This window comes from Gallinula chloropus (genome assembly GCF_964237585.1).
Source record: "Gallinula chloropus genome assembly, chromosome: 3".
In the NCBI taxonomy this organism is placed as follows: Eukaryota; Metazoa; Chordata; class Aves; order Gruiformes; family Rallidae; genus Gallinula; species Gallinula chloropus.
In genome coordinates, this window is record NC_140087.1 from 74,438,858 (window position 1) to 74,553,733 (window position 114,876).

Genomic DNA, 114,876 nt, shown 5'->3' on the forward strand with positions numbered 1-114,876 from the left:
ACGTTACTGCAGGAGAGCTTATTGCCCCAGCAGGCCTCTCCTTACACAGAAGGAACTGGGAGCCAGCAGCAGTGCTCAGCTGTGCACTCCAGAGCAGTACACGCTCCACAGAGGGCCCGAAGTGGGAGACCAGCTAAGAAACAGCACAAGAGTCAAAAGCACCCCCATATACAGTGGTTGGATTCTGCACCTCAGGACTACATGAAGCCACTTGCTAAACGAAGTCTTGTACCTCTCCTACCCTAAACATCTGCTGCAAATGTGTATGAGCCAGCCTATACTTACAGGCCACTGCAGGCTCAAACTTCAAGCACATCACTGATTGAAGACAGCACAGGATTACTACCTCTGCCCTTCAGGAGTTGGATCTTCAGTGAAGGGCCTGTTCCCATATGAAATAGAGGATTAAAAAAAAAAGTGGTGTGCTCCAGTCCTGTGAATGTCACTGGAGGCTCCTAACTGCAAGGCTGAGGCTTTCAGGATTACACAATCACAGCAGCAAGGCTCCGGCTACAGAGAGCCTTCACAGTGACTTCAGGAGGATGGAATGCTTTGCTTCCCTACAGAAAGTGCTGGGGCAGCATTTCTCCAGTGAACTGCAAGGAAAGAGCCCCCCTTTTGTTATCAGTTCTGTAAGGCACTAACCAGGTACCCCTTGAGCAGATGTTCTGCACCAACCCTTGATCAACACAAGCACCTGCAGCATTAGCAGTTTATCATTCAGGACCATCATCCCTCCTACACCCATACTACAAGCAGGAATGAGGCCCAACTTGCTTATGATCACATGAAGGCTGTGCAGAGCAAAGGAATTAAGCTTTCATCTCCATGCCCCAGGCGTGTTTCTTTACCATAGCAGGCACCCAACCCAAGACCTTCCCAGGAAAATACTATCTTGGCTCTCTGGCCTGCCATGCCTGGAGACATTTGTCTGCTAGGATGTCACTGCTTCTTCCTTGCACTCCAGGCAGTGGACAAAATATCTGAAGTTTCCTCATCCCAGTTCCCAGAAACCAGCCCACTGCCCCTCACCCTGAAGGGAATATAATCCAATTTGATCAGCTGGGGAAGACTTATTCCTTACTTGCAGCACAGGCTCAAAGTACAGAGGATGATGCCTCTTGGAGCAGTACAGTGGGGAAACAGCTGGGTTGAGCTGGAAACTGAAACACTCACCCAAACCCAGGACAGTGCCCCCGCTTTCAGCTCTCATTTCCCTTTCTCAGAAACAGATCAGAGGCTTCTGGTTTGCAGTGACTACAGCAGATGTTAGAGCTGCCCTGATGCCTTCCACTCCAAGGCTCATGCCTCTTTATTGACTTGTACTGAGATGTCCATGGCTTCTAGATTAAAAAATGAAAGGATTTGCCTGTTCAGTAAAGATACTGTCCACCAGAACTGTCTGACAGCACACCAAGCAGAGTTCTCCTGGTTACTAGCCAGTGATCACATTAATGTTTCTAGGCTTCAGGACCAAAAGACTAAAACCAGATATTTACAATAGTGTTCTAATCAGTACTATAATCACCTGATGTGGAAGCCCAAGAGACAGAGAACATTGCTATGACAGGCAGTTTTACAGCACTTCTTTAGAGATGTTAAAGAAAAAATCCACAACAAAGAGAGCTGCATCACTTGATTACAACCCAGTGACGACCATCAGCTACCCAGGCTCCAGCTCGGCAGACCAGTTCCTGATCAGGCCCCATCCTAAGTAAACACAGCTTCATGCTTGGAAGTATCCCACAGAAGATGCCCTCAAGCCCCTGAAGCTGCTCAGTTCTGTTGAGCAGCCCAAACTGCCGCTTTTAGCACGACACCATTTGCAGCATCAGTTCTAGATGACTCGCTGCTACTTCTGCATTCTAACAAAAGAATCTGCCAGCACAAGCAACCGCGTGCAACACCCGATGGCCACCAAAATCAGAATCCATGGGCGTTCTCAGAAGCCACATTCATCCAGCCTTTTCCACATAGCCAGGCTCCCAGGCAGAACAAGGAGCCCTTGCACAAGGGAACATGTTACACAGCTTTATTTACTGCCAGCTACCCTACCAAAAACACCCAACCCTCTCCTTTTACTGATCACCTCCCCACCGTCATTCAAGCAACAAGTGACATACAAGACTTAAGTAGCAATTACATCTGCCACTACCCAGCATCCATTACTTTTTACAGAGTAGTCTAATTAAACCAGTTTAAGTGCTCTCCAGAGAGCACTAAAAGATCATGATGTTGCCTGGCAGTTTACACAGAGCTTTCAGTTCCAGAGGGCTTTGTTTTGACACCCAGGAGTTAACCAGGAGACTTTCAGACTATCTGGCCAGCAGATATTAGTGCTGTTTCAGTCATATTCAGCACAAGATGCTTCAGTTTCCTTTTAATCAAGATACTGTAAACATGTCTTCAAGTACACTGAACACAGGCAGCTAAGAGCAAACAGAGTCCATGTGTAGCTTTGATTTTGCAGCCTTCAAGAAAGACTTGCTGTTAGCTCTGACATTCAGCTGCAACAGCACAAGTTACATGCAACCATGAAAGTTGAACTGGTTTTCAGTTACTACTTTCACTAGAGAAAATTCCCAAACTTGTGACTGGGCTGTAGAACTCCAGTGATGCAATGGTCTAATTATTTTGCTTAGAAGAAAGATAAAGAGGGAATAACAGCTCAATTTAGTCACATTTAAATAGCATTCCTCACCAAGTGCAGCGCTTGCCAAGAAAGCAGAAGGCAGCTTCTATAGTCAGAGCACCTGTTATGACTGGCTGTGCAATAAGCTGGCCTGATCACTTTACCCTCCTGCCAGAGGGATCCGTGCATCACTCCACAGAAACCAAGTGGTCACACACCTCCTTACAGAGGGAGGGAGCTGTGGGAAGGACACTATTAACATTCAAGGAGCCCATAGTCCAAGAAAAAGCCTTGCTAGTTCACCTTGCTTCACCTAGCACTGCACAGGACACCTACACCCAACCCACTGCTCCCTCAGTTCAAGGGGTCAAGCAGGAGCTTTGGCAGTGCAGGTCAAACCCACCCTGCTGCAGCAGTCTGCCTGCAGAGTGCAGCCTATGGCTAAGCACGTGCTACCTCTAATACCAAGTCTGTCCAGCTAAGATGAAAGTCATGCAACAGAAGCAAACACCTAAGCAGCTTTTGCTGACCCCCCTGCAGCAAGGCCAGAGCTGGTGGTAGGCAGTCTCAGCAATCACCAGGCTCTCTTCACCTCATGGATCTGAAATTGTGTCATTACCCCAAACTGCTGGGCCAGCTTCACGGAGGCTGGATGTCCTTGACACTGTGTTATCCTTAGTCAGTCACTTGCATCTTGTAAGCGGTCATCTCCCTGCTTGCTTTTGAGCCCAGCAGCATGCAAAGCAGTTTTCTTGTTCAGCATAAACAAGACCTTTCCAGAGCATGTAGCAGAAGTTGTGCAGCACTGAGAACCACTGTTCAGGACCAGCAACAGCAAGTCCCAGGCTATGACATGCCATTTTATCTTCCACTGACTGCTCCGAGAAAGAAGGGCTACAGCGCTCTCAGTATTTTGATCTAGAGCAGTTTAACTGCAGGCTGAAGCCTTTAAAACACTATCCATCCACTCAGAAATACCAGGGTATTTTCACAAGCCTAGTTTGGCAATCCCACTATTCCCCTTCTAAGGTGCCTTTTCCTCCCCAAGACACATTACACCACCTTTCCCCACTGTGCTTCCAGTGATCCTTATCCTACCCCCCTTCCTCTTCCTACATATCCTGATCCTCTCCTGCTTCACCACCTCATGGTCAGCTTTTTTTAGTTTATACTTAGCAATGATTCCTATTCAAGGTTAATACCTAATGAAGCTTCCTTTACAGGCATAACTTTATCTACTAGCCACACACCAGTCCGATGTTGCTGTTTGCCTACCTAAACAGGAACAGAGAAGACAGAAATACTCTATCCTCCCCCCTGCTGCTGGAATACCAATACGATACTGTGCAGCCCTCCCACCTAAGACAATCTGGTTAATCTTCAGACATTTAGCATTAGACCTTAAAGCTACCCCAGCCCTCATCATGGGAATACTTTCCTCTCCCCCCAATAAATTAGAAGAGCCTTATAAACACTGTGAGGCAGTTGATAGTTTACCCTCACCTGCATGTCCTGCAAGCCTACAGACACTTTAACTCAGTATTCTCACAAAGCAGGTCCATTAATAGTTTCACATGCAGCAGAAAGAGGTTGGAAAAACAGCTAGTTTATAACTCAAACCAAATAACTCTAAAACACCTGTTCAAACTTTTGACACTTCTACTGGATCAAAATTGTTTTAAATTATTCGTGTGCAAGAGAAGCAGATGAAGTTACAAAAAAAGCCAGCTAATATGCACCTTCCAAAAGGCTGGAGAAAACACTGACTGAAAAAAGTTTAAGCTCCCTTAACTGCTCAAAACACCTTCCTGCAAGCGAGTTAAGCTTTGTCACAACACAAAACTACATTCAGACGCATCAGTATTAAAATCAAATAGGCAGCTTGCAGACTGCTACAGGTAGACTAGTTAGATTAAGCCAGAGCAGTTGTCCAGTATGAGCAATTATTTCAAACACTGCCTACATACACACACACTAATTCACAGAGTTCCTGATTTATCATCCAACTTGTATTTCCTCTAAGAAGTTGAGAGCCCCTACCATTGGGTAAGACCCCACACTCCATCAAAGACAAGACATAAGCCTCCCTGGCACTTCAAGCTTCAACGCTACTACAGAGAAAGACAAATCAAGTCAGCTACAGATGTCACAACCAAAGGAAAGGGGTGCCAGAGCTGAAGTGACAGCTCGCAGCCTAATTAGCACAGGCCACACACCCAGGAAGGCTGGTCACAGGCACACAGGGCAGCTGACCCACTGGGGAAGAGCAAATTTAAGCAGCCCTGGCAGAGGCACCTACGGTTCTTCATCGCTAGCGCCCAGCCTGAGGCCCAGCTCGCCACCGTGCTCCCGCCACAGACTGGGCGCTCCACTGGCAGCCCGCACTGTCCTACAGCAGCTGCGGAGCCCTTCCCTTCCCCTCTGCCCGTCCCCACCCCGTTTTATCCTTTCGCCTCCCTCTTTATCGTCCCCCAGGCCCCCCTCCCTTCAGAGGCAGCAGCCCACGCTCCCCCTGAGCAGCTGCACCCCGCCGCCTGCCCTCAGAGCCCCCTGGGCAGCGGGAGGGAGCAGCAGAAGGCACAGGCATCCCAGCAGCCAAAACGCGAGCGCTAAAACGCACTGAAACTAAAACCCGCCGCTAAGCCCAGCGCTGCCTGAGGGGAGCGAGACCGGGGAGCCCCCTCAGCCCGCACGGCGGGGCCAGCCCGGGGCTGAGCGCGGCCCTCGGCGGCGGGGTGCTGCCGCACCCCCAAAACTGGCTGCAGCCGGGCCCAGGGTGGCGCCCTCACCTTGCTCTGCGCGTCCTCCCGGAGCAGAGCCATCGCTCCCAAGCACGTCCAGCCGCTCACCAGCCTCCCCGCCACCGCCGCCGCCGCCTCATATAGCCCGGGGAGGAGCCGCGGCCGCCTCACGCCGCCAGCGACACACCCCCCCGCCGTCCCGGCGGCCCCCGCGCGGGCCGGGCTCCCCATGGAGGCCCCGGTGCCCGCCCTCTGAGGGCGGCGGCCATCTTGGATGAGGGCAGGGTGCCGCTTGCCCTCATCCAAGATGGTGGCGTGATACGGAGGTGTTGGGTTTGGGTTTTTTTTCCCTTCCTTTACAAGGTTTGGGTTGTTCACCTGAGGCGTTTTCAAAGAACGCTCGAAAAAAGAGAATCCACGCTTTCCTCATCGCCGCTCCCTCCAACCCCAGCGCGGGAGAGGAACTACAAGTCCCGGTAGGCCGCGGGGCGCCCGCGTGCGTAGGGAGGGCGGCGTCGGCGCCCGGAGTGCGCCTGCGCGCAGGTGGCAGAGGTAGTGGCGGGAAGTGCGGTGCTGGGGTAAGGGTTGCTTCGCGCGTTGCTCTTCGGGGGCCGCTGGCGCTGAGGGAGGGTCGGGCTGGGCTGGGCTGGGCTGGGCTGGGCTGGGCTGGTCGAGGTGGCCGCCTGTAGCGCTCCGTAGCTTCGGGGCCGCAGGACGGCCGCGGCTGTCCGGCCGCTGGTAGCTGCGGCGTGGAGGCGAAACGGCGCTCGCCCAGCTCCGGCCTCTCCGCCGGGCCTGGGTGCCCTGAGGGGGGGCAGCAGCCTGCCCCGGCTGCTGGGCCTGCAGCCCCTTCCTCCTGCGGGGTGCCCCCGCGCCCCGGCCGCACGCCTGGCAAGCGCCCGGGCCTCGCCCCGAGCGGGCCTCGTGGCGGGCGCAGCCCCGGGCTGGGGGTGTAAGGGGGGGGGATGCCCGCGGAGGTAGCGGGGCTCAAGCAGGGCTTCTTGTCCCGCGTCACTTGCCCCTAAGCGGGTGGGCGGGGAGGCCCGTACGGGTGTAAGCTGCCCGGCGCTGTCTGCGGTCTTCAGGCGCCTGGTGTCTGTGGGGAAAGGCGGTCTCTGCCGAAGGGCAGCTGCTGGGCACTGAGGTTAGGCCAGCTGTGGCCAGGATTGCTTTGCTGGAACCCCTGACTCTGTGTTAACAACCCTGTTTCCAACTAATTTCCTTCCCAGCGCTGAAGCTTCTCCCTTTGGTCCCGTGTACTTCTGTGGGGCTGTGCTTTAAACTGGGTTGCTAAACGTTCTTTTCTTTTTGAAATCACTTTTTTCTCCCCATACTCTCAGTTTTCCCCAAAAGAAGGGGCTGTGTTTATAACCTGGATAGTTCCAGTGATTTAGCTGACAAACTGCAGGGAACCAGGGAGAGGTGTCAGTGCAAACTGACAAGGTAGCTGTCACAGCCCTGCAGCGTGAAGCTCTAACTAGAAAAAAAAGAGAAAGTGGCTATTCCAACCCAGAAGATAGGTTACTGTTGCCTCTCTGTATCAAATAGTAATACCAGAGAAAAGCCTGTAATGCTAGCCAGAAATTATACTTTCAGCAGTGGATTTGCCTCTCTCAAATTAGGGTCAGAGGGCAACAGATCTGTAACTATTTAGTACTGCTCTTCTTGTTATCCCTGAGGTAAAGTGGCGCTTTTGTTTACCTGGTAGGTGACTGTGGAGAAAAAGCAGTAGTTTGAGGAAGGTTTTTATGGATGTGAACATTTTCTTACATAACCCATTTTATTACTCACTTAGTCAACTCTTTCCTATCCTGGAAAAACTTCTTCAGTTGCCTAGTGCAGTTGTAATTGGAGCTGCTAAGTCAACTAGCTCAGGAAACTTAAAAGAAGCCCTTGTTTGTTTGTTTATTTTTGATTGTGTTTTTTTCTCTCCCCCAGGTTATTTAATTTTGTGTTGGGTTCTCCAGTGTGGCTCATCATCCAGTACTTGAAGCAGTTCTGCCCGTCTTCAAACCCAAACCATTTCAGAGAGAAGGGATATGCTTCCCCAGAGAGAAATACCAATTAAATTATTTATGTACAAGAGCAGATCCACACACTCTAACTCCATTTCTTTCCTCTAAATGTAAGTTATTTGCATGGAAATGCCACTATGAATGTTTTATTGAGAAACAGATGATTCTTTATTCCACTTGGTACCAGCATTTTCAGCAGCCCTAGAACCTCCTTCTCTTTGTGGAACAGCACAGCAGCTGACAGGCTGTCCCTTTCCTGGTGGTTCAGTTCATAAAGCAGACAGACATTTCCACAGATATTACTCCAGAACAATATTGGCCATTAATTTGAAGTTCTTACTAGACATAACTGAAACACTGCGTCACTGTTACAGTAAATTAGCTCCAGGGCTTTTAGTATTGCATATTTTAATAGCCCTGTGATTCAAAGCACTGATCTAGTATAAATTTATTCCTTAAAAAATACTGAGGGGGCAGTTTACTACAAATTAACTCTACACTGAGTCAGGTATCATCTTGCTTCCTGCAGCTGACACAAAGCCAGAACAAACTTTTCCTTTTGTGCTCTGGCTAATGTAACAAACACACAGTCATTGACCCAGTGTTTATTCTGTTCTGATTAGTACACTTGGGTAAGCATATTAATGGTCATCAAACAATAGCCTGAGAAACTACAAGCTTGGATAGTATTATATTGGAATAAGAGGGGTTTTTTTCCTGTTTTATTCTAAATCACAGCTTCAGCAGCTCTGTTGAGAGGTAAACCCCAAGTGAGGAGAGATTAATTGTTCTGCACTGCTTTTTGTGATGAGAAAATACAGTGGAACAATTTGCCTATGGTATTAAAGCCTGGCCTTTATGTGTCCATTTGCTGCTTGCGTTGGGTTTTGTTACCCCCTGCAGCAAATTGACACCTGTTTCCTTAGAGGGGCAGGTTCTGTCAGACAGCCAATCCCATTCCAGCACCAAAAACTCTTATTAGAGATGTGATTGTCTTCTGAGAAGGGTGAGCTGCTGTAGATGCTGGCACAGCAGCTTTGCAGAGGTGAGCTGCTTTATAACAGACAAATGACAAAACGTGACAACCTTCTTAAAAATAAATTGATTGGAACAATTGACAGTCATAGTGAAGACACAAAATTCACTGACTGAAAAGTCAGTGAGAAGTGAAACTTGCATGCTTCATAATAAGCACCTCCTTATGCTGTTAAAAAATTCAAGCAAGCTATAAAAAGAGCTTTTTGACATCATGCAAGAAATGAGAGGCAAGAAAATTTGTTTATATTTCACCTAAGTTTGTAAGACTTCCTTAAATGTCTATGAAATGAAGCAGGGCAGTACTTAAGTTACAGCACATAGTCTGATTTCTTGCTGCTGTCTAAAGCAGGTTGTGCAATTTTTTTTTTTTTTTTTGCAAAACTTGCAAACTTTTGAGGGAGGAAAATGGTTGAAATTGTCTGGTTTGTCTTTTCATAATGCACCTGCCTGCGTTTTTCTCCTGTGCAGGCAAGACAGGAGTTTTGACAGGAACCTGAAGGTCAGAGGACACTCAGAGGGTCATGTCCATTCTTTCAGTTGAACACTAGAAAATGAGACAACAGGTGCAACTTCACTACCTAGCCCAGTTCTGCTGGATAAGGAAAGCAGATTTTTATTTGATTAAAGTGTAAAGTAGTGATTAAAAAAGGGAAGTGATATGTTTAAAGTATCTTAAATGGTAAGGTTTCCCTTGCAAGGTTGCTTGCTGTGTGTCTAGTCAGGCTGTTAAAAGTCAGTAGCAGAATTAACTAGTTGATACTTTCATTATTTTCCTCCATTTACTCACTTATCAACCTGTTTTAAAATCATTAACTATTTTGATTGATACACCTTGTAATTATAGGAAACCATTACTGAAGCCAGAGTGAGGCCATCTAACACCAGCATGGCAAATCTGGCTGCAGGGAACCTGGTGCTGTTTCAGAAATGCCACTGCTGCATGACACAAGGTTCTGATCCAACCTAAGTGTGTTTCCCTGGTTCAGATTTGCTTTTGACAGGTTAATTTTGTATCAGGTTACATGTCATCAGGTTACAGGACAGTTGCCACTTGCCCAAACCCCTTCAGAGTCAGTGTGAAAAGGTAAAGGCAGTAAAGGAAAAAAGCAGTGTATCTGCCTGCTCCTGATTAGAGGTCTCCAGCTGGAGGGCTTTGTCCTTCACACACGAAGGGCAGTGTTTAGGGAACCAGAGTCCAAGGCCTCAGCCTCTGTTACAAGATGCCTTGGTCTCCTCAGCTGTAGCTGATCCAGCCCTGTTGTTGTGAGCTGCTCTGCGTGGCAGGTGCCTTCACCCACACCTTGGTGTCACTGCAGTTCTACATGAGCACAAGATCTGTCTATACAAAGTAACTCCTGCTTTGTTTTCAGTGGCCCCTAGGGCTTGGGCAGCCTGTGAAGAACGCTGTGGAAGCAGTGTGGGGAAAGAAAAGAGTAACAGTTAGTTGGCAGCATACATTGTCTGTGTTCTTTGTTTGCAGAAGGGAACTTTGTAATGGTAAGCAGGTAACTTTCAGTAAGAGAGTAGGGCCTCAATTCCACTATCAAACACTGTAGAGATGTAGACATTCAAGTCTCTACATTTTATCCATGGCCATAAAGTTCCCTAGGACTTAGCACTACAGTTACAATGCAGTTTTGAAAGCTGTGCTGTGAAGGGTAATTCTGCTGTACTGCTTTTGCTTTTAAACTTCCTAAGCATCTTAGAACATAAGGATGTTTGAAACTCAGTTTAGGAAAACACTTTTATTTTTAAAAGATTTATTTGAATCTGGGGATACCTGCAGGTTTTCTTTGGCTTTCCCAGTCTGGTCTCCCACTTTCAACATGCATACACTGCTGCTGCCTGCTTCCTCCTAGGTGTATGGAAGAAAAACATGGTTTTATTCTCCAAAAGTCACTTTGTCCTCAAAATCCCCTTAAGCTGGGCATCCACTATAAATGTACTTGCTTTTAATACCTCCTAACAATGGGTTTGTTTCGTTCTGTTCTGCATAGCCTTTTTTAATTTCCCCCTCCCTCTTTGGGAGGGCAGTGTGTGGGAGGTGTTTGTTGCAGATCAGTGTTCTGTGGCTCTTCTCAGGACAGTTCTGATGCTGTGGCTGTAAGCACATCCTCTGCTACAGCGTTTGCTGCTTGCAGTGTTTTTATCTGTTTGCCCTGTTTGGGATTTTGCAGAACAGCACCTGTTCCTTTTGGGACCATTTCCTTTTCCCATTGCATATCAGTTCTTTCTCTTACTGTATTATTTATCTAATGGCATTTTGGTGGCATGAAGTGTATGAAGATGATTTATGGCCACAGCAGTTCTTTCTTTGGCAAAGGACAAAACTAGGTTTGTAGGTGGGGTTTTATGAATCTGGAAATCACAGATTTCTTTTTCCACAGGGAGAAAATATGGTAACCCACAGACAGATTCTTGAGAGAAGAAAGAAAACTTTTAACTACTCAGAAATGCTTCTTGTCAGAATGAAATTCCTACAGCCACTGTACAGGAAACCAGGGAAACTGGGAATGCTTTTTCAGATACCTTTTTGCCAAAAGCAGTTCCCATATCTGTGTCTGGCTACCTCCACTTGCCTTTACAGTAAGAAGAAAAAAGTGAACAGTTATGAACAAGTTGACCAAGAAAAATACAAGAACTTGGTCTACTCTGTTACATCCTATAAAACCAGTGCCCAGACACCAGAAACAATACTTGAAGAAGACAATTTGCTATATGGGCCACCTGATAAACACAGACCTCTGGTTAAAGCTGAAACAAAAACTCCCAAGAACTGGGTTCCTTTGATAAACTCCAGCAAGAAAATTGCCCCTCTCAGCAGGGATTCAAGCCTCCCCACGAAAATCTCTTTACAGAAAACAAATATGCCCAGTGTTACCCGTATTCTTCAACAGACCATGTCTCCACAGCAAAGCTTTTATCTAGAGAGATGGAAGCAGAAAATGATACTGGAACTTGGCCAGGATGGTTTTGCAGAGTATAGTAAAAGTAAGTGCAACCACAGTGTGATTACAAAGTAGAAGCAGTAGTCTGAATAGTGGGGCTGGGGTGTGCTGGCATGGCTGCTGTGTCTGGCCCTGCAAGTCAAGTGTTTTGGAAATCCATTAAGTTTCAGTTTCAAGGAGCAAGAGTGTGTTATGAGCACACATGTTATCAGTGAGGCTAAGCTCTGTCTTTGTTCTAGGACTACTGATATGGGTTCAGAAATGCGTAGGAAACAAGAATTAGACTGTAGACATCCTTTGCTCTGTCCTGTCTCTCCTTTATTTCTCCAAGTGATACTGTCTTTTTACAGATACCTATTTTCCAGCTGATCTTAGTGAGCCTGTTTGCAGACACAGATCTACTTTCTAATGTGATAGAAATTCTGAAAATATCACCCTAAATGTTCTAAAAAAACCCAAGTCTTGCTGTTTATGCTGAAGTTCTGCAGTAACTGCTTAGCTTTATCCAGTGTGTGTACAAATAGCCTCTGCTATGAAATTGCTGTGCATTTAGAAATTTTAATTTTGTCAGACCTACAAATGTGACTTACCCCAAGCTGTAGGACCAAAGCAGATCTTTGAGGACCCAGGGGATAGTAAGTAACCTCTTGTAGCAAGGTTGAGAAGTACTTGAGCACTCTTTAGATGGATTATTATGCTTTTTAGAACTAAGTATCCTTTGTTTATGCTTTTTGAGTTACTGAGTAGTAACTTAGTAACAAGCATTTCAGTGAATATGTTGACATGACAAGCTATTTAAAATTTATCTTTCTTGGAATCATTTCTGAGATAAGCCCTTACTTGTAGAACTGTGCCCACCCATATCAGGAGGAGATTAGCTCCATCCAAATGAACTAACACAGCAGAATGAGCAAATGCAGCTGAAGTACCCTGGGATAATATTTTAATTCACAAATTCCTTTGAATACATTAAAAATCATATTTTGTTTCTGATGAATTAGAACAAAAAAGTTAAGTAAACATTGACATAAGAGATACTAATTTCACTGCAGACAGTGTATTTTTCTGTCTCATTCCCTTCTCCTCTGCACGTCCTCAAGCTTTCAGTACAAAACCCAGGACTGGTATAAAGGCCATGTTGTGTAGTATCTAGAATACAAGTCCATCAGGTATTATGAGTAGTGCCTAAAATGTGGGGTGGATTTTTTTTCACACTTTTGTAGAACTTTTCCTCCAAGGAGAGCTCTTTCATGCAGCCTTGGAATCTATATTCCTGTCTGAAGAGGTGGCAGCCAAGGAGCAAGGAGAAGATGCTGTTATTTCCGGCTACTTATCGAGTGTGCAGCACGTCTTAAAAGACATCAGCGAAGTGAAAGCTCTGGAAAGTGCTGTTCAGCACGAGGCTCTCCAGTACCTGGGCCTGGTAGACTGCGTGGCTAAGTATCGGTGAGGTACTGCTTCTCTGAGAAACCTGGTCGTGCCAGTGTTGTGTGGTGCTCCCTGGCACCTGGGAGGCTGTGGCCCAGGCTGGAGCAGGTGTGCTGGTGATCTCCTGGGGGGAAGCTGAAAAGGGTCTTGTAAGAGGGGCGAGAGGCGTGAGCTCCCCTGGATGAATCTGATGATCAGATATTAGGGGGAAGTTCTTTACAGAGAGAGTGGTGAGGTGCTGGAACGGGCTGCCCAGAGACGTGGTGGATGCCCCATCCCTGGAGGTGTTCAAGGCCAGGTTGGATGGGGCCCTGGGCAACCTTGTGTAGATCCAGGCCTGGAGGTTGGTGTCCCTGCCAGTGGCAGGGGGGTTGAAGCTCTATGATCCTTGGGGTCCCTTCCAACCCAAACCATTCTGTGATGACAGCTATAGCTCCACATGGAGAATTCTTGCCGGAGCAGGGTATGAGGTGGTATGAGCAGTTGCCAAGAAACTGCAGTAGATATCAGCAAGTCTTGATTTCTGTGATCTGAACTGCTGCTGTGGAAGAGACTTGGGCTGGGGGAAGGAATGAGCAACGTGACATCAGGGTGAAACAGGCGGAGTGATACGCCTTTCTTTGCGGTCCCCTGCCTCGTTTCTCACCGTGACTGAACTTGAGTTTAAAACATTGTCCTGTCTTGTTCTCTTATGCAGAGGCCAGTTGTGTGTGATTGACTGGAAAACTTCAGAGAAACCAAAGCCATTTCTGAGGAATACTTTTGACAACCCGCTACAGGTTGCAGCATATATTGGAGCCATAAATCATGATGCCAATTATGACTTCCAGGTCAGTAGCCCTGCTACCTGCCAGGACAAGCAGCAGCATCCACATTATTTTCATTTCTTCCCACCTACTGCCTTTAGCATCTGCTATCCATCATGGAACTGTTGGTAGGGTTTCTAACAAAACAGCCTGGTCTTAGATCAGATTAAGCTGACATACCATGAAATAACTCTGCTACTCTTGCTAATCCTGTGCCTGTCAGCAATGGCTGTTTCATTGGGTTTAAGGAACCCAGTGGGACGCAGGGATGCTCAGCATCTTAGGAGGCTAGGTGAACTCACAGTGACATGGCACCTGGGCTTTGTTCTGTGTGGTTTTTGCTTGTGTTGTGAGTAGGAAGCAGGAGGAGAGGAAGTAAAGCAAAAGAGCCTGTGAACGGGGAAATACGGTGGGAGGGCATCGCTTGCATCATGTGCTGCTACATCCCACTAGCAAATGAGGGACTAAGTGATTTACTTGAAATGTTTGGGAGTGGTACAGTGTTTCCTCAGAGGAAGGCAGGGTGTTGTCAGTCACTTAATCAGATGACAGTGGAATAATATTCTTAAAGACTCCAGAAGCAATTCTAGCCAGGCCTGCTTGGCCTGAAGGATTGTTGTTTCAATGCAAAGCGTGGAAGAGGGGGAGTGGAAAGCAGAAGAGAGCAGGGTAATTCATAGGTTCTTCACAGGACTGGCAAGAGTACTGCAGAGCTCAGTAAACACAAGCACTTGACAGATGTGGTCCTTGCAGAGTGAAATACAGGCAGTAATTCCAAAATTCTGCTATTAACCTCCTGCCTCCACCCCACTTTCTCTTCACCCCAGGAGCTCTGTGGGGTGGGGATTAGAGCTGTTTGTCAGGTGTGAGAGATGTCGGAACGCACCTAAGTAACCATTTTCCATCCAGGCTGATACTGGAGCACGTTGTAGGTCTGGTTACATGACCCAGGCAAAACCTGGGCATTTTACCAGTTTAACTAGACCCTGTCTGATACTCAGGGTTTGAGTCCTCCACTTCTCACCAAAGTCAGTCAGAGCTTTGAACTCTCAGCGTTTGAATGTCAGTCTCTCCAAGTATTTTACAGGAGGTTATTACTCTTTTTATTCCCCTTCTCTTATCTAAGGTACTTTTAATTTAAGGGTGATGCTTGGCAGTGAGGTTTAGTGTGAATTGCTGATTAAAGTCGCATAGAAGCATTGGATTTCTAACCATCTTCTGCTTTTAACCATAGGTGCGCTGTGGGCTTGTTGTGGTTGCATATAAGAACGGCTCCCCTGCCCACCCCCATTTCATGGACCCTGGGCTGTGCTCTCAGTACTGGAACAAGTGGCTTTTGCGTCTTGAAGAGTACACAGACAGGAACTGTTCCAAGGAGCAAGTGGTCTGAGCGCAGAGCCGGAGCGAGCATCCCTTGTTTAAATCTTCCATTTGAATACAAGCTCTTTGTGGAGTAACTTTGGCTACTTTCTTAATACCAAGGTACCCCCCGCCCCTACATACACCTCAGGGAAGAAGAAAAACTTAGGCATGGGGGATGTGTCTTACACTCCCCAACTTGTGTTGTAGGTGACTTAAGTGGACCTGGCCAGATAAAGCCGATTTACTTAATCTGTTTTTCCCCACAGAGTTTATACAACCTGAGCTTAATAGGAAAGTTTCCCATTATCAAGTAAAGCAGTTTGATTAAATCATCCTTCTTTTGTCATTTTTGAGAAAAAAACCCAACTGTTGCAGAGCTGAGACTTTGTAAGTGAAGTCGGTGAGCTAAAGGAAAAGGACATTTGCATTGTCTGAGCTGAGAGGATGCAAACAGTAAACAAATGAGTCTAATAGACTGGGTTTCAGTCGGCTTAGCTCTTGCTCATCTCAGAGGTTTCTGTTCACCAGCGTGTTACTGTTTGTGGTTTTTCTAAGGCAGCAACTGGAAAAACTGCGCTCAGAATAACAGCCAAAGATCTCATAAGCACTCGTGTAAAATACTGAGACAAAGCAATTGCTGAGTAGAAATGACTTGGTAAAAGAGGCACCAAATTGTACCCGATACCCTTAGGAGTTTCCAACAAGTGTTCTGGGAAGGTGGAAGTCTGACGACTACTGGTGGCTCCTCCTGCAGGTTTCTAACTGGCTGCCTGGCCCGCAGAAAGGAAGAGTGAGAGGGTCAACAGGCTTTGTACCTTGGGTTGTGAGCTGTGGGTCTGAGCCACAAGGAGCCCATCCAGAGTTGGGTCCCTTCCAGCTCAGGATATTCCATGATCCGTGTGGAACCATCTCCAGAGTCTGGCTATAACGTTGCCCAGCGTGAAGAGGTTTCTTTACAAAAGCAGGCTTGTGACTTTGAAGCTGGGTGTTTTGAGGAGCAAAGAAACTGCTGATTTGTTTTCTGGGGTGGTTTGGTTTTGTGTTGGGGGGGGAAAGGGGGGGAGCGGGGCGTCCCTAATCATAGAATCATAGAATGGTCTGGGTTGGAAGGTACTCCAAGGATCATAGAGCTCCAACCACCCTGCCACAGGCAGGGCCACCAACCTCCAAGCCTGGATATAAGTTTGTGTATAAATGTTCTAAACCAGAAGTTACTTTTGAGGCTTGTTTCATCAAACCAAGCCTGTAAGACACAGAATGAGCTGTGATGATGTCGGGGGGGATTGCTTTGTCGCACAGAGGAAAGCTTTTTTCCTCATTCTCTTTGTTTTAATCTGAATCACATCTATGAGTTTTCACACCACAACTGCTGATTACAAATAAAAATACAGCCCAGCCCATAAGCTTCAAGAAAACCATCCAGAACCATACCTATAAAACCCAATGTGCAGGCTTGCTGCTGAGGAAACTTAAACCTCTGTAGCACTTAATCTGCTGTTCCTCCAGAGTACTGAGCTGTGGAAACCTACGCCGTGAGACTTGGTTCTAGTGGGACTTGCTTATTCCAACCTGGTCTGGTGATGGTACGGTTATTACCCTGTGCTTAAGTAGATTCCTATCTAAAAAGACCAACTATGGAGACTGGGAAACTGGGTTGTGAGATGACTAACCACGGCGACGCTGGGTGCACGCTCAGAAGTTGTACCTGTTCTACAAGTACCTTCCCACATCACAAAGTTTTAGCAAGGGGGTGGTTCAGCTGAACACGGTCAATTTTCCGCGCAAGATAGCTCTGTGGGCACGAAAGGGGTGGGCACAAGCAAGAGGTAAGATGCCCTGGGCAGAAGCAGGAGATGAAATGTGCTGAGTTCCCTGTGTTGATTTGGATTTGATAAATGGAGAGTGTGTGGAACGGTTGGGTGACGTCTGTGTGGGACTGGCGCCTTCACGGGCACATCATACAGCCCTTCAGTGTCTCAGAATCGGGTGAGGTTTCAGCTTCCTCCCGCCTCCCAGTAAATAAGGACGCATCCCAAGCCTGGGCACCTGTTGGCTTCACCTGCCATCATTTGTTTAACAAAGGCCTGGTGTCTGAGGAAGGCTGCCAGCTCCCCGGCACTGCCAGTTTGTAAACCGATCTGTAAGTCTCAGGTGCGCCTGTACCATCAGAGAGCCAGGAGGCGGCCAGCAGCCTTCAAAGGCAGGGCCGCTGGAAGTTCCTGGTGCCTGGCTGCCGCCAGCATCCCTGCGTGAGCTCTGGGACGCCTCTGCAGAGGCACAAGCAATGTCCTTTCGTCGTGTAACAGAACTGGCAGATTTGCCAGAGTCCTGCAACCTCCAACCCATGTTGGGAGTGGTTTAAACTGACTTGCCAGACCGTCAGATTGACATGCCCAAGGACCCTGCTACGGGGTGTACCTGTCCTCTGCCAAAAACCCAGCAGGCAGTTACTGCAGCTGCAGCGTCCAGCTTGTCAGAGCTTTGCTCTCCAACTAGAGTGGGGTTCTTTCTGTGCACTGTGCCTCTGTTGCTGGGAGTGCTTTGACTGAGCTCACACAGATGTGTCACCAGCACTTGTCTGTAGTTCTTTGGGCAGGGATGCTGGAGGGAAATAAAAAGCAAGGTGTGCTATGGTGGGGGAAACCCCCCACACACAGACAAACGGGGAGGGGTTTGGCCACACCTCTGTTGCTCTGTGTTAGGGCTGAGGTTTCAGGGAGCTAAGCACAGAGTCCTTTGGAGGTAGGTGAACGCTACTCAGCGCTGAGGTGGACTCAGCCAAGCGCTGAACTCAACGGGTAAGTTTGATGACAGAGACCTCACCAAGCAGGTTATCAGGGAGTGTTCAGTTGGCTGAAGCGGCTGTTGACGCCTCTCTTAGCCAGGCAGTCCTGTTGATGTCACTGCAAGCACGCAAGCGTCGCCCACAGTGAGCAACCCTCTACTTACACCGCTCGGTTACAATCGCATCATCTTCAGAGAGCTGGGGACCGGTGTGTGGGCTTTAGCTCTTGTTGCAAACTAGAGATCTTCTCGTTTACCTCAGGTGCTTTTCTCCCATGGACTTCCCCTTTAATAAAACACCCTGTGAACCTCACACAGGATGACAAGTTTGTTCTTTGCACGGTGGTGTCACTTTATTATCCTTGTTCTCAAGGTCCCAAGCACCGACAGTCAGATTAATATAATTAGAAATGCTTTAAAAGCCCCTGAAAGCTTTTCCCCAGCAGGGAGCCCCAAGCAGATGCCCATACAAAACTGAGGCAAACTGAGAAGATGTTTTACAATTCTCACAGAGACGTTCAGATTATCGTTCCAGTGAGGGTGATGATGAAGGTCCTGGCTATGACTCTATTTAAGGTGAGTTACTCTTCAGCTGTTGTTTCAATGTATATGGAATCCAGCAGGTTCTCCCCAGTTGTACAGCTTTATTTTGAGCATGATTTAAGATGATTTTTGAATTTCCAAACGAAATCCATTAATTGTTGTGCGTTTAATTTGAGGTAAAAAACCTGTTCAGTGTCTGTGTCTCCTAAGAGACAGGCGAAACATGAGCTTGAGTAACTCATGGTTGCTGGGAAAGTTACCACCCCACCCTGTCACTCTTAGAACAGGCACCCAAGTGCTCAGTATGGGCTGCAGCAGCTTCTGAAGGGTCTTGAAAGTGTCAGGTAGTGTCAGCAACCTGAGGCCCATGGGCATCCCTCTCCCCTGGTTTTTAAATCCCCAAATTCACACTTGATAGTCCCTGTAGGCTACCCCTGTGGTTATTATAGAATCATAGAATGGCCAGGGTTGGAAGGGACCTCAAAGATTCTCAAGTTCCAATCCCCTGACACAGGCAGGGAGAGAGGCCCACGAAGATGATTAGAAGGCTGGTGCATTAGAGGGCCTATGAAGACAGGCTGAGAAGGCTTCAGGGAGATCTTATAGCACCTTCCAGTACCTGAAGAGGCCAACAGGAAAGCTGGGGAAGGACTTTTTAGAAGGACATGGAATGATAGGATGAGGGTGGATGGTTTTAAATTGGCAGGGGTTAGATTTAGGTTGGATATTAGGAAAAAAATTCTTCAATTTGAGTGTGGTGATGCACTGGCACAGTGCCCCCCTGGGATAACAGGAGCTGAGCTAGAGGAGGAGCCCTAATCGCCCAGAGATGCAGTACCAGTCCTCCATCATCATCCCCACCTCCTTCCCTTGTAGCACCAGTCTTGCTAGAAGCCTTCTAGGCTCACAGCAGTTACAGATGAGAAGCCAGGTTGATGCCTACAGCTTTGCACTGATCCCAGGAGGCAGGGCCAGGCTGAGAGGCTCCCTCCTCCCTGCATTGCACTGCTCTGTGCTGTTAGCAAGCAGGCACTCCATCAAGAAAAAGGAAAAAAATATTCCCCAACCAAACACACACACACACCCCCCTCAACATACACACATACCATAAAATACACACACATTTGCATTTCATCATGACAGAAACATACATATCTTCAAGTCATTCAAGTGTTTTCTTTGGGTTTCTGGGTTGGTACCAATGGATGTTAGGAGCACGTGGTAGTAATCCCCCAAGTGAGCAGGACAAGTCCAGGAAAAGTCAAGAGTTAGGGTTACACTTAAATCTACACATGACACAGTAAGTTCACAGCTTAAAGTACCTAAAACGTGACTGTGAGTCTGCCCTGGAATAATGCCATTTGCTAGTGGAGAAAGTTTGGGAGGAAGAAGTTAGTTCTGCATCCTTACCACAAAGTTTCACCTCACCTTGGATCACGCTTCCACAAATCATCAGTTTTCTGCACAGGGAGGGGCTAGAGTTAAGGTTATTTGCACATTTTATCTTATTTACTGATACAGAGTACTACTTCAGACCATTTTAATTCATTTTGCATAGAACAATGTACTAGTAGCTGCTCTTACAGGACACTTTTCACCCAGACAGCTCAAAAGTCATTTTTGCAGGCAGCGACTGTTACTGTTTTTACAAAAATACCCTGGGGAAAGATGAACTTATTTGTCAGTGGGCACTTGGAGTGTGTGGTAGAGCTAAAATAGGAAACAGGTTGCCTGAATGTCAGTTCAGTAAATACTCCATCCAAGAGGTGACAGCCTCTTCCAAACTTCCCTTTGGTTTTTTTTTCCCCTTTTTTGTTGTAAAACAAGCTAAAAAGGGCTGATGTTTGCATGGTATATGGGAATATTTCTTTTAAGTTGGGGTTCTACCAACGTCAAGAGGGTCCCGTTAAGGAAAGCATCCCTTTTTGGAGTTTCTTTCAAAACTTGTTTTTTTTAAAAAAATAATATATATATATGTGTAGTCCTTACATGTAAACTTCATTCCTTTAGGCCACTGTAATCCACCCTGCTACTCATCTTTGTCCTCCTCATCTTTGGAGTTCCTCTGCAGGACAGGGCTCAGTTTGTTTTGCAAGACCGCGGCGAGTTTTTTGGAGGTCTTTTTGAGGAAAGCACTTCCCGGGTGGACGCTGCTGACGTGCAGGTAGAGGTCCTCCTGCGTGGGGCCCGTGTAGCCGCAGTCCTCGCACACGTAGAGCTTGTCCCGCCGCTGCTTGTAGGCGTACTGCTGCTGCACGCCGTGGATCTTCTTCAGGTGGGACTCCAGGGAGCAGCGCTGGGTGAAGGCCTTGTTGCACACCTCGCACTTGTAAGGGCGAATGCCTGAGACGGGGAAAGGCAGCGGGTTACCGGTCTGAGCCACCCTCCCCGTGACCAAGGAAGTCAACGCGGTGGGGAGCAGTAAGAAACCAAATGAGGGTCAACAAAAGCAAGCGTAGAGCCTTGCACCTGGGAAGGAATAACTGCTGGAATCAGTACCTGCTGGAGAGGAGCTCTGTGGAGAAGGACCTGGGGGTCCTGGTAGATAACAGGTTGGCCATGAGCCAGCAGTGTGCCCTGGTGGCTAAGAGAGCCAATGGGATCCTGGGGTGCATCAGGAGGAGTGTGGCCAGCAGGTCGAATGAGGTGATCCTCCCCCTCTACTCTGCCCTGGTCAGGCCCCACCTGGAGTATTGTGTCCAGTTCTGGGCTCCCTGGTATAAAAAGGACAGGGATCTCCTGGAAACAGAATCCAGAGGAGGCTAGAAAGATGATTAAGGGCCTGGAGCATCTCCCCTATGAGGAAAGGCTGAGTGAGCTGGGACTGTTCAGCCTAGAGAAGACTAAAGGGGGGACCTTATTAATGTTTATAAATATCTTAAGTATGGGACACAGGGGGAATCAACCAGCCCCTTTTCAGTGGTCTGTGGAGACAGGACAAGGGGTAATGGCTGCAAGTTGGAGCACAGAAGTTCTGTACCAATGTGCAGAAGAACTTTTTCCCAGTGAGGGTGACAGAGCCCTGGGACAGGCTGCCCAGGGGGGTGTGGAGTCTCCTTCTCTGGAGATATTCCAGACCCGTCTGGATGCTGATCTGTGCAATATGAGCTGGGGAGCTGCTTTGGCAGGGGAGTTGGACCCCATGATCTCTCGAGGTCCCTTCCAACCCCTGTGATTCTGTGATTCTATTCTCTGATTCTAAGGAACCAGCTAAGAGCAAGGCTCTGGTGTATCAGCTGTTGGGCAGATACTGAGCAGCTACTAGCCCCAGGAACTAACTGTCTAAATAAACCATTCTTACTCCCAGACTACAATTTCTAGGAATAGGCTGATAGAAAAGTTTTGAGGCGACGCAGGCAGACACTGAGGATAACAGGCTCCCATCAGCACTTTGGTCCTCCAGAAGAGCCATTATCAACCCTTTCAGAACAGAGTCCTGACTTTCGGAAGCCCTGTGATTAGCTAAAACTAGCAGTTTCAGCTAACCTTTCATTCTGGCTTTTATAATGCAGGAAATCTTCTATCTGAGTAAGATGTTAATTTTTCTCTTTGCCTGAGCAGGGCTAAAGGAGGCTTCGAGCGAGCGGCAGCCCAGCGTGAGCATACAGCCATCACAGCCCTTCAAACAAGTGAGTGTTTCCATAGAACATAGACCTGATGGCTGAGATGACAAGCTCAAGGTCTGGAAGAGAAGTGCTTGAAGGTGAACGAAATAAGTGTGCGTGTCTCCAGGGAAGGGAGAAGGGGCTGGCTTGTGATTTGGATGCCTGAGCGGTTTCGTTCAGTACAGGCAACCAACATTATGAAAACACTGAGCAGTGAGGAGTGTGGATTTTTGCCACCAGTGATTTAACAACCACCACCCCCCCAGTACTTCCGTGATGAGAAGCTGAGTGTTGAAAAAAACCTAAACCAGTTGTGATTTTACCTCCTAGGCTAGCTCAGTAAGTTAAAGCAAAAACCAGCCTTAAAACTGATGCAAGGACTTAACTAAACCCTTCTCTTTTCCTAACGAAACACAAGTGTATGGAAGATCAGACCTACGGTGAGTAATAGCCAGGCAAAACAGGGCAAACACACACATCCATACAGATGGCTGTAACTTTGCTCATGTTTTAAGTTCACTGCTCAGCTGCTGACCTTCCTACTAGGAATCCAAACCGCTCAGAAGTCCTAATAAGCAACAACTTGACTGGGTTTTTGCAAGTCTTGTGAAAGGAGGTTATCCCCATGCACCAGCTTAAACCATCAACACTGCAGTTCCCTGACACCTGCTGCTGTGAGACTGCTTCATTTAATGATGTTAAACTGTGACTGGAGAGAAACTCCACGTCTTCATTAGAATTCACAAGCAAAAATGTTGTCTATCTTTTACACAGAGATATTTTGGGTGCTGTTTCATGCTCACCTGGAGGCAATTTAAACCTCCACAGCCTCGGTTCCTGGTGCCCGCAGTGCTCCACAGGCACGAGTGCAAGCGCAAGAGGGGTCGTGCCAGGATGGCACAGCCCATCAAGGGTTTGGGAACCTCCTCATTACTTAGGAATCGTTTTAAACTTTGATTTTACTGGGTATGTTAGTTACTTTTTAACGTGTGGCTCTGCTTATGCTGTGAAGCTAAACTGGGCCATTTGGCTTTCGCTCTCTCTGACACTGCCCAACAGCCGCACAGGCTGGTTACAAACACGGCGCTGCGATCGCCACTGGGACACTGATATTCAGTAAGGTGCAGGTAGATGAGCTACAAAATAACCTAGAGCTACAAAATAAAGCCCACACTACCACATCCAACCCATCTGTCATCTTTTAACATTCAAATCTAGTCTGTCTTTCCTGAATAAGCAATTAACTTTGGCATAGGCAAAGGCCAACGTTTTCGGAGATGCCATATTTCATCCTGGAAAAGATCCATGCCAATACGCTACCCGTGCTGCTGCTGCAGCCTTCTTGCCCCTCTGTGACCCAAAGCACCAAGCAAATGCAATACATAGGGGTGTTCATCCTGGCTTTACACCAAAGAGGATAAATAGTGATGCCAGATTTCTTCTAGTCAACCTGGGGACAACCTAATCATGAGATTCACCTATCCAGACCAGTGGGTTTTACATTCCCATCCAGTACAAAGGTCCTTCTTCCCTTCCAGAGTCCTATGAAATTTGCTCCGCTCCTGCATCGCGAGTTCAACCCCACCTGCCACAGCTATACATGTTTTTAGCTTCTAAATAGAGACCCTCTTGGATTTAGTTTCTGAATCTCAAAGGATGAGGTGGAGAAAAGAATCACCCATTTCAGAAACACCAACTATACCCCCCACGGCAGCTCCCCAGCAGTTTCCTCACCACATGAAAGCTCTGCTGGCTCCAGCCAAAGCTTTCCCATCGAAATGAGCGGCTTTGTTTTCATGAGCTCTACTGCTAACAGCTCCTGCCCACCAACACACTTGCGTCACCTCTAGCCCTGCACATCGTTAATGAGGCCTAAGCCAAAGAAAGGGGCATTGCAGACTGAGCCCAAATAACTGGCAGGTCTTGCAGGTAACCACAAATCTGGAAAGTCGGAATGTGCCCAGGAGAGGTGGTGGACACATCCCTACTGTGTGAAGTCAAAGCCTCCTGAGCCTGCTTGACCTGCCAGAAAGTGTCTTTGCTTGGTGACGATGGGACTGATACGTATTTAAGGCATCACTTCCATGAAGGAAAAGAAAGAGTGATAGAGACGTGGCCTTCTCCCTGCCCCAGGTTAGGGTAAGCACTTCTGTGACCTGGGAGCTGGATCTGGGGCAACTGATCCAGTTCAAAAGAACGTAACTGCCACTATTTGTGGTGGGCTCAGGAACTGACCCCACTGCAGAGCAGCCACGGGAAGTTTGTCCCTCCAGCCCAGGGAAGTAATATGGAAGCAAGAGAAGAGAAAGAAATGTTTTTTTCTTTCTTTCAGTGCCATCATGGGCTTAAGTCACAGCATCCCCAGTCATGTCTGTACTGCTGGTACTGGGGGGGGAACAAGCCCAGGTTAAAGGCAACTTTTTCACCCACTCCCAATCCAACTGCTGTTGAGAGATTTTCACCCCGTGCTGTGACCCACACAACAAATGAGTAGAGATGGTTTAGACCCCTGGCCTAACTGATCTGGATGGCTCGATGTGCACCAAAAGGGGGCTGGGGAAGCTGGTAGCCTAAAGCAGGTGGGGATGCAGCGCACAGGGTTAGCAGAAGTCAGATGTATTGTCTAGTTTCCCTGAAAAAGCTGGAGGCCCAGCACAAACCAAACTCTGCTTTCTCCAGACAGTGCCAAAATCAAACCACAACCATGTGATTCTGTGATCCCACAGGACAACTGGTGGTGAAGGTTCACCAAAAAAAAAAACAAACCCAAGAAACTGCTGCTCGTTGCCTCTAGAGGGCAAAGCATTTTCATCCACCGCCTGCCCGCGCTCGCGACGATGCACGGTGAGTTCCCCCAGGTGGGTTATCCTGGGTGAGTTATCCTGGTCTTGATCACCCAGCCCCGGCAGCACACAGCCACACGTGCACCGGATCTGGATGTGCACCGGATCATGCACACACGCTCCTTCAAACAGATTCCATTACTTTCTCCTCAGATTTTGTTGGTCCCAGGTCTTTTATCTGTCTGTATCCCTGCTGTTCCTTTTCCTCCACCACATCCCCACAAGTTTTTGTAGATGTTTACCTGGGGTTCGCATTACTGTCTTGCTAGGTCACCTTCATCACCCATCCTTGTCCCACCTCACCCTTTCTCCCACCTCCCGCGACCCAGCAGCATCCCCAAGCTCCCGGGGAAGGTGTTCTCACCGGTATGGGTCCGGACGTGTCTCTTCAGATCAAAGGTGTCGTTGAAGCCTTTCCCACAGAAGGTGCACAAGTGTCTCTTCACCTGGCTGTGGCACTTGATGTGACGGTTGAGCATCCGCTGCAGGCGAAAGCCCTTGCCACACAGCTCGCAGCTATGCACCGTGGCATCGTTACAGGTGCCGGTGGTGAACTGAGGGATGGAAGAGGGCTGGGTGAGTAGGCATCAGCAAGAGAAAGCTTAACAGAGCACAAACAAAACACGGAGGGATGGGTTATTGCTGTGATAAAGGACTCTTGGGATGCATTCAAAACGAAAAGTGAAAGCGGTCGGGAGATTCTTGCTGGGTGAAGCCTTCTGTGCAATCAGGTGGGTGGCTGCCACAGATGCTGGACAGCTTGGCTTCGGGAGTCAAAACAAAGCCTGTGTGCTGGATGCCTTCCTGTGGCAGGGACCCTCATCCAGCTACATCCATGAGCAGGCAGGCTCAGGCTACAAGCACCTCTCCGTGCGCCTGCAGACGGGGATGGGAAGCCCTCCCTGGCATGAGACAGTGGTAGCCATGCGGGGCCTTCGCTACTCACGGTTCCAGCTGCTGTGGGTCCCTCAAAAACCAGCCAGAGGTGAAAAACCCCATAGGTTTGGAGAGATAAACCAAGGCACATTGTGCTGACTCGGCAGAGACTGAAACAATGGCACTAATCTCCTCCCCTTGGTTTCCCTGGTTTGTTAATTAACGACAGAGTGTCATTAGGGGTTAATCTCCTCATTCCCGCTCCTAACACCAAAAATATTGTGCCAACACCATGATCTAACTTGACTAAGGGAGACACTGATTCAGCTCTTGGGAAGAGCGTTCCTCAGAGGAAAGACTCAATGTCTGGAAGATGCAAACACTTTGCTGTTAGTTTAATTATTCATGGGGGAGTGGACATGCCACTCAGGCCAGGGGAAAGCTGGATGGAGCAGGCAGCACTACACACACACATCCATTGAATCTTCTGGTGCTTTTGGAGACTTTCTGTGGCACACTGAGAAAACTCAGCTCTGCCAAACAGGAGGTTTCACTGTGACTGTTATTGTCAGTGGCCCAGGTTAAGTGATACAAAGTAGGTTAAAGTCAAAGAGCAGTGGGGCAAACTCTACACAAAAGAGAGGAATACATTTGGGGGTTCTTTTTCCTGCAAAGCCACTCATTTTTCCCATCCTTCTTCACCTACTACTGAAGCAATGCTAGCTGAAACTGTAAAGAGTAAGAAAAAAACCCCCAAAACACAAAAAGAGGCAGCTGTGAAACCACAAAGTGTGAAACTAGAGAGAGAGCCGCCTGGTATCTGTTGACCAACAGGTAGGACTCCACCTCATGCAGCTACACATAGGCAGGGTGAAAGCCTAGTGTTACTCATGAGATTAATAACACGGTGGCCGAAAGCTGTCATCCCAGCAGAGACAGTGGGAATTTTCACAGCTCCTTCCAGCAAACCAGCATCCAGGGATTAATGAGGTGTTAACCAGTCACCAGTAAACACATCTCCTTCCTAGCACTGGGGTGGCCTGGCCCCACCTCTGCTGAGGAGAACCCTGGGTGCTCAAGAGATGGACGTGGTCCTCCCACCACATTTCAGGTCCTGCATCACCACCACATTTCAGGAGCTTGGTCTTGGGTTCTCAGGTACCACAAAAAGCCCACGAGCAATTCACCTTCTCAGCCTGGGGACCAAAATCTCCACTCTGCTCCTGCTGGCTCTGCTAAGGGGATGCACAGTCAGTACAGGCTTCTGCCGGGGCAGCAGAGAGGCTCTTGGGTGAAGTTAATGGACAGATAATTGCTCCATTTCGTCCAAACCTGCAGCTCTACCTCAAGGTGGCAATGGCCTTTCACAGCTTCAGAGGAGGACCTCTCCCAGCTGCTATCGTGATAAGTGAAGAGGGTGGGAAGATTCACCACAGGCCGCCTTGACTACAACCTAGAAGGCGGCCTTTTAAGGAGGCCCCACGTTAAGAAACGAGATCCACCCACGCACCGTGGGGCATGACTCCTGGCTGCCAGGGCTGGTCCTTCCTGGCTGGGTTCAGAGCTCCTGCAGGACCCGAGCCAAGCGGGTCAGGGGCAGCGTGTCCCAGGCGGGGATAAGGGAAGGCAAAGGGCACTGAAGATTACGGTGCATCGCTTACAAGGCTCGCCCCGCTGCTGCCATCCTAAGGCCAGCCGCTCTGGGGCTCCGTCTCGGTGCGTGGGGCGGGTGCCACCACCTCTAGCAGAGAGAGCCCGAGGGACTGTTGTCACCCGGCGTCCGCAGCCCCCACCCAGGCCCTGCCCTCGAAACGGGGTCACCCCATCGCCGGGAATGAGAAGACGGGGGTGCAGGCAGTTACCTTGATTTTCGACCTGACCACGGGGCGCTTGACGGCCAGGTCCAGCAGCATCCCCCCGGCCGCGCCCAAGTCGCCGGGGGCGGGCTGGGGGGTCGGGGGGTCGCTAGGCTCGGCGTCCCGGGTGCCGCTGCTCCCGTTGCTCTCCAGGCTGCAGCTGTCCTCGTAGCCCAGCAGTACGCAGCCGATCTCTCCTGCAGCGGGAGCGGGGAGGGGGGTGGGGGGGCGGAGAGGAGAGAGGAGTGGGGAGATGCGATAAAGAAGGGGGATCGCGGAGCCGCGGCCAGGGGAGGGGAAGCGGCGGGGGGTAGCGGGCGGGAGCCGCCGTCCCCGGTGTTTAACCTGCGGGCGGGCCGCGGGCGGCGGGGGAGGATCCCCGGCTCACGCTGCAATCGGAAACTCAAACACGAACGGTCCCAAAGTTCAAACACGCCAGCTCCGCCGCCTTCCCGTTATACCCCGGGCAAGGGCAGGAGGAGGAGGAGGAGGAGGAGGGAGGGGGAGGCCAGGAGTACATCACAACCCACCACCCCACCCCCCCCCCCCGCCGCCGTCCCGGTTCCTTTCTTCTCCTCCTCCCCGACGCCTTTCTCATGCAAACGAGGTTTCCCACCTTCTAGGACACACGCACCGCCCCTCCGCCCCCCCATGCCCGGGGGGTCCCGGGGAGGGAGATGCTACCGAGGCATGGGGCCGACATCGCCCGCTGGGGCCGGCAGCCGGCACCGCCGCCGCTGGCAGGCAGGGTCCCCGAGCCCCCCCATCAAGGTTTAGCACAGCCCTCCCCGGCCCGCCGCCTGCCCCCTCGGGGTTCTCCCGGCCCGGCAAAGCCCCATCCCCAACCCGCCCTCACCGAACCCCGCGGGGACCGGAGCGTCCGGTGGGGACCGGAGCGTCCGGCCGGGACCTCCCTCCCTCCCTCCCTCCCTGCGGCGAGCGGTGCCGGGGGAAGGAGCCCGTCGGCGCCGTACCTGGGATGTAGGTGTCGGCTCTCTCCTCGTCGGGCAGCCCATCCCAGCTGCGCACCGCCGGCTGCGGGCTCCGGCGCTTCACCAGGAAGGCTCTGGGCATGGCGAGGGCAGGGGGCACGGCTGGGCACGGCACGGCACGGCAAGGAGCGGAGCGGAGCGGCGGCTTCACCCCGCCGCCCGCCCGCAGCCCGACGGGGCGCGGGCGCTGCGCTGCCGTCTGCGGGGAGCGGGACCGCACGCACCGGGCAGAGCCGCCGAGGCGCGGGGAGGGGAAGGGGAGGGGAAGGGAGCGGGAGGGGAGGGAGGGAGGGGGGGGTGGGGGGGGAGGAAAGTTTCATAAGGTGGAATAGAAAAATGCACCAGGAAACTTGGGAAGGAGCATGCGTGCTGCAAACATAACGGTGTCAACAAGTCTGCTTACCTGTCCGACCGGTTGGAGCAGCTGAGCTTTGTTCCAGCCCTTCCTAAGGCATGAATGTTTGCAAAAGAATTTAACGTCTGAAAATTAAAAAAAAAAAAAAAAAGGAAGAAAAAAAAAAAAGAAAAGGAAAAGGAAAGGAAAGAAAAGAAAAAAAAAGCAAAAAGCGGAGGGGAGCCCGGGCGCTGCCGCCCGCCCGTCCCGCTGCGGGCCCCCCCCCCCCACGGCCGGGCCGGGCCGGACCCGCTACCCCGCCACCCGCCCGCCGCCGCCGCGGGATGCCCGGCGAGGCCGGGGGTGCTGCCCGCTGGTGGGTGCGGATCCCGCGGACTGCGCTGAGGGTCCCCCCCGTTCCCCCCCGCCGCGCCGCGCCGGGGCACCCCGCCGAGGGGAAGTCTCCCCAGGGCGCTGGGGAAAAGCCTGAGCTGTCCCCGGGGCAGCAGCAGGCAGAGAAAGTTGTTATTATGTTTCTTAATGACAAGCCTTTCTTCTGTTTTTTTAAAAAAATATATTAAAAAAGAGCTTTATTCTGTTGTTTCAGTCATTGATTTAAAATGAAAAACGTGTCACGGCCTCAGCCTTTTCTCCCCCTGCCACCCCCCACCCTGCCTCACTTTTTTTTTTGTTACCTCTTGTGCTCTCTCCCTCTTCCCGAAGTGGAAATGAAACAAAAGACAAGAGGACAGGGTGGGGGGTGGGGGGGGTTGGGGGGGAAGGAAGCAAAAGAAACAGAAGAAAACCCACAAAACTGCACTGAAAGGTCCCTGAGTGCAGAAGCCCATGCATGGCATGTCCTTGGGTATTTAGCAGCAGTTTTGGCGGGGGGGAGGGGGGGACTTCTCCTGCCTCACACCTCCTATTCCATCTGCTCTTCTATGAAACGCAGCGGAACCGCTCTCAGGTGCCTTCCTCATCCTTGCAGCAGAGCTGGCACCGGGCTGGAGCAGGGTGGTGGGACTGAGCACCAAGAGCTGTTTCCCTGCATGAAGAGGCCTTTCAAACAGCATCACTCTGTGCTGAGGTTGCTGCTTTTCTCCCAAAGAGCAAAGCACGGGGCAAAGAGAATTGATGGGAGTTTCACTATTGGTTTCATTGAGACAAAGATGTAACTTCAGGGGCTGGATCTAGAGCTCCTGGGAAGGACAGACCTTCAGATGCAGTGGCCAACTGGAAGACCTCTGCTTAACGTGTGTGTCCAGTGACTCTTTGGGGCAAGGACCACCCATGCAGGGCTGCTGGGGACTTTATCTGGGGGCAAACTGGTGCGAGCTCTTGTGTGGGTCTGAGCCCTGGGGATGTGGGAATGGCTGGAGTCCTGGGGATGGAGGACGCCCAGCTCCAAGCACCGCATCAGGTGCTGCACCCCCAGAGAGATCCTCCAGGCTGAGCATCCCTGAGCAGTTGGTGTTCCCAGCCAGGAAATGCTGTCTGGGAGCCACAGCAGCCCTAACCACTGTACCCCATATCAGCAGGGTCTACTGGAGCAATGCACAGGTACAGACACCTTCACCCCAGCAGAGGAGTTACCCCACCACCCAGCACTTCACCCTCCAGGAAGGCTGTAAAGCCCTGCGCTCACTGACCCGTGGGACAGGTCCCGGGGTGACCATGGGGGCTGGGGATGCTACCTAGCCCCCCCTGCTCCTGTGGGGAGTTTAAAGTCTCCACAGGTACAGGGGAGAAGCCACCTCAGCACACCTTCAGGCAATACCTCAGCAATACCACACGTAAAACCTTATCTTTCCTTCTTTCTCTTTAAGGCTATGTAATTTCTCTGTTATGTCTGAGATTTTGCTCCAGGTCAAAATGCAGCTACATGGGTTTTAATTGATTTTTTTTGCAATGCTTTCAACCTGAGGTTTCTTTTATTTTAACCACTCCTTGTCTTCTAAAGGAAAAGAGGTAGCAAATGACATTAATCACAAGACTCCCGAACCAAGAGCTTGCTGTGACTACTTTTATGTCTTCTTGGCTTTTTCAAATCCTGCTTTGAGGTTCCCATTTAGTGAGGTCCTGGAGCACACACTTCACTTTAATTGGGTGCTCCAAGTCAGACGTGCGCTTACAAGCAGGGCTGAATCAGGAACTAAATTATTATCAGCTCTGGAGCCCTGACACAAGTGGTCAGGGCTGTGGTGTGCCCAGCACCGTCAGAGGCATGGGGAGGAGAGAACGTCCTGCAGCCTCCGGTCAGGCAAGGGGAGCTGGATGGAGAGGCACCACCTACACGTGTCAGAGCATCTCAGCAGTGTGGGCTGCCTTCCCCTTGAGCTAGCAGGGGGAAATACAGACCGTTGACCAAACCTTGGTGCTGCTTGGCCATAACACAGAATAAAACTGCACTGCTTTTCTTAAAAACACCGTTCCTTGGTGTTTTTCAACCCAGGGGAGCCTGAGGAACATGCTCATAGCATGGCCCCACCACCAGTAGACTGCCCAGGGAGGTTGCGGAGTCTCCATCTCTCATATTCAAGACCTGTCTGGACGCCTACCTGTGCAATATGAGCTAGGGAGCCTGTTTTGGCAGGGGGGGTGGACCCCATGATCTCTTGAGGTCCCTTCCAACCCCTATGATTCTGTGTTTCTATGATTCTATGAACACATGTGCTGGGAGCCCCGCGCGGCACCATGAAGCATCATCTTTGGGCCACCCTTCGGCAAGGCTGACCACAGACACATCACCAGGCAGCCAGCATCCTTCTCCATACACCCGCTGAAGCAGCGTTGCACATACAGCCCCAGTGCTCTAATTACTCAATAACAACGCTAACGAGATAATGGCACACAAACCTTTCTGTAGGATCTTGTTTAATTTTCAGCCTTAGTTGGGTGTGGGAGAAAATCCAGTATGTTAAATTAACATTTTGGGTGTAAATCAAATTAAATGTACAAAATGCCCCGTAGGGTCAAAGCACAATGGGACCCACCCTTACAGATCTGACTGCTAAAATGTGTTTCATTTGACTCGAATCTTTTGGGAGTGAGGAGGGAGAGATGGGATCAAACAATGAATCAGCCATGTGTCGCTGTCGCAATCGCACCCTGCTCCTTCCCAAACTAACCCAGGGTGGTGGCGGTGGTGGGGGGGATCGGTGGCAGCACATGCAGGGCACAGGGGACTCGTCCCTTCTGGAGGACTCCCTCTCACTGTTCAGCCTCACCCCTGGTTGAGGTAACACCTTGAGGGGAGTGGGGGAAAGCATGCGTGGGGGCGAGGACGTGGGTGCAGGGAGCAAGGGAAGGAGCTGGGCTTGAGAAGAGCGGAGGGAGAGATGCTCGGTTAAGGAGGGGTAAAGCAAAGGGATGTGTCCATGGCTCAGGGGACGATGACTCTGTTTGATCTGCGAACAGGCAGTGGGTTACCTGTGACCCTGGGGAGCCATGTCCCACCTCCTTCTTGCCAGGGCAGCAGCAGGTTGTGCCCGCAGGGTGGAGGGACACGGCCCTGGCAGGGACAAGGGTTTGATGCTACAGTGGGTCAGAGCTGCACACCGCCGACAGGCACGGCCCCTCGGCAAGGTCTGCAAACCAGGCCTGTAGTACAGAGTCCAGCAAAGGAACCTTCATGCTTGGCTCCTGGTGGGATCTTGCCCCTTACCGTTGCCCCTCCTGCACAGAACTGGAGGGACACCAGCAGGTACACCCACACAGGAGGGTGCTAGGGATGCTCTGCCCATGGGTCACCCAGAGCCCTTTTTTTGGCAATTTCTCTCAATTTTGAGCCAAAGCAGGCTGGATGGAGATAAGACCCTGGTTGGTACAGGAGCCTGGTGATGCAGCAGTGCAGCCTTCAGTCTCTGGCTCCCAGCAGACTTCACCAGGGGGATTTATGCAAGTTTACTGACCATGCAAGAGATGCCACAGCTTCTATTCATTGGGAAGATGAACCTTCATCTTTTGCAGTCCATAGTGTTCCTGAAACACCAGGCCTGGGACATCTGGGCTGCTGCAAGTTCAGCTGATGAACCCCCAGGCTGCTACAAGAGGCATTTTGGGAGAGATGGCTGAGGGGCTGGGTGTCAAGATATTTCCCAGTCCTCTCCAAGAAGCATCCTGGTGTGACACTCCTTTCTTGAAATGCTCTGCGCTCCCCCACGTGAGGTGTGAAGGTGAACATGGAGCCCATCCCAGCACCCGGGAACAGGCACTGTGAGGACACCAGGAGCCCCAGGTTTGCATCCTGGCCACATTAAGGGAGAGGGTTTGTGGAAGGAAGATGCTGCCATTGCAGCCAATATGAGAACAAGGGAGAGTATCTCCTCTCCTCTGCAGCCTTTCCCTACCTGCTGCTTCCCTGGACTGCCCGGTAAAAGCCCAGCATGCTGCAGGGTCTTCACAGAAGGATTGTGGGGATCGCTGAGGACCACAGCGTGAGACCCCACAGAGGAGCACAGAGGAAACGCCCCACTGCTCAACAAAATCTGTGCCTGGGACACACACTGTTTCCAGCCCCAATTTTCCTTCCACCTGGATATCTGCCCTTGGTCTGGCAGCTCCACACCTGCACTGAAGTGTGTGTGGACTGCGGGGATGCTCCCCTCCACCCGCCCCGTGCCCCATCGCACACCTGCAGCACGGGGGTGACTCAGCTGGGTTTCAGCAGCCGCCCGCACGCACACACCGTGCCTTGCCGCAGGGGCTGCCATTGCTCCAGGGGCAGGTTCCCACCCGAAGTGTGGCATCTCCAGTGCCAGCGTTTGGCCAAATACCGGCTCGCGGTCCCCACGAGGTCAGAGGAGAGTGAGCATCGCTGGGGGTGGCACAGAGCAAAGGTACTGCCCATGTCACACCCGCACAACACCTCTCGTGCCACCAGCCATGGGGCCGAGCCTGACCGCTGGGAAGCTCTCCTTCCAAGCCAGGATTTGGCAGCTCCCCCAGTTAGATGAAGAACCACTTCACCACAGTGGATGGAGCCTGGGTGGCTTCGTGCCAGCGTTATCTTGGAAGGAGAGAGCAGCGGCTCTGCAAGATGCCCTGGTTTGGAGGGCGATCTGCTTTCCTTGGCTGAGCAGGGAAGAAGGGATGGAGAAGGTGCCAGCTGGGGGAAGATGGCTCCCCAGGCTGCGGCAGAACCTGCCCTGCCTGTGCTTCCCTGCTGGGTTTCAAAGCTCCCCACCGGGCTGACTCACCGGGCTCCTGTCTCCCTGCCTCCCACGGCCCCTGCCACTCCCAGCGTCTCCCTGTCTTTCTCCACCGATACCTCCGCTTCCTTCCCACTCCCCCCGCCGGCTTGGCGCTGTCTCTCCAGCCGCCCACTCGCTGTGGCTCTGCTCCCTCCGGGCGCCCGGCATCACCCCAGGTTGCCCAGCCACTCCCCGCTGAGACTCTGAGTCCCGCTCCCTGTGGAAACAGCACGCAGCCACCCCGGTGAAACTCATGCCGGGTGCGGGTCCCCAGCAGCATCCCCTGAGCATCCTCCTCATCGGTGGCACCTGCCACCCTGAGGCTTGGGGGAAGAGGCTGCTGGGGGACCCATGCCCACCACATCCTCCACTAGCGGTCCAGCACCACTCTGGGGGGAGGGGATGGGATGACCCCTTTGGAGAGGTGTCTGCTCTCACAGGGTGGTCAGCAGAGCCCTAAACTCACCAACTCTGCTGCAGAAACACTGAAGCCCTTTCCTCAGTTTTGCCTGCGCTGCTTACCAGTTTTTCCTTGCTGGGTTTCCTGAGATCCCACTGTCTCCCCAGGAATCTGGGTGAGTTTCTACCAAGGCTGATACAGCAGCAGAGGTTGCAAAGGTAGTGAAATCCCAGGAGTTTCCTACACATTGGTAGCTAGAGGATGGAAAGCTACTCCCTGCTGTGCTTAAAAAAATGTCATGTGCACAACCTTTATTGGACACCCGGAAATCCACACGGGCTCTAAGCTCCAAAAGCCATGATCACACAAGTCAGAACCCCTCCAGCTCCTTTAGCAACTGGTCACTGGTGGTAGCGGTCCTCAACCCCCAGGGTTCCCTGATATTTTCACAAGAGCCATCTCTCTAAGCACCAAACCCAACAGCTGCGTGAACAGTGAAGAAACGGGGTCCCAGCTGCTCATCCTTTCCGGCCAGGGGTTTGGATTTTGGGTTTTCTCTGGCAGGAGGTCACAGAAAGCTTTGTCCAGGTGGGTCCATCCAGAGTGGGTGTTGATACCCTTGAAGATGAGCAGCTTCCCTGCCTGAGCCTGATTACATCTCCTGAGGAGGCCCCAGCTACTGCTGGAATGAAGGGAGGAAAGGGTACTGCGGGTGGTCTGCCAAGACCCCGCGCCCTGGCTTTGTCCTCCAGAGAGATGTTCGCCCTCCCTGTGCTATGCACAGCCACATCTCCATATTCCTGTATGGCTGCTCGAAGGTGTCTGCCTCAGTGGGGTCATCCATACAAAAGACACACATTCCTTGCCATCAGGATGCACTGCCATCAGGATGCAGCACCATCAGGATGCAGCACCATCTGGATGCAGCACCATTGGGAAGCACTGCCATCAGGATGCAGCACCATCAGGATGCACTGTCATTGGGATGCAGCACACATCGGGATGCAGTGCCATTGGGAAGCACTGCCATCAGGATGCAGCACCATCAGGATGCACTGTCATTGGGATGCAGCACACATCGGGATGCAGCACCATTGGGAAGCACTGCCATCAGGATGCAGCACCATCAGGATGCACTGTCATTGGGATGCAGCACACATCGGGATGCAGTGCCATTGGGATGCACTGCCATCAGGATGCAGCACCATTGGGACGCAGCACCATCAGGATGCAGCACCATCCAGATGCAGCACCACTGGGAAGCACTGCCATCAGGATGCAGCACCATCAGGATGCAGCACCATCGGGATGCAGCACCATCAGGATGCACTGCCATTGGGATGCAGCACACATCGGGATGCAGCACCATTGGGATGCACCGCCATCAGGATGCAGCACCATTGGGATGCAGCACCATCAGGATGCAGCACCATCTGGATGCAGCACCACTGGGATGCACTGCCATCAGGATGCAGCACCACTGGGACGCAGCACCATCAGGATGCACCGCCATCGGGATGCAGCACACATTGGGATGCAGCACCATTGGGATGCACTGCCGTTGGGATGTGGTGTAATCAGGATGTGACACAAATCAGGGTATGCTGTCATCAGAACACGTGGCCTGTGCTCCTGGAGGCTGAGGGCTCAGGAGAGGAGAGCTGGGCAAGGCCAGCCTGTCCTGTTGGCTGATTGGGGCCACATCCTCTTATCGAGGGTTAGGGAGCTGGCAGTTGCACAGTCCTCTTAGGAAAGCTCCAGCAAAAGGTCTGGTGTCAGCTGGTGCTGGTGGAAAAAAAGATGGATGAGCCAAACTGGGGCCTGACCCAGTCGGTCCCTTCCCATGTTCCTAAAAATAGTGAGAGTAGTTTCAAAACGCCTTTAAACCCCCAGCTTCCCACAGCTGGCACAGGCTGATAAGCTGCCGTGCTGCCCCGGGGGGCTGTGGGGGCTGTGCTTCCCCCTTCCCACAAGCCCTGCCACCCCCCCACCAGCTCAAAGCTGGGTGGTAGAAAATCCCCCATCCCCTCCCCAAGGCCAAATGACACCTCAGGGGCCCCCAAGGCTTCCTCATTCCTGCCAGATGACCTGCCCGCCATAAACCCCATTGTATGCATATGGAGTCTATGCATTTCTTTACCATTTCAAAACCCTCCCAGAGGGGCTGGCTGGGCCATAGGTGCTGCCCTTGCCACCCCTCTCCTCCTGGAAGTGAATGGGCAGATTAATAATGAGACGGAGCGCTGATAAGGGTATAGAGGGTGGATGATGAGCTGGAGGAAGGGAAGGAATAACTGTCTCAGGCTGGGTGCTGGAGGAAGGTCCCACCCCTGGCCCGTGGAGTGCATCCCCCTGGGGACTTCTGCGGCAGTAGAAAGATGAGGTCCACCTGGACACCTCCTGGCTTGGCCATTGGCAGTGTGGATGACAGCTCAAGCACCATTCTGCTACAAGCTGGGCCAGGGGAGAGGTCAGGATGTCCCAGTGCTGCCTGTTAGAGATGGGCTTTTACCATCCTCTCTGGTTGCCTAGGGTGCACAGGCAGGGATCCAGCACTGCTGCCAGAGAGTCCCTGCCTGTCCTGCCTGTGCTAAGGCAGGGCATGTGTTCCAGCAGGCCCAGGATGAGCATAGGCGGTGGGATACATGCCTGCTGCCTACAAAATTGCCCGGGGAGCTCAGCGGTGTCACTTCCAGCTGGGCTCCTTTCCTTACAGCTGTGATTTGATAGCTGGGGGGGGCTCGGTGCCAGCTGCAGCACCCAGGGGTGTCTCTGCCCCCTCCCCACTGACCCAGCTGAGCCCAAAGCCTGATGTTACCCCCTCCTCTTCCTGCTCACTACACAACTGTACCGCCACTGCCCGAGAAGCCCTTCCTCCTCCTGGGTGAGCCCTGGGAGGATGGGAGCCAGGGGTGCTGCACACCACAGGGCTCACCCCACTCTGGGGGCCGGGAAACCTCCCTGCCTCGCAGCGGTCCCGGAGCTGGGTCAGGGTTCCGATCCCCAGGCTAGCTGTGGGGTGACTGCTCGTGGCATCATTACTCCGCCAACGTGTCAGGTGTCGGGTTTATTCTGCACCAGGGTTTTTATCTCCCAGCACCTTTTACAGTGTTTGCCAGGAAAAAGAAAACCCAGCCCCACGCCCGTCAGCGCCTCTGCCCTCGGGTCCCGACAGGGCTGCCGCAGTGCCTGCCTCCCGCTGCCCGCGGCCAAGGGTCTGTGCGATTGCCGCCAATATAGTTATAAAGCGCTGGGTTACATCCTCCTTTCGCTCCTGTACGGGCAGACTTTGGCCTCCACCCGCGTTTCAACCGCCCGTCCCTGCTCTGGGGAAGGGTGCACAAGGAGGGAGCCGGGGTGTAGCTCCCGGGGTGCAGGTACCTGCTGCAGCACCCCGAGTCAGGTCCCCGCTGCAGCACCCCAAAACAAAGATCACGGGCCAGCTGTGCCGTGGAAAAAGCGGAGGGAGATGCGGGGGAGAGAGGCAGCATCAGGACCGACCTCCTCCCTCCCACCCTGTTCCAGGGATGCCAGGGAAGCTGGGGCCACGGGGGGACCCTTCGAAACCCCCTCACCCCGGCTAGGGCAAAACAAGGCCACGATGGAGCCCACACCTTAGTTTATTTACCTGGAGGTGACCCGCTGTGGCGGCCACCCCCGGGCTGGCTGGCTAACGTGTAACCACACATCGCCTGGCTGTAAAACTGGCAGGGCTCATGGGGAGGCTGCCCTGGGCTCCTGCCCTCCCCGCTAGAAGGAGGAAGTGCATGGGGAAATTAAAATAAAATCTAACTGTTTTGCAGGCTGCCCTGCAAAGGGAAGGAAAGCTCCCAAGCTCCCTCGCTCACAAGGGAGCAAAAGAAGGGTTCTCCCTTTCCGGTTTTCTCTGTTCTCCATCATTAAAATTTCAGGAGGATCAGAGTCAGTCCCCCACGGTTCTCCTGAGAAGGATTGCCAGGGACTCAGGGCTCATCCACAGGGGATGAGCAGCAGATTTCAGCTGAACCGACGGCGAGAGCAGGTCAGAGGTGGCTTATGAAGCCCACGTACGAATGTTGGGGGGGATGAGTTTTGGTGGCTTTCACTTCATTGATGGCCTGCAGAAAACAAAACTCGCCCACACCAGGCTTACCTTCACCTGCCAGGAAAAGAGGCTAACCCAGTCGAAATAAGGCACTTTTAATACATACTTTCCATTAATTTAAACCATTTGTTGTGTCTCTGAGTACAGAGAAACCCCCAGTGACCCCACCTCTTAATTACAGAGGAGGGGCACAAAAACCTTCAACACATTTCCATTTTTTCCCTCTGCATTTTTCAAGGTTTTGGATACCAACAACAGGAACCCCCCTCCCAGCAACTCCGATAGAGACACTTACTGCCTGGTCAGGGCTGCCACAACCAGGTCTGGCACTGCTGGGGGTGGGGAGGGGAGGGGTGTAATTCCCTTTCTCAAAGCGGAAAAAGCATCGCAGTGAGAGAGAAGTGCCCACAGTACAGCAATTACAGGTTTTTGCTGCTGCTATTAGCGCTGCCCTAAGAAGAAAATCAATGCTAACACACCAGCAGGCACAGCACGCTCCCGGCCGCGGTGGGCTCTGCCACGTGCTCAGCTCTGTCTCTACGCTAGACCTCTGGCCGAGGGCGTGCAGGCACACGCACACACACACACGCACGCACACCCAGACACCCCCCCCCCCGGCCCTGGGCCAAGCGTGCGAGAGAGGGTGGCTGGGTGCCAGGCCCAGCTCCCCTCGCAGCGCCCGGGAGGGCTGGGCTGGGCCCGGCTGGGCTCTCCAGGGAAAATTCCTAACGGCAGCACTGGGAACCTCCTCCCGTGGCTTCAGAGAGCAGATGGGAACCTGGTTTAGGTTGAGTTTGAGTTTGTTTGTGTTTTTTTTTCCCCTTGGTTTTCTTTCCAATTGTCTCACTATAAGGAAGACATCAAGGTCCTGGGGCGTGCCCAGTGAAGGGCAACCAGGCTGGGGAAGGGGCTGGAGAGCAAATCTTATGAGGAGTTGGCTGAAGGAGCTGGGGATGTTTAGTCTGGAGAAGAGGAGGCTGAGGGGAGACCCTATCGCCACCTACAACTACCTGAAAGGAGGTTGTAGAGAGGTGGGCGATTGTCTCCAAGTAACAGGTGACAGGATGAGGGGGAATGGCCTCAAGCTGTGCCAGGGCAGGTTTACATTAGACATTAGGAAAAAGTTCTTCAGCCAAAGGATTACTGGGCACTGGCACAGGCTGCCCAGGGAGGGGGTTGAGTCACCGACACTGGATGTGTTTAAAAGACGGGTAGACGAGGTGCTCAGGGATCTGGTTTAGTAGAGGACAGGCACGGATGGACTCGATGATCTCAAAGGTCTTTTCCAACCTGATGATTCTGTGACTCTGAGGTAGCCGAGTCATTGCGTCTCAGCAGAGTGCTCCAGGTGCCCACAAACTCACCAGTGTGAGCTCATGTGCCTGCACATGCATGCCCACCTGGCAGGGAGGAAAAGCTGGCTCTGCAGAGAGGGAAGGAGAGCTAGCTCACCAAACCCCCTGGAAACCCCCCTGAGACCTTTGTGAAAACACACCTTTGGGATTATTTGTGTGTGTGTGTGTGTGTGTGTGTGTGTGTGTGTGTGTGTGTGTTTTACTTGTTTGCTTGCAGTCTGATAAGAGAGATTGGTTCCTTGTGTTGCAGAGGAGAAATGGAGCAGAAGAGGAGCTGCGAGAACCTGGAAATGGGCTCGACTCAAACGTCTTATCTCCATGCCCTGCCACATTTTGCAGGGTTTTCCTCAGACTTCAGTGCTACTGGTGACCTGCTAAGGCAAGCCACGATTGAGCACCCCGTTTTGGGGGTTCTCTGGTGGCTAAAACAGGGTAGAGCTGACACTACCTCCCCTTCCTTTCATGGGATGCTACCCTGCTTGGTGTAACCAGCTGTTACACAAAACTTATCCAGAACTCCTCTGTCGCCATCAAAATGGATGGAAGGAGCAAATAAATGTGGAAGTTGGAGACAGGACCTGCAATGCTGCCTTGCTGAGGAGGCTGGCAAATACCCGTGTATGAGCATGGAGGCGAGGGAGGGGTTGGACGAAGCACAGGGGTTGCACAAGCTTAATTTTCTTTGGAAACCAGGATGAAAATGCCCCCTAAGCATTGACTTCAGACCTGTTATCCAAGATCACCATAGAGATCTGAGCTGTTTGCCCAGGGGAAAAATGGCCTTCAGCTTTTCAGTCTCCTTCTCATGTGAGTCAACCTTTCCCTGACTGATGCTCAACCCCGTCTCCACAAGACAACACGTGCCGCTACACCCAGGCCAGCGAAGGAGGAACCAAGGCACAGGAAAGAGGGCATCAAAGAAGGGTAGAAGCAAAACACACCAGGAACCAGCTATTGGCAGCCAAGGTGTTTGTTTGAGGAAACCTCACGTGGAGAACAGCGAGGAGAGCCAGCAAAGAAAGAGGCCCTCCTGAGCCACGTTTCCTTCAGCACAAGCTCATCCTCTGCCTCACTCTGCGAGGACCAGCAGCGCATCTTGTCTCCTTGCAAGGAGTTACCACGGCTTTGCCAGCCACGCACACCCCGTCAGCCCTGAGAGATGTCCCTGCAACGGGGCTGGGGAGGTTGAAGGTGCGTTTGTTGGGGGGGTGGTGGGGGGGGAGGGAAACTGCAAAATCTTGTTCTCTCTTCTCCTTCTGCCAACCGCCAGCTAAAAAGTCTCACACCCAGTGGTGTGAAAGCACAGCCTGAATGTTTCCCACCCAGGAAACTTTTAGCCCCTCAAATGATTAATGCCAGGCTCAGGTAGAAGCACTCAGCTTCCAGCCAGGGCGAGCTGCGCCCTTCCAGGTGCTAAGGGCGCTGCGCTGGCTCACATCCGCCGTGCATCTGGCTCGACCCTGTTCTTGGCACCCCAGTGGCCTTGGACGCGTTACAAGCACTTAGGCATAAGCCTTAATAACAGTAAACACACCGATGTGAGCAAAACTATTAGACTCAATTGAAACATTATCATTCCCACTAATTTTGCCTTTCATTTTAATCACATTCATTCAGCAGACAGATGAAAAAGATTATACCGAGGAGGGATCAGCTTCACACGTTTGGTTTCCCTCTTCCACCCCGGACGGGGTTGGGGATGTGACCCCACCGTCCCCACGCAGCGACTGCTCCTTAACTCAGTTCTAAGTTCTACCTGGAAACACCTGAGCCTGGTTTTGAGACAGGGCCTGTGGGACCTGCTGAGGCTGAGATCCCACCATCCTGCCTGGCAGCAAGCTGCGGCAGATGCTTGGAAGGGAAAAAAAAAAGTACAGGAAGGAGTCGGGAACAAACCTACACCTTTCACAATAAACCTCCCACCTTCCTGTTTATCTGTGGTTTAAGAAGCTCACGAGACACAGGCAGCATCCAGACATCAAGGGTGCTTCAGGAATTTCTACTCTTCTTTTCTGAATCCACGGGCAAGTTCAGCTCCTGCAGTAGCAGCAGCAATGACTTCCACAACTCACACACGGGGCGACCTTCTTCCCGCTTGGTTTAAGCTTGCTACCCACACACCCACAGCTTACCCACGGACTGTGGAGAACAGTGAATGACTGTTCTTTGACCTTGTTCAGGGTTTTCTAGACCTTGTGGTACAGCCCACCTCCCTACTAGATACCCTTTTAGTCGACGGACTCCAGGAGCTACTCTTACGCACACACGACCCACTCGTTTGGGTGGTAATGCCACAGAGACCAACTACGGACAAGTTCCCTACTTTTCAGGACTGGGGGACCTCAGCCCTTGCTGGTCCCCCACAGCAGCTGGTGGGGGGGATGTGGGGGTGAGTATTGCAGGGTGAAAGCGCCCTGGAAGGCTGAAGTCCTTCAGCCAAAGCCTGAAGCTCATCTGAACGTGGTAGATCACAGCCGCTCAGGACAGCCATCTGTTGCCCTCGCACAGGAGCACTGGGAACATAAATTTTTCTCTGTCTGTAAAGCACTCAGATACTCTGGCGAGGAGGTGCCAGGGAAAAGCCCCTGGGGACAGGAATAACGCTGTCTTCAGAGCAGGAAAAGCTGCCAACCACGAGGCCTAAGGCCACACACTGAACAATGAGAAGGCACAAACAATTGAAGAGCGGCTTTCTCCAGCTGCTTGTTCTATGCAATCTGGGTTTCATGGGCAAGGGAAGCGCAGGGCCGGAGGTCTTCACGCAATAAAAGCAAAAAATCTTTCTTCAACTCAGGAAAGAAATAATAATTTCAAAAATAAAATCCCCTTTTATTTGTTTTTCAGAGCTGCAACCGCACCGGGCACGGAAGCAGAGGCTGGCAGGGAGCTCCGGTGACCCCTGCTCTGGCAAGGCCCCGGGCCACATCCCTCCACGGGGCTGTGGCCCTTTTTGAGCCGACAGCGTTCCTGGGCCGCAGGGTGCAGGCGCCCAGTCACGGTGACTGACCCTCCCGCGAAGGTGCGGGGCCCGGCCGGCCGCCCAGGGCTGGGTGAGGCGAGGCGAGCGCGGGCCGCCGCCCCCGCTGTCGTCCCGCCAGGACGAGGCGCGGCGCCTCAGCCCTGCGGCGCACGGCCGCGAACCGCTCCCTGTCCCGGGGCTGCCCCGTGAGGAGCGCGAACACCCCGCGCCTCGGCGGAGCCGCCCGAGGAGCTCCGAAGGCCGCCCCACGTGCGGAGCGAGCGGCCCCGCGCAGCCGCTCCACCCGCCTCCGCCCCGGGGCGCGGCCCGGGCCTTCCCCGCCCCGCCGGACGGGGCGTCCCTCGGCACTCGGCTACTCTGGCCTGGCTCGACGCGCTCGGCGCTCGGCTGGGGGCGGGGCGCGCCTCCTCCTCCTCCTCCCCCCCCACCCCCCCCCCCCCGCACGGCCCTTCCCCCCGCGGCGAGCAGGCGGCCTCGGCACGCGCCGCCCGCCCCGCCGGCGGCGGCGATGTCGAGGAGCTCCCGGGCGGTGCTGGCCGTCTCCGCCCTGCTCTCCGCCGCCACTGTGGTGGCCGTGCACGTCCAGCAGCGGCGGGAGCGTGAGGTGAGTGACCCGCCGCGGGGGGCGGCGGGGGGGGGGGGACGGACGGGACGGGGGGACGGGGCGAGCACGGCCCCGCCCCGCCTCTACGGCGGCCCCTGCGCCCCGCGCCCGCCGGCAGGACAGGCCCCGCCCGGCGGCGCAGGCCCCGCCCCCGCGCCCCGCCCCCTCACCTGGAGGCCTGGCCCGAGGTGTCTGCCCCGCGCCCCGCCCCGCACCTGCAGGCGCGGCCCGAGGCCTCGGCCCGGAGCCCCGCCCCCCGCCCCGCAGCCCCGCCGTGTGTCCCTGCCTCCGGCTACCCGCCCTGCCCCAGCCGGGCTGGCTTGGGGAGCCGGGTCCGCAGCGTCTCGCCGCCTTCTGTGCCCCTGCCTGAAGCCGGCGGCCGCACGGGTGCGGCCAGCCCGGAGGCCGTAGCCGCGCCTGCACGGCGGCGCCCTGCCTGCGCGCTGCCCCCGGCCGTCCTCTGTCCTCGAACTACCTTCCCCCTTGCCCGCCTCCTCCGCCGCCGGCACCTGCCCTTTCCGCGTTCACCCTTCTCCCGCCCAGCGCGTCCAACCCACAGGGAAAAGTAGCGGCCGGGTGAGGCAGGAGGGGCCCGGCGGAGGCAGGTTCCTCGCCCTGGATGCGGTGCAGGAAGGATGCGATCCGGCACCCTCTAGGCCCAAGGGCAGCACCCTGGCAGTGTTCCCAGGGCTCTCCCCTGTCCGGCCGTGCTGCCCTGCCTGTGCTCGTCCCGCTGGCAAGGCATCTGCTCCGCTTTCCCTGAGCGTGCCAAATGCCTCTCGCCACAGGGCAGGCAGCGCGGTTCAGTACTGCGCAGCCAGCCCTGGCTCTCTCCTTCTGACGAGGCAGGCAGAGTGCAAGCTGACCAGCAGAAATACCCTGCGAAAAACCAAACGGGAGTTTTCAGTGCTGCATTTACAAAGATAAGGTAATTCCTGGGAGGCACCTTGTGTGCAAGAGGGCCTCACAGCCAAATGTGTCAGATCAGACAATGGGGAGTCCCTGTACAGAGAAATCCTGCCCCGGACTGGAAGCCCCTTCCTTGCAGAATAGGTATGTTGTGTGTGACGTGAGTTTGGGCAGTGAGTGTGCAAGTTTAGACCCTTCTGATGAGACAAATGGGTATGGATATGAGTGCACACACCTGATTTTTCCCTCTTCATTCACAAAAAAAGTAGAAAATGCACACAAAAAAAGGCCTGTGTTAAATGAATGTTGTTGAAGGCCTGAAACAGTCAGGAGTTACCAAACAGTGAAGTTGTTAGTCCATAGCTCAGCTCAGTTGCCTGTTGCATGGGCTTTACGATGCAGCCTGTAAATACAGGATAGTGGTTTTTTCCCTCAAGAGATTCTTTCTGTCAGTGCTTGAGAATGGTGGATCTTGGAGGATGAGACGGATGCGGGTAAGGAAAGAGGCAGGTTAATCTGCTGCAGAAGTTGGAAAATATGCTGGATGGCACAGGCAAGAAGAGAAAGGCTGGTCTCTTGGAGCAGTGCTGGGGAATGGCTCTGCTTCAGCTGGAGATGACCTAGATGCTGGGCTAGATCACTCAAGCTCAAGATATTTGCAGGTGGTTGCTAGCTAATTCAGCGTGCTTGCCTTGAGCACCGAAGGTCTGGCAGGAACATGTGCTAAATGCTCCTGTGCTGGAATACATGGAAGCTGTACTTTGAGAATGTGCCACAGGACAACATGTCCTCTGAAAAAAATCTCCCTTGGGTGTTTCAGCAACACACCTAAACTTAATGGATGCTTTTGACCTTTATCTTTGGCTGATATCTCTCCTTCATCTCGCGGGCCATGAAAATAAATTAACATTTACAATACATTCATATTCTACAGAAGTAAGAGGCATAAAACAGTCCACAAGTAAATGAGTAACGCTACCGTTAGAGCGGGACCTGTGTATCATGAAGTAAGCCATGCCTGGGGCCACAGGCTAAAGCAGGAATGTGAAACTAGAGGCTGGATTACCTGGCCAGGATCCATGCTGAGCACTGAACAAGACGGCAGTCCCCTGGTATGTAGAGGCTGTGTGATAAAATACAAAACACAGGTAAATTAAGGGCGCAACAGCAAGTTTACAGTGTGCATTCTACCAGTGTGTGGAAGTGTTAACTCTTAACAAAAGGAGTGGTGGATCAGCAAATGAGTCGGTATAGTTACTGGCCTCTGGTTGCTTCGTATATTTCTAATGATACCAGGAAAAAAAAAAATAGGGACTCCCTGCCCTTTGCCTGTTCCTGTTGCTCTGAGCCGTGGAGGTTGCTTGGTTTGCAAAAGAATGTTTAATTGCTTTGGTTGCTACACCCAGGGTTGCTCCTGCAACCTTCTGCCTGGGGAGATCCTGGGTTTCCCAAACGGGACAGTGGTGGGCAGCTTTCTCCCCATGGGCCAGTTTTAACTTAGTTTTCCACAGCTGGAAGCAGCTGTTGCTGTGCAGGGTATCGGTGTCGCTGCGTCAGCCTGCCAGCAGTTTAGCTGACTGTCCTAGGGATGGAGTGAACAAGGGTCCACAAACCAGTCCTCCAGAACTTGAAGGGATCTCCCCAAAGCTGGATCTCACGCTAGCCTGATAACATATTTGCAGGGATATTAGTATTCCTCAAGATGCTGCTGCTGCAGGAGCGAAGCCAGAATGATCAATTCCTTTTGTTCAGCAATCAGTTTGACTTGCTATTCAGAAGCTCTAAGGCTCAAAGCTTATCTTTTATAAAAATGAAATCTGTAATTTTCTCTTTATAATTCTTCAAGTCAGGGAATAATGGCTTCAGGGGTAAACCCAGTTATTTAGATATTTAGGAGCGCAATTATTTGCATAAAGTAATGGAAATAAGTAATGTGGATATTCTGCAGTCCTGGTGTAAGGATCATTTCGGATTTGTCTTTATGCAAATTAATAAACTTTTGACTTTTATAAATGGGTATGCCAAGCACAAAGTCGTTTGAGCTTGTGCACATCAGTCTAAACTGATGCAGAAGACAAGCAGGCCAAACACCTGAGAGCAGAGGAAGGTGATGCTCAGATTTTAAAGGTGTCTTTTGCAAACTCTACATTTTCAAAGTAAATGCATTCACCAGCTGAAAGGTTGCAGCATGGCTGTGGCTTGTGAACGGAACAGAATCATGTTCTTGATGTAATTGTTCAACTGACATTCTCTCTCCCTGCATCTTTTCTTTATTGTTATTAACTAATAGTAAAAAACTACTGAGCTTATGAACTTTGTCTTTAGTGATTACTAATTTGCCACCCGAGTTCAGTTGATTGAAGCTGATGGGAAGGAACTGGTTTGATTAGGTTAATTTCCAGAGAAGTTTTGATTATTGGCTGACGTAAATGTTTGTGCATTTTCTTAACAAGATAAAATATTTCTTACACAAAACCTTTCTATTTTAAACTTGACAGGAGAAATAATTGCCTTTGGAATGTGCAATTATTGGCACTCTAGATGAAGAATAAATCCCTGTGAGAACTTGTCAAGTAATAATCACAAACATCTTCTAAAAAGACTGCAGGGTCAGCTTTCAAATAAATTATTTGCAGGTGCATTTTTGCATCATTCAAATAGGTCAAATACAGCATTAATTATTTTTTCCCCATTAGGCTGAATAATTTATTCATATCTCCAGTATACAGTAGCTAACCTTGGTGTCTGTGAAACTTTCTTATTCCTGAGTCCAAGCTGAGGATGAGTTGGTAATTTAGGCAGGTGGATAATGCTTTAACTAAACTGACCTTCAGCTACCATGAGATTCTCATCTCTAGTTGGGCTAAAATACGGCTGCGATCACACAGCTCAATTTAGATGTGAGCCAGGGTTGGCTCTCAACAATAACCTCATGGGGTTTACTCATTTATAATGTTTCTGTCTTCATGTATCGTGATTTCTGATAAGCTTGTGTCTGTTGCTTTGAAGTCTAGTGAGTGAGTATGACTAAAGCATATCGCCAGCCCCAGGAGTTCAAGCCGAACCCCAGAAGTGGAGCGTGCATCCCATGTTCTCCTTTGCACTGGCACTTGCCTTGGGTTAGCCAGGGCAGGGAGTTAAATCAGCAAAGTACGACTTGCCTTGTGAAGGAAAGAAAGAGTTGTTTTTTGCTGGCTGAGCTCTCTGGGCTGGCAGACCCTGGGGTGAGATGAGCACCACAGGGCTGGAAAGATGGCAGCAGCACCAGCTTTGCTTGGTTGAAGTTGTTGGAGAACCGTATCTGGGCTCTGTCACGTGCACAATGGATAAAATGCTTCATGTAGTCCCCATTTCCTTCCAGACTTAGTTTCAGCTTTGACATCTCTCCATCACTGTGTCTGATCTTAGTGGCTGCGCATCTGGAGCAGAGCAGCTGGTTCCCAGCTAGTCCCTCCCCTCCATTTCCCCACCCCGTTTTGGTTTCACCCATTCTGCAGTTCCCCTGGTGAGAGGTAAAGGTTAAATGTTTTATCTAATTATCAGAGTGAAAAAAAAAAAAAACCAACCTTCTAGGCAGCAGAGAGAGGAGAGGAAGGAGGGAACAAAACCTGCTTGGAATTTTCTTAGGGCTTTTTACATTCAGTGCAGGGTTTACCTATCCGTTTGAGAACTGCTGGCCTGCCTTGCACATTTTAGTTAGGAAGAACATTTTCGGTAAAGGGGATATTTTTTTGAAGTAAGTGCTTTTGCTCTTTCAGGAGCTTGGTTTAAGCAGGACTTGTATCAGCCTTGCAGCAAGAGTTTACAAGGTATTTTTTTAAGAGTAAGACACGAGCACAAAGATGATGACGCAGGGCAGTTTTTCTTAAAATCATTTCCAATCTGCCACCAAATTCTCTCCAAGCAGAGGAGAAATTTGGGGAGATGACTTTTTTTGGTGAAGATTTAGGGCAGAGGTTAACCGGATTTTATAGATCAGATCCATCCTGCATGGCAGAGGAATTTTGGGTGCATAGGACTTATTTGCTTGATAGCTTTCCCGCTTAGCAAACCTGCCCATCTGAAGTGGGTACAAATAAAGCAGGTTTTGGGGTAGTACCATCACCTTACTGATAACTGAGTACCAGCTCCTGTAGTTTTAGATTCAGACCACATGAAGTGGCTGTGGCTCTGGGGCGGTGACGGAGAACTGAGGACGTGCAAAAAAGCTGCCTGCAAGTGGTGTGAGCAGGAGGGATTAGAGCTGGGTGGGAGTTAATTGCATTCAGCATCCAACCGGCTGCGATAAACACTGTCCCTTGTGTTTTCAGAGGCTGCACAGTGGGGTTCTCAGAGATCTTGAGCGTCAAAGTCAGAAAAAAGAGAACATTCGCCTGCTAGAAGAGCAGATTGCTTTGACAAAGCAGCTTGTGGAAGAAAGAGACAAGGAACTAATGAAAAGAGGGTCCCAGCAGTCCTAGACATAGACTCAGACTGCAGAGACTTGACCGGCACATCCAGCGTGGAAGGACTTGTCAGTGTGAGGAGGAACAGCCCTTTGTTATGCAAACACCATCTAGGATGGCTAATAATGTTCATATGAGTGGGCTACTGAGCCGCCACGATGATGAAGCCACCAGGACCTCCACCTCAGAAGGCCTGGAGGAGGGTGAGGTGGAAGGGGAGACTCTGCTGATTGTCGAGTCTGAGGACCAGGCTTCGGTGGATTTATCACACGACCAGAGCGGAGACTCACTGAACAGCGATGAAGGTGACACGTCCTGGATGGAGGAGATGTCCTATTACTGTGAGAAGTGTCAGAAGTGGATTCCAGCAAGTAAGCCTGTCAATTGTCTTGTGTCTCTCTTGCATCACTGGGATGGTTGGTTGCACTGTCTTGCATATCTGTTTTACAGGGCAGTCCTTAGTTAGCTGTATTCCATCCTACGCTGGAGGAGAAAGGCTGTCATGGTATTGTGTGGAGCCCAGCAGCTTGATGCCAACCATGTGCATTAGGCACTTTGGTCCATGACCTGTGTGGGTGTCCAGAGCTGGCATTCCCTGTAAAGAAATGGGACTGTCTTCTTTAATTAGTAAAGAACGAGGGTGTGACTTCAGACACATGCACACCCTTCCAAGTCTTGCTGCTGGTGTGTTGAGGGGACTTTGGCCAAGCGACTTGGCCTCTCTGCTCACTCAGATAAAGATAATGGCCCTTGCTGGGAAGGCCTTCCTGGGGAGGTTAAGGGGCTTTGGAATGGGGGATTTTTGTTTAGTTTTGATTTTTCTCTGGTTAGTTTGTCGCATCTGTGGAGCATATGGCTACATCTCAACCTTATTGGTTTCCCGATAATGTGGATTTAATTTAGCTTTCACAGAAGCGTGACCAGCCTGTAGCAGCTAGCTTTTGGAGGCGTTTGGAGCAAGCTGCAGAACTTGATCCCTCTGCTACTGCTGCTTGCCATAAGATACATGCTGTTAGCAGCATAAGAGATGAGGCTTTACTTTCTAAATTCTGGATTTTTGGATCTATTATTTGTTCAGAAAGCTAGATAATGCTAAGCACTGGTTGTTGGATTTGTTGTTGGTTTGGGTTCTTTTGGTTTTAATTTTTGGGCTTTTGTGGGTTTTATTATTTTTGGGGGTATGGGGGAGTGGGTGTTGTAGCTCTTAAGGTGGCACCTGCCTGCAGGTACATCAGGACTGTCCTTCTTGCCATCCTAGCACTTTGCCAGAATTTAGTGTAGAAATCTCCTCTCCAGGCATGTTAGTGTTTTGATGTTCATGTAATGGAACCAGTGTTGTACTCTTAAGGTAGCATGCAGTTAAAGGGACATATTAAACTGAAATATAGTAATAAAATTAATAATAATTTTAAAAAGGAGCAGTTAAAGGTATCATGAGCCACCTCATCTAAAAGCACGTGATTTAACACTCAATTTGTTTTATTTTACAAAGATGTGCCTCTCTGGCGTTGCTGTGGAACAGATCCAAAGAGCAGAAAAAGCCAATCCCAGAGCAACATTAACTAGATACAAATGTGGAAAGTAAACGAGCTGGAAAAGGGAAATAGCGTTCTCTCTGCTAATTGCGGTTGTAGGGCTATCAGTTGTCACCTGTGACATGCTCAGACAGATTATCACTTTTCACATTTACATTGCAGAAAGTCTTTTAAACTAGGGAGGGTGGAGTTTACCCCCCATCAGGCGCCGAGGGCACCGTTAATGTTCGGACTGGGAAGCATTGCGCCCATAGGTGGCTAATGCTTGATCTGGTCTTTTAGAGGAAAACCTTTTGCGTGTGAATTTTCAAAAATGCCATCACCTTAACTGTTTCTCTCTCCTGTCATTTTATTTTTTAAATTTTTCTTACTTTTGTAAATTAACCCCTGGTGAGTTTAGGTGGCCTGAATCATGTGATTTGATTTTATTTTACCCCTCTGCTGCAGAAATCACAGAATTGTAGGGGTTGGAAGGGATCTCGAGAGATCATGGGGTCCAACCCCCCTGCCAAAGCAGCTCCCTAGCTCATATTGCACAGATAGGCGTCCAGACAGGTCTGGAATATCTCCAGAGAAGGAGACTCCACATCCCCCTGGGCAGCCTGTCCCAGGGCTCCCCACAGACCACTGAAAAGGGGCTGGCTGATTCCCCCTGTGTCCCATACTTAAGATATTTATAAACATTTATAAGATTCCCCCTTAGTCTTCTTTTCTCCAGGCTGAACAGTCGCAGCTCCCTCAGCCTTTCCTCATAGGGGAGATGCTCCAGGCCCTTAATCATCTTTGTAGCCCTTCTCTGGACTCTCTCCAGGAGATCCCTGTCACTTTTATCCCAGGGAGCCCAGAACTGGACACAGTACTCCAGGTGGGGCCTGACTAGGGCAGAGCAGAGGGGGAGGATCACCTCATTGGATCTGCTGGCCATACTCCTCTTGATGCACCCCAGGATCCAGAGCTTTGAACGCGTGGGGTTTTGCAGGTGGCTCTATCCCAGGGGATGGCTTAGTTAGCCCGAGCTGTATGGGGGTTAGCTTCACACAGCAACGCTGCCAAAATGCTTTCTTTGCTGATTCGGGATCGAATACATCGACTGCAGTAAAAGATGATACCCATTCCTGATAATGTTGGGCCTTTCTTTTGGCTCAGAGTCTCCAGGAAAGATCTTCCCCTGATAGGAGACATAGATACCTCAAAGCTTCTCCACCCTGGCTGCTGCAGTGCATCCTGGAGGCTGCTCTAGCAGGGACTGGCAGCCTTGCTTTAGCAACAGGGAAGGAGAGAGCTATAAAGACATGTAGCAGTGAGTGGAAAGATGACATGGAAGTGGAAGCTGATATACTCCCATAGCCTCCAATAGCCTTTGCAGTACCATACCTGTTGTAATGCAGCAGGGTTTGGGCAGAGGGGCTGTTTGTTTTGGTTTGGTTTGTTTCTTTTTAATTAGAGTGGGAAACCAAGTTGAAGTCTATAGGTTATCCCGGGGATGCAAGAAGGAATGAGACATGCAAGCGAGGAAATCCTTGGCTTTGTACCTCCTTTCAGATGTTAAGTAGAACACCCTTATTTTTGATGCCCCTGCTTTTCAGCTGGTTGCCACTGGCTGCTGCAACTGTGAAGCACATCTGTGCCGTCCACTACAGCGAGTTGTGATGCTTCCCGGAGCTGTCTGGGTCTCTGGGGAAAAAGGCAAAAAGCACTTTGTTGTAGGGAATCCAACTCTGCTTTGCAGCATTTTCTCCTACAAAAGGACCACAAAATTGATTTTTTGCCTTCTCATTTTAGGCCAACTGAGAGAACAGCTCAGCTACCTCAAAGGAGATAACTTTTTCAGATTTACTTGCTCTGATTGCTCAGAAGATGGGAAGGAGCAATTTGAACGGCTGAGATTAACTTGGCAACAAGTAAGTGCCATCAGAACAACCACAGGGCTTTCTAAAATTGTTGTTTATGTGCTACCTAGAAAAGGAGGATCAGGTATAGGTAACAAACATATGTATGAACTTCAGAAATTAATTACCTAAGGATTGGCTGCATATTAGAACTTGGGCATTTGGCAGGTAAATGGAAAGATAATCATACAAACCACATTCTTTTGGTCTTGTTTTTGTGTTGTGTTGTTTTGGGTTTTTTTCTTCTCCTTATGTTGCTTGTGAATTCATGGCTTCAGGCAGGTTTGGAAAGGCAAGGTGAATGCAATTTGGCTGCTAGGCATGAACAGTTTTTTTTGTGTATATGAGCAAATGTAAAACTAGTGAGGTGGCAACATACAAACAGAAAGCTTGCCAGCTCCCTGAATGCAAAGCTCCAACCTGGCTGCTTAATCACTAGCAATAGTCCTTGCTGGAATTTGCTATTTCTGACACTTGCACTCAAAAATAATTTGCATTATATAGCAGTCAGCCTGTGGGTAGGCTGGTGCACATCACCTTGCTTGAAGCAGGGCGCTGGATGGGTGGGCAGGCAGGGCTGGCTGCCCCTGCTTAAAATGAATCTGAGCAAGCAGTAGCTGCTGCTCACCATGAAGTGTTTCCACATGCTGAGCAACGGGCAGTATGTGTGAGACATCTGTTTGGGACAGTAGTGGTGTGCTGTCTCAAAACAGAGCATTTAAAACATGAGCTGTAATTCCTACAGTGCTTTCTCTCAGTGCCCGGTGCAGGGGAAGAGGTTGGTGTAGTGGTCTGTGCTAGCAGGCTGGCAAAATTCCATCAAGTTCCAAATCTGGAGAGCAATGGCCACTAGCATTACACCTAGGACTCTTCAGAGTGGCCAAGGGAAAGACAAAATCAAAACAGATGAGTTTGTATAGTGAAGAGACTTACCTGAGGTAGGATTAGGTAGTGGGATTACTTGTGACCATTCCTTTTTTAATGACTTTTTCCCTACCTCCACACTACATTCAGATCCCAGCTGTGATATAATTAATTTATACAACTGCTGTAAAACCTTATATCTCAGCATAAACCTGCATAACTAATGCAGCTTGTTATTCTCCTGGGATAGAGAAATCACTGGGAGAATGTGCTTCTAACAATAGAAAGACGAGACGGGCAGCATGAAAGCAGGAAGAAGATGGATTGCAGAAGTTGCTTATGAGATGTTGCACAAATAAGATATTTATGAGGGAGCAAAATATGGTGTGGATGTGTGTGTGGCAGCTCTGGGGGGCAGTTCAGCAGCTGAAACAGAGAAAGTTCACTTGTATCCACCGTTTTCCCTTCCAGGTTGTCATGCTGGCAATGTACAATTTGTCTCTGGAAGGAACAGGCCGTCAGGGGTACTTCAGATGGAAAGAAGATATTTGTGCTTTTATTGAGAAACACTGGACTTTCCTATTAGGGAGCAGGTAAGGATGTGGTGTTTCCCCAAAGGTCTGGTTGGTGAACCAAAGGAATTAAAGCCCCTTATATAGATGGACGAGAATCCTGGTGAATTTGGGGATGTCTCTGTTGAGCCTCACTAGTGAGAAAATCAGAGGATTTGATACTGAGAACCTGAAGGGTAGTCTTGAGAAAGAATAAGCATTTCTTGGATGTCACACAGAGCAATGTAAATGCATATATTTTGGGTTATTTCTTATCTTCCTGTAGGTAGTGTATGAACCTGCAAAGCCTTTGAGTATTTCTAAATAGACACAGCAGACGGGCTAGTCCTGATGTCACTGGGCCTTGAGGAAAATAACAAGAGGTCCAGCAGAATTGCTGTGCCAGTTGGCTGTAAAGCTTGCATGGGCCCAGTTCTCCAAAAAGGAAAATTGGGCCTTGTCTATTAGCTTGGTTTGGATCTTAAGAAAGTAGCTTTGACATAACAGCATTATAAACCACTGAAATGTTTTTCAGTGTGTGTAAAGCAAGAAGCTGTCAGAGTAAGAACCCTTCTTGTCAAGGGGCAGCCTTTGCCACACGGTGAGTGCTGTACAGGTGAATGGCACATTTTTTCTGAGTGCACTGAAGCTCTCAAACCCAAGTCTCTCTGTCATGTGGTAGAAAGGCAGGAAAAGAACTGAGCAAGCTGTAGATTTGATTGACTTCACAGCTTCTTTTCTTTCCCAGTGATTTCTCTGTTGTAAGATCTGGCCTTTCTCCCTAACCAGATTTGCTCTCTGGCTCTGCTTTCCTTGCTTGTCTGTGCCTCTGTTCTCAGAAATGTTAGTATTTGTCTCCTCTGGAAACAAAGGGGATGCTGGCAGGAAGGCAGCTGATGGCCCATTGTCCCTGACTCAGAGAACCATCACTTCCCAGGGTTTGCTGCTTTTGAGACCTGCCCTGGGAACTAGGAATTCCTTGCTCTGATTAAATTCAGTTGAAGTGATTACTGGAGTCAGAGGTAGTCTGCCAGCTCTGCTTGCCTGGACAGTCCATTGATGGAGCAGAGGCAGAAGCACCATGTGTGTAGCCGTTCAAGGTGTGTCATGCTTTACTTCCATGGCATATTAGAACACAGCTTATCCAGACTTACTGTAACACTCCAGACTCTGATATGGGCCACTTGAGTTTAACCCATTTGAGGGTCAGTACTCAATGTGTGTAATTGGCAACACTCAAGACAGCAGCAAATACCTGTTTGGGCAAACCTGGCCCAGGTAGTGCAGTTTTTGCCAAAGCAGATGTGCAAAGGCGAGGAGGAATCCTGTGCAAATACAGGTTTAGACTCTGCACCATTAACCTGATTCTCTGGTAGCCAAGGGACTACCTCAGTTATTGGCTACAGGAGCAATTTTTAGTATTTCTTCTCACTTCTTCCCTAAACGACGTTGTAGTTAGCCCTGTGGCCAGTTCTGAGAGGAACAGGTGGTGCTCAGATGCCCAGTACACTGCTCTGCAGAGTGAAAAGCTTAAATGCAGCTCCCTGCTTCCAAATGGTGCTTCAGAAGCAGTTTGGTGTGGCTGGGTGGTATGTTGCCTAGTAAGGATCCTCCTCCCTAGGCTGTAGGAGAAATTCAAGGAAGAAATCCCCAAGCAGAGATAAGGCTCCAGGATGTTTCCTATGCATTTGTCTGTGGGACAGGGATACACCACTGTCACTAGGATCCCATTCCATTCTATCATCAAAGTGTTAATGAAGGTAGGAATGTCAGCATGTGAAGGCTGGGGGTCCCAGGGGCAGGGTAGACCTCTCCTCTGTTGGCTTGGCAATGTGGCAGCTCACTGGCAAAGGGAAATTTGTGTCTCACCATGCTGCACTTCCATGGCGTTTATGGAGCACATGTACGCAGGGCTTTGTGCATCAGAGCCCACTGGCACATTGTAGCACACCCTTCAGAGTGGTTCTCTGTTTGAGGAGAAATTAATCTTTAGCCTCTTTGAGGATAGGAGTATAGGGAGTATGTTGTCCCCCTGCATCAATGCCAGTGGCAGAAGCACTCTGCCCTCTCCATTGTGGTGGAAGGAGGAAGCTTTAGCATAAAGCACAGCTGGTGAGTAAGGGTCTAACACTTGTTTTCCCCTTTCCCCCTGTAGGAAAAAGACCTCAACATGGTGGAGCACGGTCGCTGGCTGTCTCTCTGTGGGGAGCCCCTTGTTTTTCCGCTCAGGGGCACAGGAATTTGGAGAACCGGGGTGGTGGAAACTGGTTCATAATAAACCCCCGACAATGAAACCTGAAGGAGAGAAGTTGTCTGCATCTGCGCTGAAGGCAAAAGGTAACTCCTTTGCCAGTGGTGTGTAGGTCCCTACCTGGGACAGTGCTGGAAGCCATGAAGGAGGTTTTACTTAAAACAATGTGTTTGTGTGTATCAACAGTTACAGGCCATGATGTGTTTGTCTGCTGTAATGCTTGATTTAAGAGGACTGTGTTGCACATACTGTAATAGGAGACACCTGTTGTGTTTTGTTGCCATTTTGCACTGTGCTAACCAATTTAAAGACTCTGCAGATTTCTGTAGGTTTTTTGTAGCTGAAATCTACAAGATCTCTGCTCCTCTTTACCCTGTGGAGGCTTTTTTGTCTTTGTCATTAGATGCAATTTCCCATCTGTGCAGAGGAGCAGGACCAGGGCCTTAATGAGCCTTTATGCTGCTTGTCCCAGAGTGAATTTCTTGGGTATTTTGAAAATACATCTTCTAAGATTTGTAGTCAATGTGTTCCTCTGACCATATAGTATGTATCCAGTGACTGCAGGAGCTCAGTGCCTGTTAGAATAAGCAAACTACTTCTTTAGCAGCTTCAAAGCCACCTCTGGATCCCATCATTACTGTGGAAGGACTCAGGAAGCGCGTAAGCCGCAATCCAGTTGAGTCAGCCATGGAGCTGAAGGAGAAGAGGTCTCGCACTCAGGAAGCCAAGGAGATTCGGAGAGCCCAGAAGGAGGCAGCTGGCTTCCTGGACAGGAGTACTTCCTCCACTCCTGTGAAATTCAGCAGTCGAGGCCGTCGTCCTGATATCGTCCTTGAGAAAGGAGAGGTGATTGACTTCTCCTCCCTGAGCTCTTCAGATCGTACTCCTCTCACAAGCCCGTCTCCTTCCCCATCTCTGGACTTCTCAGCTCCTGGTACTCCTGCCTCTCATTCAGCTACTCCCAGCCTTCTCTCAGAAGCTGATCTCATCCCAGATGTCATGCCACCACAGGCTTTGTTTCATGGTAAGAGGGGCCATGTTTTTTATATATTAAAGAGCCACATATAGCTGTCTAGGAAGATGTTTTTAAAAAAAAAAGAAACTTCCGATGAGCCACAGGATCTTTTCAAGATAAGTTGGAAAGTAACTGGTAAAATTGTCTCAGTTGCATGTAAGTCTGTATTAGTTCTTTGTAGTTGTATTGCTGAAGGGTAGGAGGAACCACCATTATCATCTTCTGAGGGATCCTGGATAAACAGTGGGTACAAGATTTCACATAGCGAATGCTGCACCACCCAGCATAAGCATTTCACTGCAACGCAGGTTACACTGTTAGACAGCAGCTCTGATTTTGCCCCCACTGTTTCTAAAATAGGAGAAATTTAATTCTCATGATGATGTTCCAGTAGCTCTCTGAGTTCAAACATCCCAATTAGCAGATGTCACATTTCAGTTAGGTTGCAAAGCACTGATGCAGGCTGAATGCTGTTAGTTCCTTAAGGAGCTTTTAATTGAAGAGGTCAAATCCTATGCTTCCACAATTCTAGCTGTTCCCTCAGTTTCAACAGAACTTCTCCAGGGTACGGTAGCTGAAGGTAGAGCTCACCAGCTTGGCCATTTGATCCCCAGTCTTAAGGAATTTCCAGCAGTTTAACACTTGTCAAAGAGCATGAGCATGAAACTCAGCAGTGACGTCTTTTCAGATACCAAACTGCAAGACACCTTAAGAGAAGGATTGATTCTGTGTCCTGAAATTAGACTCCTTATGGTGTGTCCTGTCCAAAATCAGCAAGTCCAGAAGTATATAGAAAATGGGAGTGTGTTGGGTAAACCCACATTATTTCTCTGTAGCAGAAAAGTCCTGTGACACCCCTTTTTGAAATATTTACATTTTTTTCCTGGATTACTTTGATCTTTTGAGCAGATGATGAGGAGATGGAAGGAGATGGAGTCATAGACCCAGGAATTGAGTACGTGCCCCCTCCCAGTGGCACTGCCGGTGCTGGCACTGTGATAGCAAGCAGGAAAAAAGTGAAGACAGCTGAGCAGATCAAGCAAGAGGTGGAAAGTGAAGAAGAAAAAACAGAAAGGATGGAAGGTGACAGTGAAGATCCCGAGGAGTCGAATGCATCGCTGCAGGTGAGGGGACGAGACAAGAGGAAGCCACAGCTGGAGAAGGATGCTAAGCCCAGAGCTCCCAAGCCTACCTCTGTTAGTATCTATGAGGAGAAGCTGCTGCTGAAGAGACTGGAGGCCTGTCCCAATGCCATGAGCATGACACCGGAGGCACGTAGGCTGAGGCGCAAGCTGATAGTCAGGCAGGCCAAGAGGGAACGAGGACTGCCACTCTTTGACTTGGACCAGGTTGTGAACGCTGCACTGCTTTTGGTTGATGGGATTTATGGAGCCAAAGAAGGAGGTGTTTCCAGGTCCCCAGTAGGGCAAGCAACATACAGAACTACTAGCCAGGACTTCAGGATCTTGGACAGATACCAGGTGAGTGTTTCTAAATGTAAGTGAGCTTTTGGCATTGGTTATTGTAGAGCTTTTGCTGCAGGCAGCGGTGTCACCTTGGAGTTATCTGACTCCCAAAGTGAAAAGGATTATGTGAGCAACACTCATTTGACCCAGGGATGTGTCCCCACCAATGCTCTCACAAGCCCCTTTCTTCCTGGGACATGTTCATACAACATAGCTGTCTATCAGTGTCATCACCACAAATTTCTATGTGTTTGTACTCCAGCCCTACCCAAACACTGACTGCAGAGTCCTGAAAGTACCCAAAGAGGCAGCTGCTCTTCCACACCAGCCAGGACAGAGATCACTTCCAGGTCTTTGCTGAGTGATGTGTGCAGTTCAGAGGTTTGGGTGCTAAATCCGAGAGTGCACTGCAGAGTCTTCTGAGGTGTGACTGTCATGCTGTAGGTCTAGACCATCCTGCCACAGTGAAAGGCCTTAATTCTCCCTCTGTGATACAATTCCCTTGTGTTAAGTCACTGACTTGATGTTCTGCATTTTTTGTGCACATAGACAGTGCTGCCTGCCATGAAGGGGTATCGACAGCAGACAACGAAGTTCCTGTATCGACTGGTGGGCTCAGAAGACCTGCTGACAGACCACAGCATTGTCAGTCCTTACACGTCCCGCGTCCTGAAACCTTACATCAGGTACAGGCTGTCAGAGGTTGAGTTTGCTCTTGGCTTGTGAACCGGCGGCCCGTGGAGAGGGCACCTTTCTTGGGCAGTGCTCCTTACTCATCCTCGCAGTACAACCTGGTACACTGTGGTAACACTGGAAGGATAGTGGGTGGGTTTTTTTAGCTGAAGGGTTAAACTGGCCCTGAATGGGGAAAGGGGAATCTCCAAGAAGGGTAAGGGTAGAGAGGGAATCACCGTAGCCATTCAGAGAAAGTTGCACCTGCTCTTGGGTTAGAACCCCTGATTTCCTTGCTCCTGCTGTAAGGAGAGGCTGGCTTGGCGCGCTGTAGATCCGGGAAGTGTCTTGGCCTCTGACACAGGGTGTTTTTTGCCGAGCTGGGTGCCGTTTTCCCACATGAATGGAAGACTCTGTTCTTGTGTTCCAAGTTGAGCATGTCAGAAAATATTATATGGGCAGTACCCATTCAGCTGCAGCAGCAGTTATTGTTGCTCACTTGCCTTTTGTGTTTGCTTTTCATGTTACTGGCAGGCGTGATTATGAGACAAAGCCCCCAAAACTCAGGCTGCTGGCAGAAATCCGGGCGTATCCACACAGGAATGATCTCAACTGGAAGCCTGAGCCAGAAGCACCCGTTGATTACTGCTATGTTCGCCCTAATCACATCCCCACTATAAACTCCATGTGCCACGAATTCTTCTGGCCTGGTAAGATTCCTTCAGCACTTTGGTTTTCTAAGAAGGAAGTGGTTTTGTTCAGAAAAAAAAAAAAAAACCTCTTGGGCTAAATTCTTTTTCAGTTGGTGTCTGTCTTGGTTCTTAGAAAACCATTATCTGATGTCACAGGAGTGCAGTTGAGATGGAGACATGGGTTGGGGCAGTGGGTGCCCGTTATGGGGGCAGTTATGAGGCTCTAGTCCTTTTGTAACAGCAGTAGCGATGTTCATCTACTGCATGGATCAGCTTCTGATCAGCAAACAACGTGGCAGACTAATTTAGAAAAGCCCAGTACAAACAGTACACACCTTTATTCGAAGTAACTGTTTGCTTTATGTTTTGATTTGCAGATGGTGATTCAACAGGGTTTGTAGTTCAGCAGTGCATGTTACAGTCTGGATCGGAGCTCTTTGCGCTACTCATTGTCCAGATTGTACAGTTCAGGGGAAGACAACTTGACATAACTTTCCTTTCACAAGCCTTTCTGGAGCTCACTTGTAATCCAGAGGCTGAACCCCTTTGTCATAGTCTCTCCTCTTCCATCTGAAGTTCTGGCCAAGTTGGGCTGTACCTTCATTAGGTTGTTCAGGACTCACCCTACTGTATTTAATGTAAGGAGCATGGGTGTGTTACACCGGACTGTGAACTGTTCATCACTGAATCAGAAAGTTGACACTCCCACCAGTCTCCAAACAGAAATCAAAATCTTTTCCATGGTGTAAATTTTCTGAGACTGGGATTATGTGATTTATTGCACCTTGGTTGTGTTTTAGCAGGACAAGTAAGCAAGGAGGTGATGCACCAGGAGATAAAGCTGATAAAGCTCAATATTTTTTCGTGCATGAAGATTTAGCTTCACAACGGACCTGTTACAGTCAGTAAGGGGTGGGATATGCAGCTGGGAGCATAGTTAAGATACCACTGTTGTTGAGAGAAACACCTCTAATTCCACTAAGTTTAGGCATACAAAGCACGGGGTGGGGGGGGCTTGGGGGATCCTATTGTGACATCTTAAGTGCTCAGTTGCATCCTAATAACCATACTCTCATGGTTTGGCACTTCACTGGGTAGGGTAGCCCAAGCCCTAGTTTTCCCACCTCTCCATATCCTTACGGTCAGAGCTCTTCTTGTTTCTCACCAGGCAGAAGCAAGTTTGCAGGTCGTTACCACAAATGAGCTGATGTGAAGCAAGATTCCCCCTTGTCTCTCACGGTATCTTGTGCCTTCATGTCCTAACGGGAAACATCTCCCGAGCGGAGGAGCAGTAAACCCTACTGAGCTAAGCATCTCCCTGCTGAGGGGACGGCACCGTTTCATCAACGCCAGCCTGCTCAGGGCGATGCAGCCTTCCTGTACAGACACGCTGCAAGGCACTTCACACTCAGTTGCAGCCTTGAGATAATGAACAGGGCTCCCTATTGCCAATCGATTCCTCCCACGTCTTACTCCACCCAGTTTACTCTCCAGCAAGAAAATAATTCGCCCGCTTGTTTGTGCTTTGGGTGCTTGATGAAGTCTTGCATCTCGTCAGGGGTGATAAGCATTACTGGAAAACACACTCTGCTGTTTTGTGTCCCATGTTCCAAAATTCATCTGCGACTGCTGGTTGGAGGCTGAAACTAGCATTTATGGCACAGCACCTCGTTTAGGGCCTGTCCACAAAAATTACCAAGCAGTCTTCTGTGCCTTGAACTGTGCTCTTTGGCCCTGACTTGCTGTGTGGATGCTCTTAGGCTGCAGCAGTGATGTGATCAGGCAAGGTAACAAACTACTCAGAGGTCACCAGCTTCAGGTATTTCTGTCCAGCCTCTGACTCACAGAAGAACCATGGCCTGAAGTGGCTGCTCCGTGCCCCAGATTAGAGAATGTGCATGCTAAAAGCAAATGTTTTCATAGCGTTGAGAGCTGTGGTCAGGCTCACAGTGCAGCTCCATAAACAGCTGACTCTGCATAACAGAGGAAGCAGCAGGAGTTCCAGGCCAGGTGGAGAAAAGAGATGGGGGAACCTTGTGTAGGTAAAGCTACCAAAGATGAAGCTGTTCCCTGGTTGCTGTGTCTTGGAGAGAGTCTGCAGGAAGGACAGCATGATTCAGTGTGTCTGGCTGATGCACTCTGAATCACTCCCCTTTGCTTGTCTGCAGTCAGGTCCTTCAGCATTGACCCGCTGCAATAGGAATGGCATATGCCAACCTGGTGCTGGCCTGGCATCCCCAGGTGGAATGCAGAAGTAAATCCTTATCTGTTGATGGTACTTTAGCCCTTAGGAGCCCCAGGCAAGGGACACAAATTTACTAGGACTCAATCCAGCAAACATTTGCACATGGAAGTGTCTTTATCCACGTGCATATTTAGAACTGGGTCTTTAGCAGTTTGCTGATTGCTCTGAATACAAAACCAAGGAAAGATTAGCTGGGTGCTGATGTTGGGTATGTGGTTTTTTTTATAATTTTAAAAACCATCCTGGTTTAGAAAACCTGCTTTTTGAGTTTTAGTTTCATCCTCAGGTCATTTGGGAGGAAATTAGCTTTGTTGATCTCTCCATGCACAAATCCCCAGTAGTAAGTAGGTCTTGTTTTGAGTGTCTGGTTGAGGCAGATTTGGTTCAATCTCAGAGTTTTGAAATTAAGGTAAAGGGAAGGGATTGAGTGTGTATTTCTAAGAGAGCTTAAAGCTCTGAATTTTGACACAAGTATGACACCATATATGCTTTTCTTTTGGTTTGCAGTGCTTTCCACAGCTGCTTCTCTTTTTTGTCTGTAGGGATTGATTTGTCAGAGTGCCTGCAGTATCCAGACTTCAGCGTTGTGGTTCTTTACAAGAAAGTTATCATTGCCTTTGGCTTTATGGTACCAGATGTGAAATACAATGAAGCTTACATCTCTTTCCTGTTGGTTCACCCAGAGTGGAGAAGAGCTGGGATTGCGACCTTCATGATTTACCATCTTATCCAGGTAATGAAAAGGTCCCATGTCTCTGCTAAAGAACTAGCCTTCCATTCTTCCTTGTCTGCAGGTATCAGAGAGTAAGTGTTTTTTTCCCTTCTGGCTCATTCTCCTTGCCCTTTCTCTGCTTACACACCCGCACAGATTGTCAGCAGCCTATGTAAACATCTATGGGGGAAATCACTTGAAAAGCAGAAACTTAAACTTACCTAGAAGAATGACCATACTAACCAGGTCCTCAGAATTAGTCAGATGCTGTAGACTTTGACCATCTTGGGATTAATTTTGTATTCTGCAGTAGTCAATAGTTCAAGTATTGGTAATACCATAAATGTGGGGTTTAAAAGAGAAAATGAGATAATAGTGGGGAGATTCAGTAAGAATCTATTGCAGCTTTCTTGGCTGCACCTGGAGGTTTATTCTGTGACCAAGGCTGTTGCATTAAATCACTTACTGATCTTAATCATTCTCTATTGCTTCTAATATGCTGGTCCAAATCCAGCTGAGCTGAAAAAAAAGAATAAGTGTTTGCAACCTCATTCAAATTTGTTCAAACCAGCTTGTACTGGGCTTTGTTCCACAGGGACACTTGGGAAAATTAATCTGAGCTAACTAAACGGGTGGTATTAAAGTAGTTAAACTTCATTAAATCTCTGAATGAATACTGTTATTCAGGTGGCCTTAATTCCATTCACTTTCTTGAATTAAGCTGCAGGAAAGCCAGCTTAATTTTGAGCGAGGATGCAGACAGATGGCATTTTCAGAGCCCAACCGTGCCTCTTCAGGGCCCACAGTTTTACCACTCCCTGAACTCTCTTGGCAGAGCTGCCAGTGTGAAACATTCCTTAACTTGTTTCAGTCAAGATGAGCCACACGAGCAAAACTCACCATCGAAACTGTTTTTCCTTGAACTCATTTGGCTGAAAGAGGTAGGGAGCACTGGCAGAGCCTTGGGAGCAGTGATCTGCAGCCTGGAAAAGCAGTTTTCACTGAGGGGTGGCTCTTTTGGGCCATGGAAGGTAACTCTTCTACTTACACAGCTCGCTGCAGCATCCACCCCTCTTTGCACTACATGTTGACACAGGCCACTTAACCAGTCTACTCTGAATTCAGCCTTTACATTTCCTGAGCGTCCCTGTGTAAAGTGTTTAAGTAAATCGCCCTCAACTGCAGTCTGTTGATGTGAGACATCGACACCCAGTGAGATCAGGCACAAGTGATGAGCCAAGGTTTGCAGGCATCCAGAAGCTGGACTCGTGTCTCTCCAACGGAGTTGGGATGGGTTGGCAAGTCAGCTGTGGAAAATCATCACAGCTTTGTGTAGGATGTATCACAGCCAATTAACTTAATTCTGCTTGCAGGTAGACTAGCTTAAAATTACCACGTTGAGGAGAGCCAGGAAGGTTTGAGGCTGGTTTGACTCACTAGCTAGAGATCACCATTGAACATCTGGCTCACGTTAGATTTAGTTTTCCTGACTGCTTGTCAGTGGTAGAAGGCATTTAGTCATGGAGGAGCAGAAATGGTGGCTGTGACCTTCTGTTCCTTGCTCGACTGTATGTGCTGCTTTGCAGCCTGCTGTGGCTGACACTGGGGTCTGCCCTCTGTAGCTAGAGCCACACTCACATGCTGTTTGGGTTAAGGGCAATTCTCTGTCTCTTGGATCAGTTTGGGGATGAATTCTGGGGAACAGTGTAATCTAACAGGAAATGTGTTCATGCAAAAGGTGCCTTGATGATGGGCTGGTTGTCAGAAGTTGCCCACTAATGCATCTGGTCCAGAGGATCAAACTGCATCATCTTAATGTTTTCATTCCAACTTCCTTTTCCCAAAAATGGTTCCAAATTTTTGTTTGTTTGTTTTTCCTTTTCTTGCCCACCTTAAATCACTATGAGAGCTTCCCCCTTGAGCGATCTACCTTGGAAATTTCCTAAAGGGTGTCACTGTTCCTACTTAGACCAGTTACAATACATTCCATACACTAAGAATGCTATTAAAACACCAGATGAAAGCAGGGAAAAAATACTGTATCGGCATCTTTATCAGAGAGGTGCTGGCTGGAATAATCTGGGATCTTTAGGGGAACTTCAGCTATGCCGTTTGCTGTCTGAACTGAATTCCCTGCCTCTCAGGAGTGCTGTGCCCTGAAGGATGGGAGAGGAGCTGGGTGGGATAGACAGGAATTCCAGCGTGACAGCCCAGAGGTGCGCTGGGGCTGCTCGCAGGTCCCAAAGAGCTCAGCTCTGTTTGCTGATGGGGAGGAGCGTGGCTCCTGATCCTCTGGCATGTTTTGTCTTTTCTTCAGGCCATTGTTAATAAGTATTTGAGATTGGTGCTGTACACCCAGATTATTTTTAATTAACAATTACTTAGCAATTGACAATGGAAAGCTGACAAATCATAATCCAAAACCTGCTTTCGTTGTCAGAGTCTGTGTTTCCCAGAAACAAAAGCTCTGAGAAAGAGCAGCGCTCTTTCCACTGTTGCTATGTGTGGTAACTTCTGTGTTGAGGCCTGCGATTTTCTCACATTTCCTCAGTAACTTGAATACCTGGACTGATGAATCTCTTCACCTCCGCATTCCCCCAGAGGCTGTCTCATTCTCTTGTTGTGATTATTTCCCCCCCACCTCCCTCTCCTCTCTTGGCAGACCTGCATGGGCAAAGATGTAACCCTTCACGTCTCTGCAAGCAACCCGGCTATGCTGCTCTACCAGAAATTTGGATTTAAGACTGAAGAATACATTTTGGATTTCTATGACAAATACTATCCCCTGGACAGCAAGGAGTGCAAGCACGCCTTCTTCCTCAGGCTGCGGCGCTGATCCATCCTCCCAGCTGCCTGGGGGTCTGTGAAAAGCCCAGTGTGTCAAGTGAGGGACTCCTGTGGCTTTCAGCAGGGGACATGGGAGAGCCAGGATGCACTGATGCCTGTATCCCTAGGACTTCAAGTATCAGCAGTACTAGTTGTGTGCTGCGGTGCAGTCCAAGAGGGCTGTTTCTTGCCTTCTGAGGGGAGAAGCCTGGAAATGCCAACTGGGACGTGCTGAAACCACTGGAAAACTGAAATATTTTTATGGGGAGTTTTCTTGCCACTGTTACTTTGGGGAGGCTCATTGACAAACACACACCCTGTCTCTCCCCACCCCCTCCCTCCACCCCCAAATACTTGTCCCCTCCAGAAGGGCCCCATGGATTTAAAATTTTGAAACATATCCAAAAAAAAGACATGGATTTTTTTCTTTCTGTTTTTGTTAATGTCTAAACTTAAGTCATCCAGTGTTTCTGATCTGACTGTTGGGTTGGGAAACACGTCTTGACTCTGTGAAGGGAAACAAGGTGCACCTAGGTGGATGCTAACGTTAGAAAGCTCTGCACATGCCAGAACAGCAGTACCAGAACCATGTTTTAGGAATAACAGAGAGTGTGTGAACTCGTGTGATCCCGAGAGCAAGGCTCAGAGGAGATGTCCTTCTGCTCCTTCCCTACTGCCTTCCTTTCCCTTCCTTGACCCTGTATTTGGTGTGAAGTTCTTGTGGTGCGCAGTGTTTTGTGTTCAGGAGCAAGACGTCAAGCGGGTTTGTAGCTGGGCGAGGTGGGACACAGCAGCTGCCAAATCAGCCCTTTGAAATCTCACCACCTATCTGCCAGTTGCTGAGGCTGCAGATCAGCCCTTTGGGCACACCTCTAACCACAAAGCCAGCCTCACAGGCTCCAGCATCCACCTCCTCCTTCTACAGACCGCTGCCTAGGAGGAACACGAAGTGTCAGTGGAGAGGTGTGGAAGGCGGGCGCTGGTTTGTGGAAGCAGTCTGTTGGGCGGCTGGAGGGCGGAGAGGGTAAAGGTGTGCCCGTTCTGGGAAGCATCTGGGCTGTGATTTCATGGCTCTGAGTGTAACTGGGGAGCAACAAAAATAAACAGAAATACCCAAGAATTAAAACCATACAAACCCCAACCGGTTTCTCTGCTACTGGGGTCCAGTCACAGTGTAGCAGCCTCGCTCTCTCCCTGGCTTTTATTGCCGATGAGCAGTAAGTTGGTGGTTTGCTCTGCTGCCTGACCAAAGGTCAGTCTGTGTGTTTTAAACACGAATCACATCCACTGTGCTGTGCCTTTCAGGTCAAGCCTGAAGAGAGCTACACAACTAATGTGGCTTCTTTGTTCTTAATCCACTGTGTATAGCTGTTAGGTAGCTGCCTAGAGCAGTAGTTGCCTTAATGGAGTGGTCATTGTGGTAAGAGCAGGGAGATGGACACAAAGTAGCATTTTGTGTAGCCAGTGTATATTGTCACCAAAACAAAACCAGTTTCACTGGGAGGGGAAAAAGACCCCATCCAAGCCTGGGTGCCTGAACATCCACGCACGTGTCTGCCTGCTCTATGCCTATGGAAAGTTTTCAGTGTTACTGATGTTACGAGTTAGCTGTACTTGGAAAGAAAAGAAGTATCTGTCTTTTATGAGTGGAATTAAAGCCCTTCCCTTGGAAAAGCCTACCTGATGCAGTCATACTGTTTGTTAAGCTCTCTCTCCATCAGCTAATTTCATTGAAATCTAGCAAACTCAAGGATGCAAAGCATGTGTGTGGACTGTGGACCAAGGTAAGAAAACTCCTCATTTTTCTACCAGGCATCTTCACTGAAGCCACACGCATGCAGGCCATAGCAGTGTTTCCTCACCTGCCAGAAGTGGGAGAGAAAAGATTGTTTGAAGAGGACAGTCAGTTCTGCATCATGTTCCCAAAGGTGACCATGGAAATGTTGAGGAGCTGCTTGTTCTGTGCTTATAGCTCTGTGGCTTGGTCCCTCAGAGGGAGGATGCTCAAGTGAACAGCCCAGGGATTCCTGCTGTGCTGCAGACCACTGGTTTTATCCAGGTGGTTCATTTACCCCCAGGTCCTCAAAGGCAGAGGAGTGCCTTTGAGCAGTTGCACCTCAGCCACTTCATGTCAGTCACCTGGAAAACAGAAATACCAACATTAGCCTTTTTCAGGGAGACTGGCAGAAATGAGCTCACTGAAGGTCACAGGGAAGGCAGATCAATATTGCTGTTCTGCAGGATGCAGAAACACAAAATCACTTTGCAACTTCACGTATCCACCAGGATTTATGTGGACATGGCTTGGGTTTTTTTTTTTTCGCTAATTTGCCCATATTTCTTGGAAAATAAGCCAGTTTGTCTCTATACCTATTATATCCAACACTCCCAGGGCTGCATGTTTCAGTTTTGTTGCTGTCATATGGGGAGGATACTCCACACCCTGTTCCTTGGTACCACCTCTGAAAATCTGGCATGGCTTTGAACTGCTTACCATGAGATCCTTTGCAGTTGGTCCTAATACCTTGGGAGAGAACAGAGTGCCAGTGGGTCCCTTTGCTGATGACCTTGGTCAAGATGAATAGCTGTGGTACAAGAAGATCTTCCAGACTTGGGAAGGGATCCCAGCACACCAGATCTGAAGGATGCTGGTGAAGCCTGTGGTATCTGCATTATTTCCTCCTGGAAACTCAGGTGTTCTGTAAGAGCTGGCAATATGAGTGAGCACAGGGCTCAGAGGCACTATTGGGTTACCAGGAATTCACCCCACACTTCCAGCAAGTCATCTGAGATCAGGGCCTCTCAGGACTAACAGGGGCTATGTGAAATGGGGTGTGCAATCTGATAGGGGCTGGTAGCCCTGGGGAAGGGTTGCCAGGGAGCTCTACCTGCCCTTGCTGGGCCAGCACCCCAGCAAGGCAGCCTGTGAAGTCACTATAAAACAGCTGCTGCAGCTCCATCTCTTTTGTGGCTGCACAGGGACCACTTCCAGCCTCCTCCCAAGAGAACATTTCTTCCTTAAAACGTTGAATAATGAGAAGCCTGAATGGCTTGCAGCAGCTTAAGGCCACTGCCTGAAGAGTCACGCACAGCTGGCTTTCTCTGCCATGGGTAAGGCTCCTGTAAGGCTCGCAAGGAAACAAACTGTGCTCTCAGCTCTGCTGGCCTCTCTGTGCTGTGGAGACGAGCGTCATGAGTTAGCTGTGATTAGAAAGCCAGCATCCACCCTGCTTTATGACACAATTACTCCACGCTTCCCTGAGCTGTGCAGCGACTGTAGCGGCGACTGCGGTTGCCAAACACAGCTCGGTTTAACGGAATGAAGTTTTCCTGGAGAATAAAGGTGGAACCTCACCCTTTCCTAACAGAGGAGCGAAGCCTGAACCTTTCCACGTGCTTGTCTGAGCTTTGATACTTCACAACCGGGAAGCTGCCCACTGTGGTCAGCTTATCACACCTGTGGATCTACAGTAGTTGAGCTGGGTAAATATTAGGATCATTCTGCATAGTAGTGAGTAATTTTGTACAATGCTTTGCAGTTTATGTTTAAACAGAAGTCCCGAGAGTCCTGATGGTGCACACAGGAGGTGCTGAATGCTTCTTTTCTGGTTTCAGATTCAGCCTGGGGGAAGGAGGAAAAGTCTACCTGGTCCATTCGTTGCCCCCTGTGCTGTGAGGATATGTTTCCTTGCAGACCCACCTGCTTGTGATTGGTAAGCTCTTAGGGAGTGGTTGAGCTAAGCTGTCTTTATCCCTTGCCTCTGACTACTTTACTTACATGAGCTCGCTCCAGGAGCTAACTTGGTCTATGGGGTTGCTCCCCTCTAGCCCTTGCGTTGTTTTTAGAGGAGAGTCTGAGCAAATACTGCCTACCACAGCAGACAGAGCAGCAAACTGAGCCCCTACCGCTGTGATGGATGAGTAGCTGGTTCTTCCCCGCAAAACCAGCTGCCTTCTGCCCTGTGGCGGTGAGCCAGAGAACCAGGTACCGCTTCCTTCCCCAGGCAAGAAGCATTAGTCAGGCAGAGACAGCAAGGTCAGCCGCTCCCGTTGCCTGCAGGAGGGGAAGGGCGGCTGCCTGTGGCAAGAACAGGCGGCCATTGCCATCGAGCATCGTGAGCATCTCTGTGCAGGTCCTGTTGAGACAGGACCCTTCCAGTTGTGTTTCTCTACCAGCTCTGCCCACATGGAAGCTCGTGGCACCTTGTATGGGAGTAACATTAAAAAAAAAAAACAAAGAAAATGTCGAAGTGGCAAACTTGTCCTCGGATTTGTGCTGGCAGGTTTAAAAAGATCATCCTTTCCCCCCCCTCCCCCATTCCCCCCCGGCTCATGCCACACCTCAGGCTCCTCAGGCGCTACACTGCAGCGTGGGCTGCACCCTGCCTGCCTGAGGCGGCTTTGCACGGAGTGTTGCGGCGGCGGGGCTGAGCCCCGCTTCGCAGGGAAGAGGGGGGAGCCCGGGGACGCTCAGCGTGCAGCTGGCACGACAGACCCGCGTCTGGTAGAGGCGTACAGCCCAGAGGAAAGCTTGGCCGGGGCGGCTCATCCACACAGCTCGGGGCTGCGTGAGCCGCTGCCGACCCCACGGCTCTGGCGAGGGACACTGCCCTCCCCCAGCTGCTGTCCCGCCCGCCGGGGCCTTCCCGAAGCGCGGGGGCCCTGGGACGTGACGGGAGGGCAGAGCCGGTGCCCAGGCAGCGAGACTACAGCTCCCGCCGGCCCGCGCGGCCGCCCCGCTCCCGCCCTGCCCCGCGCGCTCAACCGCCGCCGTTTGAAGCGAGCGATGGCGGCCGGTGCAGAGGCGCTGCCTGAGGAATGGCGGCTCTACCTGGTTCCCGCCCGCGTCGCCACCTTCCGCAACTGGCCCTTCACCGAGGGCTGCAGCTGCACGCCTGAGCGGGTGAGCCTGGCGGGGCAGCGGGACCGGGGGCGGAGGGGCCGGGGCCGAACGGGGCGCGGTGGGAGCGCTGACGGGGCTTTCCCGCCTTTCCTCTGCCCGCAGATGGCGGCGGCAGGTTTCGTGCACTGCCCCAGCGAGAACTGCCCCGACGTGGCGCAGTGCTTCTTCTGCTTCAAGGAGCTGGAAGGCTGGGAGCCCGACGACGACCCGCTGTGAGTAGCGGGGGTTGGTGTTTCCCCCGGTGCACCCCCCCCCCCCGACCCGCCTCCCGGGCGGGAGCTCAGCGCCGGGGTGGGGCCGCTGCTGGTGACCGAGGTGCTTGGCAGGGATGCAGGGATGAAGGGCGGGCTGCCTGCCTGCCTGTGTCTCACCGTGTGCTGCCTTTTTTTTTCAAATTGGGGTTTTTTTCCTTTTCAGGCAGGAGCACAAAAAGCACTCTCCAGACTGCCCTTTCCTCTCCCTTCAGAAAGACCCCACTAACCTGACGCTGCAGGAGTTCCTGAAGCTGGACAAGGAACGAATGAAAAATGTAATTGTACGTACACATCGGCGCTGTGATGCTTTCCTACACCCCCCCTCACCTTGGAGAGGCACTGAGTTTCTAGGCCTGGGGTTGTTTAGCTGGCCTCTTGGTGCCTTACCACAGTGCAGCTGGAGTTGTTTGTTGCTTCCTCGCTCTTGGTTCTCAGCCTTTACCTTACAGGATACGTAGCCCCCTTTCCCCTTGAAATGGAATGGTGCCCAGCTTAGTACTAGGCACTAACGTATTATTTTTGTTCTTTGTAGAAAAAAGAAATTGCTCAGAAGGTGACGGAGGTTGAAGATGCAGCCAAGAATGTGCGTTGTGGTATAGAAAATCTGGTCTCCTAGGCTACTACAGCTTCTCACTGGTCGGTGACTTCTGTGTCCTGTGTGTGCTCTGGCGCTGCCACTTTGGCTGTTTCCTTTTGGCTTTCAGCATGGCAGCCCCTGTGAGAAGCAGACTGAATTCTCCTTCACTCGAGTCTGTCCAGGAAGTACCTGGGGTTTGATGCACTGCATGTGTAATCTGTTTCTGCAGGGATTCTCCTGTTCTTCCTGTTGGTTTAATTAAGGATTACTACTTGTGGTTTTATTTTGGTTTTGTTTTTTAAACACAGCTGTTTCCATTTTGGAGATGCTGGTAGCAAAAACTTGTGTTTATTGCAAGACCTGGCAGGCACTTCCATTTTTGTACTGAATATACCAGTGCTTTTTGATACTTTTGGAAATAAAAAGAGGAAAGAGTTTTATAAGTCCTTTGGGGATTTTAAGATTGTGACTAATAATGTCTTACTATACCAAATCCTAGCGTGGCTGGTATCCTTGTAAACTTCTATTTGTAGTTGGCTGCTGCCTTATGTTGATGCATTTATAAATAAATGTTGAAGGCAAAACAGCAAAGCAGTTCTACTCAGTTTTCTGGGGGACAAGACTCTGACCTTTAATGCGTTGAGCTGCAGTGAATGCAGTTTTAACTTCAAAATGGGAAATAAGCTAATCAAAGCACAGCTTGCAGTGCTGTTGCTCTAGTGTCAAACTGTATTAAACAATGTTCATCAGGTCTTTTCTAAAACGTCCTTGGAAGGCTTGGTTGGTCCCTCTCCTTGCACAGGTTTGGAAAGGAAGAAAGGCTAGTGAACCAGAGCACGGACAGAGGAGAGTTGTGCTCGGAATTGCTGGGAGGGAATGAGGGAACCTTGTACACAATCACTGGCTGTTTCAGGGCCCAAGTAGGTTGTACAGGATTGTGAAGTCTGTGGCCAGAACTGCACGAGTGCACTTGGGTGCTCCCAAACTCACAGGAGCCCCCAGCTCCATCTCGGGGAGTAGGCAGTTGCAATCACACACTGATGAGACCAGCGTTCCTGGGTTTCGTAAGTTTGTCCAGCGTTCCCTGTCCCAGCTTACTTGTGAACAATGAAATAACTTCATTATTTCCAGCTGTAACAGCCAAATCGTACGCTGATTGCCCTTCTGCATTCTTCTTTTTTATGCTTGCATTGCAGCTGTAAATAAAGAACAGATTGTTGTAAGCTACTTAAATTAATTCCAAGTTACTGGAATTAATGAAGAGGCTTGTAGGTAAATGTTACGAGTTACTTCAGAGGTGCTGGATGCCTCTTCCTGAGAGGTCACAACTAAGATAGGCACTGAGCCTTGGGTGGGCTCTGGCCCTTCAGGATTGCCAGCTCAGTCTGTGTGGGCAGACTGAGCTGAGCCAGGGGCAGGACTTACCCCAGCAGCGCTCGGACACACTCCTCTCCCTCCGGTCCGAGTAGAACTGCCTCATGGAGAGCAGTGGTGTCCTGCCTGTGTAGGAGGAATGAGCAACGGACTTACTACCTGAGGAAGCCGTCCTGGTACATGGGGAAGTGGTCTAGGAAATTGAACTAAGGGAAATTAACAGGAGGATATAGAATACACTATAGGAGTCGCAGTGGGTTTTTTGGGTTTGTTTTGTTGGGGTTTTTTGGGTAGGATTTAGTGCAGCTTACTAAGTATTGAGTTGAATAGGAAATCAACTTTCCTAACAGAAATTAGGAAAAATCCTCAAATCTGGCCCCTGAAAGAAGGACTGTGAGTACTATTATCTGCTCAGTTGCAGGTTTGCCTTTTTTTTTTTTTTTTTTTTTGGCTTTGAAAGTAGCTCCTCAAGTACAGATTTGTGGAGGGGAGGTGGGAAGTTAATCCTCTCTACAATTGGAGCACAAGTGCTTTTTGGGTAAAATGTCAAAAGATATGAGGTGGAGAATCAGTGCTCACTTACGGCCCTGAGTGCTGGTCAACCTCAGCACCTTTCTGCACGAGAAGGGCGATGGCTTCTGCGTGCTTGTTAAGGACAGCCACCGTCAGAGCCGGTCGGTCCTCCTCGCCGATGCAGTTTGGGTCGGCTCCCTACAACACACAGGAGGGGAAAGGTGAGTTGTTAAAAGCCATGGAGAATTTTAGTGCCCACGTAGCTTTAATATGCCAATTCAAGTTGACTTTGTGCTCAACAGAGCAAAATGTTCCAATAGTGTGGTATTGTTTCTTCTGAAAATGCTTGCTCCTAGCTCAAAGCCAGAGTTACACCTGTATCACAAGAGCGGTCAAACGACACTGCAGTGAGGATGTGCCTTACTGCGCAGCAAAAAGGTAGAGGTGGTGCCTGATTTTGCTATACAGAGGACTTGACAAGCCCAGAGGAGAATGCCTTACACGCTGACCAAGTAGAAATTTGTGGAAAACATACAAAAATGTAAAATAGGCTGTTTCTTCTCTAAAATGCTCTTTCAATCTGGAGACTGTATTGCAGGGATGTTGTTTCCTAAGCATGCAGTTGAAGTCACATACAATGGTCAAAGAGCTGGAAAGGGAAACTTGAGCAAGCAACAACTTACTTCATTGAGCAGTTGTTCTACTAAGGAGATTCTCCCTTTCCCATTTGGACCCAGTTCGTCCAGTAGCTGTCTGGACTCTTGCTGTGGAAACACAGAAAGCAGCCTGTAACGTATCGCATAGTGAAAGTGTAAGTGGGTGGGCTTTTTCTGCCCTTGAGTGATGGTGGAAAATGCACACAGTGAATGCAGTGTAGCTGAGCCTTGGTATTACTAATCTCTGACCCTTCCATGGGAATGTCTTTCTAAGTCTGAGCAAGAGTTGGATAACCCAGGCTGTGTCTCACTATTGAGCTCTTGATCCAGCAAACACATCTGCAGACAACAAGCTTTATATCGATGCAGCTCTCTGGGGCTGTACAAAGATTTGTGCAACAAAGTCAACTTAAACATGGGCACAAGTTCTTTGCTATACAATTAAAGCTTCAAGCTTCTAGAACTTGTGAAACTACTCTATTTTGAACATGAATGTTTTGCCTCATAGAAGTCAGTTTACTCTTAAAGCTACAAGCAAACAACAAAACCTAAACCCTTTTATTTCTTCCCAGCGTTGCACCTCCCTCCTCTCCCCTTTTGAAAGCCCTATCACTTGGCTGAGCATTTTCATCTCTGGATTCATGTATCACAAAGATCTGTGTCTTCTTCTACCTGTTGAGTTGGCTAACTGACCCAAGCTTTGATAAAGGTACATTTCTCTTGAAATTCTTCATACCATTACTGACTCCATTTAGTAGTAGGCAGTGCTTCCAGGATGTATGGAAGTAAAGCCTTGCTTCTTGCATTAAGCTAGCCCTCACCTGTGCTAACACCTCAGCTTGATGGGAAAACTAAGTTGACTTAAAAGCTTCTTGTGTAGATCATCTTCCCATACTAGTTCACAGTCTGTACAAACTAATAGTAGTTCTAGCACAGACAAGGGCATCTCCTCTGGAGTCAAACTCACTAGTAGTGATGTCAAGGGAGGGGAGATAATGCCTCCTCCTGATGTTGCTTCTGAGGAAAAAAAAAACCCTGTAACTGAATCAGTCTGCAATGGTCCTTAGGCCTAACACTGTGTCAGTAACACAGAAAGGGTCCAAAAATGAAAGTAACAATGTAATGAAGTTCTTTGTAGGAACAAAGTTTAGTTATTTCCAGTTCTGTAATAAAGGTCTGTTAGCAATGTTCAGGTTTTACATTAAGTTGGACTTTTGTTCCCTTCCCCCCACCCCAGTGAGTGTAAAATGCTTTCTGTTTTTACCCTCTGGTGTTGCTGTACTGGCAGAGGATACGTACGGGGAGCTTATCTTCTGTTTCTATAACTGTTCTTGACTTTGTTCTTTTTATTTTGCCTCTCGAAAGGAAAAGATTATGCTCATCTTTGCCTACCAGAAAGGGAAACAAGTGTTAATTCAAAGCAAAGTCAGTATCCTAACAAGAACTCAGGGGTAGATCTGGAAATAATTTATCCTCGAAAATATTTTATTTTGTGTTGAAACCAAAATAATATTTATCAGTTTTCTACAAGAGAAAGTGATGAAATATTTGATGCAGATCAGACTGGTTTTAACAAAAGCTTTACACTAGGGCAGTCTTAAAAACTTGCTATTTTGAAATGAAGATTCAATGAAATGTGGAGTTTGGGGGGGGGTTGAGTCTTTTTTTAACTAGCTGCTGCTATTCAACAGGCTTGACTCAGATTCATGAATTGTTTTGACCAAAAACCTTACAATTTTTCAAGGCTGCTTGGCTCCCAAATTCTTAAGAACAAGACAAGAAGACCTTGGGTAGATACGTATGTCCGTTAGTTTTAAGCTATCAGTGCGCAGGAGGGTTGATAAGGAAATTACAGAGCATGTGGGAACCCTTTGAGCTGGTGCTATTGAAGTGCCTGGGATCAGTCACAGTATCGACACTCAGAAGGACCAACCCAGTGCCCAGGTCTTCTTGCCAGGTCTCAGACTGCAAGCACAAAGTGAATGGAATTTATACAGGACTTGGGTTGACACGATAGGAATTTCTGACTCCTAACGCTGACTTTACAACTAGTTGATTTGGTGAAAACCCAAGTCCAGTGCCTAAAATGCTGAGCTGTTACTGAGCCCAATGGGAGGTGCATACTAATCACCTCTGAAAATGAGGTCTGGAATTAATGTATTTCATCATTTCTCATCTTTGCAAAATGTGCCAAAGCTGAAGTCCCTGGCACAGCTCAGAATTAGAGATAATATTGGCATTTATGGCTCCTATTGTAAAAGAATATGTAAAACATCTGAAGATTTATCACTGCAATAAAAACACTGCTGGTAAGCTGCAACAGCTCTTTGGGGGTGAAGCATTCCCATGAGTTTTTGTCAGTTGGTATATTGCTTCCATCTCAACTGAGCCATGTTTTGAGCCTTCCTGATCAACTTCAGTAGCTGCAGAATGTTCTGATACAGGTTTGCTTGTCTCAGTGTCTAACCTCCCAAGCACTACTTCCCTGTTCCTGACTCCTGTAATTACAGTCTACCATAAAGATGTGGGGTGTGGGGGAAGTCTCACCACAACTGGTCTGATTGCCATCCTGTCCGTCTGTTACCTCTGTTGCAGTACCAGGGTAATGACTGTTGAACTTCACTGGTCTGTTAGTATGAATATCCTGTAGAACCATCAAACACAGGCAGTTAATCAAATTATCACATAATGCTGTTATAATCTTAAGTAGCAAACCCCAGTGGTGTTGCATATGAAAAATATATATATCAATGCATTAGGAAAATTATATGGAATTGAACTCCTTTTTTTTGGCAAAATAATGTAGTATTTTTTCAAAACCTCATCTTAGGTATTTGTTTTGATTTAGAAAACAAATAATAAAGGACACAACCTCACTTAATGAAATGAAGATGTTCAGCCAAATTAGTGTTTCTACTGCTTGAAAGGATCTGATTAACTCCTCGCTTGTGAAACAACGTGATACACCTTTTCAAGCACCACATGGCAAGGTAAGCTCATTAAGATCCTGCACAAGAGATGCAAGCTGAATTTTAGATCTTTGAAATGGTAGATTTTCTTCTTTGAAAAGCTGGAAATGAATATGTGGGTGGTTTTTGGAACAGGGTAATTCTGGAGGTAGGGATTTCAAGTGTTTGAATACAGTTAACAGAAGCTCTGGCAAACATTATATCCAAACTATTAAAAATTACTAAGCTTGTTTCTTAAGAGCACATTTTACAGACTGAAGGAAGATCTCAGACCAAGACCTGAGAGGTGCTAGAATGATCAAACAACATCAGCTGAAATAAGATTAACAGCAAATTAATGAAATGCAAGATGATAGCAACATAACCATGATGCCTGGCTTAATCAGATAAAGATACCTGTTCAGCCAGCTCCAAAAGAAAAAGATTCTTTTCTGTGAAATCGTAAGTTAACACCCTCTGAAGAAAATAATTTATTCATTAGGCCTGAATTATATATATATATCATCTTTACACTGACTGGCTTAGTGACAGCTTTAGACCTAACAACAGGCCTCATCCCCTGAACCGACCTTGTTAGCAGCAAGAGTGTAATTCAGTGTAATGGTGACTTCATAGTCATCCTCACAGATGGTAGCAGAGTTAATCTAGAGGGAAAGAGCAGCCATTAGTTTATCTTGTAAAAAATATATAAAAATAGTTTTAGGAACAGTTTTAGACATTAGGAAAAAGTTCTTCCCCAAAAGGGTCATCAGGCACGGACACAGGCTGCCCAGGGAGGGGGTTGAGTCACCGACCCTGGATGTGTTTAAAAGACAGGTGGATGAGGTGCTCAAGGATCTGGCTTAGTAGAGGACAGGCACGGATGGACTCGATGAGCTCAAAGGTCTTTTCCAACCTTGTGGTTCTGTGAATAAGTTTTGCTGGTGATGTTTATTCTGGAGAAAATACACAAAATGACATGTGGGGCCTTTGCCTCCTTGTGACATTGTATCAACACTTCCCCTCTAACTGAGCAAGGGGCAGGTGGTATTTTGAGTAACTGGAAATACCCAACTGACTGAAATGCCAAATGAATCCAAAAGATGTAATAATGCCGTGTCTCATGGAAGTTCATTCATTCTTCATCCAGATTTTGCAGCTGTGTTGTTCTTAGGTCTCCCTACTCTAGGAGAACTGCTTGCAGCTTTAGTTGTACCAGCCTGTAGAAGCACAAGCAACTCTCTTTATCAGTTCATTGAGACAGTGTTGCTGGAAAGCTGACTGTTGAAATCATACAAAAATGAGTGTGCAGGGGATTGGAAGGAAGTGGAATGAAGCTGATGAGGTCATATTGCAGCAGGTTCAGAATTCTGAGATAAGGTTGATTATATTTCTATAACACATGAAAACTGAAAAGGCAGCATTAAACCCAGATAGTTGGCATCTACTTTGAATCACTTCTGTTACTTTTGGGGGCAGTGGTTTCAAAACAATAGGATTACAAGAGGCCAAGAAGCAGGAGGAATAGCCTTCTCTAAGCAATTTAGTATTTTTCAGGCATATCCTCTAAGATCCTCTAGCAAAGGAAACAAGTTGCAGTGGACCTACACCTCAACTCCACCAAGCAGGTATCTCTCATATTTACACTTCTACTACAGCTTCCGAACACACTGGTGGACCCAACAGGTCTCAGTGGGTTTAGACATCAAGTGTGATGCATCTGATGGAGTGCCATAGGTCCCAAAAGTGTAATCTGACATATGACAATGAGCTTTCTGACTTCCAGTGTTCGCAAACTCTTCTGTAGTTGTTTCTGTGTGCTAGAGTTGGGGTGGGTTTCTTTTGGCTGGTATGTCGTATCAGGACAGCTAAGAAATAATGAGCTTGAACTCTTAACAAGGGACACATGTCAGACATTGGTAAAAAGCTTCCTGGTAGACAGGTCAGTTCAAGGAATTCCCAACCCTACTTCTGCCTGCATCCTACTTCCAGCTACTCACTGCTGACCTACTTTTGTACTAACACTGATGTGTCTTTTTTTCCCCTCCAGAGCTATTTTTAGCCTGGGTCAGTCAGGACATCACCAGGAGCAGTTGTGCTGGCAGCACCTAGGAGGATGCAGTGAGGGGGTGCAGCTCCTTAACCCAGCAGGGCTGCCAAAGAAAGCAAGGCAGTACTGCAGCTGAACCACCAGGATAATTGAGTGCAGAAACAAGACTGCTTGGGGCAATTGTGAAATCTCCATTGTTGGTGAGTTTGAAAAGCTTCAAGACAAACATCTGTCAGAAATGGTTCAGGCAGAGTTGATCCTCCCTTGGGATGGAGATCAAATGATCTCCTGGTCGTACCAGCCCTATCTTCTAGGACTCCATAGGAAGAACCTCCAGTCTTCACCTTCTTGCTATTAACTCTTTGATCATTTTAATGTAGTTTGGTGATGTCCTGAATACTACATCTCCAGTAAGAAAAGCAATACCCTGTTCCTATAATACTGGTATAGTTTGTACTACATGTAGACCACATAGAGAGAATTGCTGTTTTCTGCTTGTATAATCCAGCCTGGAGCAGAGGCAAGCTTATCATTATGTCCCATTTCTAGCAGGGCTTATTTAACTGACCAACTACACAGATGTCGGTGACCTGTTCTTTTTCTTGACTGCCTGCTGTGGGATGCTATCAAATCAGATGAGCAAGGACTTTCTCACTTCTATTACTTCTTTTAAAGCTGTGAGAAAGGAATAGAAGCTACTACAGGAAACAAAGCAGAAAAACACTTCACTAAATGAGCAAAAAATGGAATGACAAAACAACTTACACAACAGGTCCAGGTATAAAGAAAAGGGAGGCATTTATTATTCCATTGTTTATCTAGCAGACATGTTAATCTTTCCATGAGGCTGCACAGGAAGATATTACTCACAAGCTCCTTCCTACCTTTCCCATTCGAGGTTCTCCAATCAGTGCTCTGAATTCAAGGTGGTTCTGTGCGTAGCTTCGAAGGTGAGCACAGACATGATCCAGCTGCTTTCTCCAGTAACCTGATCAGAGAGAGCTAAGTAAGAGAAAAACCCCTGAAATTGTGATTAACATTTCTTCTGCTCATGTGATTGATGATTTAAACGATAGTACATTTTCACTGAGACAAAAAAAAGGAAAAAAGAAAAGAATTTTTCTCCAGAAAATTCCTCTGATCAAGAAAAGGAAAAGCAAGTTATAACCTAGAGAAAGGTGAATTACTTTCTTATCCATAGGTTGTAATTCATTCTGAGGGCACCTCTACTCACAACAAAACAACACATCTTGGAATTGTCCTTTGGAGTCAGAAATGGTTCTGTGTGAAGGAGAATCTCACACTATTCCAGATGATTAAAAAAACCCCAAACAATATTACAGCTAAGTCATTGTGCATTATTGGACTGATTTTTAGCTGACTTTATATCACTGGCAGGTAACAATAAGCCAAATCTGAAAACTGTGGGCACAGTAACTCTCTGTGTAAATTATTCCCCAAATAAATGCATTTCAGTTACATACGGGAGAGCGTGTTAAAAGCTTAAGCATTACTGCTCTTCTGGATGTCAGGATCTCTGGGAGAGAGTCAGCATTCCTTTATGCTGGGCACAAAACATGAGGGGCTGAACGTGCCTGGATTCAAAATTCATCCTAAGTCATGTAGAGGTTTTGCAGTTCCTGTCCAAGTATTTCTGAAGCAACGTTCAGTTGTCATCAGAGACAAAAAATAAAAGGACTTGATCTCATCCTCAAGGCTCTGACTAATTTAATTTTTGAGTATACTTTTGGAAAGTACAGAGTACGATTTATTTTGCTGTAAATAAATTGTGTAGGCTTGGTAACCTTGTTTAACTTCAACAATGAAGTTCTTATGGACTTATTCTCTCCTTCATGTTAAGTGAAGCTGAAACCAGTAAAGAGAAGCTAAGTCAGAAGAAAAGCATCGCTCTGGCATTTACAAGGAAAGGCAAGCACACAAGGTTTTTTGTGCTGGGAGGACTCTTCCAAGTCCAAACTGGTAGAAACTATGACAAACTAAACCAACAAGTCTTATTTGTTAGGCAGTATTTAGGAATATAAAAAGAAAGATCCACAGAGCAACATAAATCGTTGCCTGCCATTGTCTCACATGCAAAATCTAATATGAGTTGAAAATAGTAATTAAGAAAATCTAAGCTAGGCTGCTACTTGCTGAGTGATCCCTCCTGAGAAGTTGGTGTTATTTGCAATAAACTGGTTCATAAGTAGCCTAGATCCCCCAGATTTTATTTCAAAAAATCCAGATGGCCAGGAACATATTCTTGCACGTTTGACATTTTATTACATCTAAAAGGATTTTTGGCAGCACTGATGGAAAACTTGAATTCATGCTGTCAGTAGTTGATTACACCTATACCACGCTGATTTACTGTTTTTTACAGTAGAAAAGGAGAGGCTTCTTTGTAAAGTTTAGCTGGTAAATGACTTTGGATCCTGTTCAACAAAGACTAAAAGTACAACAGAAAAAGAAATAGTGTACACATCAGAGGATTAGTGTTTTGGTACTGCTATTTCCCCCATCCTAACTGTGTTTTTGTTCTTGTGGGTTTTTTTTTTTAATCTTCACAACAGAAAAGAAGATTAGTTAATGGCTGATAGATCAAGAAATGGAAAAAAACCCCAACCCAAACTTATTTAACTACTTGTTTAAAAAAAACCTAACATCAAATGTCTGATACTATTTGAGGAAATAATGGGGATATTTGGCATATATAAACAAAATTTTCCTGGGTCATAGTGTATGGTCTTGTTGATACATGTAGTTTCAAGCCATATATATAGCTCAGCATCACAGAAAGGGAACAGCATGAAAGACCTGACTGCAACAGACATTTTTTGATTTATAGAATGAAGTATGTTCCTCAGTCCTTGGCAGGGTCTAAAGGAGAATACTTTACATAGTGCAACTTCAACAAAGTTACCTCTGCTAAATGGATAAACATTAACACAGTTCAAAAGCAGTTCAGAATTTCTTCCCAACCTTTCCCAGAGAAAGGCATTCCCACTCACAAGTCAAGAGCTGTACTTCTGATAGAGATATATCTGTTACCTTTTTTTTTTCCTCTCAGCACTATTATGGGCCAATCCTTTATTATCTCTGACTAAATTAAGCTCCTTGACATGTTGAGTCAAGCGTTGTATTTCCTACAGTGATGTCTAAGAAAACACCCTGCATTTTAGAGCAAGGGAGCAGGAAAACAGGTTTCCTTGTGATAATTTTAAAAATAAGAGGGCATCATCTGGATATCTATGCAGAAAGTCAAATGAGGAATTTACAACATTCATTAGCAACTTTGTCTAGTCAATAGATAAATATTTTTTACGATAGCCTGAGGGGTTGACCCGCTGTAGACAAAAACTGGAGATGGGAAAGCAGATTGAAAAACATAACTGCTCCTCCAAACCATGGTTTGCTGCTGTAGTCTTTTAAAATTAGCTTGTTCTCTGGATTGCACAACTGGACTGTCCTGTGAGACTAAAGGCAATTTTGCAAATTGGGCCATTTATTAGGTCCCTAATTAATACTGAGGGACTGTCTTCAAGAGTTTGAGATCCAGAAAACTAAATTTGAAGTTTTCCAAGGATAGTAAAGCTAAAATCTCTAAAAAATTATGAACTTTTAAATGACACCAGTCAGTCAAGTGATTCCACAAAGAACTAACTGCCCAAACCAGGGACTGTGAAACAAAGTCATCTGCAGCACTGATGCAGCAGTCTGCACACAGTCTCTGCAATGAGCAATGTAGATGTACTGGTACCTTTGGGGGGCTGGAAGATGAGGCCCACCAGAGCTCTCAAGGTTTCTACCAACCCTGTTTTTCATAATCCTGTTAAGAATCCCTTAGAATCATAGAATCACGAAGGTTGGAAAAGACCTCCAAGATCATGCAGTCCAACCGTCCCCCTGCCACCTATATTACTTACTGAACCATATTCTCAAGTACCTCATCCAACCTTTCCTTAAATGCCACAAGGGACAGTGACTCTACCATCTCCCTGGGCAACCCATTCCAATGCCTAACCACCTTTTCTGAGAAGAACTTTCTCCTAATTTCTAACCTGAACCTCCCCTGGTGAAACTTGCAGCCATTACCTCTCATCCTATGGCTTGTTACCTGTGAGAAGTGGCTGACCCCCAGCTCACCACAACCTCCTTTCAGGTAGCTGTAGAGAGCAGTAAATTGTCTCTGAGCCTCCGCTTCTCCAGACTAAACAGTTGCAGGTCCCTCAGCTCCTCCTAAGATTTGTGTTCCAGACCCTTCACCAGCTTCTCTCTAGTTTCCTTTGCTTCTGAAATGTTTGTAATTAATTCTATAATAGCATCCCCAAAAAGTTCTTCACACAAGTTCTTCTTCCTTGTCATATATTTCAAAAGTGATGACTCCTGTGTCTGAGAGTGTCATTTAACAACAGGCCCATCACATTGTGGGGCAGTGGGGAGGGTGCTGGGAGGTGGGGTGGTTGTTCAGTGGTTTCCAATTCAAATATAGGGCTCTTGCTCTGGCCTTGTAGGATCTGAGGAAATCAAACTACCAACAAATTAGTATGGCTGCACAGGGGTCAGTAACCCTAATTCTGATCTTGCCCACACACTTACTTTTCGGTATTGATGGAGATCAGTGATAGAATTCTAAGGCACTGCAATTACAAGTGACTGGTGGGAAGGCAGACTTGTAAAGATGTTAATCAGTGGCTGCTGATGGTGCATTCCATAGACTATAATCTCTTCAAGAAGAAGCAAAGTCATACATCACAGCTTTGTTTAGGAAACATAAAATCAAAACTCCTAACCTCTTCCAGGACTAATGGCTGTCAGGAGAGGCTTGTGATCACTCATCTTTTCCAGCTTTTCTTTTTGCGTAATCAGCTCAAGCTCCTTCTTTTCCAACAGCTTGCTTGATGGGTAAAAAAGTCCAACAGTTTGGGTTCCTTTATCTTCTCTTTCTTTTAGTTCTGCCCTTGATTTGGGCAAGGAAGTAGGAAGAGGCTGCCAAGCAGCCCGAGCTTGAAATCGGTTAGCCTGTGGGGGGTAGAGGGGAAGGAAAAGTGTAAGTAATATAATTAGATGTAATTAAATGGCTTACAAACAGAAATTAACTGGAACAGTACACAAAATTGTAAAGGAATGAAAAAGCTAGCCAGAGGAATTATTAACAATTTAAACTTTTAATTACCGGTCTGTAACAATTTATCACAAATATTTAAGCAAAAGCAAAACTCCTCATGACTGGCAGCAGATAAAAAGCTGGCCTTGCTAGGAATTATAGTCGTTCTCACAACAGAGTTTAAAAGGCACTGTCCCTGGAGGTGTTCAAGGCCAGGTTGGATAGGGCCCTGGGCACCCTTGTGTAGATCCAGGCCTGGAGGTTGGTGGCCCTGCCTGTGGCGGAGGGGTTGGAGCTCTATGACCCTTGGGGTCCCTTCCAATCCAGACTATTCTGTGATTCTATGATATGCATGAAAGAATACCTTGTAACAGTAGGACACAAATAATTCAGAAGTAATATAGAAGTACTTAAAGAGCGAAGACTTCTGAAAAGCTGATTGGCTCTCACTTCACTACGGAGCATAACTCTGGAGTAAGGCTGTTGGCTAAGGCCACTTTCTGGCAGTTCTCAGAATAAACATGGCCTCACGTTTGCCCTCAGCAGGCTCACAGACACGGCCTTGCCTCACAGAGGAAACGAAGGGCGGTGTGCGGATCTGTACCCGCAGTGGAGCAGCCTGGGAGGCCTCTTCAAACCCGGCTTTGTAACGCGGTGTGTCTCACCTCAGAGAACCCCAGCGGGCCGCCAGCACCCCTGAGACTGCCGTTCCCAGAGGCCGCCCGTGAGGGGGGCTCTATGTAAACGCCACAGGACCCGCAGAAGCGAGCGTATGGGTGGTTGCTTGTACCACACTTCAAACAAGTGAAGTAGGATGGAGGAGGTCCAGGCTGGAAAGTTCAACGAAACAATTGTCACTACAGAAACAGATGATGCGTGGTGCAAGAATGATACAAGCAGTGGCATGAATTAAAAGGAGGTAAAATAGCAACACCTAAAGCCATTACGTTAGAAACATTAACCAGGATACCAGATTGCTAATGCACTGGCAGATGCACAGGAAATATTCAGGTATCTCTGGACTACACTATGGAGGCATCTAGCATTATGGGATTTTTTTTAATATATACTTTCAAAAATACTTCTTTTCTTTGTCAAAGCCCTGTAATTACTTGCCTGGTGCTTCCTGTAGTACTGAATATTGACTGCAATTATTTCCAGTTAATTTCTATGACCACCCCCAGAGCTCCCTGGGACAGAACAGGACCAATGGTCATGTATACATATAGGGGAATGGTGCAAATTTGATGTGGATGTAACTTGCATTAAAAAAAATAAAAAAGTTCCTCTAGTGTGGTGTTAGATTGAAACATTATAACTTTAAAATATATATGCTGGGAGAAATTGTTTACACTGATTGTACCATGCAAAAGCTCTCCTGAGCAGCAGTTAAGTACTTGTCCTTACTGAAGTTCATGAAAGTCTTCAGCCAAAAAGACTGTATGCAGCATCTCATCTGGCAATTGCCTGTATCGTAGCCCTGAGTACATATGGGAACCCTTGTATTAGGTTAGCCTGTACTTCAACCTTTGATGGGTAAGTTACTTGGGCAGAGTCGACTGCTACTCAGGCTACTATCAGGTTCAGATTAGATGTTAGGAAAAACATTTTTACTGAAAGAGTTGTCGGGGCCTGGAACAGGCTGCCCAGGGAGGAGGTTGAGTCACCATCCCTGGATGTGTTTAAAAAAAGGGTAGATGAGGTACTTAGGGATATGGTTTAGCATAGGATGGGAACAGGTGGACTTGATGATCTTAAAGGTCTTTTCCAACCTTGTGATTCTGTGACTCTATTGTATCCCAGCTGGTGATCATTGACCCACTGCAACTTGTTTGTATCTCTAAAGCCTTAAGTCACTGGCTGATGTGGGGTCAGGATGACATCTGAGTTTTTAATTTTTCTTTCCATAATCCCATGTGCTCTAAGCAGGTATTTTGACAATAAGTGGTGTGCTAACTAACAAGAGCTTTGCAAAGTTTGAAACTGCTGCAGGTCACAGATGAGTAAAAAGAGATTTGTCAGCACAAACACCACAAGCACGTGCCTTGGCTCCACACCAGTCACAGAAATGGGCATCGCACTGGTTAACACGATTGCATTTTGAGCACGGAACTGTCTCCCGTTGCTGGCTGTGGTAAGGTGGGGGGGTGTCTCCTCCAAACATGGGCTAATAAAATAAAACAAGCATTAGGGAGAAAATACTTGTTATGAAGAAAAGTTTACAAGACAAATAAGGAGAAAGAGGAAAGCAAGCTACTTTGGTAACATAAAGTAATATTCAGCATAAAATAACTATTTCAACTTAGAATAAGCAACACTTGGATCTAACCTGTATTTTTTTTCATTACAAAACCTCAGTAAAATGTGGCATTAATTTATTTTAAAATATTTTTAGCAGAACTAGTACCACAGAAAAGTTTCCTTATCAATGGTGTCCTTTTATACTGAGTATAAGTACATCTAAAGTTAAGAAGGTGGTTTCTCTGCTGGCAAACTTATACTTTGAAAACCAAAACACAACAGCTGTTTTTCTTTGTACCTTGCTTTGTAGTAGTGTGTCAGGGAAAGTATGTTCAGACCATGAGTGCTCTCTCTATTTGGTATTTGCTACATAAGTATTTTTTGCACTCTTGCCCACACAAGTTATATATTACCTGGCTTTCCAACTACAGTTAACTTTCATGGGTATGCAAAAGAGAACAGATTTTTCAGCTGGAACTTCTAGAAGCTGAGTATAGATGCTAGTTAGGACAAATAGGTCTTAAAATGTTTTTTTTTTTTAGGTTTTGCCTCAGACCTTATACAGTTTATTTTCTCTGCAAGGAAAGGAACAGGACCTGAGGAAAATGAGTTTGATTACAGACAGCACAACAGCAAGTAGGAAAAAAACACAAAATAGACCTATTTTCATCTGAGGCCTGTGCTGCAATTTGAATGATGTAATTTGGGGGGTTGTTTGGAAGATAAAATTTACAAGAGTCCAATTCTGTGCTAAATCTGAATTATTTAATAGCCATTAATATCACCATTATTACCAATTGTTAATTAATCAGGAATGAATATTGGTTATCTGTAGTTTATTAGTAGTAAATTCTCTGATTACCATTAATAGTTCTTAGCAAGCATTTAACTTTGTCTCTTAGCTACTGCAGGTCTCACAATTCAAGTCATATGCCTAAATACATATATAGCCATATATTTATATCTGCATTCAGTGAAGCAGCTAAACATATGTTTATCTTAGGTTAAGTACAGATTCCAACTGAAATCCACTTTGAAATGCTACCTCAGTGGCTAAACAAGAGACCTTTGTCTATAGCTACTGAGAGTTTTAGGACTCAGGAAGTTGCTATTATGATCAGAAGACTTTAACTCAGAAATCATTACTCTTCTCTCATTTCTGCATTTATAGCAACCTGCAGAAGTGAAATGTACCCTAAGGTTTTCATACAAGACTTTTAAGAAGTGAAAGCAAAATTCTTCTAAGGGTCCAAATGAGCAAGATAAATGGGGAGTTGAAACAGGCAGCAATTTTAGGGGGAGCATTTATTGTTGCTTTTCTCACCTCTGTGCAGAGTCACAGCCAAATACAAGCATAGTAGCTGTTTGCATGTAAGGGAAGCATCAAATGGAGATAAGGAAAATAAAGTAAAATAATATTTTATTTTCACAAAATATTTTAAGTCAATGAGAATGATCTTCCTGACGTGTATACTCAAGTTTTCTCCTGGAATTGACAACAATCTGGACACAAACAAGACTCCCTTGGAGTCAAGACTACCTGTGTTCCAAGAGACTCCTGAACTTTCACAGTGGCATTTGCAATCCTGACTTCCACAGGAGAAACTTGAAGGTCCACGATACACTTATTTTTGCTGAACATTTGTGATGGAGCATCTGTGGGAGTGCTAGGCCTGGATATGGCACAGGGGAGGGAATCTTTGCCTTTGTAGCATAGAGACATGGGGATATGACTTTGGTTTTCCAAAGAAAAAAGCCTGTTACACTTTGATTTGATGAACCCTAGCGTGGTTGATGCCTTACCGTCTGTAGTTCAGGCAGTTTGCTTTCACAAGTCACACAGTGTTTATGGTGAAGAGGATTTCCTGTGCCACATATCTGACAAATTACCTTCCCCTTTAAAATAGAGAAAGAATACATTTCACATAGTATTTCAAAAGTGTGAACAACAGTAATAGTAAGAGGACTTGATTTTACAAAGTGCCATGGTTATTCAGCCCTGCAGAGAGAAGACATCCTTCAAGTCCATGCTGTGAGCTTCAGACTTTAGTTAGCCCATTTTTGCCCTGTTTGAAGAGAAGAATGAGACTTCACTTCGTCCAGTCCACAGGAACCTCTCTGAATTGCCATGCCTGTTCAATGATCCAAATGACATCACTCGGCTCCCTCAGCACTCATGAGTGTGTCCCATTAGAGGCCCATAACTTATGTTAAGTCCAGTTTGTTTAACTGTTCTCTAACCTGATCCTCCTCCATCAAAGGTTAAGTCTTCCTTCCTCCAGACTTTCTCCCCTGGTCTCCCCGGTCTGACCTTATTAGTAGAGGCTGAAGTGTAGAGGGCAGTCAGTACCTGAGCCTTTCCTGCGTGCTGTGCCACCAGGTCACCACTGATGACACCCATACAGTCCTGAGAGCCATCCCTCCTGTGCCTCTGTCGTCCCATCAAGATCACAGCTCTACAACTGCACACAGATCTCCCACTCCTTATGTTCAGTCCCCATGCTGTGTGCGCTAGTAATGTACAGGCACTTCAGAGGGGCACCCCAGCATGCTGATTTCACTGAGGATTTCATTTTTACCTGGGTGGAGAGGGTAGGAAGGGTAGGGAGTATTTTGTAGGGCAATTTTTGTCTAATTGAGAACACCACCACTTACATATCAATGATCAAGACTGAGCTCTGATGTTCTAGGCACATACCCACTGCCTCAGTCCTGTTGATGCATCTATACTAAGCACTTACAAATGAGGTAAGCAGAACAATGGAGACAGGTTTGATTAACTTAAAATGCTTAGTAATACTAGGGGCATAAGTCATAGAATCAGAGAACGTCTCCCTGTGGAACACCAGTGCATTCCTCTCATTCACACAGCTGCCTCACGTGCTCTGCAGCATGCCTTCCCCAGCTTACATGGTTTGCTTTTAATGATCATTTCTACTCAAGAAATAACTAACTACTAACTCTTAAAGTGGACATAATGTAATTAGATAATCCCAAGTTGGATAAAAGTATTTGTACTGAAGTTAGAAGAATGCATGACAGGAGGTAACTGCCATTTAGGTCTATTTGTTCTTGATTACCTTTACGCAGATGTTGGTTTGGGGCTGCAGCTGTGGAGCTATTGGCGACTCACATACAATGCAGGTGGGTGTATTCATGGGCACCAGGTGCCTGCATCCAAGACAGGGTGCCATCTGAAGACAAAGCCACATTGTAGCACGTTAAGGATCATAAAGAGATCATTAAGGTTATCAATATTTTCTTGGTTAAAGTCTACATCAGCAGGTCTGGAATATCTCCAGAGAAGGAGACTCCACACCCCCTGGGCAGCCTGTCCCAGGGCTCTGTCACCCTCACTGTGAAAAAGTTCTTCCACATGTTGGTGCGGAACTTCCTGTGCTCCAACTTGCAGCCATTGCCCCTTGTCCTGTCCCCACAGACCACTGAAAAGGGGCTGGCTGATTCCCCCTGCATCCCATGCTTCAGATAATTATAAACTTTAATTAGGTTCCCCCTTAGTCTTCTCTTCTCAAGGCTGAACAGTCTCAACTTACTCAGCCTTTCCTCACAGGGGAGATGCTCCAGGCCCTTAATCATCTTCGTAGCCCTTCTCTGGACTCTCTCCAGGAGATCCCGGTCCTTTTTATACCAAGGAGCCCAGAACTGGACACAATACTCCAGGTGGGGCCTGACCAGGGCAGAGTAGAGGGGGAGGATCACCTCCTTTGACCTGCTGGCTACACTCCTCTGCATGCACCCCAGGATCCCATTGGCTCTCTTAGCCACCGAGGCACACTGCTGGCTCAGTCATCACTTGAAACTACAGCATTGCCCTAAGCAAGACATCTTTCTGGTGATACAGGGAAAAAATATACACCACTGACTTGTTAGACCAGGTTACTATCTCTTGTGAAGAGCTTAGTGAAGATCGCTACAGGAATCACTGCCAAAACTCAGTGTTCTTACATATGCCCACACATGTCAATGTTTAAGGTTTCTGTCATATTAGGTGGATCTTCGACATCTGTGAAATAAGAACTGGTTATTGGTCAACTAATAACAATACTTATTGCTGGAATAGTATGCATATGCATCCCCTGAAGATGTGGTGGTTGGTGTTGCTGGATGAGGATTAATCTGAATTTGGTAATGTTTCCTGATACAGGTGAACAAAACACAATTTACTTTCTCATTCTTATCCTTATTATATATATGGCACTTAAAGCAATCTATGGTTAATTTTGCCCATCATTTAAGAATTACATTGGGTGCACTGCTAAAGGTATTGAATACAACCAGAAAACAACTTCCCAAATGAATCCATAACTAAATAATGGTTTTGCCAGCATTGACTGTGTAACTTGGTTTCTCCAAAGATGATTTGTTGGTTGTTATGTTTTGCTGACCTGTGCTCCTTCAGGGGGCAGGAAATGACGTACTGGCACTGGTGGGACAGGAGATCCACATTCCTGACAGAAGTGAGCCAAGGGGTCCGACAGGCGAGGTGCAGAACAGTGTGCACATCTGGAAATAAGGGCAAGTTGGCTGAGCTTGTTTTAGGTATTGTACTGCTGCACAGTAATGAATAGTCTGGAACTTGCTCTGGCAGGACTCGGGCCACTGATTTCTTTGATGTGGTTTCCAAGCTGTGGTGGTCTGCCAGACCATGCTCCAGCATCCATGATAGGAGGGTCTGAACTCTAAACAGTTTTGCAAGGTGGAAAACTGGCTGCTATGGAGTTTCTTCCTCACCACGTGAGGTAAACAAGTCCCCTGACACGCAACCCGTATCAGGCCTCACTGCTGCTCCCTGGGGAACCACTCATGTAGATCACATAACCCTTTTGATACTGATAAGCACAAACGTTCCCTGAGACCACTCCAGTGAGCAGTTTTCATCTGCAGCAGTGAGGGCTGTACCGTAATTTGAAAAGACAACTCTTCCTCTGACCCTACAGGTGTTAGGAGTGTTTTTGTAAAGTTTGATAAGATAGTTGATTACTGTGTATGGCAAGTTGTAAATAAAAGACATAAATGAAAGAATTTTCAAAGCCCAACCTAAATCACATTCTTTAGTCATAAGCCAGTGCCTGTCTTTGCTTTCCTCATTTTATAGAGGCCCACAGTATTACCAATTTGGTTGCAAAAGGCAATTGTTCAGTTACTTTACAAATAGGTTAAAAGGGGAAACCACTTACTTGAGGAAATCTGTTTCCTTTTGTATCCTTGACACCTGTGTGCTTGCTAAGCTCTTCCGGCTTGTCACTGCAGAAGAACTAGCAAACTAAAACAAAGGTGTTTTCTTTAGCTTTAGTAAGCATCAGATACGTATGTTATTTGAGACAGACTGTGCTAAAATGCGTTGCTTTAAGGAGTATCTACTACATTTGATCCCCCCATCAGCTGCATGAAGGAGCTTTTTCCATTAAAAATAAATCAATGTCTTGCTATTTACTTCTCAGACAGCATTAATATTAAGTTTTAAATATCAACTTGCCAATTTATAGCAGTAAGTATTTGCTAATCCCAGATTCAGTGATTTCTGAGAAGAGAAGTAGTAGGCATGCAGGCATTATTCATCTGCTTTGCCTAGTTTTGTCCTTATTGATAGCTGTGCTATTTTGAGCATCCACGTGGCAGTGTGCATTACCAGTAAATTTAAATTAGTACTGTATAATACAGCCAAAGGCATTCATTTCTGAGAGATTATATGAGAATGATCACAAATCTGCAGATCTTTATTTATTTTTTTATCTCAACTCTCTTTTGCAGCTCTCCTCAACACCCCTTCGCTTACCCGTAGCGACTCCATCGGTAGCGCCGAGATAGATTCCTCAGTTGTTTCCACGTGGCTGGCAAGGAGCTGTGGTCCCTGCAGGGACCTGTGAGCAGACTTTCTTTCTCTTTCCAAGTCTAAAATCACAATCCTGTTATTCCACTGGCATTCATTTCTTGTAGTTAACATCTACCTCTAAATCCCAATAGCTAAGCATATTTTAAAATGTATTTGACATCCAGATTTGGGGTTCAAATCAACTGCATGGAATTACAGGAAATCAAACTAGAAGAAACCTCATTCCTCTCTGAAAGAGCTTACTTTTGTATTTTTCTCTATTTAAGGCTTGCTTCCTTCCTGCATGCTCAAAAAACCTGAGCTCCTAAGAGTAAATTAATGAGTAAACATTAATATGATTCCCTTCTCTTAACCATCCTGTTGCTGTTACCATGGAATAATAGGCTGTATCCACAGACAAAATCTGGGTCAAGCTTTCATTTCTGCTCTGTGTAATCTTACTGCAAGCAAAAATCAGTCAAGAACTCTGAAAGGACTTGCAGTCCCATTGATTCAACAGCATTTCCTGGCATAATGGGAAACACAGAGTGGACCCTGCTGTGCTGCAGACAAACGAATGCCATCTTTACATGTTTATAAGAGATAACATGAAATGTATGGAAGGTCATTTTTTTTTCTCTATTTGCAGTGTTGATCAATCAAAATTGGAATTCCCAGAAGATGTTCTGCCTCCTGAGATGGTTTTAAAGTTACCCATATTTTGCCAGCAATGTAAGAGGAAAACTTGCACTATTTTCAGGTTAGACCAAAATATGGTTCAGTTTTATTAATTAATATTATACCTTGACAATCTCGAGGTGCTTCACTCCAGGCAGGCTTGATTTCCACATTCATCCCATTCTTCTTTGGTTTTGCAGTAAACATTCCCCCTTCCCTCTCCTAAAAAGTAATTCCATTTGAATTCTAAAGGACATTTTTGCTTTTGCTCTAATCTCCCTCTTGCTACTGTTATTTGTCATGATTTTAAAAGTATTTGGCTAAGGTATTTATTTTAGATGCAAACATTTGAAAAACTTCAGTTATAGATGTATTGGATCTGAACTGGTGGTAAAAGATCAGTGGAAAATAAAGGAAAAAAAGGTGTTCCCTTGAAATTCTAATATTACAAAAAAGGCCAAGGCAGCAAAGATGGGTAAACAGAAAATTACAAATATTAAAATTATAGGCAGTCAAGGTTTAATCTCTAAGTATCATATATACCACATTTATATTCACACAAGGTGTTTCAGTTGCTAAAGTTTACCTGTGTGATGACGTCTTTTAGGAAACTCTTGTCATTTCCTTCCACAGAGGAGAGGATGTTTGGTTGCTTGTACTCCACCAGAAACACCTTTGTTACAACTGTACTCTCCCTGCAGTCCCTGAAAAACAGTGTACACAAAGCTATATGCATGCCACAAACCCATGTGTAGTAAATCACTAGTGAAAGTGGTTCATCTGCTGGAACATCTCTTCCAAACTAGCAAGCCATTGTGTCAGTTGCTAAGTGTAATCTTGGGCAATGCTCTCAGGAGCTACTGCTTTTGTTTCAGTTCAAGTTTCAGATGTGTGAGGTAAGAAGTTAACAATGAAATATATGAATCCTTTGATCCCTGTACATCTTTTACAGGTGAAGCTCTTGATCTCCTGTGTCTGGGGTAACTGGTGGTGTTTGCCAGCGTTGCAGGAAATAGAGGAGGGCAAGCCTTTTCTTCCATTCATAACACCAAGCCATAATCATTTTCCTAGTCAAACAGCGGGTAGCGCGGTGTTTGTCTGGTACAACAACGGCCAGTCTCTACTATTTGTTAAGCTACAGCAGTAACACTGAAGCTGCTGTATAAAACACACACAGGCCCAGGTTTTGCACGTCTCTGCACAGGGAATACAGTGTTCTTATACTGCAGTGCAGACATGAACAAAGGCTACCTGCAGGTGCTAGTGACAGGCAAGCAGAGATCCACAAGTGGAGTGGAAGTTTTTGCTCCCTTGGAAATAAAACATAATGCAACAGGACACAAGCAGAGAATTCATGTGTGTTCTCTGTCTCTAAGCATGAAGGTTTTCTGGAGAAGGTCAGTGGCTGTCCAGCAAAATCCAGTTTTCTTTCTATTTACTGTAGTTTTACTTTACCCCCAACTCATACAACATCGTACTCAAGCTGTGAGGTTTAGCATTCCATGCTCCTCTGTGAGAAACAGCAAATTTCTGGGGTAACCAAGTTCTATAAATCTGCTGAATCACTGGATAACCCCAGAAAACACTGTACTAGTTCCTCTGGCATTTCTGATGATCACACTTAAAAGATTGAACTCTAGGTATTTACTGGAATAGGCTGCCCAGAGAGGTGGTGGATGTCCTGTCCCTGGAGGTGTTCAAGGCCAGGTTGGATGGGGCCCTGAGCAACCTTGTATAGATCCAGGCCTGGAGGTTGGTGGCCCTGCCTGTGGCAGGGGGTTTGGAACTTTATGATCCTTGGGGTCTCTTCCAACCCATGCCATTCTATGATTCTATGACAGCGTATTTTACTAATTTCCCACCCAGAGCCTCTACGGATCATTTGCCTACATCCACAGCCCCGAAGATTATCTGAGAGATAATCCAACTGCACAAAACATTTAATATATAAAAAGCACTATGATAAGGTGGTGGAGCCAATGCAACCCATGAAGAAGATCACTTGGACTGCAAACTGCAACAGGGGTGTCTCTCATTTGCATGGTGCAGAGTGCTTTAAACAGCATGGCTCCAAGCCATGACAGTGATACATGTCCCTTGTCAAAACACAACTGAAATCAAACAGGATACTTACCTTGTAACTGCCAGTGCCTTGACCATGATTTTCCCAACGGGCAATATGATAGGACCCTTATACTTAAACGTGTTACGCTCTCCGTAGCCAGGTTTCCTCATGAGTTCTGGTTTGCTTCCATCTAACGTGTAATAAATGGAGACCTCAGGTGTATCTGGAAGTCACAGAGAAGCTAATTAGCCAAACCTTATTCAACCGCTGAAAAACAAAGGTCTGTGCTTCAGAGCACTCACTACCATGCTTGAACTTTCTCAGATAAACAACATAAAGCAGTACCATAAAGGGCTGAATGTGTGGGACCAAAATAGTTTCTCCCATGAAAAATTAGTTACTTGACAAATGCAATTCACTATAAGCAATATTTCTCTTTTTCTAAAGTAGCTGTGCAATGGGTTTTTTTCTATGAAACAGCTTGTCCATTCTAATGCCAGAAAAGATATTTTCTCCCCTGGTGAAAGATGAGATTTCAAAACTTGTAAGGAAAACCTTTGGAGTGAGCCTGGCATACAATGCTTTCAATCACTCTTTTTACAGGCGAAGCAAAATCCAACAGCTTAAAAGCTTGATCTTGGAAGCACTGCAGACTGCTAATGTATATGAAGTAACTCATATGTCAATAATATTGCAGAATGCATGAAATTAAGTTCATTTGGTATATCAAACATGTTGGTTAATTTTATAAGTTCCTTAATGAAATGCACACCCATAAAAATCCTAATTAAATGCTAACAAAAGTACAGAGGCTTAAAGTTTTGTGTGAACACAGAAGAAAAGGTTTCACATAGAGAAGGAGCTCTTATTCGTACCTGATTTTATTTCTATTAGAGTATTTGTGTCTATCTCATTTTTAGCCTTCCCTGGAAGAGGGACTCGTAGTGGTATGACCTGAGGAACTGAGACAGAGCCAGCTGTCATTTTTCTCAGCAGTGATCTTTAAAAACAGAAAAAGAAAAAGGCAGGCAATCATTTTCCTAAACAGAAGAATGCATTGAGAAATACGGTCTTGTAATGTGATTTCTCATCTTCATTTGTTTCTCTTAAAAGAGAGAACACGGTGTTCTTTAAGCTGTTAGTTCTCATTAATATTTGAGTGGTTTTCACATTGAAAAGGAGATTCTAGCAACCCTCACACTTCTAACTTACTCTCCTGTTTCAGGACTCTGAACAAAGCTTGGGATGAGCGCTGTCGCTTTCATTTCACTGTGGCCTTGCTCAGTGAAATTTCCAGGCATTTGGGCGAAACAGCTTCAGCATCATACACCAGTGATACATGGTAGAAGGGAAAGGGCTCCACCCTGCTCGTGGCAGATGTGGAACCAGCCTCTTTGCTTCATTACGGCCACCTGAGTACACACAAGATGTCCTGAACAGGACTACAGCAAGCCAGGCACTGCTGGAGCTTATCTCCGCTGCTGCATGCACTATGAATGTACCTACAGAACCTACAGGGTGCCAAAAATGATTTATCATGATTTACATAGTCATTATTGCGTTAACGCAACTCAAGGATGAAAATTTGCATTTGGATAGGATAACGTTTTACAACACAGCGAGATGTACTTCAGATCTGGGGAAGTGATACTCGGGGCAGGGAACATGCCTCCACTGGAAGGATTTTGCTTTGTAACCAACCCTTCGAGCCTCCAGAAGCGTCTTGTACGCGACTCATCAACGCAGCCGGGAATGATTCAGCACAGGAGGTGTTCCTGGTCCAGGCTCTCACCGGGGCTACCCGAGACAAGCCACCGCGCTGCTGCCGCCGCTCCTTGGCTGGGTCGCCCAAAATAGGGGTTGACGAATGCGGGCAGTTCCCAGCCAGCCAGGGGCTGTACGCGGTGTAGATGCAGCGGCGGGCGGACAGATCTCTCTACCTGACGCGAGAAGGGCAGAGAGTGTTTTTCCTTAAGGACCTGCCTGGTCCCGGCAGACCAGAAGCTCAGGGTCCCGTGTCAGCCCGCTGGGAGCCCCCTCACCACTGCCAGTCCCCCATCGCTGCCGGTGCCCCATCGTTGCCGGTGCCCCATCGCTGCCGGTGCCCCACCGCTGCCGGTGCCCCACCGCTGCCGGTCCCCCATCGCTGCCGGTGCCCCATCGCTGCCGGTCCCCCATCGCTGCCCGTGCCCCATCGCTGCCGGTGCCCCATCGCTGCCGGTGCCCCATCGCTGCCGGTCCCCCATCGCTGCCCGTGCCCCATCGCTGCCGGTGCCCCATCGCTGCCAGTGCCCCATCGCTGCCGGTCCCCCATCGCTGCCGGTGCCCCATCGCTGCCGGTCCCCCATCGCTGCCGGTGCCCCATCGCTGCCGGTCCCCCATCGCTGCCGGTGCCCCATCGCTGCCGGTGCCCCATCGCTGCCGGTCCCCCATCGCTGCCCGTGCCCCATCACTGCCGGTGCCCCATCACTGCCGGTGCCCCACCGCTGCCGGTCCCCTATCGCTGCCGGTCCCCTATCGCTGCCGGTGCCCCACCGCTGCCGGTCCCCCATCACTGCCGATCCCCCATCACTGCCCGTGCCCCATCGCTGCCGGTGCCCCAGCCGCTGCCCCAGCGCGGGCTCCAGCCCTGCCTGCGCTTGCCCGGACAGGTCAGGCCGCACTCCCCGTCCCCTCACGGCACAGCCCGTCCCGTCCCTACAGACAGCCCCTGCGCACCCCGCCCGATCGCCCCTTGCCCACCCCACGCGATCCCTGCTGCAGAGCCCCGCTCACCCCGCGCGGTGCCAGCCCGCAGCCCGGCCCGCCCCGCGCGCTGCCCCGCGCGCTGCCCGCCCCCCGCCCGCAGCCGCGTTACCACAGACGCCGCGCGCCCCGCCGCGCCTCCCCCGGCCACGCCAGCGCCAGCGCTGCCCATTGGTCCGCCCCCCCGCCGCTTAGCAACGGAGCCCTTCCCGCTTCGTCGCGCGGTTCTAGCGTCATCTTCCCGCGCTGCGGGGCCGGAGCCGCTGCCGCCGGCGTGGGCCCGCTGCGCCATGGCGGAGGTGAAGGTGAAGCCGGAGGTCCCCGACCCCATGGAGATAGAGAACAGGTGCGGGGCTGAGGGCTCCGGTGGGCGGTGCGGGTGGCACCGCGTGCGTTGAGGCGCAGGCCGGGCGGGGTGGGGGGAAGCCGGCCGTGGAGGGGCGGCGGGGGTCGAGGGGAGTGTCCCGGGGAAGTGGCAGGGGCGGGACGTGCCTCGGCCTGTGGGGTGGGTGTTGTTTGGGGCCCGGTGGTGGTCAGGGAACGGGGCCTGGAGGAGAGGTTTGCTGTTCCTGGGGCAGCGTGTCCGGGTGCCTCGGCTGCCTGGGAGCCTTGCAGCCCTTGGAAGGGGATGGGGGGGTGTTCTGCTTTAGGGGACTTTATTTTTTTTCCCTAAAAGTTATTTAATTAGTGTTTGCGGTCTCTGGCCAGCTAGCAACTCCATCCTGGCAGGACCTCTTGTGTAATGAAACAGTGCAGGGAGCTCTAAGTCTGTGCTGTTACTAGTGAGAGCCGTGCAAAACAGAGCACCGGGTTCGGTGCTGTCACCAAGAGCGAAGGCAGTTTGCCCAGCACTTGCAGAAGTGCATTTATCAACACAGGGTGCCAACTTCCCTCAATAGATACGTCCAAGGACTTCATGGTTACTCTTCCTCTGAGTTGTTCTTTCCCCTCTTTTCCACTCTGACACTGGTTGGATTTGGTTTTGGATGCAGTGGGGTTTTAATCTTGTTTTTCTCCTTCCTCAGGATTATTGAGCTGTGTCATCAGTTCCCTCATGGTATCACAGACCAGGTGATTCAAAATGATATGCCTCACATGGAAGCCCAGCAGCGAGCCATGGCGATCAACAGGCTGCTCTCTATGGTAGGGTGATCTCAGTCTCACCTTCCTCCTGTTACTTCAGCCAGACCTTTGTGTACACAGTTTGTATGGTAGCAACCTGCTGGGCAGGGCTAGCGTATTATTCCCTTTAGATTTAGCAGCATGTTCTGTTATTTACTTTTGGTTGCCATAAGCACTTGTGGTTGCCAAAGACAATTGAAACACACCTGAACTTCAGTGATTTAAAGTTGACACAAATGTGTGTATCCATGTGGATTTCTAGGTGATGAAGCTACGACTGAAAAGTACCAGGTGTGTTTTTTGTGGTGTGTTGAGTTCTGTGGTTGCCTTTTCCCTGTGTATTACTCTGTAAAGCGGAGCGTGATGCAATGGTCTATTGAAGCAGTTGGGTGCAAGTGTAGTTGCAGTTGTTCAGCAGGTGGAAAGATGGACACATGTGATAACAGTGACGCCCCTTAATGATTGGCTGGAGATAAAAGAATGGATGTTAGCACATGCTTTTATATGTGGAGATCTGCTCTGAACTCCTCCCAAAATCCCAAGGTTGTGTATTGCTCTGATAATAAGCAGCTGAACCATCTCAAGTAATATTGGAGCATCTCCCCTGTGAGAACAGGCTGAAAGAAGTGGGGCTGTTCAGCCTGGAGAAAAGGAGGCTAAGAGGGGATCTTATTAATGCTTATAAATATCTCAAGTGTGGGACACAGGGGGAAATGGCCAGCCCCTTCTCAGTGGTCTGTGGGGACAGGACAAGGGGCAATGGCTGCAAGTTGGAGCACAGGAAGTTCCGCACCAACATGTGGAAGAACTTTACACAGTGAGGGTGACAGAGCCCTGGGACAGGCTGCCCAGGGGGGTGTGGAGTCTCCTTCACTGGAGATATTCAAGACCTGTCTGGACCCCTCCCTGTGCAATATGAGCTGGGGAGCTGCTTTGGCAGGGGGGTTGGACCCGATGATCTCTTGAGGTCCCTTCCAACCCCTGTGATTCTGATTCTGTGATACAAGAACCTGGTGTCCTTCACACAATGTGGAAGTTAGGAGAAATAGTAGAAAGTGTGTAGGGCTTGAGAAGGGTCAGAAAACGTATTTGTTACTTGTGATAGATGAGTGGATACTTCTCAAGGAAAAAATACCCTCAATAGTATTATTTCCAGTGGTTAGAAATGTTAGTTCACATGAAATAAGGTTCTTGTTTTAGAAGTTTAGAAGACTCTTGTCATGTTCTGAAAGAAGCTTTTTGAAAGAAAGTAAATGCATGGTGTCTCTCTCTCTCCTAGGGGCAACTGGACCTTCTCAGGAGCAGTGCAGGTCTCCTATATAGAATCAAAGAGTCTCAAAATGCAAGGTAAGCCTTGTGTTTGGAGGATAAATATATTTGGAACACAGACATGCAACTCACATGCAGCACTGCTAAGATACTCTGCAGTGTCACATGGATTTGGTGACATGGCTGTTACACAGACACTTGTTTCAGGAGGGTACACTGAACTCCCCATAGGTGAGCCAGAAAACTTTTAGGTGCCCTGCAGGGAGGGTGCTATGGGACTGTAGCTCTAATTTCATAGCAGAGCTCCTGGTCCAGATGACAGAGAAGTGATCTGTGCAAATGTGTGTGTGTGCTTGAGTGAAATCCAGCTGAAGCCGTCTGCGACCTGTGGTTCTGTGGTCTTCCTCACTGTTCCTGTTAGAGGATTTGCAGCTGTTCCAGAAACACATGCTCTTTGATTTATTAAAATGTACCTTCAAACAAAATCTTGTGATACCTATATGAATCTGAGTAAAAGGTGCCAAGACATTTTTCTGGAAAGAATTATCCTTCAAAATTACCCTCAGCACAGGTGTGTCATTCTTTCTTCCAAACGCTTTAGAAAATGATTGCTGAGTTCAGGCTTTCTCAGACCAGTGAAAAGGCATGTTTTAGAGTTGGATGAGTGCTACTATCCCTTTTGGAGATGTTCTGTATACAGACAGATTATCTTAAACAGTGCCCCATGCTGTGTTTGACCTTCCATAGTTTTGTTAGTACATGACTCCTGCTTAGGTACTTTTCTTTCATGCTGTTCTCTTTTCTCTTTACTGTGCCTTCTCACTGACAAGCTTGGCTTGATCCAGAGATGTTTAGTGTCATGTGTTAAATTTGCCAATGCCTGGCTTATTGTGTGGGGTGTTCTTTGGGGTTTTTTTCCTTTGTGCATGGCTTTTTTTCAGCTTAAAATCTACCTTCTTCCAAATGTTGGACCTTGCAAAAATCCTGATGTCTGTCTTATTTTACAGTAAAATGAAAGGCTCTGACAATCAAGAGAAGCTGGTTTACCAAATTATAGAAGATGCAGGCAACAAAGGTAGTTTAAACATAATTGTGAATGGTGCTGTTTACTTATGGAATCATTCCTGTCCAAACTTTTAAATGTGTGTCCAGGGAATACAAACATAAAATCCAGAGTCCCCTTATCAGGTCTGTAGCTAATGTTTTGTGTGTCTGCTTTTTACAAACAAAAGAGAAGATGACATGTTTCTTTATTAAAATAGCAACCTGTCCTGCTTGACTTTTGGGATGGGCTCTTTCAGAATACTTGAAATAGGAATTATGAGTTATCTATGGGGCCTGTCAAGCTGAGGCATCCACAGAACACTCCCTACTTAAAATGTGGATTTAATAGGTGTACTGCCAGCAGGAACCTCTGCTAGAAGCTAGGTATTTTCAGCAGTGACATGCTATGGTTAGGATGGCAGGTAGAACTGGCTGTCATTTTTGTTGAAGCAAACCCTAGTTTCCAAAAAATGCAAGAGCATTTCTGTGATGTTTTCATGTTGGCAGTGAAATGGGGTCCACTTGTAAGAGCTTTTGGGGAGACATAAAGGGCAGAAGGACAGTGTGGCGGTTGTGGTATGTGTTCCTTGAGTTTGTCAGTTGTTTTTGTTCCTTCCCTTTCTGTTCCTTCCCTCCTGTCCTGGTTTCAGCTGGGATAGAGTTAGTTTTCTTCCCAGCAGCTGGTGCAGAGCTGTGTTTGGGATTCAGGATGAGAATCATGTTGATGACACACTGATGTTTTTAGTTGTTGCCGAGCAGTCAAAGTCTTTTCAACTTCTCCTACTGCCCTGCCAAAGAGAAGGTGGGGGCACACAAAAAGCTGTGAGGGGACACAGCCAGGACAGCTGACCCAGACTGGCCAAAGGGATATTCCATACCATATGATGTCATGCTCAATATATATATATAACTTGGAGGAAGCCAGCCAGGGGCTTGAGCTGTGGCTCAGGAACTAGCTGGGCATCCATGGTGTGTGGGTGGTGGGCAGTTGTGCTGTGTATCACTTGTTTTGTGTGTGTCTGTTATTACCTGTCCTATTAAACATTCTTTTATCTCAATGTAGAAGTTTTACCCTTTTATTCTTTTTATTATTTCCCTGACTCTGACCCCCCTCCCACTGGTGGGGAGGAGCGAGCGAATGGCTGTGTGGCTGGTTCAGCTGCCTGCCAGGTGAAACCACAGCACCTCCCTTGTTCCGGGAGTGGTAGGAGTGAGGATACATCCTATGGTTGGCAAGGGAGTGAAGTGGTGTTGTGATGTGGTTTTTGGTTTGTGTGTGCAGAAACAAATGTTCTCTTCCATTCATTTCTCTGTTTTGTTTTAAATAGGGATTTGGAGCAGGGACATTAGATACAAAAGTAATTTGCCTTTAACGGAAATCAACAAGATACTGAAAAACCTGGAAAGCAAGAAACTAATTAAAGCTGTTAAATCCGTGGCAGTGAGTATCTTGTGGCTTTTGTAACTGCTTCAAACACTTGCTGTCGATGTTTGAACTGGGGACTGGGAGCAGAGAAACGTTATCCTGCCCCCAGCTGTCTCTGTGTGCACCACGGCCTCTGCCTTCAGCATGCAGGTTTGAGGCGCAACGCGCGAGAGGCTGTAACGCTTCTTCAACACCAACACACTGCTAACAAGCTGATTAATAAACACAACAGGACAAGGGGGGGTGGATTGAAGCTAAAGGAGGGAAGGTTTAGATTAGATATTAGGGGGAAGTTCTTTACAGACAGAGTGGTGAGGTGCTGGAACGGGCTGCCCAGAGAGGTGTTGGATGCCCCATTCCTGGAGGTGTTCAAGGCCAGGTTGGATGGGGCCCTGGGCAGCCTTGTGTAGATCCAGGCCTGGAGGTTGGTGTCCCTGCCTGTGGCAGGGGGGTTGGAACTCTCTGATCGTTGGGGTCTCTTCCAACCCAGACCATTCTATGATTATTACACAGTTCTATGACTCTTCCCACTACTACCAATGACACCCTGTTCCTATCAAATTGCAGTTTTAGTTCTCACAGTTCTGTATTGCACACAACTGGTGTGTGTAGTTCTTTACCTTTACAAACCTCTTGTGCTGCTTGCTGCTGATCTGCAGGTCTGTCACTGCTTTTTCTGCACTTCCATACCTGTTCTTTAAGACCTAAACCCAGGGAAGAGCCCAGTGGGTTTCTCTCCAGCATCCCAATGGGCTTAGGTCCACAGGTCAGCTTCCCTGCTGTGTGTAGGTGTCCACGTTCCTGTTGTCTGCAGATCCTTCCCTCTTGTCTGTTTGTTTTTTCATTTCTTAACTCTTTTTTTCTATAACTCTTCTTTCTCCACCCAAATAAACAACTTGCCTGTCATTACTTTTTCTCTGTTGATCCTAACATTGCCACACCACGATTTGGTACTGAAGCAATCACAGTGTTCATACAGGACTAGTGATAGGGCTACTTAGCTGCAGGTGGCCTTGTGAAGTTTGTCTTCCCCAGAGAGCTTGAAAATCCCTTCAGTTAATTATCTCATACTGGACTTGTATTGTTTACTTCAAACAATTTCAAAGACATTTGATTCTGTTCTGGCCTTGGCTCCTCTACTTTATTCCAGTTACTCAAGTAGCTTCTTGTGTACAAACAGTTCAAGTACCAAGTCGGTACTTATCCTTTTCTGTGCTTTATTTCCACACTGTTACAATGCTCACGCAGAATCCTACTCTCCCTTACCTGCTTAATTACAAATCATGGGTATTAGTGTTTTCTTTGGGCATTCTCCTGGTTCCCAGCAGAGATTGCCTTGTTGCAGTGCCTGGTAAACCTGGAAAACCACTTGTTTGTGAACTTTTGGGAGCGTTATGCTGTGTACCTTTTCTATGTGCTGATCTCTGCACTGTGGAGGCAATACCATGGCTTCTGTGTGTGCGTTTGCAGGGGTGGGGGGATAGGAGTGAGGGGTGAGAATAACTTCCTAAATAAAATGGAGATAAACAAGTTGGTAGCAAAGCAGTATTTTTTATAATGTTCTTGTGAGAGATACTGGCTGTATCTAGTTACACAGGGGCCCTAACACTGCTGAAACTGCTTCAGTGGTTGCTGAGTTGTCCTTTAACTGTCTGCTAAGGTCAGGACTGAAGCAGCATTCCCATTCAAGCTGTCTTGGTGTGTAAGCCTCTCTGCTAAGTTTGTCTTTACTGTCTTTTAAAGACAGTTTCCTGCAGTCCTTTGACTGTGTCGAGGGTGATTAGAGTCAGTAGGTTAAAATTAAACTCTGAGATCTTCAGTGAGGCTTGTATCATGTGTGGTGTTGGTGGGATTGTCTCTTATGCTATGTTACAAAGTTATTAGGAATCCAAATGTATTGATCTTCTCTTTAACACCACCTGGTCTGTGGGTGAAACATGTTCACGGCAGCTTGAGTCAGCTGGGTTGCTGTGCCCCAGGCTTCAGGTGTAATGAACTATCATCTCCTTTGTAGATGTCCTCCTGAATCTTCCTTTCTGAAGGAATTCCAGCTGTAAAAAGCTGTGTGCTGTTCTCTAACAGGCATCCAAGAAGAAGGTGTACATGCTGTATAACCTGCAGCCTGACCGCTCGGTGACTGGTGGGGCTTGGTACAGCGACCAGGACTTTGAGTCTGAATTTGTGGAGGTGTTAAATCAACAGTGTTTCAAATTTCTACAGAGTAAGGTGAGTGCCACTGGAAAAGTCACCTTCCATTTGTTTTGTGCAAGTAATTTCTTTTTCTTTATAAAACCAGTGACAGGCAAGGCTTGAGTTTTCCATACTGTTTTCCATAAGTGCTGGCTGCTGGATTGATAACTGGATTGTGTTTATCACAGCAAATGTGATGCTGTTGCTTTTTAATAGTGTGTATTTTTCACACTCTGTACAGGGAGCGAAGCCTCCCTTCTCCAAACTGCAAGGACAAGCTGGGTGGCAAAGAACACAGGACCAAAAAAACTACCAAAAGTCACTGTTTTCCCTGCAGAGCTCCTAATTTCTGAGAGTATGGAAGGTACTGGTCAGTCAGCTCTGCCTGGAAGATAATTTTGTTTAGTGTAGGTGCAGGAGAAGCCTGTTCTCTGTTAAAGAAGTCCTGTGCAGATCGTAGTGTTTCTCTGTTCTATGACAATATATTTTAACTGGGACTGGGTACACCAGAAACCTATTTTGTATCAAAAAAAACCCAAACCAACCAAACCCTGCCAGATGCTGATATTCCTTCATATTAATCTAAATGTGTAACTTTTGTGTCGTATTTAGTGTAAAATGGTGTTTGGTTATACACTGCATTGCCTCACATACATCATTCTTAAGCTTTGCATGCTAAATAAAAAACATGTCCCAGAAATGGTCTGGAAATCATACTTCAATTATACTTCAGTCTGCCTGAAACTAAACCATGAACTAAACTCTCTTGGCAGTGAGTGCTGACTATAACTCTTTGCTTTTTCTTAGGCAGAAGCAGCTCGAGAGAGCAAACAGAACCCCATGATACAGAGGAACAGCTCATTTGCCTCATCACATGAGGTGTGGAAATACATCTGTGAACTAGGCATCAGTAAGGTGAGAATAGAGTTATCTTACTGCTCTCAAAATTCTCAGGGCATTACTTGCTGCATGAGTTGGGACCTGCGAATTTGGTTGGGATCCAGTAAGTGCCGTGGGTGCTGTGTTGGAAGTGGGCTTTACTGCTTTGTTGCTTTTTGAGAAGGGTCATTGGTGCTGCATGGGATTCTGGGGCAGTTTGTACATGTGTTTTTTTCAAAGATATATAAAAGAATTAGCATTTGCATCTTTATTGATGGGAACTGAAGTATGTTTTCCTTTAACAATCTCAACAGCTTTATATTTTATAATTTCTCTCAATTTTGCTTATGCACTTCAAGCAGTTTTAGGGGAGGGGAAAAAGAAAAAGGAGGAAAACCCCCCCCCACAGTTATTGGTGACCATCAACAGGCATCTCTCCATTGGTCAGTCTGCCTTCTTCAGGATACTCTTCCTGCAAAACTGTAAACCTGTCAGGCTAGGATGATGACACTTGAGTTGCATAGGGAAGTTCTTTTTGGTAAGCTTAGGCTACTGTAATCCAAAAATGTTTGGGAGGTAGGAGGTAGAGGTGTTTGCTTTTCTTTTTGTATCTGTGTTACCCCACGAAGTGCCCAGCAAGAGCAGCGCCTTTATCTGGGCTTGGTTTGAACTCCTAAGGGTTTGTTACTCTTGGTGTTTGCTCATTTACTCCCTCCAGGAGCTTTTGGTACGTGTGTTTCCTAACATTTATTGTGTAAATTATTTCTTAGGTAGAGTTGTCGATGGAAGACATTGAAACCATTCTAAACACACTCATATATGATGGAAAGGTGGAGATGACCATTATTGCTGCGAAGGAAGGGACGGTCGGCAGCGTGGATGGACAGATGAAGTTGTACAGAGCTGTCAGCCCTCTCATACAACCCACTGGATTAGTCAGGACACCCTGTGGACTCTGCCCTGTAAGTGATTCATTCTGTGTAGGAATAGGTGGCTGCATGCAGAGCTTGAACACGGTCCTGCAAATGGCCAGACAGCGCGCTGCCAGCTGGCGTCCCTGAGTGAGCCTCATGGCCTTCTGAGCCAGCAGCCCTTACGTGTGTTAGCCCTGGTGCCTTCTGTCTGGTGTGAGAGGCAGGGTCTTTAGACCAGCATGCATCCCACTTACATCCTGTCTCTTTCCTGGACTGTATGTGGAAAGGGTGCTGTCAAGTGTAATCTGCTCTGAATGATTATATTTTCTGATCCTGAATTTGGCTATTTGTGGGGTTTTTTTAGCAAGCTAACTTATGTCTGTCTAGCTTGTCATCTGCTTGGATTGTGAACTGGTTTGTAGGAAAAACTTGCTGGTGTGTCCATTTGCATCGTCTTCTACAGTGGGGTCTGTTTTGTTTCTTCTCCTCAGAGCTGGCATAGGGCTTCTGACATTTTGGTCTCTGCTAGACTACTGCTGTCCTACTGGAGAAGGAGCAGAAGGCGTGTGAGACTGATTTCCAGTTTGATCATGCTTGCTTTCTGTTGCAGGTTTTTGATGATTGCCATGAAGGTGGTGAGATTTCTCCATCAAACTGTATTTATATGACTGAGTGGCTGGAGTTTTAAAGTGAAAGAAAACTGTAAAGTGGATTCATATTTCACAGCCAAGGTGATGAAGCAGCTTGCTTTTTTTAAAAAGCAGACTGCTAAATCTGTGAGCAGCTACAGGGCATGGAGTGACTTTTTTTTAATGAAATGCAAGGCAGCAACATGTCCATTGCATGAGCAGCCCTGTCAGTGGACTGGAAATCAGCTGAAGATCAAGGCTGGAGTGGAAATGTAGATCCATTCTTGTACCAAATAATTGGTTGTGTGACTTCACAAGTGCCATGGAACAGCTGGGTGGCAATGCATCACTTCCAAGGATTGTCATGTACTCCACAGATGCTGACTGTGAATGAGAGAAAATGTCCTCAATGGGAAAACTTGCTAATGTTTGCTGCAAGAATGAGATTCCAGACTTTGCTTTGGACTAATGCTGCTGGTGGGTGCTTAAGTCCTAAAGGTGACACTTTTCCCCCATGTTAACTACCATTGCATCAGATGCAGGAACCTGATGTGGGAAAAAGATTCAAAATATATCAAAGTGAACTCACTGATTCGTTATTATCTTTCTTACCTGTTAATTTATCATTAAACCTCCAATTATTTTCTCATGTACATCTGTGCTTCATTTCCTCTATTACTGCAAGATCATAATTTGTTGTATTTATTCCTTATCTAACAGCAACAAGATATTCATCAGATCTGTGTTGGTGTGTTCTAGCAGCTGCATTGTGTACATGGACATGGTGGCTGAAATATTCTGGGAGAATTTGTTCCTCTGGCTTGATGGTGCAGGGAAAGATTCTATAGATTATCTGAATACCCTCAGGGTTAAAGAAGATGTTGATGACAGTTAATTGTACATGAATATTGCCTCTGGCCTTGGTGTGTGATCTGAGAAAGGCATGATACTGGCATATTATCAAAAAGCACAATCTTCTCTTTCTGTGGCATGGAGCCAATTTGTGTTTCTTTTAAGGATGACATCTCTGGGTCCTTCTCTGTGTGACTCTGAACTGACAAACTGGCAGTAACATGCAGACTGTGGTGCTGTCATCAGCATCATGCCCAGGGTATGCTGGGCCATGGACCCCTTTCTACTTCCCTCTGGCTACTTGATGTCCATTTGGCAGTATTGGAAGGGTGGTGGTAGGTTCTAATCCCACTTGGGATGTGAACAGATTTTTGTGCCAACTCCGTTAGGTAACTAGTTACTCCACCCCTTCCTTTTCCCCCCTAGAGATCGCTTGACTACAGGTAAAGTCCACTCCTTTTTCATAAATGGGACTACTGTGCACATATGGTACAGCCAGCTCTCTGCCATCCTCCAGGATAAGAAAGCTGAGATGAAGTACTAGAAGGCCAGGGTGGTGTAAACACGTGAGCTATGCAGAGACAGCATGGTCCCAGTGCAACGAGCTCCCTGTGGCTTAATTTTGAGGTGTCCAGCCTGGATCTTCATGCAACTGCTCAGTATCCTCATGATAGCCTCCCAGCACTGGGAACCAATCAGCAGGACAAGCACATCACCAGATGTTGCATCGAACTGTTTTCAGAATTTCCTCTCTGAAAACAAGCCCTTCTGGATGCTGTGTTGGAAGGGTGGGGGTCAAACACCTCTGCAGCTGATTTATCAGCACGCCCTGTAACCTGACCACAAGTAGTAAACAGTGACCAAACATGGGCTTTGGAAGACAGTTTTACCTAGCAAGAGTGGGAGGCTTTACAGCAGCTATTTCTCTACTGTCCAAGAGTTTGCACCTTCCAGAAGTGGTTCTGGATCCCGTATAAGCATTCACATCTTGCTCAGTTCCCATTTTCCGACTTGGAGCACGTGTTGTGGACAGAAGGCTAATGGTGGTAAGGGCTGTGCAAAGAATTAAAAAGGTTTCTGCTCCATACAGGAAAGGTAGAGCTGCAGAGGCAAAGGCTGGGAGCAGCTGGGCATGCTGTCTCGACTGGAGCACACGATTAGGGCTGATAAGCTGAGTGTCCGGGAAGGAATCTGATTGTATTAGCTGGTGTGAGCACTCACAGCCAGCTCTTCCTTTGTTGCAGTGTCGTCTCCAGGTGCCAGGGATGCATATCTCTGCAGAGGCTGGAGATCCCTTACAAAAGAGATGGGGCAGGATGATCAGATGTTTGTTCTCTGTCTGCCCCCTCTAACCACTCAGCACACTGGCGCTGCTCACTTCACTGGAGAGAGCCTTAACCTCTGCTTCAGCCTTGTGTTATGTGGCCAGAGGTAATTCCATTGAGGACTGGGGCTGAGGTTGCCTTTGTCTTCCTGCGTTCAAAGAGGGCCCAACACAATGGGGTCCTGAATCCTGCTGCTGCAGAGATAACACCTTGTTTGTGCTCTGCTGCAGCTAGGAGATAGCTTTCAGGGAAACAATGGGACTTTATCATGCAGGCATGTTGCTTTATGCAGTATAACTGTGGAGAAAGAGGTCGGCATCAGTGAACACCTTTAGGAAGTACAGAGCTGGTGCATTAAGCTCTTTAAACCCAAAACAAACGACCCAGAATTTATCTGGTTTAGTTGAATTTTGTGGAATCTCCTTAGTGTTGGAGCTGTAACAAGACTTCTCAAATTTGGGGGAAAAAAATCCCAAACAAGCCTAAAGAGAAAAGTAAAGCAATTCACTTTCCTATATGTAAAATAGAAACCTGTCTGAACTATTTCTAACTGAATTAGAGGACTGATCTTTCTACCTCTGGATCTTCATGACCCTGGCTAATAGGTCAAACTGCCATTTTTTAAATTTTATTTTATTGTTTTTTAAATGGGGAGTAAATGTGAAAAGGAAACATGAGCAGTGGTTTGTTTGGGGTTTTTTGTTACTTTTTTTTTTTTCTTGCCTGAGTTTCTCTAGTCTTCAACCTGGCAAAGCTGTCCCTCTTCAAACTGGTATGAAATGGGGCAAATCGTAAGAGGAGCGGCTGAGGGAGCTGGGGATGTTTAGCCTGGATAAGAGGAGGCTGAGGGGAGACCTTATCACCACTTATCATCAACTACCTGAAGGGAGGGTGTAGAGAGGTGGGCGATTGTCTCTTCAGCCAGGTGACAGGAGATAGGACAAGGGGAAATGGCACTGAGCTGTGCCAGGGCAGGGTCAGATTAGATGTTAGGAAAAAAAAAATACATTACTGAAAGAGTTGTCAGTGCCTGGCACAGGCTGCCCAGTGAGGGGGTTGAGTCACCTTCCCTGGATGTGTTTAAAAAAAGGTAGATGAGGTACTTAGGCATAGGACAAGGTAAGTTGCACTTGATGATCTTCAAAGGTCTTTTCCAACCTTGTGATTCTGTGATTTTGGGGGTGCTAGTGCTAGCTCTGGTATTGAATATGAAAACATCAGTGCAGAAAGCTGAGAGCCAAGGCCAGAGCGTGGGTGATCGCTTGGAAGCACGATCTGCTCATTTCTTTACACAAGCATCATACGGATGGTCACAGATCAGCTGGTGCAGGACCAGGAGGTACCTGCTGGGGCAGAGAGTTCACTCCTGGTTTTGTGAGCCCTGGGCTGTGCTGTGCTGCAGCCCCTGACCTCGCTGTTCTGAGCGGTTTCCTCTCTCTGGGTAACTGTACAAAAGCAGGTTGGGGGTTGGTCACACCCAGATGCCGCTTTCACAGGGAACCAAGTGCGAGGCTGCTTCTCATTTCCAAGAGAAACATTAACTGCGCTACCAGGCTGTATTGTGAACCGACAGAGAGAACAGTTAGCAAGTGCTGGTTAACATGTCAAGCTTTGACAGTCCAAACTTTAAAACATTAACAGTAATGGCAAACTTGAAGCTTTGGTAATGAAAACATTCACCCCCTGGCTGCTGGGGTGTTTTTTTTGTTTGGTATTTTTTTGTTGTTGTTCTGGCTGGTTGGTTGTTTTTTTATTAAACTTCGTCTGATAATACCCCTCCCCTTTCTAGGTGTTAAGCGTGATGATATTCATTTGGTGCTGCTCGAGTGCCACCTTCCGCCTGGTGCTGGGATGGCTGCCCTAGGGCTCCAGAAAGAAAAGCGAAAGCTCCTAAACCCCTGCGCTGGTTTTGGGGAAGAAACAACAGCGAGTGGGGACAAGTGGGTCTCCTCTTGCTGCCGAACGCTTCAAGCTTAGAGACAAGGCGACAGGCACCTTAACGAAGAGGGCATCCTCCGCTGCACACAGAACACCTTCCCCTTTCCCTTCCCCTGGCAGGGAGCACGGTTTCATCCCTGAGAAATGGGTAGCCAGGCAGTCACAGCGTAGCCTGGAGGGGGCAAAAAAGGTGCTGTGAGAAGCCCCCACGGGTGGTGTCCAATTTCTTGCTGGAAATGTACATTCCTATCCGAGAAAGTTAATTATTGCATTTCACCCCCTCTTGAGGAGATCCTGGGGGGAGGAGGGAGAGCAGAGCTCAAAGTGTTCTCCTCTTTCAGTTGTTCAACACAAAACAAGTTGGGGCTTATGTAGGTAGCCTGTGTTTCTCCCCCTCTCTCCCGTTTTGTGAGATTGTTCCAGGAAAACAGAAGAATTTTTACTTTAGTTAACTGATCTAGAAACACAGGACTTCAGGATTTTGCTCCTCTTGCAAACTCACAACAGTTGCATAACGTTATAATTAATGTAAAGCTAGCAGGGTGGGCACAGCATAGCCCTGAAGTCCTGGTCCCAGTAAGACAACATGGCAATGTGAGGGAGGTGTAACAAGAAGGATCAACTAGCAACTCCTGGAGAGCAGATTTGCTTTGCCTTTTCCTGATACTACCTGGAGAACAAGTTCTGGGTCTGAAGATGTTGGTGCTAGTAATTTGATTTTCATTCACTTTAGCAGATAAGCATAGTTAGGGGGGGTTTTTTTACTTTTTTTTTTTTTATTCCTACTGAATTTGTGACCTTTCTGCTCATGTTCGGATTTTACACAAGCAAATTTAACCTCTGCAGAGCACACAACTTGCCTTATGTTACTTGCCCTATGATTCTATCCTATGATTCTATGTTAGGAGCTGGGAAGGCAATATCAATATCCAGCTCAGCAACTCATTTTGCTTTGTTTTGGACCTGAAACATTTCTCTCTCTCCTATTAGATGCTTTAATAGAAAGGATACATTTTCCACCTTGGGAGGAGGAATGGGTGAAGGCTCTTGGCTAAAGCAGTTCCCTCAAGCATTCCCTGGATAATGCCAATCTCCCTCTGGCATTCAACATTCTGAAAATAGCCCCTACCTGTGTACTTACAAAGTCTTGCTCTGTATCTGTCAGCCCATGCCTTCTGTCCTTTCCAGGGAAGAGAAGGACAGCTGATGGATCCAAACTCTACAGTGGCCCAGTGGCAATTCCGTCCGATCTTCTTCCACTGCTAAAGTATGTTGAAATCTCTTGAGGGGCTCAGAGAAGAGAGTTGAAAAACTTGTCCTCTCCTCAGTGGTTTAACTTCTTGCTATTTCTAGTGTAAACAAACTCTAGGCACAGAGTGGGAACAGTCACAGGTTTTTACAGGTGCTTGAAGGCGGAGAAGGGATTGCCTTTTTTAATAGCCAAGCATTCCATCACAGAGTGGGCAGTAACGTTTAAAACAATTATATTCCTAATTGATTATTATGCATAAAAGTTGGCCATGTTTCCTATGTATGGTTTATACCAAACCTTCAAGTAGTTAAGAAGAGTCTAAGATGTGTGAATGTCACCCTGCAGCTGGTCACAACGAAGGCAACCTAAGCACCATAGTTTGCCCAGCTTTTAGGTTTCTTATGCTAGTTAACTGAGAGGAAGCAATGCCACCTGTGTCAGTAGATATCCTTGTTGCTAGTTCTCTTGGGGTTTTTTTCATCTGCCATGTGAGAGGTGTAGTGAGACAGCAACATAACTGGGTGAGTTTTGACATACCTGGGAAAGACAGGAGCCTGGTGATCAAACCTGCAGGGAGGACCACACTGCCACACAGTATTTCAAACGTTGCTCCTGTTGTTTTAAGCTCAGTGCTCCCAAACAGCTTCAGAATGAACTTTAAGCCTTTTTCTCTTATCAATGATTCTAAGACAAATAAAATATATTGAAAACAGATTTCTGTTGCATTTAAAAGAGAGAGAAAATGGGGGGAAAAACCCAACCCACACAAGCTTGACAGTACAGGGGTGAGTGAACACAGGGCCTTAGTTTCCTTTAAGTAAAGGTGGAGTGATGCTCATGCAGCAGCCTGGGGAATATTTATAGTTTGGCCACTGCATGAGTGTAAGGCACACGTCCAAACTATTAGAAGGGGGATGAGATGTTTCATTACATTGCCTTTTCCCCTAGAAGTACGTGTGAAAATCAGCAGTGTTCAGTGACAGATTTATGTGCATTCATTAAGGTAGGACAAACCCCACTTAGATGGCATTACATGAAGCTCCAGTGGAAGATTCATGTCATTGGTCTCTCTAGGAACAGGCTTTGCCTTGTTGGCTTTCAAAGAGCCTGTGGGAAGCGACCAGAGAAGTGGGCAATGGAAGAGGGGACCTATCTGTCTAGTTTCAAGGCACAGACACGTGTCTGAGGCAAGTCAGACTTGGTCAAACCTCAACCACACATCTGCAGGCAGCATGCGGTATTTCTGGATGTGTGGCTGTCTCTGGGTCTCTCTTCTTCAGGAGGTTTCAGCACAGGGGTTTCCCTGAGGGCTGAGGTACAGGTTTCCTCAAGGAGTGAGGAACCACTGCGGCTGTAGGCTAGCTGTGAGGGTAGAGCAGGCTCCCACCTCTTCTCTGGGATCAGCGAGGGAGGAACATACACTATATTGGGGCCAGGCATATCCACAAGTGAATGCTGCCATCCCAGGTGTGTGATGGGGGAGTTGCGCTGCCCTCAGGGCAAACCGAACCAGGCACAGGCTGCCTCGGTCCCTTCCAGCTTCCAGCCACCCCAGCCTGCCAGCCCTGCCATGCCGCTGGCCCTGGGCAGCCTCACAGCACAGCCTGCTGCTCTTGTCGGAGCCAGTGTGCCTGATGGGGATGCTGAGAGTCCCTCCTGAACACGACAGCACCCTCCGGAGCTGCCGGGATCCCTGAGCGAAGAGCTGCTCCCCTCATCCCGCGCTGCCGGCTTGTGTGGGAGGGCGGCGCCTCACCTCATACTTGGCACCCCGTTAGTCGCCATTCCAGCGTTGCACCTGGCACCCTTACTCAAGATGGCCTCCCTGACGCCGCCGCCTCGCCATGTCTGGTAAGGTCACGCCGCTATCTCGCCTTCAGAACCGCGCACTGCGTGCCCTTAGCCAAGATGTCGGCGGAGCGTCGCCGGGGAAGGGCGGGGTGTGCTGGTGCCGCCATCTTTCTGGCGGGCAGCCTGTACAGCTGAGCTGGCCTTGCCGGGCGCGCGGGGCCTGCCGGGAGCGGGCGGCGGCCGCGGCGGGGAGCGGCGCGAGGCGGGCAGGTGGGCGCTGCGGGGAGTCCCCGCGGATCTCCGGTCGTTGTGGGGGCAGCGGGTGGCGGTGCTCCCCTGAGGGGAGACCGGGGCTCCAGCGGCGGCCTCTGTGAGGCGGTCTGGAGGGGTGTGAGCGGCGTCCCCTGAAGCGGGGCGGGGGGGTGGGGGGAGTCGCTGGCGTTCCGGGTGCGCGGGGGACCTGGGAGGTCGGTGGCGTCCCCTGCGCGCTGGGGTTGCGGGGGCTCGGTCTCGGTGCCCTTCCCTGTGAGGGGGTCAGTGGAGGTCCCTACGCGAGGCTCTGGAGGGGTCAGTCGCGCCCCTCAGGGGATGCTGGGGAAGGGTCGGCGGTGTCCCCTACGGCAGCCTGGGCGTGGGGACCGGCAGCGTCCCACGGAGCAGCGCGGGGGCTCGGCGGCGTCACCCGGAGCTCTGCCAGGGCCCGGGACGGGCAGTATCCACTACCCCCCCCCCCCTCCCCGCCCCGCACCCCGGGGCTGCACTGAGCGGTGGGGCCTCGCAGTGTCCCTCAGGGCAGGGCCGGGGTCACCCG

General features: G+C 48.2%; 7 protein-coding genes across 9 annotated transcripts; 5 read left to right on the top strand and 2 right to left on the bottom strand.

The window, feature by feature from the left end:
* Positions 1-10,879: 10,879 nt before the first annotated feature.
* MGME1 (mitochondrial genome maintenance exonuclease 1) lies at positions 10,880-15,246 on the top strand (the record flags this gene model as incomplete). Its single annotated transcript, XM_084261894.1, has 4 exons — positions 10,880-11,417; positions 12,598-12,820; positions 13,500-13,632; positions 14,843-15,246. 4 exons carry the CDS (start codon positions 10,880-10,882, stop codon positions 14,996-14,998), a joined length of 1,050 nt encoding a protein of 349 aa, XP_084118020.1. The 3' UTR covers positions 14,999-15,246.
* A 5,080-nt stretch (positions 15,247-20,326) lies between these two features.
* Positions 20,327-28,726, bottom strand: OVOL2 (ovo like zinc finger 2; the record flags this gene model as incomplete). Its single annotated transcript, XM_084261920.1, has 4 exons — positions 28,452-28,726; positions 27,484-27,674; positions 25,110-25,299; positions 20,327-20,640 (listed from the first exon to the last, which is right to left on the bottom strand). Exons 1-4 carry the CDS (start codon positions 28,549-28,551, stop codon positions 20,327-20,329), a joined length of 795 nt encoding a protein of 264 aa, XP_084118046.1. The 5' UTR covers positions 28,552-28,726.
* A 14,596-nt stretch (positions 28,727-43,322) lies between these two features.
* On the top strand, positions 43,323-48,787 carry PET117 (PET117 cytochrome c oxidase chaperone; the record flags this gene model as incomplete). The annotated part of the gene is made up of 2 exons (XM_084261519.1): positions 43,323-43,418; positions 48,638-48,787. 2 exons carry the CDS (start codon positions 43,323-43,325, stop codon positions 48,785-48,787), a joined length of 246 nt encoding a protein of 81 aa, XP_084117645.1.
* Positions 48,785-67,161, top strand: KAT14 (lysine acetyltransferase 14). Of its 2 annotated transcripts, none has more exons than XM_084261517.1 (10): positions 48,785-49,143; positions 52,090-52,208; positions 53,532-53,653; positions 55,767-55,948; positions 56,467-56,886; positions 57,787-58,358; positions 58,893-59,029; positions 59,550-59,725; positions 62,495-62,685; positions 65,327-67,161. In XM_084261517.1, exons 1-10 carry the CDS (start codon positions 48,870-48,872, stop codon positions 65,498-65,500), a joined length of 2,367 nt encoding a protein of 788 aa, XP_084117643.1. In that variant the 5' UTR covers positions 48,785-48,869; the 3' UTR covers positions 65,501-67,161. The 2 variants fall into 2 exon arrangements, with proteins under 2 accessions (XP_084117643.1, XP_084117644.1); XM_084261518.1 differs by having other exon boundaries at positions 56,470-56,886.
* A 3,115-nt stretch (positions 67,162-70,276) lies between these two features.
* Positions 70,277-71,263, top strand: BIRC5 (baculoviral IAP repeat containing 5; the record flags this gene model as incomplete). The annotated part of the gene is made up of 4 exons (XM_084262224.1): positions 70,277-70,393; positions 70,496-70,605; positions 70,811-70,928; positions 71,180-71,263. The coding sequence occupies 4 exons, from the start codon at positions 70,277-70,279 to the stop codon at positions 71,261-71,263; spliced, it is 429 nt and encodes a 142-aa protein (XP_084118350.1).
* Positions 71,264-72,254: 991 nt separating this feature from the next.
* On the bottom strand, positions 72,255-95,685 carry DZANK1 (double zinc ribbon and ankyrin repeat domains 1; the record flags this gene model as incomplete). The annotated part of the gene is made up of 20 exons (XM_084261115.1): positions 95,565-95,685; positions 94,759-94,912; positions 93,211-93,328; positions 92,750-92,846; positions 91,911-92,026; positions 91,312-91,397; positions 90,520-90,637; positions 89,194-89,307; positions 87,917-88,009; positions 85,917-86,039; positions 84,538-84,702; positions 83,559-83,787; positions 79,650-79,753; positions 77,306-77,380; positions 76,315-76,411; positions 75,067-75,155; positions 73,795-73,875; positions 73,182-73,309; positions 72,650-72,724; positions 72,255-72,420 (listed from the first exon to the last, which is right to left on the bottom strand). The coding sequence occupies exons 1-20, from the start codon at positions 95,671-95,673 to the stop codon at positions 72,255-72,257; spliced, it is 2,337 nt and encodes a 778-aa protein (XP_084117241.1). The 5' UTR covers positions 95,674-95,685.
* Positions 95,686-97,715: 2,030 nt separating this feature from the next.
* Positions 97,716-107,534, top strand: POLR3F (RNA polymerase III subunit F; the record flags this gene model as incomplete). Of its 2 annotated transcripts, XM_084262212.1 has the most annotated exons (9): positions 97,716-97,780; positions 98,460-98,577; positions 99,836-99,903; positions 100,833-100,900; positions 102,198-102,310; positions 104,378-104,521; positions 105,293-105,400; positions 106,135-106,326; positions 106,889-107,534. In XM_084262212.1, the coding sequence occupies 9 exons, from the start codon at positions 97,725-97,727 to the stop codon at positions 106,964-106,966; spliced, it is 945 nt and encodes a 314-aa protein (XP_084118338.1). In that variant the 3' UTR covers positions 106,967-107,534. The 2 variants fall into 2 exon arrangements, with proteins under 2 accessions (XP_084118338.1, XP_084118337.1); XM_084262211.1 differs by lacking the exon at positions 104,378-104,521 and having other exon boundaries at positions 97,725-97,780.
* Positions 107,535-114,876: the final 7,342 nt, after the last annotated feature.

Coding starts and splice junctions, on each gene's coding strand:
- KAT14 (XM_084261517.1), top strand. CDS start 48,870: ATGCAAACACCATCTAGGATGGCTAATAATGTTCATATGAGTGGGCTA. Junction 52,209..53,531: donor TGAGATTAACTTGGCAACAA/GTAAGTGCCATC, acceptor TTTCCCTTCCAG/GTTGTCATGCTGGCAATGTA. Junction 55,949..56,466: donor ATCTGCGCTGAAGGCAAAAG/GTAACTCCTTTG, acceptor CTACTTCTTTAG/CAGCTTCAAAGCCACCTCTG.